The 140562-nt window shown below is 52.4% G+C and overlaps 1 protein-coding gene across 2 annotated transcripts; it reads left to right on the top strand.

Annotated features, from left to right (window-relative positions):
* Positions 1–20005: 20005 nt before the first annotated feature.
* RALY (RALY heterogeneous nuclear ribonucleoprotein) lies at positions 20006–138534 on the top strand. 2 transcript variants are annotated; one of them, XM_051802813.1, is made up of 10 exons: positions 20006–20203; positions 64810–64897; positions 121622–121886; positions 127077–127149; positions 133350–133397; positions 133625–133785; positions 134967–135080; positions 135597–135742; positions 136625–136673; positions 136896–138534. In XM_051802813.1, the coding sequence occupies exons 3-9, from the start codon at positions 121631–121633 to the stop codon at positions 136667–136669; spliced, it is 843 nt and encodes a 280-aa protein (XP_051658773.1). In that variant the 5' UTR covers positions 20006–20203; positions 64810–64897; positions 121622–121630; the 3' UTR covers positions 136670–136673; positions 136896–138534. The 2 variants fall into 2 exon arrangements, with proteins under 2 accessions (XP_051658773.1, XP_051658771.1); XM_051802811.1 differs by lacking the exon at positions 20006–20203 and having other exon boundaries at positions 136862–138534.
* The last annotated feature ends 2028 nt before the right edge of the window (positions 138535–140562 follow it).

Genomic DNA, 140562 nt, shown 5'->3' with positions numbered 1-140562 from the left:
CTTTCCAGAGGCAATGCAGATAAAGTGGGTTGGTTGGGAGGGGAATTAATGTCCCTTGGAACACTAGAAATGTAAGATACAGTAGCCCTGTCCCCTTCAGTCCTTTTTAAAGAGGGCCTGGGCCCCACACCAAGGGTGTCTCTGGGATCAGTACCACGGGAACAGCTGGAGCAAAGCACTGGAGCCGTTGTGTCCCGACTCCCACTGCCCACCAGGCAATGTGCTTATTCTGAAACAACTCATGGCCCTGTGATCAGAGAGAACTATTTCTCAGTGGAAGATCGCTTCAAAAGGTCACAGTTGCTGTGTGTTTACTCCCAGGAGGTCTGTGGATCCACTCTGGAATGAGGGATGGAGGACACCACGTCCCGGCTGACCAAGGGGACGCTCCCACAACACGCCCGAGGTTCCTCCTGGTCCTTCCCCTCGTTCTGCCTGTGCCTCCAGGGCAGGGGAGCCTGTTCTTGCCGTGGCTGGGGCAGGCAGGGCTCCTGTGGGTGCAGGGCAGGCAGGGAGCTGCCGGCAGGGGCTGTGTGTGGGTGTCCCACTGACCTCTCTGTGACCAGGAGGAGGGACCGACGTGCTGAAAATGCCTCTGCTCGGCCTGAATCTTTGTAGTGCTGCAGCCCGGGGATAAAGTGTTCAAACACACCCCCCTGGCACGAGCTGGAGCTGTTTGCAGAGGCTCCTCACCTGTGGCTGGAGCCCTGCCTGCTCCTCCCCTCCAGCTGAAGGCACAGGAAAGGCTCCTTCTCCTTTGGTAACAAAGAGCTTCCAAGGCCCTTCCGAGAGACTTTCAACTTAACTGCTCTCTTTGCTCCTTTCATGTCTCCTCTTTGTTTGGGGAGTGCACTAATGCAAGCCCCAAATAAGCATCTGTGCTCATAAGACATGAACAAATAGGGAGAGGATAATAATACCCGGAGGTTTTACAGGAGAGGTTAAAAAGGGAGCCAGACTACAGAGGCTGCTCAACAGTGGTTTGCTTGACTGATGTTACAAAGGCAAAAGGCAGAAAAATCCTTGGAAAATACCTCTGAGTGGTGATTGCTTTCTCAGAAAGCCTTGCAATTAGGCATGAAAGGAGTCCTTCCAAGCTTCTCAGATGTAGTAAAGATGGTATTATGAAATAATCAAGCTACATGGAACAATTTGAGATCCTCTCTGTCCCCATCTGTTGAGGTTTTTATGTAGAGGTGACATGACAGGTCTTAGCAGCCCTCAGACCATTCAGATGCTCCTGGCTCCCAGTGCTCTGCCCAAACTGGACAAGAAAGGTGAAAGGAGCTCTCTGTGTTAATGGCAGCATCCTAAAGCACAGACCTGCCCAGCCAGAGCCCTGCCAGCACTGACTCCTGATCTCTGGAACTGTCTGTGACCTCAGGATGCCCCAGAGCTGCTCCCCCTGGCCCCAGGTGGTCACAGTGCCCCCACCACACAGGGGGCTGTGCTGGCCAGCACCTCTGTGCTTCTCCAGGGGCCTTTGCTGGGGCGTTTCTGAGCACAGAAATTACAGGGCTGGATTAATTCCTTCTTAAATCCATCCAGCAGCTGATTGGTATCTTCTCCAATTCATCTTTGCCATGTTTACTCTGCTGCTGAGAATGGGAAGTCAGTGTTTTCTCAAGCAAATGTTGTATGTGACTCTGTGTTTCTGGGAAGCTAAAAAGGAAAGATTCAGTAGCTTGAAAACCCAGAATGGTGTCAGTGCTGAATTTGAGCAGTTATTAGTGTAAGGCTTCCCTTGTCCTTCCTTACTGGGTGCTCCATGGGGACCCAGTCTGGGTCTTCCCAGGAAGGCACAGGCTGGTCCAGAGCAGCTCCATGGGCCTGTGAAGTGGAAGGGCTGCAGGCAGGGATCCAGGAGCTGTGTTCCATGTAGGAATGCTGTCCTGAGAGCTGGAACCTGTAAGCATGGACATAACATGGTGATACCTGGGATTTTTTCACTCCCACTGGCCATCTGATGGGTTCCCTGCAATGAAACCCTGCTGACATGGGATAGGATGTGGCAGGGCCAGCACTGGTGTGTGTGGCACAGCAGGGACCCTCTCACAGGCTGTTTGGTGGCCAGGCACTGCATTTCCCTGTGGATCCCACCAGGATCCAGCCTGGGGCTGTGTTCCCGTGGTTCAGATGTGAGTACTGGGAGGTGAAACACTGCCAGGGAGCTCGGGGTGCTGATGGGGGAGAAGGAACCCCCCAGGGAGGAATCCTTCCCACTGTCCTTATGGCTGGGCAGCTTTTAAACCCCAGACAGCCAAGCCAGAACTCTGTGAATAGCCTTGTTCACTGACAGTTGCATTACACAGCTATAAACTGAATTATTAAACCTACAGGAGCCCCATAAAACCAGGGAACAAGCAATTAATACCGTTTGACTCCACATTCCACTCTGGCAGAGAATTAGACAGGGCACAATCATGCTTGGTACAGAAGGTGAGGGGCAGCTCTGTTCACCCCATGGAGTCTGAGCTCTGGAATTACACTTGTGACTGCTGACATTTCTTAAATCTCCAGCCTGTTAGAGCCTCTCTTTGTTCTTTCTCCTCCAAGCTCAGTGTCAGTTTGCTCCCAGTGTGGTGTTATCCTGAGCTCAGTCTGCCTCAGAACACGACAGCTCACCCCTTTCCCCCCAGTCCTAGGGATGCCTGGAGGCTTTACTCAGTGTGGAGCCCACCAGTGTTTCCAGGAGCACTGGCTGAGCTGGCACAGCCTCTGGCCATGCTGGGATGTTCCCCTGGCTGTGGCACTGGCTGGAACGTGCAGAAACCCTCAGTGTCATTTCACACCACACTTTCCAACCCTCTCCCTGTCCTTTCCCCTGGGTCTGCTTTTCCTTGGAGACCAGGGCAGTTGAAGGAGCCACTCCTGTCACACCACCTGCCTTCTCTTTGGAGAGGCATCGTCTCCAGTGACTGCAGAGTGTCTCCAACCCAGGAGCTCCTCCAGGAGTTCCTCCTAAGCAGAAGGGGCTCAGCCCTGCTCAGAACCTTGTGCTGTTGCCCCCAAAGCCATGAGAAGCTGGTGGGAACACCCAAGGCATGAGCTGGCCCTCAGGGAACCCCCCAGCAGTGCTGCATCCCCCTTGTGCTGGGTCAGCAGGTGCCCGAGAACCCCTGGTGAGGGTCTGAGATGGAATGGGTTGGGTTGGAAGGGACCTTAAAGATCATCCCATCCAACCCTCTGCCATGGATAGGGACACCTTCCACTAGCCCAGGTTGCTCCAAGCCCCATCCAACCTGGCCTTGGACACTTCCAGGGATCCAGGGGCAGCCACAGCTTCTCTGGGCAACCTGTGCCAGGGCCTCCCAGGGAAGGATTTCCTCCTTCTATCTAAGCTAAAGTTCCCCTCTTTCAGTTTGAACCCAAGGATCAGCTCCTCCAAGGAGTCACTGGCAGGACTGGCAGGCACAGTTGCTAATCCAACATCCATCGTAGCTGGAAAACCGTGGCAGTCAGGAGAAGCTCCCAACAGCTGGAAAAAGGGGAATACAGCCCTCATTTTAAAAAAGGGGGAAAGCAGAAGACCTGGAGAACTACAAACAAGGCTCACAAGGTACCAGTAAGGTACCCAAGCCCTGCTGTGTGTTTGAGGAAGAAGTTCTGCACTTCTCTGCACTCCAATACTCTCCCTCTCTACCAGGAACTGCACTGGGTGATGGTCTTTCCCAAGTGCACTCCTATGAAAAGCAGTGGTGCAGAACCTGGAGTCCTTACCCAGGGTTTTCACCCTCTCGAGCTCAGTGGGCTGAGAGAAAAGCAGCATTTGAGACAGAGGATTTCACTTGAGGGGAAAAACAGAGAAGTTTCTTTCTGGGATTTGCTGCTAAGGAGATCTGTTCCAGACCAGAGGAGTTGTGTGGGTTTCCCAATCTGATATTTTCTTTCATTTATTGAACTCAGCTGAACTGTGTGTGTTGTCAAGCATTTCTTTTGTAAATGCATGGATTAATTAGCTGAAGGACTTAATGTATGTCCTGAGAAAAACATTTTCTGCTTTCTGGTGCTGCCTTTAATGTAAAGTCTCTTTGACAGGAGGTTTCAGGAACATTTTCCTGATGACTCATCCAAAGCACAGGGGGGAGTCTGCATTCCCATTTACCTTGGTGGAGAATGATGCCCTCCTGTCAGTGAGTGAGCAGGGTTTGATCAGTGCCTTGAAAGGAAATTTCATCCCTCCAGGAGATCTTTAGTCTTTAGAGCAGGACTCAGTGATCTAAACTAGGTCCAACCTTCTTCAAGTGAGAGGTGATGCTCCCAAGCCCTGGGATGGGAGCTGGGCAAGGCACCTCCTGCCAGTCCCTGAGCCCTGTGCTTGGCACCTGGAGATGCTGCTGCTGCTGGACCTCTGGCAGGACTGCTCAGGTGTGGGTGGGATAAACCACCCTCTGGGACAGCTCTGTGCAGTCTCAGGGGACTTCCTCCTGCATCAGCCAGGAGCAAAAGTTCATCTCCAGGTGAGAGAGATCCATCTCCAGCCATGAGACATCCCAGGAAACAGGTCCTGGAGGAGCCCTGGGGGAGAAGACACAGTTTGTCTTATCTTTAACCCTGCAGAGGTCCAAGCAAAAGGCAGCATCAATGCAGAGAAGCAGCAAAATGTCCTTCCCCCATTGGAATGTGATGGAATTGAGGACCAGGCACCCCTTGGCAGAACCTACTGTGATAGATTCACCTACTGAGAGCTCGGGGTGCAGCTGGGACCTCTGGGACAGAGACAGCCATGGAGGGGCTCTTCATCCCCACCTTGTTCCCTCTGGATCTTAAAGAAATGAGAGACAATCCTAAAGACCTCTTAAAGAGATGGAAGACAACAGCAAGGAGCTCCTTGGTCCATCTGCCTCGTGCTGGGAAATGTCAGGAGGCCCCAGCAGGACCTGCCAGGCTGTCACTGGTGCCAGCAGCAGCAAGGACTGATGGCCAGCTCTGGCAACTCGTTATTCCATGGTCCCAGATCACCAAGGGGAGAAAGCTCATTTCAGCACAAATAGCTCAGGAAGGCTTGGTATTAGTTTAGATGAAGAAAATTAGTTTCACCATCAAAAGGCCAAGAAACCTTTCCTTTCCCCCCCTCCTTTCCCCCCCCCCCTTCACTTATTTTTAATGAAAGCTTCAAGTCTGAAACAAAGAACAAAATCCATGGGGATGCTCTAAACCCTCTGAGTGTGTGGATTTTATCCACGCTTGAACATTTTGTGTGCCTCTGCCTGTGCAAAATGAATTAAAGGTTTCAATCCAGCTCCTGGTGGAAAAAGTGCTCCCATCACAACTGGCACTAATTGGCTCCCTTGTTAACAGCCTGGAGAGGAGGTGAGGAGAGAGCTCCACACAGCCTGAATCCCAGCAAGAGCCCAGCTCCCACCCCAGCAGCTCCTGGGATGGGCTGGGAAGTCAGGGAAGCAGGTCCTGACGTTTTGCCTCTACCAGGGAACATCAGCCTGTGCCTTCCAGGCCTGCCAACTTAGCATTAAATTCCCCTAAATCTTGTTTGTGATGGAAGCATCACCCTGACAGATTAATTGAGCTGTAAGATATGCAAAGTAACACGAAAAAGGGAGGCAGTTGCATTACCCAGTGTTAATGCTGCAAATAGACCCCACTACCTGCAGTGCTGGCTCTCCTGAATGCTGAAGGATCCCAGGCCTGGCTGCAGCAAATGAGGCATTTTAATGGGGAAAAAAACATCATTTTAGGCTCACCTACAGCTGAAGGAAAGGGAATCACATCTGGGAAGGGGCTCTGTGGTGACTACAGCGCTTCATCCATCAATATTAATAATAACACATAAAACTGTGGCTTGCATATTATCTCCCAATGAGCAGAAGGCAGACACTGGGTTCCATGTAATTTAATTTCAATTAGTGCATTGGAGCTTTTTAAAGAATGGACTATATATTCTTCTACACTTACTTGCAGACTATTAAACACAATGCAGAAAAATTTTTATGTAAATGAGAATTATCTTATTGGCTTTAGTATCTTTCTCCCTTTTCCTTCCCCAGGTAATTGGGTAGGAATGTGCTGGGGAAAAAAAAGCAGGTGATGGGGAATGTGAATAATGAAATCTCCACAGCATTCCCTCCTGTTAGATGCAGGAGCCCAGAATATATGTGTGTGTCAGTTTAATTTAATTTGCTGTTAATTAGCTTAAATGGCAGTGTTACCTTCCTCTGCTTTCACTGCATTTCTGTCCAGCTCTCATTAGGCAGCAGGATAAAGCAGGTGCTTGTTAAAAATACCATAAGTGCTTATTTACATTACAAAGCCATTCCCAGCACTTGTGGTAAAGGAGCTGAAGTCTTGTCCCTGGATACAGCTGGGAGAGGGGAAGCAACACCCTGTTTTCACATGTTTAAACACTAGAACATTAATTCCTAATACTAGTAAGATGATAATTTAAAATACAAGGGGCAGAAGGTTGGAAGGGACCTTAAAGCCCATCCAGTGGCACCCCCTGCCATGGGCAGGGACACCTTCCACTAGCCCAGGTTGCTCCAAGCCCCATCCAACCTGGCCTTGGACACTTCCAGGGATGGGGCAGCCACAGCTTCTCTGGGTAACCTGTGCCAGGGCCTCCCCACCCTCCCAGGGAAGGATTCCTTCCCAATATCCCATCTCTCCCTGCCCTCTGGCAGTGGGAAGCCATTCCCCTTGTCCTGTCATTCCATGCCCTCATCCAAATCCTCTTTCCAGCTCTCTCGGAGCCCCTTCAGGCACCTAAAGGCCACAATTAGGTCACACCAGCCCCTTCTCTTCTCCAGGCCAAATAATCCCAATTCTCTCGGGCTTTCCCCATGGGAGAGGTGCTCCATCCCCATAAATCCAGCAAATAAGCAGGTGTGGAGCTTCCTCCAAGGCCAGGTGGACAGCAGGCATTCACAAATCTGCCTGGAGGATTTAGGTGTTCGCTTTTTAGTCCACACAAGGGATCACACCTCTCCAGGGATATGGAGATCTCCTTTCAGTGGACATCAGAAAAGGAAGTTCCCAGTTATTTAAAAGGAAACGTAAAATCTGGGGTTGATTTTTATCAGCATAGATAAACCTGGGAGAGAAGGAAGAGGTGGGCAAGAGGCAGCAGGGATAGAAAGGGGCACAGAGCAAGAAGGCAGCGTAGGGGAGTGTGCTTTCAAATATTGACATGGGAAAGGTATAAATAGAAACCAAGGCAGGCTCGTGGAGCTAATAAAGGGCTTGTTTACAAGGGAGCAGGAGGTTCATTAAGAATGAGCACGAGCACCTGCTCTGAAAATAAGGGAAATACTTAAACACTGAGAGGGTGGAGAAAGGGATTTGAGTCCAAGTGTGCTCAAGGAAGAGAGGAGTTCAGCAGCTCCCATCGCTCACCTTCACCATTTGCCTGCAGGGTCCCACTCCAGGGGCTTCCAGGAGAGCACATTCCAGAGCAGAGCAGTGGGGAAGGCACAGGGAGCTCAGGAATGGAGTATCTCGTTCCCAGTACTTTATCCCGAGGAGTATTAAATCCAAGCACAGGAAACAAACACCTCAGCTCCTTTCTTATTTTCAATTCAGCAGCTTCTCCAGCCTTTTTGGTTTGTTTTTGTTTTTGGGTTTTTTTCACCTCACTTATTTCCATCCAGAGAAAAAAAAACAGAGGCAGGGAGCAGAGTGTGAGCTCCCTGGCAATGTCCTGGTTCCACTCGTGACACAGACATTTCCAGCTGCCTCTCAACTCTGCAGGGGTGGGGGATTAGGTTATGGTGCCATGAGGTTAAATCCTTCCTTGTATCCATCTTCACAAGGCCCCAGCTCTCTGGTTGTGCCCGGGCAGGGATGTGTGCTCGGGCTGTGAGATCTCAATGCTGGCTGAGAAGGGAGAACAATGGTCAAATAACCTCCAAGAGTCACAGAACCTCCTGAGTTGGAAAGGACCCACAAGGGTGATGGAGTCCAACTCCTGGCCCTGCACAGGGCACCCCAAGAATCCCACCCTGTGCCTGGAAAATAAGCATGGAGGCGAATAGGGAGGGTGGTGAGAAAGAATGGCTGTGTCTTCTCCTCTGACCTCCCTCCAGAAGAGGTCTCTGGAGCCTGCCCCCCATCCTGCCGTGGTTTCTCTGAGGCTGTGATGGACCCCAGCTCTCTTGGCCTGGACCCCTGTGGCTGCACAGATGCAAAGAAGGCATTTTCCTGCCCAGGTCTGTCTGACCAGAGTGAGGAGGAATTTAAATGGGTGGTATTCAGTGGGGCAGAGCTGTTTGAGTCACCTCCTTTCTGCCCCTTGCTCCCAGCACTCCTACACCTCTCACCTGGAAAGGAGGGACTTCTCTTGAGTTTGGAACCAGTGCAAGACAAGAAAGATTCCTTGTTCCATTGAGAGCTCTCCTTTTTCCTCCCTGCCAGCCTGGTACAGACCGAGAAAATAATTTGAGTATGACCCTGGGAGAGCTGTGGCTGCTCCTGGGAAGGGGTTTGAAACTGCTGGTTGGCAAACGAGGCTCTTCACCAACTCACCTGCAACCTGACATTTGGGGTGAGGATAATCAGGCTAATAACATGGAGAGCAGCCTGGAAGCAAGCCCTTGCTTTCCACAGGGAATAGTTCAGTATTCCTTGGTGGCAGGGAAGTGGTGTCTGAGGGGGAGGGCTGCTGTCTGAGCCCTCACTTCTTCCTGCACGGAGGGACAAGGAAGGCCCGTGCCCTGAGCTGACCTCTGCCTGCTCCCTGGCAGGGTCAGCTCTACCAGCCCCTGCTGTTTCCAAAAAAGCCCTGGAGGCCATTGCAGCAGAGGTACCCAGATAGCCAGTTCAGCACAGTCTGACCCTGCTCCTGGGACCAGAGCAGCAACCCTGAAGCTCCTGCTAAACTCCTGCCTCAGCTGGAGCTCTGCAGGGGGAGAGGAGCCCCGGCTTTGATGGTGGGGCTGCTGACAGCTTGGCAGGGCTTCAGGCACTCAAACCCATCTCTCCTGGGCTGGTGCTGCCCCTCCCAGTGCAAGTGCCCCCAGCCAGGCAGGCACACACTGTCTGCTTCCCCACTCCTCTCCTCCTGGGATTGCTGGCATTATCCCAGGGGTGTCTGCCTGCTCTGGGAGAAAGGAGCAGCCCTCCCTGCCCAGCACTGGGTGTTTGCACTCAGGTGAAGAGGAGCATCTTCCAATAGCTGTGTCTGCTGTTTGGCACAGAGTGTCCTGATGTCCATGAAGGCCATCTCCCTGTCCCTGCTGAGCAAAGGGATCAAATCACACTGTCACAAGGCATTGGGAGTGCAGGGTGGGAGGGTTTGGCCTTCCTGCACATCCCCTCGGGGTGGGTTTGCAGTGCAGATGGAGACAGAGCTCCCTGGTCTGCCCCAACAGCCCCGTGGTGAGGACGAGGAGTAAAGAGCCCATTTGTTCATTCTCCCAGCATGATCTGATTTCATACTCTGTGTTTAGCACAGAAGCTGTTTCCCCTTGAGCAGAGTTATGCACTTTGCAGTTACTTCTTTAAAATGACTTAGTTATACATTTGCTCCATGTTATTTTGAATTCTCTTGAAGATCAAGGACGCTACAAAGCCAGCAAGATAAAATTAGCATCTGAGCTGGAGCCTTTGCTTGGTATAAGAAATGCAGATCAGCCTCACTTGCAGTGAGTGCTGGAAGGTGAATTTGATTTCTGTCTTCCTCCAGCAGACCTAGTTCTGCCATCCCTGTTTGCTTTGAGTGCCACCACAGCCCCTGAGCTGTCCCGGTGGTTTCTGTACAGCTGCTTCCAGAGAGAAGCATCAGACAGCAGCAGGAGTGGTGAATTGGACCTCCAGCTGATAAGAAATCAGTTTGTTCCAAATCAGTTCTTACCTACTCCCAGTGTGATCCCCGGGTGTTCCAACAGGGGAGCAGCCAGGGTGGGTTCAGTTCGTGTACAGCTCTTAACCCAGCACCAAACCTGGGGGTGTAAAAGCTGTCAAAGGGGGGAGTGGGGATGGAGAACAGCCTCAGAAATGACTTTAGGGTGGGAGAAGTCCCAGGCCTGTCAGTCTGGGATGTGTCCAGGCCCAAGAGGCACCTGGCTGTGATGAGCAGTGCTCTCTGAGCAGACAGCAGTGCTTTTGGAGGCCCCTGCAGTGCAGCAGAGAGAGGCTGAACAATTGCTGGCACATGTTTAAAAAGTGAGATTAACCATCAGGAGGAGTGGCCAGAATGGTGCCTCAAGAGCTCCCCTCAACACCTTCCCCTTGAGGCAAATTTCTCACTCAGGTGCTTTCAGGGAGGGGAATTTCAGAGAATCCCAGATTATCTCAAGATGGAGGGGACAGACCATGAAGACCATAACACCACTCTCCTTACAGGTCTGCCTAGAACTAAACTGTATGATTAAGATTCTTGTCTGAGTGCTCCTTGAACTGTGGCAGCTGTGACCTGGGGAGCCTGTTCCAGTGCCTGACCACCCTCTGGGGCAAGGACCACTTCCTAATGTCCAATTTGAAGTTCCCCTGATGCAGCTTCATTCCATTGCCACACGTCCTACCACTAGAGAGAGGAGATCAGCACCTTCCCCTTCACTGCCCCCTTGAAGCTGAACAAGTTTAACCCTGCACAGGTCCTCAAAAATGGCAACAACTGAGCAAAATCCCATTGCATGTTCCAGACATCCAGGGAGAGGATCTGCCCAGCACCACTTTGGCACAACCTGACCCCTTCCAGGCCTTCAGGTGCAGGGTTGGAGCAGAATGGACCATGTCATTCAAAGTTTAGATCCTTCATTTTTTTTCCTTTGAGCTTTTATCCATCATCTCTAGCCTTCATCTCTCTCCCCGTAGATTTCCTGATATCTCTTTGAAAAGAGACCTCAAACTGACAGCCTTCCCTGCCTTGCCTTGGCCCTGTTGGGTCTCACAGATGAAGCCTTATCTTCTCACCCTGGAGCAGGAGGTGACTCCAGGTGCCCCTGGAGCTGAACCCCTTGGGCTCTGCAGCTTTCCTGTCCTGCAGCTCTGGAGCTGGAGCAATGACCCCTCCAGCAGAGGTTTCATTTGAATCTGGCACCTCCTAATCTTTTATTCATGATGGGTCACCCACAGTGACAAAGAGTCAGAGGAGGAGGAGGAAAGATTAGAGCAGCAGCAGAGCTGCCTGAGGATGCAGATGGGACAGTCAGGATTAAGAGATCCATTTTCAAAACCGGCGAATTCCTTTCAATGCTTCCTGTTTGCAGATCCTTCACCCAGAACCTGAGGAGCTCCACACTTCCAGCAAATTAATTCCCTTGAAATAAGGGCTGTGTTTTCTGTCTGTGTGCTTGCACACATTTCAGAACAATTCTGAGTGTTTCCACAGTGTCTGAGATGATTTACTGAGTCAGATCTAAGCTGGGTTGTCAGTGAGCATGACTGGGTGCCAGGCCCTTGATCTTCATTGATTTATATCCATTTATGCCAACACAGGATTATTCTTTCAAGAAAGTGGCTACAAATACCCAGGTTTTAAAGCCCAAGTTGTTTTAATTGGACTCATAGGCAGAGTGTTTCATGTTTCTGAAGTGAACACTCAGTGGGATGAATTCAAAGACACTCACAGAGTTACTGATACAAATTAAATGTAGGTGTTTGTGGGAGCAGTGCTGTCGTTTCTGCTCCTGTGTTTACAGTGAGCAGCAAGGAGCAAAGCAAACACAGTCCATCTGGATCCACTGGCACCAGCATCCACTCCACAACAGCAACCAGGGAGCTCTGGGTGCTTCAATGGGATTGTGAGCAGCCACACTCTTTGTTAAGGCAGGTAACAGTGTGCATCGAGCTGATGATGGACATGTGCCACAAACATCCCCACCCAGACTTCACAATTTGGGATTTTCTATCCAGATTCTTTTGTCTGTCCCATTAGAGAGGTGAATTTTAGCTCTGGAAACAACTTCTGCCCAGTCTGCAGGAGGTGGGAAGGTGGACTCAGGCTGGACCAGAACACTGTGTCCTTATTGATGAATCCCCTGCTGGCCCAGGGAGGACAATCCTGCTCTGCCTCTGCTCACATGGAGCACAGCAGTGAGGAGGAGGAGGAGGAGCAGGGCAGGTGCTGCTCCCACCCAGCCAGGACTGGTCCCCACTGCTGTGGTTACAGAGGAGAGCTCAGGATGAGCTGTCCCAGCAGGAAGAGAGGGAGAACTGATGGGCTGCTGACATTGTAAGGATTTCTGCTGGTCCAGTCCAGCCTGTTCTACCTTGGGAAAAGGACAAAGTCCTCAAGGACCATGGATGACTGGGACTTCCAGAATGTTGTAGTAGTACCCAGCAGGTTTCCTGCCTTACTGTTTCCTGCTGGGGTTAGTATTCCCAAAGAAAAGAGGCAGGCCACTGTGCAGGACTTTAATTTGTGGAACACAGAAAATTAAGGAGCCTGCAGTTTTCTTGTCTTCTCTTCCAATGCAGTTTTCTTGTCTTCTCTTCCAACCTTAAAACAGAAGACCAAAAGGAGGGATTGTATTTCACCTCTCTAACATCTGCCTAAAACCCCCCTGAAATGGTTTGCTTGGTCTCCAAGTTACTCTCATTTGAGGCTTCACACTTTTCTTTCTGCTGTTATTTTACGTTTCGTTATCTCGGTGTTTGCAGATGAAAACTCCAGCAAGTCACTGCATGGGTGTTTTCCCTCTGTTGCACACACAATGCTTCCCTGTCCCTCCCCAGCACCCAGCCCAATATCCCTTTCATTAGATGGCTCAGAACCATCCTGCACCTTCTGTATTGGTTCCCCCCCTGATGCTGGTGTTGATGTGAGGCTGATTTCCATGAGTTTCTTACCTGTCCTAAAGCAAAATGTAGACTTGTGTGGGTACATCCACGTGCTGCTTTTCACCTCCTGCTTCCAAGCTGACGTGGAATCTGCAGGGAAAAGACAGATGTTATTTGCCTGTTGGGTCTACTAATTACGGGACGTGTTTTGGGGAGGAAAAAAATTGTTTTCACTCGCAGTCTTTCCAATCTGTTTTGAATTAGGAGACACTCAGGATTAGAAAGTGTTTTCTCATTAGAACAAATGTCACAGATTTAAAAATCTCTTCATTTAAATTCCTCCTAATGTTCTTTGGCTTGAACGAGTGAGCTCTTAATGTCCGTTTTAATTAAAGCATTTCAGTGGGATTTCAGCTGGGCACCCACTGACAGCAGGGCTGGGGATGTGGTCCAGCTAGGAAGGGGAATTCTAGGATGAGAACTTCAGCAGAAACTGTCCTTTGGGGGCTTTTTAGGGAGAAGTGCTAAAGGACACACCAATTAAGGTGTGAACAAACGATCCCACAATTCCAGTGGCAGAAACACTGCGTGGTTTGGGAGCTGGGTTTGCAAAGGGGTTGATCTTATACTTCCCAAGCCACTTGGAATTTCTCTCTTTTTGCTGCTGTTTGCAGGCCCTCAGCAGAGGCTGTGGCAGCAGAGCAGGATTGCTGGGCAGCTCTGGCACCTGCCTGTGCTGGGACATCCCTCCCTCCCCCCCCCACTGCCCCCCACATTCCTCATTTCCATTCAGGTGAGTGTTTGGTCCTTCCCCTGCTCCTCAGCACCTCCCATGGTGCTGGGTCCATTTGGGAGCTGCCAGTGAGCAGGACATTGTTGGCTTTTCTGGGAAACAAACCCTTTGAACCATCAGATTTCATTGGGCAGGTCTGATGGTACAGGAAGGCAGTGGAGTGCTGTGAGCATCCATCAGGCACATCCACATTCCCTTCCTGGAGCATGGCAGTGGCAGTAAGAAGCTGATGGGGAATAGGATTATCCAGCTTTTCAATGTTCTTCTTTTGCAGCTGCTCCCTGGCCAGCAGCAGTGCTCCCACTGCTCCCTGGAGCAGCCTGGGGCAGCACAGAGGGAAGAGGCTGGTCCCTGCCTCTGCCACACCACAGGGATGCCATCCAGGGGGATCCATGGACAGGAGAAGGACCTGAAGGCCCAGAGCCATCAGACAGTGGGAGCAGCATGTGGGGAGTGTTTCCTCATAGTCAGAATTGAAAGAGAAACAAACCACAGGGCCAGATGTCACTGCTGGAAATCAGAGAGCTTGGGAGAGTCAGAAGCTTCCCCTGGGTTCACACCAGTGCTGCCTGGCTCACTCTGTCCCCCCCGAGTGATGGATAAACCTGGAGACAGTTAATAATGAAAGACTATTAAGATAAGATTTAGTCTTTATTGTTCTCGTGCTTCCTTCATTTGTCAAGCACTCGAACCAAACAGAGGAAATGTCGATCTGGGAAATGCTTTTGATAGCCAGAGAGCAGCAGATTTATTGGTGCTTGTGCCCAGGCACTATCTGAGCAAGGAGGAGCTCCCTGGGCAGGTGTTGCCTGGTGGGATCAGCAGCTCTGCTCCCTTCCCTCAGGACAGTCATTTAAAGCAGCCACCTTCACCTGGGAGCTGATAAACAGTGGCACTGCTGGAGCTGGCCAGCATCTCTGGGCCAAAAAGCAACTTTACAGGAAGAAAATCACAGAATCCCAGAATGGTTTGGGTTGGAAGGGACCTTAAAGATCATCTCATCAACCTTGCATGGGCAGGGACACCTTCCACCAGCCCAGGTTGCTCCAAGCCCCATCCAACCTGGCCTGGGACACTTCCAGGGATCCAGGGGCAGCCACAGCTTCTCTGGGCAACCTGTGCCAGGGCTGCTTAACCACCACAGTTCAGACAAAGAGGTTCATTTTGAATGATCCCTGGAAGTAATATTCTTTATTTGCTTCCCCCTCACCACCATGTTAATTGTTTTTCTTTCTTATTGCAGAGAATCCCGTTTGTGCTCCCTCACAGACTGTGAGTTGCTGTCTATCTTGGTGAGGTGGGAGGGAGTGTTTAAGAGTGAATCTTTGACTTCCTCACTTTAACAGCAGCAGAAAATAAGCAAAGAGGTTTTTTTCAGCCCATCTGCAGCTGCATGTAGTGTGTATTTTCTGGAAGAAATGGCACCTGGATACACACAAGGCAGTGGGCACGGCCCCAAGGCTGCCAGAGCTCCAGGAGGGTTTGGACAACACTCTGAGGGACAGGGTGGGATTATTGGGGTGTCTGTGCAGGGCCAGGAGTTGGACTGGATGATCCTGGTGGGTTCCTTTCAGCTCAGGAGATTCTGTTCCATGATTCCATGATTCCCTAACAGGTGTTTCTGCACTGAGGGAAGCAGCAGGAAACCCTTCCTGAGACAACAGTGGTGTGGATCCAGCACGGCCACCTTACAAGCATCTGCTTTCTGGGATCATGTCCTCTGAGCTTTTCTCCTTTAACGTGGATGAGCCCTGCCTCCCCCCCTCCAACAGCCCTTTATTGCTTTTAGACTGACTTTGAGAGAGGGCAGGAAAAGAAATCTGAGAGAGGTGAGATCCAAGGTCAGTGCTGCTCACCCGGCTCTGTCATCCCACTGAGCTCAGAAATTGGTGTTAACACCTCCTGGAAAGAACAACAAATATCAAAAGAGAACCTTGCTCTCACACTGGGAAGCAGACCCATTACTGGAGCAGGAGTCTGGCAGGACAGCAAATCCACTCCAATTCCACCCCCTGTCCAGCCCAGCTGTGCTCCCCCCCCCAGCATCCTGCCCATCTCCCACACAGACAGGAGAAATCGGCCTTTTTAGGCAACTCGTTTCCTTCAAACCTCTCAAAGCACCCGTGTGTTTCTTGTTCCTCTGCTATCAGAAATCTCCTCTTACAGAATGCTCTTTCCCCCCCCCCACCCTTGTTCTTTAACCAGCTCCTTACAACAGGGCTTCGTGGTGTGGAAAGCACAAATAAGTTCAGAGCCTTTGAGATGCTCCCCCACCCTCTTCATTGATGATTCTCCTCAGAGGGATTCATAAAATCTATTATTGCTGCTGCAGATTGGCCATGCTGTGACTTTGGAGAAAATTCTGTGTTGACACTGTTGCTTCCTTTTTATTCTTTCTGTACCAGTGGAAAAAAAAAATGAAAAATTCATTAAAAACAGAGAGAAAAATAAAAGGAAGAAAGAAACCCACTGGCATTTCTCTATCTCCCAGCACAAAAATCAAATGTTTGAGATTGGAATCAGGGTGATGGGGAGAGAAGGGTGAGAGGGTTAAATGTCTGAAGGATTCACAGCCACACATGCAGTGTCCTGGACAAACAGGCCAATAAAAAGGACTATCATCTCCTTCACAGGGTCCCACTATCAAATTAGGAGCCAGGAAAGGGTCTCACAGGAGGATTTGCTGTCTTTGGGATGTTTCAGCAGGCAGGGACCCCTTGGAGGAGCCCTGGGAGCACATGGCCCCTGGGAGTTCCCCATTCAGGGGGCTCTGCCTTTGGCCCTGCTCTCACACAACCACAGAATAGGGTAACTGAGCTGGAAGGGACCCACAGGGATCATCCATCCAACTCCTGGCCCTGCACAGACACCCCAACAATCCCACCCTGTCCCTCAGAGCGTTGTCCAAACCCTCCTGGAGCTCTGGCAGCCTTGGGGCTGTGCCCACTGCCCTGGGGAGCCTGTTCAGTGCCAACCACCCTCTGGGAGAAGAACCTTTTCCTGAGATCCAACCTGAGCCTGCCCTGACACAGCTCCATCCCTTCCCTGGGTCCTGTCACTGCTCCCAGAGAGCAGACATTGGAGCTGCCTCTCCTCTGCCTCCCTTAGGAAGCTGCAGCCCCTGATGAGGTCTGACCTCAGCCTCCTCTTCTCCAGCTGAACCAGCCAAGTGCCCTCAGCCACTCCTTGGGGGCTTCCCCTGCAGACCCTCCAAGCCTGGCAGAGCCCCACACCCCCCTTTTGCAGACAGGTTGGCACCCACAATCCTCACACACCCCGAGTTCCCCCGACTTCCTTTCCAGCCTGGCCTGTCCCATTGCTCCAAGGAGGGAGGCCAGGGCAGGAGGGGGTGGGAGAGGACAAGCTGAGGGAAGCTGAGGCAGGGACAGGCTCTGCAGCAGTGGGACCCCAGGACCAGCTCTCCACCACACAGGTGCTCTGGTGGGCTCCCAGTGCCTCCTTCCCTGGCAGTGGTGTTGGCAAGGGGAGGCTCTGCAGGCTGGAGCTCCCACCCACCCTTTCCTGGGATGAGGTGGACAATGAACATTGTCCTGGTGATGGAGGTGGACAAGAAGGATCATTGGTGGTTCCTTACCTGGAATCCCACCCCACCCCATGTTCCTTGGTGCTGGCAAGGGCTTTGGCTCCCACGGCATCCTGGCATTCAAGTCAGGACATCACAGCCCAGAGGGGTGGCTCTGTAAAGCTGTGAAAGACTGGCTGGATACCCGGGCTCCAGGGAGATTAGGGCTGGGTTGGACTCTACCTGGATGCCAGTGACAAGGGGCGAGACCTCCCCTTCCAATGGGAAAACCCCCCGGGAGTTTTTCCTGAGACCTGCCCTGATATCCATAGCAACGACCTGAGAAGGACAAAATGCACCTCAAAATGAGACCCTCAGGGTCCCTTCCAACCTGAGCTCTCCAGGGACCTCGTGGCTCCCCAACCCCCTTCCCAAATATGCTGCAGGTTTGCTCCGCAGCTGCAGCTTTTTATTCTCATGACAGGTCTTGATCTCCACCACTATCAGGGTGTTATTTTCCATCTCACAAAGGGGACACCCCCCAAAATAAACATCTAAATATTTTTTTAAAAATAAAAATGACACAACATTTCCCAGCATCTCTGCTGAGGGGTGTCACAGGGGAAGAAAAATTCCTTTTGTGATCAAGAGGCTTAACTTCAAAACACCCAAACTGCACATCTCCACGGGGCACCTTTCTGCAGGGTTATTAATAAGAAATAATTGTTTTAAATGCAGAAAAGTCTGTGTACTTTTTATTCCCTTCCCAAAGCCCTCCATCGCTTGTCCTTAATGAATAATGAAAGATGCTTTTGTATTGCTTCCCAACCATAGACTTTCAAGTGATTTTTAAGCAATAATAAATAGGACTTTAAAGAAAACCAGGGTTTGATGGAAACTGAATTTTGGACTAATATGAGAAGCACCTGCTGTTGCACAAATTTATAGACATTCCTGGGGCTTTGGTGGGTGGAGAATTTTGGTGAAAGCTCTGAATGTCCCAACACTGGGAAAAAAAATCACTAAATGACTTTGAAATGCTGTAGCACAGCTCCACAGGAATTAGAATTTGGAGGCCCTTGATCCTCCTTCTGGAAGGGAACCAGGAGACTGCTTTGCCCAGGATAGGCACTTTGCTACCCTGAACTCAGCACTGCTGTGATGCCCTGTCTCCCCTCACTCTGAGGGGGAATCTTTCATGGGAAGCCAAACCTGAGGTGAACATTGTTCTCTGAGGAGAGAGGCAGCACAACATCCCATGTCAGACTGGGGTATTTGGATTTCATGGAAAAACAATGCATTCCACTGGGAAGCTGCTATGGCTCTCAACCCTTCCATGGGAAGCCCTCTCTGGAGGTGAAAACTGAAGCTTGGAAGGGATATCACAGAATCATGGAATGGTTTGGGTTGGAAGGGACCTTAAAGATCATCTCATCCCACCCCCTGCCATGGGCAGGGACACCTTCCACTAGCCCAGGTTGCTCCAAGCCCTGTCCAACCTGACCTTGGACACTTCCAGGGATGGGGCAGCCACAGCTGCTCTGGGCAACCTGGGCCAGGGCCTCCCCACCCTCTCAGGGAAGAATTTCTCCCCAATATCCCCTCTAATCCTGCCCTGTCAGTGGGAATCCATGAGTTGCCCAAGAAAAACTAAGCTGAAAAACGCACTTAATTCTTCATGCTGGTCTTGCCTTGAGCCCACAGACAGTTAGGTCTGTCTTGATGTTGGCAAGAGAGTTCACCTCACTAAGGAGTCTCCTACTAGTGACCAACCCAATCTTCAGAGGTATCTTCTGAGCACCTCATCACTCCCACCACTCTCACCAGGAACAACCAGTTTTGTGCACCTGAGCACTTAAACACCATCATAGTTCGGTTGGGATCAGTGGGGAAAACTTCAAGGGGGATTTGTCTCTGCCTTGATTGTCAGTTGATCATCCCTGCTGTGGTTTTCATCCTAGAAATGTTGTAATGGGGAAAAAAAATTCTTCATGGAAAGGGTTGTCCAGTGTTGGCACAGCTGCCCAAGGCGGTGCTGGAGTCACCCTCCCTGGAGAGATTTAAAAGGTGTGTGGATGTGGCACTTGGAGACATGGCTTAGTGGTGGGGGAACAGTTGGACTCAATGATATTATGGGGCTTTTCCAACCTTACTGATCCTGTGGTTCTATGATTTTATGACGCTGTGCACACTGTGATGGGTCACTCCTGGTGGTGGGCTCCTGCTCTTCACTGACACACCGCAGACAGCGGTTGCACAAAATTATTTGCAGTAAATGTCTCGGTGACCCGAACACCACTCCCGTGAGCCGGGACCGCCCCGCGGGAGCTTCTGGAACCCGTGTGCCACCTCCGACTGATGCTGTGCCTGCGCTACTCCCTGAACCCCTCGGCGTGTGCCCGTCCCCCCGGTGCCAGCGCTCTTAGCGCGGGCTTCCCACGCCTTTATGGAGTGACGAAACGCCGCACGTTCATTGTGGTCAGGAAACATCAGATTCCCAAGAGAATCGTCCTCTTCCCGGTGAGTGCGGAGGAGCGGGCGCAGAATGGAGCAGCCGAGCTGAGGATCGCTGTGTTACCGAGAGCGCCGGGGCTGGACCGAGACCTCCGCTCGGCTCCGCGGGGACGCTGCGGGTGCGAACTTCGGCTGCGGCGCCGGCGAACCGGGGGTAGGGAAAACGCGAGCGGTGCGAGCTCTGCAGCTCCGGGGTGCGCCGCGGGACCGGCCCCCGCCGTGCCCGGCCCCGCCGTCAGCCCCGCACCGGGACCCGCAGCGGGACCCGCCGCCCGGAGCATCCCCGTGCCCCGGCCCCGCCCGGCCCCGCCCCGCTCTGGACTCTTCCACCGCTCCGCCCGCCGAGCGGGAGGGATCGGCACCCGCGGCTCTCGCCGCGCTGCCCCCGGCCGAGCCCCGGCGGCGCTGCCCGGCCCCGCCCGGCCCCGCACTGACCGCTCGGTGCGGGCCGCGCCGCGGGGGCCCGGCGGGCGGGCGGGGCCTGCCCGGGTGTTCTCCCCCGTCGCCCCGCGTCCCCCCCGGCGCGGGGCCGTGGTACGGTCGGCGGGAAGGAGCCGCGGCGCGGGGCGGTGCGCGGCACTGAGCCGGCGGCTCCCGCGGGCGACGCGGGACGGGACGGGCCCTCTGTCCGCTCCGCGAGCCGGCCCCGCACCGCAGCCCCGCGCCACCCGCCCCGCAGCCCGGCACCGACCCGCCCGGTGAGTGCTCTGCCCCTTCCCCCGGCTGCTCCCCCGCGCTCTTTGCCGTGCGGTCCCGCCGGCAGCGCGGGTCCCCCCTGCCTCCGCCAGCGAATTACCGCCGCGTTAGTAATTAATTTTGATTTTCAGTTTTCTCTTCCTCCACTGGTTTTCTAGCGCTCGGCTCGCTTTTCCCCGCATCCTGACCCACGTTTAACGGGAAGCGGGAAGGAGCGTGGGGATGCCGGCGCCCGCGGGATGGGGAAGGCGCGGGAGCGGCTGCCGGTGGGTCCCGTCCCGGCGGGGCCGGGGCGGCTCCGGGGCTGAGCCCCGCGGGTCCCTCACGCTGGTGGCGGCGGTGCCGGGAGGGATGTCCGCGGTCGAGACTTACTTTGTGTCTCCTGCCGCCCGGAGATGCTCCGGGGCTCTGGCGAGAGGGGCCGGGAGCGGCTGCAGAGGGATGTCGAGCCCGAGCGGCGGGATGAGCCGCCTCGACCTGCGCGGGTGGTGCCCGGGCTTTACCCCGCTCCCCGCGGGTCCGTGCGGAGCCTGCGAGCCGTGCTGGAGCCTGCGGAGCCTTCCCTGTCGGGATTATGTTCAGGCTGCCGATTTCCGTCGGTATCCGTGTTTGGGAACGGGCTCTCCCGGGAGTCACCATCCCTGGAATTGTTAAAGACGAGTGGATGTGACACTTGGCGGTGCGGCTTAGTGAGCATGGGGGCACTCTGTCAGAGCTTGGACTTGATGGTCTGGGAGGTCTTTTCCAACCCTAAATGATTCTGGGATTTGAGGTGATGTGTGAAACTCCAGGTCTTAGTCCTGGCTCTGCTGGAACGGCTTTGGTGGATGTGAGAGAGTCAGATTTGGCTGTGCCTTTGGGAGGGTGTCCAACGACTGATTCCTCTTGTTAGACAGCCCAGAAGGCTGGGACAGAAACTGCCGGGATGGAGAACAGCATGGATGTGCACCTTTGTTTTCCTGACTTGCTCCTGAAGAGCAAGAACCCACCTGCAGGAACGACCCTGGTTGCTGCAGTGCTTCAGCACAGAGCCCTGGAATCACTAGGGTTGGAAAAGCCCTCCAAGATCACCGAGTCCAGTCGTTCCCCCAGCGCTGCCAAGCTCACCACTAACCAGTATTCCCAAGTGCCATATCTGCGCATCTTTTAAATCCCTCTAGGAATGGTGACTCCACCACTTCTGAGGATAATTTTTGGATGCTTTTGGTGTGGGGCAAGGCTGGGCTGGGCTGTGGGGCTGAGCTGGGAACCAGCCCACGCTGAGCTGTGGCTCCGGGGCCTTCCCATGCTCCAGTCACCGCTCGGGTCTCCGGGAGCTTGGGATTTTGAGGAGGCTGAAGTCAACAGCAGCACAACTGGCTTGGGCTTACTTTTTAAGGCCAGAAAAAACAAGACCCTCTTATTTCATATTAAGGAAATAGTTGTCTTTCCCCTGCCAGTAAATACCAGGGTGAGTGATGGCTGGTGCCAGCGCTGGCTGGGCACTGAGGGAGTCGGGGTGGCAGCACTGCTGGCTCTCCCCAGGCTGGCAGGGGCAGCACGAGCCTTCAGCCTGGCATTTGCTGTGGATCTCAGCACCCAGGCAGATCCTGTTTTCTTTGGCTGTGTCATCAGAGGAGCTGTCACGGTGTGGAAGGGGTGGACTGTGTCACAGGACCCTCCTGGTTGTCCCTGCTGAGAGGAGAAGGGCTGTGCTCTTCCGCGGGAGCCTCCACTCTTGGTCCCCTTTTAGCAGTTAGGGGGGAGATGGTACTTTCCCTTTCGTTTTGTCCTGTCCTTTATTCTGCAGTTTGTTGGGATTTGGGCCCTTTACACGATTTTCTTCTAAAGGACAGGGAAGGAGCTTGGTTTCCAAGTGAAGGAGAGCTTGAGATGAGGAGCCTGCACTGATGGGCTGTAAAGGGAAGAACTGCTGGTTTTGGGGAGGTAAAGAGCCTGTGCCATGAGGAAAACCCCAAGTTAAGCCACAGCAGCCTGACCCTTGGTGACAGTTGTCACCAGGTTTATTGCTCACATTCCTGGAAGTCTTTTTGTGACTCTTGTTCTCAGGGAGCACTTGGCCCTGTGTGAAACCTTCCTCCAGGAGGGCTGGGTGTGCAGCCACACTCCTTCAGTTCACTGTGCCCTGGAGCATGGCTGGGGTTTTACTTCCATCTCCAGTATTATCTTGACAGATTTCAGGGGAATGGCAAAGCAGACGAAGGTGGGTCTCTTAAGAACCACTTCCTTTAGAAAAGGCAGATAACAGACAGCGAGTCTGGGGAGGATGTTTTATTTAGGGATTGAAAAGGGAGGATTAAAGCTCTTGACAGAGAACAGTTTATGTGGAGTAAGTGATGTGACTTGATCATTCAGAAAAAAGAAGACTCTTAACATGTTCCCATCACTGAGAGAGCTTTCAGCTCTCCTTGTCCCAAATTATTCAATAAAAGCAGCAGATCTTCTTTTGATTTGAGTTCTTTATTGGTGGTTGAATAAGGAGTTTTCAGATCTAGAAGTAAACTTGCATCTGCCCAAAGAAAATGGCTTATGGCTATAAAAATCTGTGATATGCTGAAGGTGCTGTGGAGTTACCCAAGGTGTTAATTACAGGCACTGGAAGGAGCTGTGTCTGTCTGGGAGAATTGCAGCTTTTCCTTTCTTGCCCCCTCCCATTAAGTCACTGCCTTGCCTGGCACAGGGCTGTGCTCCTGGATTTGCAGAAGCATAAAGTCACTGCTTGCAGAATTACTGAAATAAAGTAGAGGGGAGAAGAAATAGGAATCAAATTTTAGGCTCAAGTTTTGATTCCAAAACAAGTCACTCATTCTTCTCACAGCTTGAGGTTTGTGATGGAAAGGTTGAAAACACCCAGCAAGAAAAACAAGCTAGAAAAAAATATCTGAACAAGCTGAACGGAGTGAAATTCAGAATAAACTGTCATCAGAGAGTGTTTATAAACCTGCTGGAGAAAAGGGAGGGAGGAACCATTCAGATCAATAACAAGTTGGTTTTTTTTGTAACTGTAGAGCCTTAATCATACAGTTTTAAAAAATAATCCTAAATGTGTGCTTTTTATACCTGTGCTGGTAGCTGGGGCTAAATCTGCAGAGTTCCTGCTGATCTGGGTAATCTGAATCAAGCTGAATAGTAAAGAGGCTCTTAGGAGGATCTGAAACCCAGGAGGCATTTTTCAAACCTGAGTTATGTCACTTTTTTTAGAGGTGCCTCAGGCAATTGCATTTTAAGAGGACAAAGCTTTTGTTTTCAAGCTGGCCTAGAAAAATGCCAAGGATGAATCCAAAGTAAAGGCTTTCAGAAGTTGTCATTTGTGATTAAGTTGATTTTGCTGTTGTGCACAGAATGCTCTTCCTTCCCCTGTGCTGTGAGAACTGGGGCTGTTTTTATTTTTGCCACCAGTCCTGGTGTACCTGTTTAATCCAAGTGAGTACCATCACACAGCAGGGTCTAACCTGAAAGTGTGTGTTTAATTAGAAGGTCGGGTGTCTGCTGGCCCCATCTCCAATATAAAATTAATTGTGTGTGCTTTATAAAAGGCAGAATTGAGATGACACCAGGGCAGAGATTGACTTAAGTGGGTGTTCTGCAGAATTAACATTGGTCTGTGTTCTGGTTTTAAGATTTAAGATGCTGGAACTATCAAAGCCAAGGCTTGTAGCCATGAGCAAAGGCTGTTTCCTTTGGCATGTCTCAGGCAATCCTTGGCTTGCAAGGAGACAAGCCTGCATGCACATAGTGAATCTAAAGCTTTTCTTGGGGCTTCTCATGTTTCTTGCAGCTTAAAACGATCAGGAGGAGCATCCTGGGCTTGCCAGGCTGTGGGCAAACAAGAGGAGCTGGTTCTGCAGAGCCCGAGCTGGCAGATATTGTGCAGGATGGAGCAGATGATGCTGGAGCATGGATGTGAAGAAGGGTGTTGCCTGCAGTCTGTGCTGGTGTGAGCTCCCAGCAAGGTCCTCCTTGTTAGAGAGGTGAAATCCTGGGAGTGCTGTAGAGACTTCATTGTCTTTAATAAAATGAGAATGGTTTTTGTCTTAAAATCTGACCGTGTTAAAATGTGCCCACCCTAAAGCAGTCCTGGCTGCTCAGTGCCCAGGGCTGTGCCACCTGGGCAGGAGGTGTCCCTGGGGCTCACCTCACCCCGAGAACCAGCTGCCTCCTTATCCTGGCATGGCCCTGGATAACCTGGGAAGGGCTATAAGGGCAGTGTGAGTCATGTTTTTGGCTCATGTCTGACACTGTTGCACACAAACAATGCTGTTTGTTCTGCTGCCTGTATTGTCCAACACGAGGAGGTGGAAGAGTGGATGGACCCTCTCTTACTGAGAGGGGGACCTGCTGAGCTGCTTTCCAAGCAGGTGAGTCCTGCAGGTCTCACACTGGCACCTCACAATCGTGATATTTTATTTTTTTAAAAGCAAGTCTTGAGGAAAATGTGTTGCAGCCAAATCCTGATGTAGAGCAAGTTGTGCCGGGGAGGAGCCTCCGAGGCAAGACTTGGCCTTGCCTTTGCAGGGCAGGTCCCTGATTGATTTAAGGCCTGCTGAGCTCTTGCTTCTCCTCTGCTGCTGGAGCTGCACAGCAGGATGTGCCCAGCAGGATGCCCAGCTCTGTTCCAGCAGCATCTCTGCACCTGCAGCAGAGGATTTCCTTCACTGAACATCCACAGACTTGGCTGGTGATGTTGCCCAACTGTCTTTTTTTTTTTATTTGTTCCAAAAAGTCTGGTTTTAAAATAGAAAACACAATGCCAGGTTGTTTGTTTTTTTTTTTTACTCCCTAACAAGACTGAGGTAAATAGCTGAACACCTGGGGGCTGTGTCTGTGTGAATTCAGTGGTTCCCAGGTGATGTCTGCAGCATCACCTCCATGTGCTGAGTGATGGTACCAAACAAAAGATGCTGAGAAGAGCCACAGCTTTATCTGATGCTTTTGCAAGCAGCTTCAATTCCAACAAACACAGCCACAGTGGGGATAAATGTGAACTCATTTTCTGATTGCTCCTACAAGCAGAATAAGAATGGGCAGGTTAAATGTATGAGCAGGAGCAATAACTGAGGCAGTGCAGCTCCTGCTCCTGCTGTGGCAGGATTAAGTGGCTCCTGCTGTGTCCCACCTTCCCTGGAGGGAGAACATCCTTCAGCTGGGGGTCTGCCTGCTGGCACTTAAACATGGAAGTAGCAGAGCCAGTTTCTGCAGGAGAAGGTGTCGTGGGAATGGTGGCATTGGAGACTCACCTGGAATCACTGTCGCTCATTTTAACGTGTGAATTCTGAGCTCAGGACCAGGCTGGCAAAGGACACGAGGGGGACAGAGAAGGTGGTTGCAGATCTTCCCCACCTGGGCTCTTGATGTCTTTATTAGTCTGAATCTTGTACTTTCCTTCTGTCTTCAGCAAACTGTTTTTTGGAAAACTGTCTAGGGAGCAATTCTGGGAGAAAGAGTTCCTTTAGCAGGACGTGGGGAGCACTGGCTCTGTCAGCTCTCCTGCACAGGCACGTGCTCGAACCTCACGTGTGGATGAAGCCCAGTCTTGAAGAAATAGGGATAATTTGGTGCTCCAATGAAGAGATTTGGACCTCAACCACATGGGGCTTCATGGTGACAGCTGCTGCTGTGGCTGTGGTGTGACAATTGCCTCTGTGAGTGTCCTCAGTGCTCTTGGTGCCTTTCACCTGCCCTTCAGCTGCTCCTGGACTTGCCAGGACTTCAAGGTGATTCTTCTGGCCTGAGATGTGGCCCCGGTGTAGCAGACTGCAGGTGGCTGCTGCTCAAACATACTTGTGTTTTTTCAAATGTAGAAACCCTTCTGTGGTTGCTCTGGGGCAGACATCACAGGGCTGGTGGTGCTGCCTGGCCTGGCTGGGTGTGTTCCTGCTCAAGGACAGCACTTGGTGGTTCAGCAGGTCCTGGTTTCTGTCCCTGGAGCTGGATCTGCTTGTAAAACAGGTATTGCTTGTGACTGTTGGTACTGCAGCAACCTGCAATGCTTGGAGCTCTAACAGCCCCTTAAACTCTTTCTGGAGTGGTATGAGCTACAAGCTCTGCAAAAAAATCTTCTTGAGCTCCTCTAGTAAGTTAAAGTTAGGTTTTTTTATAATTTATATTTTTTAACTTTTGCTCCAAAGTTCAGTGTGCAACACACGTTTCAAGAGGTGAGTAAAACAGAATGGTTTGGGAGGGACCATAAAGCTCATCCCATCCCACCCCCTGCCACGGGCAGGGACACCTTCCACCAGCCCAGGTTGCTCCAAGCCCCGTCCAGCCTGGCCTGGGACACTTCCAGGGATCCAGGGGCAGCCACAGCTTCTCTGGGCAACCTGTGCCAGGGCCTGCCCACCCTCACAGCCAAGAATTTCTCCCCAATATCCCACCTAACTCTCCTCTCTGGCAGTGGGAAGCCATTCCCCCTTGTCCTGTCCCTCCATCCCTTGTCCCCAGTCCCTCTCCAGCTCTCCTGGAACCCCTTTAGACACTGGAAGGGGCTCTCAGCTCTCCCTGGAGCCTTCTCTTCTCCAGGTGAACCCCCCCAGCTCTCCCAGCCTGGCTCCAGAGCAGAGGGGCTCCAGCCCTGGGAGCATCTCTGTGGCTTCCTCTGGACTTGCTCCAAGAGCTCTGTGTCCTTCCTGTGCTGGGGACCCCAGAGGGTCTCATATTCTCCCTGAGCCTGGTACCCAAGTCCAAGACAGATCTCCCCACTACAAAACTACTGAGAAATCCTTGCTCCAGCTCTTCTCCTGTAGCCAGTGCCCATCCTTTACCCCGGTGGCATCTTGGCACCCACAGGTGATGACCAAGAAGAACATCCCATGGTAAACTCCCCTGGAAGGATGTGCTGTGACAGTGATGCTGTGGAGCATCTTCAGCACCCGGGGAGTGACTCCACATCAAAGGGGGGCTTTGTGTGTTTTCCTCCTGCTGAGGAGCCCAGTGCTCTCCTGCAGTGGAGCTCCCCAGCCCTTTGCAGCTCAAACAGCAATTCCAGGGAGGGCACGGGAATAAACAGGGCTTTGTTAATCCCTCCTGTGAGCACAACCACACCTCGTGGCAGGAAACAGGCAGGAAGGGCTTAGATGCTTTTAATTAAAAGTTGTCGTGAGGGAGAAATTAAACTTGGGCTCTGGCCCTGCCCGTGTGAGGAGGGGAGCGAGCTCAGCCTCTCTGAACTGAGCCATCACTTGCCTTCTGTTTGCCTTGGAAAAAAAAAGGCAATTTCTCCTTCAGCTTTTCCTCTGGCTCCTGGGCCCCAATTGCCTGTTTGTCTTCAGCAGCTCCCCCAAATTGCTTTGAAGATGCGCTTAAATATTGATCATCTCTGACAGTCCTTCATCTGTGTTCTGCCAGCAGACATTAGAAAAGATATTTTAAATTACCTCTTTTCCCCTAAATGGACGGGCTGTGTGTATGGTCTGGGAGAATTAAAGCTCTTCCAGCCCAGGTAGAAATCAGCTGCTCCCACGTTTGCTCCCCCAGCAGCAGGGATTCCAGGAAAGAGAAAAGCCAAAGTGAGACTTCATGTCGAGGCAGAATCCACCCAATGCTCCATCTGAGGAGTGGGATCCTGGTTAAAAATGACTTTCTCTCCCTTTATTGCCCCAGGGGTATCTTTTGCTCTTGCTGCTCCCTGGGGGAGGGCTGGGAGGGGTCTGTGGGGATGGCAGAGGGGAGGTGATGCCTGGCACTGGATCTCTTTCTTCCTTTCCTATCTGAGCACTGAGACCTGGGGAAAAAACACCCCGTAAGAGCAGAACATTTATTCTGTGTAAAACAAGCAGAAGACAGCAGAGGTGGCTAATTCAGCACAGAAAAGCTAGAGCTGAGCAGGAAGGAAGGTTTAATAAATCATATGTAGCGTGTTTCTGGGGCTGCTTTATGCACAGAATGTCTTTTTTGGGGACACTTTGGTGGTGGCAGCTCCCTCTGACCCCTTTCCCAAGCTGACCTGGAAGGCAGCACATCACTGATTAGTTATTTAGGTGCACAATGATCCTTGTTCCTGGTGCATGTTCCCAAATCCTGGTGAGAAGAGGTCCTGGAGAGCTTGGGATGCAGAGCTGTGCTCAGGGAAGGGGGGGTGCAGCAGCCTGAGCTGTGTGTGTGCATTTGTGATCCAGGCTGGCCTCTGCACTCATTGCTTTTGTTATCACTTACCATATCATAGAATCCCACACTGCTTTGGGGTGGAAGGGACCTTAAAGCTCATCCAGTTCCAGTCTCCTCCTGCAGTTCAATTGGCAGATTCCCTCTCACCAGTTCTGTGTGCTCATGGTTTGTGCCTTTTCAGATCCTGGTTTGAGGGGGGAAATCAGTGTTTGTGACCTCAGAATAAGTAGGTTTTAGCAATATATGTAGCATAAACATCCATATTTTGTTGAGACATATTGATGCCTGGGATTCTGGCTCAGCAAGTCAAAGGCTTTTACCCACTCAGTCATGTGGGTAATTTATGGCTTGCCCCAAGTCTGCATAGCTGGGTTGCCAAACTGCAGCATGTTGAGGAGTAAATATTGCATGTTTACACAAAGCCTTTTCTCCCCAGGTCCCAAAAAAGAGGCTGAACCACACTTCAAGAGGCTGCTCAGGCCGTGGAGGTGCCACGTCCTGGGGCAAAATGCACTTGGACAAAGCAGCCCAGCAATACCTGATAAATATAGTAAATTTGGATTTACTGAGCATCTGCACAACCTGCAGTGATGTGACAGTGAAAAGCTTTGTGCCCTGATGGGAAACAGCCTTTAGACCCACGGAGTGGCTGCTAAAAGCAGGTGCCTTTGGAAGCTGATGCCTTTGGAAGCTGATGCCCTGTGCCCATGCTGGACTGCTGTCCCTGTCAGTAACAAACAGGCTGATGCTGCCAAGGTGCTCCTCCCCAAATGCAGGGGGTGAGGATTTGTGCAGCTGGGGGCTGCTTTATAAATTTCCAGATCAAATCAAGCAAGAAGTTGGGAGGTTTTTCTTTCTTACCCCGAAGTTTGTCAACTTTTTATTTCCCTTTCAGAGCCTCACAGTCGTGAACAAGGGGAATCTCTGGCAAGTGGGCTGTGTGATAAAATTGATACAAACCAATCAATTTAGTTGATTAGAAATATAAAATACCCTGAGCTGGAAGGGACTCACAAGGATCATCCAGTCCAACTCCTGGCCCTGCACAGACACCCCAACAATCCCACCCTGTCCCTCAGAGCATTGTCCAAACCCTCCTGGAGCTCTGGCAGCCTTGGGGCTGTCATCATTTCCCTGAGTTCTTGTTTATCCCTTGAATTTTGTCTGTTGGAAGTTTTCTAGTTAGAGTAAAGGTGACCAGGAGGTATTGCTAAGTCTTCCCACTCTACTTTTCATCCTCTCCCTGAAAAAGAAAATATCTATTTTTTAACAACTCTGAACAATCTGGAGGACTTTCTAGCCCGTCCTGCCACTTCTCCTTGCAGTGGGATGGTGTTGGAGCTCTGAGCTCGCAGCTGGTGAGCAGCAGTCGTGGCTCTGGAGTTTCAGCTCTAAATATATAACAGGTAGGAGGGCATGTGACTGGGCCTGACCTTGGGCAGCAGCAGAGCTGGGAACAAGGCCAGGTCCCCCAGCTCCCAGTTCCCACTCTCTGACGTGAGTTCCCTGAGCTCTCTCCTCCCCCCAGACCTGCCTGCAGAGCCCTGACCTGCAGCTCTGGGGGGGGGATGCCTGAATCCAGCCTGCTGCCTTCCCATCCCATTCCTGGGGGCTTTACCCTGTCACAGCTGATGTTCCCAGAGGGACTGGCCTCTGGGGAATGCCTGGCATGTGATCCTCACCTCGGAGCAGGCACATAGCAGCCGTTTTTGCAAGGCTTAGTGTTGGCCTGGGAGGAGATGACCCTTCTCTGAGCACCTTCCTGGAGCGCCTGGATTTTGTTTCCTGTTGCTGCATCTACTCATTTTCCTGCTCTTTTTGTCTCAAGGTTAAACTGTGAGGTTCTCTTATGGCAATAAACCCCCAGAATCACAGAGTCATTGAGGTTGCAAAAGACCTTTAAGGTCATCCAGTGCAGCCATTAACCCAGCATGGTGTTCACCAGTAACCCGTGTCCCCAGGTGCCACATCCACGTGTTTTTTGAGCTCTTCCAGGGGTGGTGACTCCATCACTGCCCTGGGCAGCCTGTTCCTGAGCCTGACCACCCTTTCAAGGGAAGAAATTTTCCCCAGCATCCAACCTAAACCCCTCCTGGGGCAACTTGGGGCTGTTTCCTTTTATTCTGTCACTTGTTACCTGGGAGAAGAGACCAAGCCCAACCTGCCCAAATGGACCTGGGCTTTTGGCAGGTCACCTGGGTGCTGCAGGAGTGTGCAGCTTGTTTGAAATGAGGCTGTTTGCAGTGGTGCTGGTGGTGGGACAGATGTCAGTCCCTCACATTCCTCCCCAGGGTTACAAAAGCTGTGTCTTAGTCTGGAAAATCATAGAATCCTACGTTAGTTTGGGTTGGAAGGGACCTTAAAGACCATCTTGTTCCACCCCGGGCCAGGTTGCTGTCCAGCCTTGAGCACTTCCAGGAGTTGGGGTGTCCACAACCTCTCTGGGCAACCTTGGGAAGGGTATTTAAACAAAAAGATGGACGTGCAGCTCCAAGTCCCCCCTGGATCCTGGTGCAGCGCTCCTGGGCACAGCTGCCTCCTGTGCCTGCACGTTCCCAGGCAAAGCAGGTGGTGTTCCATGCTTTTTGCATTAGAGCCCTGCTCTGTGGAGCTGTGTGAGGCTCCTCACATCTGTGCACTCTATGTAGGTCACATGTGGAGTTGCTTCTTTACGAAGACTCAACTTGACAGCGTTTCCTCTGCGCAGCCAGCGAGGGAGGATCACAAAATTCACAGGCTGGCTCCAGCAGGGATGTCCTGAGGGAAGGCCCCCGAGGGGCTGCGTGTGCAGGTGAAGTTTGTGGGCTTCATCATGTGCTCCAGGTTTGTCACAATGAGCTTTATTGGTGAAAGATTGATCTGAGCCCTGTACCCGGGGTTGATGCAGTGTCAGATCAGATTAGTCTTGCAGCTGGAAATACTAAATGCTTCCCTGCCCTTCTTCCAGCAGCTGCCTCTTGCTTTGCTCTGACTAAAAAGCCTGTTTCCTAATCTCTCAAGCCTGTGTTTCTGTTGCTGTTATTTCTTAATATGCAAATAGTTCTCCCTCCCCTTTCCTCCCCCCCAGCCAATCCTGTTCTGGTATTCCTTGACCTCTTCTGACTCTGGTAGTGGTGGAGGATAAAATGAGCTGGGAACAGGCAATCTGTCTTGCCCAGAAACCATTTAGGGACCTGATCTCACACCTTTTAAAGCAGCTGCCTCCCTTTGCTCTGTGGATGTGGCCTCAGATCCAGATGTGTTTGGTCCTGTGGAAGATGCTCTACTGGGCTGAAGCTAGTGGGGATCAAAGGAATGGTTCCTGCTAATTACCCACTCCTCAGGGTCCTCTGGTCTCCTTGGTTTGACTCCAGCCCATGAAGTTGGGCACCTAACCCAGTCTGTCTGGATTCTACATGTTGGGGAGTTTCTTTGTCTCCAGTCCTGAAGTTCTGTGCTGATGTGAGAACTTTGTTTCTCACACAAGGAGCTTTGTGGAGGCAAAACTTGAAAATGGGTCCCTAAGCATCCATTAGAAGCAGATAAACAGAGGATCTGGGGTTTATTTTAAAGCTGGAAGGAACTGCTTTATTTTTCCTTAGCTGAGGTGACCTTGGAATTCACCACATTTGAAGCAGTGGCAGAAGGGGATCAGAACAGATCAGATGGATATATGGATGTCCTTATGCAACCCAATGCAGGGTGAGAGAGATTTCTAGCATTAAAACTTCCCTGCTTGCTCTAAAAGTCTATTAGGAACCTTTGAAGTGAAAGAAGGGCTCCACCTGCCACCTCCTCCTTTAGCAAATAGTCAACATCTGCAGATGGACATCACCCAGAGCTCTTCCTTCAGCAAAGGGCTGATTGTCCACGAGCACTGCCAGCCTCCCAGGAGTCTTGGAATGGGATGGGAAGTTCTGGGCTGAAGCAGCAGGATGAGTATCCAGCACTTTGGGATCTCTCAGCAATGAGCAGATCCTGGTGATTTGAGCAGTAAATCGTAGTAGGTGGAGCCCCCAAAGCTGATTTGGCTCTGACTGATCCATGGATTTGGGAGCATTGGTCTGGGAATGGGCTGTAGCAGGTTTCCAGGGGGAGGAAATGGACTCTGGGCTTCGTAGAGCTGCACAAAGTTACATGGAAAAGAGCAGTGCTGGGGCACTTGAGGGGAAATTGGAATAATTGGCAATTGTCTGTCCTATTCTGTGAGAATTCCAGCTGGAGTCTTGGTTCTCAGTGTATAAACGTGTGAAGAGAGGGTGTGAGGACACCTCAGTACAGATCTTTCTGCTGGAGAGACCACCTTGCTAATTGCTCTGTTGCTGTGCTCAGCAGGAAATCCAGGGATGAGATGTTTCCCATGGCTGCTCCTTCCCTTCTTCCTAAATAAGATGAACAGTGCCTTGTTAGGGAAGCTCCAGAGTGCAACCAATCCCTTAAATCCCTGCTGATCAACTGAAACTAAGAGGAAACTAATGAAAATCCCTGTTGTCACAACATATTTGTTTTGACCTTTAAAAGGAAAATGTGCTGGTGAGTCAGGAATCCCACTGGGAAATCTGTTCAGCTGCTTTTGGGCAGAAGGTGAGTGGAGCTGGAGGAGGACAGAAGCAGTTTAAAACAGAGGGCAGAGCAGGGCACAAATGTGCCCTGCTCTGGGTTATGGTGAGCTCAGAACTGGGCTCCCCTGAGCTGTTGGGTGTCTCTCAGCTTTTCTGTTTGTGAAGCAAAGAGAGTTATTCAAGTATTTTACAGTTTTTTCCTGATATGATTCTTAAAACCAGTGTATAAACTCCTTATTTTTGGAGAATAAATAAGGGAGGGAGGGAGGAAGAATGCTGGTCCCTGCCCTGCATTTACATCAGAAGTGAAAGGACTGTTTTGGTCAAAACAAGTGATCTTGAACATTTTTATGGCAGTGAGTCCCTCTGAGAAAGGTCTGGGTGAAGTCTGTGCTTCAGGGCAGTGCCTGGCTGAGCCTCTCAGGCTTGACAAAGCCTTTATTGATTTGATGTAAACTCAGAGTGAGATGGGAGAAGATGGGCTGGGTTCGGATGCTTTGAGGAGGTTTTCCTCCTGAAAGTTTGGAGGCCAAGAGGATTTTCAGTGGGCCTGTGCCTTCAGCAGGACTAGGAAGCTCCTCCCAGCAGCCTGTTTGTTCTCTCCCTCCTTACAACCAGCATTAAATCAGTCCTCTACTTGAGCTTTTGGAATAATTCCCATGACAAACAAGTGTGACATCTCAAGAAGAGCCACAAGGGCCACAGAGGTCCCAGGACTGTCAGAAGGCCACCAAACTGTGTCTCTGCCCCTGCCAGCCACCCTGAGTGCCCCAGGAAGGAATTTATTAACCTTCTGCAGATATTTTCTGTCCACATGCTCCTGGTTCAAATCAGGCAAGGCTGGGTGGGAATTAGGATGAAAATGCCCTGTTTGGGCTCCACACCCTGCCTGCCTGGAGAGCTTCTCCACTGGACCTGCCATCATCCCTGGTGCTGATCCAGGAGCAAACCTTCATGGGCAGGGTTCAGGAGGCACCTTTGTAACTCCAGGACTTCAGTGAGGTTGTCTCTGTTAACTTCTAGTGTTAAAACACTGGGTTTGTTCACCCTGGAGAGGAGGAGGCTGAGGGGAGACCTCACACTGTCCACAGCTCCCTCCTGAGGGGCAGTGGAGGGGCAGGCACTGATCTCTGTGAGCAGGGACAGGACCCAGGGAAGGGCTGGAGCTGTGCCAGGGCAGGCTCAGGTGGGATCTCAGGAAAAGGTTCTTCCCCCAGAGGGTGGTTGGCACTGACCAGGCTCCCCAGGGCAGTGGGCACAGCCCCAAGGCTGCCAGAGCTCCAGGAGGGTTTGGACAATGCTCTCAGGGACAGAGTGGGATTGTTGGGGTGTCTGTGCAGGGCCAGGAGTTGGACTGGATGATCCTGGTGGGTCCTTTCCAGCTCAGAATCACAGAATATCCTGTAATAAAAAGACCAGGAGCTATCCCTGGTGCAGGGTGGGCAGTGATGTTGCCCTGCCACCCCCTCTGCTGCCACCAGCGCTGGGCTTTGATTTGCCTCCTTGCACACACGGATTATTTTGATCTTCAGCCATCTGGGAATGCCACAAGAGCTGGAAATCCTGCATCCCCTGCTTGCTGCAGTTTATTAAAATCCCACATTCATAAACAATAACTCTTCAAAGCTCCAGGAGCTGCAGTGCTGGGCCATGTATAAAACATGATGCTGGGAAACCCAGCCTGGGCCTCTGTAGGCAGCTCAGATGTGGCCAGCCTTGAAATAATGCTCCAAACAAGGTGTGTCCTGTCTGTTCAGCAGAGCCTGAGACTCCTTTAGATTAGAATGTGACACTGGATGTTGTCAGTGGGATGTGATTTGTCCCTTGGAATGGGAATTATTTCCTGGCTGATGTCAGCAGTGCCTCTGGGATGGTGGGATTTAGCTGCAGATTAGCAGGAGGTACTTGGTTTGAAGGAAGGCAAAACAACCCACCAGCCTGAGCAATTTGACCAAACTTTCTATTTATCTGTGTTGCAGGGACAGAAAGGAGCTCCCCCAGCCCAGGCTGGAGCTGTCAGTGCTGGTGGCTGTGTGTGGCACCCTGTCCTCACTGGAAAGGGGCTCAGGAGGTGGGAAAAGTCACATTTTATGCCTTGAGAAGGGGGAGAAACGTGATGGTTTCATGTGATGGTTCCACGGTGGCTGAGTGGAGGGCTCAGAAGTCAGATCCTTCAGCAGGAGCTCTGCACATCTGGACTGCCCTGTCACTATTTCACATTTCCCTTGGGTGGGATTTCATACTCTTCGAGGTGATAAATTGGCACAACCAGCTAAAAAGTTGGATCAAGAAACCATTCTTCCTACTTGTGGTACTCCCTGACTAAAATATCTTCCATTAAACTTCTCCTTTCTGTAGACACATCATAACATTCTTGCTGGGTTTTGTTACCCTTTTCTGTCCCAAGATAAATTTCCCCCAAATACCAAGCGGTCTCATGATTTCAAATTCTGTGCTATTTTTTTGAGTGTTGCACTTTTCTTTCCTCTCTTACCTTTTGCTGCCTGAACTCCTCCAGGGATGTTGTTTTCAGGATTTATTCTTGCAGCTGTTCCAGCAGGATGGGCCAGCAGCAGGCTTGGGAGGGGAGAAAAGCCCTCAAAAACCTCAGGATTTCACGTTGCTTGACCTTGGGAGCCCCAAGGGTCAAGAACCCAATAATAAACACTGCCAAATCCTGGAATGCTGAGCTGCACCTTTGCACCTGGTAAGGGCCTGGGTATTTCTCCTTTTTTAATCATATTCTGGGTTAAGCCCCAAAAGCCTAAGAAATCCTTGAAGTTCCTTATGGCTCCTCTCTTGTGAGTGCTTTTTGATTTCTGTATCCTCATTTGCTGCTACAGCAATGATCCTGGAAAGGCAGCAAAGGGAAAATGACTGTGGGAGATATTGAAAAAATTCCTACCTAGAGTTTGAGGAGCTCTGGGGTGTGGTGGAGGTGCATCCTCAGCCATGGACTCTGTAGGACCAATGTGTGTCTGTGCTTTGGTGTGAAGTGTCTTTTCACACTTCATATATCCCTGCTCCCAGCTGGATTTGGCTGTGCCATGAGAGGATCACAGGATGGTTTGGCTTGGAAGGGACCTTAAAGCTCTTCCAGTGCCACCCCCTGCCATGGGCAGGGACACCTTCCACTAGCCCAGGTTGCTCCAAGCCCCCTCCAACCTGGCCTTGGACACTTCCAGGGATGGGGCAGCCACAGTTTCTCTGGGCAACCTGTGCCAGGGCCTCCCCACCCTCCCAGGGAAGGATTTTTTCCTGATATCTAATCCAAACCTACCTTCTTTCCATCGAAATTCATTGCCCCTCGTCCTGTCCCTCCACCCCATATCCAAACTCCTTCTCCAGCTCTTTTGGAGCCCCTTTAGGCACTGGAAGGTGCTGGAAGGTCCTAGTTTTTAAAGATGTCCCGAGTTGGTGCCTTTGTCTCTCTGGCAGTCCAGTTTGTCTTCAAAACTTGCCAAGTTCCTGATCTTTATGGTGGCACCTCTTTGCTCTGGCAGAGCAGTCTCCAGGCCAGCTGTGTCCCTTATCTGTCCCTGATGTGCTGGAGTGGCTGGACAAGCCCTCCTGGTGTTCCAGGGGGACTCTGTGCTCTCTCCATCCCCTGCCTGCACTGTGGGCAGGCTGTGATCACCTGCACTGCTCTTCCCCTTGCCCTGGGTGTGTTTTAGAAGCTGGGGAGCCCTGTGCCCATCCCCAGGGGGCTCCTGCCCTGTCCTGGCAGAGCCCACCCCGGCTGCTGTCAGGTCATGCTGCTGTGGGGAGCCAGGGATGTTACACAGAACAAGGGATTTCCTTGATGTTATTCACTGGGTGGCTTTTTCCTGCCAAAACACTTTTACTGCTGATGAGGTGAACTTGGCTTGCTGATATCCTGGGATGAACTGGGAGTAATTCTTCTGGTTTCACTGCACTGCTTTGATATACAGCAGTAGGAGAATGGAGCTCTGTGATAAATAGGGCTTTTGTGGGGCAAGGATATTGGCAGACAGCAGACCTGGACCACACGGCTCAAAAGAAACCTTCTTGACCTCATGAAGTAGCCTTAGTGCTTTGTTATTGTTACAAACAAATCCATGTTTCTCCTGTTCTCCCCCCTGTGCAGGCTTGTCCAAAGGTTTCCCTGCAGTGTCAGCCCATGTATTTCAGGGGAATTTCCTTGGATAGCTCCAGACTTCTGGGGTGCTCCACGTGCCCCAAATTTGTGGGGTTACCAGTTTTGTCACCTCCCCGGTCCCAGCTCTGTGACAGCAGAGGGAGCTCAGAGATGATGTGCCAAGGTGGGCACCCAGGGCTGTGGGGCAGCTTTTCCATGGGGTTTGTGCAGCCCAGCCCTGGCAGGACTCACCTGCACGTGCAGGAGCTCTGCTTGTCCCTCTGGGGCTCCTTGGTCTCTGCTGGGATGGTCCCACCCTGCCCACTGTTGGACCAGCAGAGGCGGCGGCGCTTCCCAAGCCTTTGTTTCACAGGATTATTTAATTCCTTGTTTGGAATGCACTGGAAGGGTGTGAGCCCCTCTGCTCCAAAGCTGCTGAGGCCTTTGGAATGCCTCTCACTAGTTCTTGGATGCGAGTCTGGCTGTTGCTGGAAAATTTGAGGATTCTCTGCCAAGCCAGTGCAGGTTGGCCCCAAGTCCATGAGCAGGAATTCTGCATTCCCCTTTGGAAGCCTCATCCCCCAGCACCCCTGGAAAAGGCAGGACCAACCAAACTGATGGGGTTTGACATGTGCTGAGTTCTCCAGGTGCCTCCTCTTCCCTGGGGCACCTTGGATATTTTCCATAGGGGAGAGGGCCACACTCAGCACCAGCAGCTTCCCAAGGAGCAGAGTCTGTGGAATGTGAAATCCAAGAATTAAATCTCTGCACATTCACAGACACCTGTGTGTCCATCCAGCCCAGCTCTGCTCAAAACCATGTCCCTTCTGCTCCTGCTGATGCTGAAAATCCAGAGCTATTTTGGCATCTACAATTAATCAAGGAAGAATAGTTGATTATTTTCTTTAAAATCATGTTCACCCTCATCTTTAGGGAGGAGGGAGCTTGGTGAAACTTCATTTCCTTGAGAGTCTTTGCCCTGTGGTTGATAATTATTTTTAAACTGCCCATCATGTTGTGAGTGGGGTTGTTGTAGAGTTTTTTTGCAGTTGTCAAAATGTCAATTCTAATGAAAATCTCCACAGACACGCTGTACCTGAGTGATTTAGGCCTTTAGGCTAAACAGGCTGCTGGGAGCGTTCTCAGATGAGTCAGAAAGGTTTGTGTGTGTCTTTTTTTTTAATATATTTTTGTTTGCTTGGAATGTCTTCATCAAAATCAGTTGTTGAAGGTGGGTTTTTTTCCCTTTTTAAGGGCTAAGCTGATGCCTGTCAGCTCACCACAGAGCTGTTTGGAATTCAGCATCTTCCACAGCAGTCACATTTGGGAAAAAGGAAGTTCCTGTGTAATAACAATAATTGAAAATTAATAGTAGATTAAATTAATACATAATTAGAAAACACTAATGCTCCCTGTGAACAAAAGGCTGATTCCTAGAGGAGCTTTGTGAACTGAAGAGGGAGAGTGTGTGATGCTTTCCCTGGGCCCTGTCTATTCCAGCCTGCAAATCATTAAAGCAATTATAATTTCACAGAGGTTTGATCTGGAATTGATTTCTTTGTGATAATTCAATTTAGAGCCCCGCTTCCTCCAGGGGGGGAAGATGACAGAAGATGAAGTGTGTAATTCCTGAGCAGTGCCCACAGGCACGTGTGGAGCTGGAACCCAGCCAGGGAGGGACTGAGCCTGGGAATGCTCTGCCTTTAGGGTGGATCTCAGGGAAAGGTTCTTCCCCCAGAGGGTGGTTGGCACTGACCAGGCTCCCCAGGGCAGTGGGCACAGCCCCAAGGCTGCCAGAGCTCCAGGAGGGTTTGGACAACGCTCTGAGGGACAGGGTGGGATTGCTGGGGTGTCTGTGCAGGGCCAGGAGCTGGATTGGATGATCTTTGTGGGTCCCTTCCAGCTCAGGATATTCTGTGATCCTTGACAGGGAGCTTTGCCCATCTGTTCCATGGCCCAGGTCAAACCTTGGGAAACAATTCCTGAGGGTGTTCTGCCATGAGCCCAGCTTGGTGTTTCCCAGCCTGAGCTGTCTGAGCTCATCCCAATCACCAGAAGCCAACATGACCTTGTCCAGAGGTGGTAAAAGCAGGACATTGGGCCCTGATGATCATGGAATCTCAGAATGGTTTGGGTTGGAAGGGACCTTAAAGCTGATCCAGTTCCACCCCCTGCCATGGGCAGGGACACCTTCCACTGTCCCAGGTTGCTCCAAGCCCCGTCCAACCTGGCCTTGGACACTTCCAGGGATGGGGCAGCCACAGCTCCTCTGGGCAAACCTGTGCTAGGGCCTCCCCACCCTCACAGGGAAGAATTCCTTCCAATATCCCATCCTACCCTGCCCTGTGTCCCCCATTCCCTGGGCCATGGAGGAGCCCCCTGGGGATGCCCAGTGTGCTGTCCTGCTGCTTTACTCAGGGCAGAGCCCGATGGGCTTCTGAAGGCTCTGTTTTTGGTAACCAGACCTGTGGGTTGGGATGAAACGAGCAGGAAAAGAGATGAGGAGGAGGAGGAAGGGAGGAAAGAAAACAAAGCAGGGGACAGCAGAATCCGTGGAGACACACTGAATCCAAGGCAGCAGGGAAAATTGGGACTTCCTGAAAAATCATGCCAAAGTTTGCTGAGCAGCTGCTGTGCCCCAGCCCTCCCCTCCCAATTAGGCTGATTAGTGGCTCCTGGGAAGTACCTCAGCCTGCTGAAACTCAGAGAGGCAGAAAGAACCATTCCCCTGTGGATTTGCTTTCATCTTGGCCCAGCAGAGCATTTAACTTTTATTTTTGTAGCTTTGTGCACAAACCAGCTCTGTTTCCCTGCTCTTTGAGGTGTGTGTTTGGGAATCCTGCAGGAATGGCTCCTTGGGCTGGGGGTTTGTTCCTGCCTATCCAGTTCTGTTTGTGCAAGTTGTGACTTCAGTCACTGTTCCCTTAAAGGGCTTTAAAAGAAAGAATAAATGGAACCTGTTCAGAAGGGAGAGAAATTAAGAGACTTTTAGCTTTAATTGCATTCCTTAGGCCTGGTAGTGATAATGAAGGAATGTCAGGGAAAGATGACTAAAATAAAATCCATTTTTTCAGTCAGAGGTAGGCAGGAGGGGTTCATGGTTGATTACATAACACTTCTGAGGACTGAGTGCTTATTCAATGACTGCATTTGTTGTGATCTATCTTGTCTTTATGTTTAGTGAGAGGGGAAAAAGCCATCTCAGCCCTGCAGGAGTTGTGCCTTTGAGTTATAAATCACAGAATGGGTTTGGGTTGGAAGGGACCTTAAGGCTGATCTCATCCCACCCCCTGCCATGGGCAGGGACGCTCCTTCCACCAGCCCAGGTTGCTCCAAGCCCCATCCAGCTTGGCCTTGGACACTTGCAGGGTTCTTGTGTGGCTGCTGTGGGGACACACAGAGGGAACACCCCAGAGAGGGCCCATGGGTGCTCTGGGGGTGGGGAGCTGAGGGGCTGCCCTGCTCGCCAGGAGGTTCCCCCAGTCCAGCTATAGGGGGGACACAAGATCCTTCCAGCCTTGGGGTGATGTGGGAAGCCCCAAGAGGGGATCTCCAGCCCCCAAGCCCTGTCATTAGGGGTTATCCCTGCTCCCAGGTGCCAGGGGATTGGGATGGAGTGCTGTGGCACCTCCTGGGGCTCCAGGGCTCTGCCACTCCCTGCCAGGAGAGGCTCGGGCTCTTCTCCCAGGGAACAAGTGGCATGACGAGGAAATGGCCTCAAGTTGTGCCAGGGGATGTTTAAATTGGACATTTCTTCCCTGAAAGGGTGGCCAGGCCCTGGCACAGCTGCCCAGGACAGTGGTGGAGTCCCTGGAGGGATATGAAGATGTGTAGATGTGGCCCTTGGGGACAGGGGTTAGTGGTGGCCTTGGCAGAGCTGGGGGAATGATCCTGGAGGTCTTTTCCAACGTAAATCATTCTCTGATCCTCTCCCTGTGACACCTCCTTGTTATAATCCAGCAATGGGGCTTGTGGTGTCCCAGCCATTAAGGAACCAAACTGTCTGGAACTGCAGTGAGGAGTTTGGAGGCTGAATGTCCTCTGCTGTAGAGGTGGGCCTTTTTTCTCATCTCTTCTGGATCCCTTTGGAAGCATCTCCCTGCCCTTCCCTAGCACAGAGCAGTGCCCTGGGCTGTGCTGGGGGAAGGTGTGATGAGCAGCCCTCCCTGCTGGCTGTGGGGGGCTCCTGGAAGTGGGAAATGATCTGTAAGAGATTCTAATGCTTCAGTGTCTTGACACCTTGACAAGAACATCTGACAGACAGAAAGTTGTACTCGCAAAATAAAAACAAATTGGGAGAATTTGGTGTTTTCCACTTCACTCTGAGGGGTTTTGCAGCATCATTCGTGCTGCTGGGAGTGTCAATAAAACGACATGTAAAAATGGGGGTTGTTTTGATGCTTATTTTGATGCTTTGAAACGCTGGTTCAAAGGAAAAAAAAAGATCAAACCCTTTTTTGCTTTCACATTTCTCATTAGAAGAAAACCCCTCTAACAGTACATTTTCCTTCAGGAGAATGGAAAGTTTTGTTGAGGATTCTTTAGTTTCTGTGAGACCCCAGTTGCTGAGGTTGCTGCACATTTGGGTGCTGCAGCTCTGGTTTGCATCATTCAGGTGCAGTGGTTTCACTCTTCCAGTGCAAATGGACAGAGCAGGACTATTTCTTTCACAGAATCAGAGAGTGATTTGGGTTGGAAGGAAACTTAAAGCCCATCTCATTGCACCCCCTGCCACGGGCAGGGACACCTTCCACTATCCCACATTGCTCTGAGCCCCATCCAACCTGGCCTTTCTTTCTGCAGATTAAATGTGTCCAGAAAAGGAATTTTGGTCTGTTGCTGGATTTAACATGCATGGATCTAACAGCCCCTGCTTGGGGTCTCAATGTGCAAAGGGCATCATTAAACTCAGGTTGTGTCCTGGGCAGGGAGCAGGTGGGATGGGAAGAGGTGCTGGGTGTCTGTACATTTATTTAATCTACAATCAGTGCAGGCACACAGGTTGTTCCTGGCTGGAGGAGCTGCAAACACAAGGCTGGGCTCTCCTCCTTGGCTCTTTGTGCTGAGCACGTTGGCACCCCCAGAAAGGATGAAAATTCATCCCAGAGGGTCACAGGTCACACCTGCTCTGAGACAGCTCATTTTTTACCTGGCACCAAGATGGATTTGTGTGATAACGAGCTCCAGTGTATTAGAAAAATCTTGCTTAAAGCATCTGGGTCAAATGGAGCTAATTGGCTCTAACCTCATAAATTCAGAAGCCCAATTAATTTGGTGTATTTTGAGGAAGCTGGGGGAGGGCTGGGCTTTGCTGTCCTCCAGGGCACAGTCCAGCACTGGATTGTGGAAAAGCAGCTGGATATTGGGCAAGAACTTTGGGATCAAAGTGAGTGATGGCTTTATACACAGAGCTGCCTGTGGCTGAGGAGAGACTACATCAAACCTGCTCTTTAAGGACAGGCGAAATGTTGGTGACTGTCTCAAATACAAAATCTGGGAGGCTGTTTGCTCAGAGCCTGGGATCTTGGAGCTCCCAGATGTTAATTCACACTGGACCCTCCCCAGTTTGGGACTGGGATAAGCACAGTGCTGCCCCAGGCACTGTCTAGAGCTATTCCACATTTTTCATCCTAGAAAGTACCTGTGGAAAGAAACCACCGTTGCTTAGAGGTTCTGCTTCTGCAGAGGAATTCACGTCTGCAAGGGCCAGTGGCTGTGAGTGGAGTCCTCAGGCTCCTCATGGAATTCCAGGTGCTTGGGTGGTGTCTCTTGCTTGGAGGTTCCTTTCAGTGCCTCCTTCAAGCCTCCAAACCATTTCCTCGGGCACTTCACCCTCCAGACAGACCAGGGAGTCTTGTAGGAACACGCAGGAATATGCAGCTCTTCCCTTCATCTCTGTGCATGTGGGGTGCCTGGCTGGGTTGGATGGAAACAAGATATTGTGCTGCTGGAGGCAAGATTTGGGTTGGATCCCTTCACCATGGGGTAAAATGAGAGGTGGATTTCTTTCTGGAGAGATTCCCAGGTGGATTCCCCACCCCAGCATCCTGGGGAGGCAGGGGGTGATGCTCCTGGCTGTGCTGGCATGTTTGCTTTGCTCTGACCCCGTCATGAGGCACAGTGTGGGTACATTTCATGGTCTGAAGTGCTGAGCTGCTTTTAAAACTGTTCAAAGATGGGGAGAATTGGAAGATTGTAGGTTGGGGAGCTGAATCCTGCCTGGCTGGGGATGAGGCAGCTGAGCTTCCAGCGTTTGGGGTAGATGAAGGGCAGGAGCTCAAGGACCTTGCAGGGGTGCTCTGCTTGGCACCACCACTGAGCTGAGAGAGGAGGAAGGAGGGAGGGCCTGTGGATTTGAGGGGTGGGACACTGAGAGCCAGGAGCCTGTGCTCTTGCAGTCACAGAACCATAGAATATGCTAATTTAGAAGGGACTCATCAGGATCACCGAGTGCAGCTCCTGGCCCTGCACAGACACCCCATCAACCCCACCCTGTCCCTCAGAGCATTGTCCAAACCCTCCTGGAGCTCTGGCAGCCTTGGGGCTGTGCCCACTGCCCTGGGGAGCCTGGTCAGTGCCAACCACCCTGTGGGGGAAGAACCTTTGCCTGAGATCCACCCTAAACCAGCTGGATCACTGGGACAAAGCCTCTCAGCACAGTTCCCTGTGTCTCCTTGTGCAGTGGGTGCTTTAGGGGGCTGCTCAGAAAAGCCCATGCCCTGTGTGTGCAGGGCTGGCCCCGAGATCTGCAGTGTGGGTGCTCTGCTCCTGCTCTCCCTGCACTCTCAGCTCCCTCCCCTCTCCCTGCCAGGCTCCTCTGTCCCCCAAATCTTCTCTTTCTCTTCTTGCTGTGCACTGGTGTCTACATCTGCAGCCAGGGAGGTGGCATTGCCAGTCCCAGGAATCTCTGCCCTGGGTACCAATTCATCCATGATCCAGCATCACCCCATTATCCTGGGCCTGTTATCAGGGACCAGCCTGAGCCCCATGGAAGCCTTTTCCTGGTCTCCCAGAGGACCTGCAGGCTCCTGGTGTGAGGGAGTTGCTCATCTGCACAGCTTGATATCTGGCCTGGTGGAAAAATCCTCATTGGAGGCTGCTGAGCTCATGGGCTGGAGTGGGAACAGTGCAGATGTGCCTGGCACTGCCATGGCCTTTCTGCATCCCTGAGGAGACAGGCAGAGATCACAGGGAGGTTTGACTGGCACCAAAGTCCCCAGGAATCCTCTGCTCTACTGCAGATTTTAAGGAGACATTACAGCCACAGTGTGGGTGAAATGAGTGTTTCATATTGGGTGATCTTTAGAGTGCAGGGCAAATTTAGTAACATTTTTCCTCTGAGAGAGGTGAGGTGGAAAGCATCTTTCCTATGAATGAGAAGAAATAAGGAAAACTTTGAGGTGTTGGGGAAACTGCAGGGTCTCTGTGGACCTCTCTGGGTCATAGAGGAGATGTAGTTCTATTTCAGAAGAAATGTGTGAAGCCTTTGTCTGCTCTTTCCTGCTTCTGGGAGCCCTGGGCTCCAGGATGGGGCACAGCAGTGCCCACCAGTTCATCCTCTGTGCTCTCTGACACTGGTTAATCTCTGGAGCAGCCCAGCACAGAGCTGATGCATTTGGATTTTTGTCCAGTTTTGAACTGGCACCATAGTTTATAAGGACTAAAAGTTATTTTGTAGAATGAGAGAGAACAATCTTGCAGGCCCACATGGCAAGGGTGGGTACTGATGCCAAAGAACAACCACATTTGGAATTGTATGACTTGAATGTGGCCAGTGACTGGCATTTAAACCAGAAAAGAGGGAAGCAGTTCTATGGGTTTGAATATTTTCATTGTCCCCGTGCTTCATCTTTAAAATAAATGAAACTTATACCCCACAGAAACACCAGAGGTGTCAGATTTTATTTTGTTTGGGGTTTGTTAGAGTAGGGAATAGCTGTTTGTCTGTAATTGCTGTTCCTGCTGCCCATACACCCCAGAAAAGAATCTTGAGCTGCAGGGCTGGGTTTGTGTAGAAGGGACTTGGTGCCCAGTGAACAGATGGGTTGAGGAACTCGGCTGGGCACGACATCTCCTGCCAGCTTGTTCCTGTTGGAACATAACGCTGGGTTGTTCAAGAGGAAGGGCCACACAGGCAGCAGGACACACCAGGGGGGTGATGGGGATGGTGTGGGGGTGGCACCTCTGCTGTGATCCGGGGGAGGTTCTGCCCAGCTGTTGGGGGGGATGTGACCCCCCAGCCCAGCTGTGGCTCTGCAGGTGAGCACAGGGCAGCAGTGTCAGCTGCCAGAGGGTTTGAGCTGCCTGGGAGTGAGAGGTGTAATGTGAAGGGATTTGCTGTGTGTTTAATATGCTGTGTGTTTAATATGCTGTGTATTTAATATGTTTGACAGCCAGACTGTCAGTGGAGCCCAGGTTTCTCACTGACTTGTGCCTCACTTGCACCTGAATGAATTCCAAGGGTGTTGGATCACCTGCACTCCCCAGGTGTTTTTGAAAAGCCAGGCCTGACAGTGGAAGGGAATCCCAGAATCCCAGAATGGTTTGGATTGGAAGGAACATTAAAACTCATCCAGTGCCACCCGCTGCCATGGGCAGGGACACCTTCCACTAGCCCAGGTTGTTCCAATCCCATCCAACCTGGCCTTGGACACTTCCAGGGATCCAGGGGCAGCCACAGCTTCTCTGGCCTTCCCCACCCTCACAGGCAAGATTTTCTTCCCAATATCCCATCTAACTCTCCCCTCTGGCCAAGTGGAAGCCATTCCCCCTTGTCCTGTCCCTCCACCCCTTATCCCAAGTCCCTCTCCAGCTCTCCTGGAGCCCCTTTAGGCACTGGAAGGGGCTCTCAGATCTCCCTGGAGCCTTCTCTTCTCCAGGTGAACCCCCCCCAGCTCTCCCAGCCTGGCTCCAGAGCAGAGGGGCTCCAGCCCTTGGAGCATCTCCGTGGCCTCCTCTGGACCTGCTCCAGCAGCTCCAGGTCCTTCCTGTGCTGGGGAAGCAGGGGGCACTGAAGTAAAGCCTCCCCTCCATACACAGAGGGAAGAATCCAAGACTTGCCCATTTTCTAACCAGCACAGATGTGCTTGGCTGCAGGACTTAGAAATACTCTTCCAATCTGTTTTCCTCTTCCCTTAAGAAGCCAGTGGGAATGGGAAATCAATTTAGGACAAATTGGGCTAAATCAATCCAGGGAGGATGCTCTTTGAAATCAGGGAAGTGCTTGTATCTCCTCCACTGGCATCCTGGCCCAGAGCTGGTCATGAGGGCATTGGTCTGGGGGCTGTGGGGTGGGTCAGTGTGTGCTGAGCCCTGTTTGGGGGATACACAAACCCCACTGCTGTCTGGGGCTGTTGGAGGATGGGCACAGCCCTCACAACTGGATCTGGTCAGGTTTTCTCTCTGGGGGACAGGACTGCCCAGGAAAATGGATGTGACTGTAGTCTGAGAGTCTTCCCATTGCTGCAGGGGTAATTCCAGAGGGGATTTTGGCTGGCAGGATCCATTACCAGAGCCAGACATGGGTGCAGCCCTGGAAGGTACCTTCTGCTGTAATTACTCTAAGGGTAATTACCTTTCTATGAAGTAATTGCCACCATGTTACATCTCCCCATCTTTCTGTGACTCTTCCATTCCCTCAGACAAGTACTTAACATCCCTTTGGTTCCCTGGAGACAAGGCAGGGGTGGACAGTCAGCCTCCTCAGGAGGAGGAGGGAATTGTTCCAGGGCACCATGGAGCTGCTGTTCCATGTCTGCTGGCTACAGAAGGAGAACCCATCAGGGGGTGACCAGTTCCTGTTAATCCATAGCACCCCCTCCTCTGCAAGGACACAGCAGGGCTGTCATTGCAGGGCTGCCTCTCCCTTCCCACTCCCAGATAATATTTCCAGGATCCAAGCTCTCATCCACAGCCCTGTGTGAGATACCACAGTGATCCCTTGTTCTGTGCTGAGGAGGAGCCTGCAAAGCAGGGGTGCCCAAAAAGGGGGTTTGGGGGTAACTGGGGTGTTGGCAGAGCAAGGAGGAAGGTGCTGGGGCTGTTCTGGTGGCTGGGGGTGGTGGTGTTTGGAGCTGCTTTGGCAGCTCAGGACTTGAGTTAAATCCTTCAGAGTGGTGGGAGATCCTTGGCACAGGGGAGCAGCTCGTGTTGGGAAGCTGCCTGAGGGGGACCCTCCCCAAAAGATTTGGGGGTGTGCTCAGCCAGACAGAGAGGGAGCTGGGAGTGGGGATGGACAGGGAGCTGAACAGGAGCCAGAGTGTGCCCAGGTGGCCAAGAGGGCCAATGGATCCTGGGCTGGCTCAGGAACAGGGTGGCAGCAGGAGCAGGGCAGTGATTCTGCCCCTGGACTCAGCACTGGTGAGGCCACCCCTGGAGTGCTGTGTCCAGTTCTGGGCCCTCAGGTCAGGAAGGACATGGAGGGGCTGGAGCAGGGCCAGAGGAGAACAACGAGGCTGGGGAAGGGACTGGAGCACAAGTGCTGTGAGGAGAGGCTGAGGGAGCTGGGGGGGCTCAGCCTGGAGAGGAGGAGGCTCAGGGGAGACCTCCTGACTCTGCAACTCCCTGACAGGAGGGGGGAGCCAGGGGGGGGTCGGGCTCTTCTCCCAGGCAACTCTCAGCAAGACAAAAGGGCTGGGTCTCAAGTTGTTCCAGGGGAGGTTCAGGTTAGACATTAGGAAGAAATTCTCTCCAGAGAGGGTGCTCAGCCATTGGAATGGGCTGCCCAGGGAGGGGGTGGATTCTCCATCCCTGGAGGTTTTTAAGAACAGACTGGATGTGGCATCAGTGCCATGGGCTGGGAACCACGGCGGGGTTGGATCAAGGGTTGGACTTGATGATCTCAGAGGTCCCTTCCAACCCAGTTGATTCTCTGATTCTCTGATTCAGGCCGCCCCCTCTGCACCCACCTCTGCACCCACCTGCCTCCATCTGTCTGGGCAAGGAGGAGCCACCTGTGTCCCGTGTGAAGAGAGCCAGGAGGGCTCAGCCAGGGGCTGCTGAGCAACAGGGACAGCTCAGCTGCCCCAGGGCTCTGCTGACCCCGGAGTGTGACCCACAGGGGTCACCTGTGGGACCGTCCCATCCCGCTGCAGGGCTGGGTTTGGGGTCTCTGTGCAGTGGAGGAGTCACAGCAGGGCCCTGAATCCTGCCCATCCTCAGGGTGTGACACGTGGCTGAGGGCCTTGGGAAGCAGCTCGTGCTTGGGATTTTGTGAAGGTTTGGAGTTGCAGGAGCCAGGGGAGGGGGGGCTGCACTGATTCCTGCACTGATTCCTGCAGCAGGGCTTGTGTTACACCCAGCACACGTGGGGGGGGGGTGAAAGAAGGGCTGAGGTTTCCTTCAGGGGTCTGTCACTCCCCACTTTGAGCAGAAGGGTGGTCAGGAGGCAGGGGGTGTTACTGCCCCTCAGCAAAGCCATTCCCACTTCTCCCCAAACTGCTCCAATTCCCTACCTGTTGTTCTGCAGCCTGGGGAGTGACTAAATGAGACCTGTTCTTTCAGGAAAGGCAAAATATTGGCGACTATCTCAAATATAAAATTCGGGAGGCTGTTTGCTCAGAGCTGGGATCTTGAAGCTCTCAGCAGATGTTAACTCAGGCTGGGCCCTCCCCAGTGTGGGACTGGGATCAGCACAGTGCTGCCCCACATACTGGCTAGAGCTGTTCCAGATTCAGGCATCCCATGGCCAAGAGGAAAGTCCTGCCACCCCAATACACTTCTGCTGAGCTCCAGAATGGGGCAGTTCAGATGGGAGGGGACCTTTGGAGATCCCTCATCCAGTCTCTGAGTGGAGAAGCTGAAGAAGGTGTTTTAGGACTGGAGGGAGAGCTGGGAATGGTGGTGTAGGTTGGTTGTCCTGGCTTGGCTGGGCTGGTGTTTTCCAACATATTCTCAGGGGCGGCCTCCTGCTTAACCCCTGGGATTCCTCCTCCTCAGGGTTCTCTATCCCTGTGCCAACGGTATTTTTCCAAGGATTTCTTCCCAAAACCTCCCTCTGAGCCCTTCTCCCCTTTCCATCCTTAGGGTGTAGTAACGCTCCCAGACATGCCTAGAGCATGTCCAAAGCTCTGAGGTTCCTCACCCACCACAGTGGAACTCCAGAGGGCAACATTCCCTTTGCTCATCCCACTTGGATGATGTTCAGCAGCTCCATCCTTCTGGATCCTGTGACTGGGAAAAAGATGTGGACAAACCTGAGAGGGATGAAGCCCCCTGAGCTCCCCAGCAGCTCTGGGAATTATTATCTGGGACAATTTGTTTCCATCACAGCAATTAAAAAAAAAAGAAAAAAAAAATAAAAAGAAAAAAAATGAAGGAAACAAAATTCCTGAGTGCACTAAAACAATAAATAAAAGATGACCTTACCAGGCAAGGATTTTTGACAGGGACAGACCTATTCTGGTGGCCCCATCCCTGACATTCCATGTCCTGTGGGCTGTGTTGGGAGCCTGCAAGTCCAGAGGGTGTGAGAAGCTGTTCCCTCCTAATCACCACCCACTTAGCACCTCTAGGTAAATCAATGCTCACTCACCATTGCAAGGTAAGAAGAGGTCTTGAATGAGGAGATCTTTTTCATAGAATAGCTTTTTTTCATCAATTTGGAAACGTTTGGGAAAATACAGATGTGCCAGGAAAAGTGTTGGACAGAAAAAAATGTTCCACTTAAAAGTCTGCTTTGAAAATTCCATTTCTTTGGTATAAATTTTGGGTGTGATCAGGGATTTTTTTTTTAATGTTTGCTCTATTATCAGGACATCGTGGTGAAGTCCTGGAACCCATACTTTATACCAGAGGAGAACAGAAGAGAAGCTGAACACCCTAAAAATGTAGAGGTTTGGAAGTTTGAGTATGGACAGTCCATACTCATTCCAGGGTGTGGCAGATTCAAGTTCAAGGTCCCTCTCAGATTTCTGCTGGGGCTGGTTCTCAGCAGTAATTTGGTTGGCTTTCAAATTAATTTTCATTTTCCTCCGTTCAAAACCAGTCACCTCACATTTTGATGAGGAGTTTTGGACTAAAAGTGAAGGAGTTCTGCTTTTAAATGAGGTGAAAATGAACTTCTGTCCCAAGTCCATCGACTCTACCCCCGTTCTTGGAGTGTTAGAGGACCACCATCCTCAGAAACCAGAATTTCTCATTACCCTTTGGGAGATTTGCTGTAGATCCTGATGGATTCAGGTTCCTCTGCTGCACCAGCTGCTGCTCCAGACATGAGTTTTCTCCCAGGCTTGTTCATCAAGTGGTTTTGATGAAGAGCTCTCAGAGTTGTTCCACTCGAGGCAGTGTTTGAAATTCCTGCTGTGCCCCTCGTCTGGGATTGGCCTGAGGAGCTGGAGGGTTCCTGAGAGTCCCTCAGGGCTGTGATTGGAATGAGCACCAGGAGCACTTCCACACCAACAACCTGCAGGTGGGCAGGAGTTTTATTCCACCTGCAGGTCTGGGAGAAATTCGAGCAGCAGGGAGTGTGTACCTGAGGGGAAGCTGGGGAGGTGAAGAAAACAAACCACACAGTGTCACTCTCACCTGGGTGTGCAGTTAAACATCTTGTTTGAGTTAGCTCCAGATATGACTGCAAACATCTCTTAGGGTCCTTCACATGTTTGTTAAGGACCTCCTTTAATCAAATGCTCTTATCCTTGTGAGTGAGTTGGTGGTGGAACTGGTTCCCCCTTTTCCCACCTGCCAGTGCTGCTGCTGGAGAAGCAGTTTCATGGAAAAAACTCTTCAGGAGAAGCCATGATTTTTGGAGTTGTTGTCACCTCCACTTTTAGAGCTGCTGTTTTCTGTCTCTTCCAGCTTTTTTTTCAAATCCTGCCATAACTTGTCACAGCTGGGGCTGAGCCGGGGTAGGTTTTGCCTTCTCAGAAGCTCTGGGCCCTTCTCCCAGCCCAGGGAAGATGTGGATCATCCCCTTGGGTGGCCACCTTGGCCTTAAGCTGAGCCTTGCCATGAGGGCTGTGCTACACTGTGGGAGTAGTTACTTAAGGTGCAAACACTGCTCAGAGTAGTCAGGCATTGTGTAAAAGTGATAGTAAGGCTGGCTGTCCACTTACCAGCAGACAACTCCACGTCTGGGGGCTATTTCTTGTCTCTGCTTCATTTCCCCATCTGTTAAAATGGTCTAATGGAAAAAAGCTTAGGCTCAAGTCTCTCAGGAGAGCATTTTCTCGTTGCTTTCCTGGATGCTTTGTGTGTTTTCCCCTGGGTGCAGAGAGCACTCAGCCCATTACAGGTGCCTGGTGCCAGTGCTGTGCCAGCAGCTCTCCCAGGAGGAGGAGCTCAGGGAGCCTTTTGGAGCTGCAGTGCCATGGGGTGAGTCCAAGTTCTGCCCTCACTGTGCCACAGAATGCTTTTCTTCCTTGGGGTGAATTCAAACAACTTTGGATTTCAGTGGCCTCACCTGGCTGGAGTGAAAGCATCTGGTGGCAAGCTGGGCAGGCCAGGTTGGACAGGGCTTGGAGCAACCTGGTCTCGTGGGTGACATCCCTGCCTTTGGCAGTGAGCCTGGAATGAGAGGATCTTTAAAGTTCCTTCCAACCCAAACCATTCCGTGATTTCTCTGTGTGAGTCTCTCCTTCAGTTCAGATGATTTTCCATCTGACCTGATGCTTTCCCTGTGGAAAGCAGCCTCTGTCACCTCTCAGATTTCATTTCTAGGATAAAATAGCCAAAAACGGGCAACCAGGTTCCTTGATCCTTCCTGTTGGTGATTCCCAGCTGGGACCCACCAGTCTGAGTCCTGTGGGTCTGCACCTGCCTCTGCCCTTCTGGCCTTTTGTAAAAGCCTTCTGATCCCTTAGGATTTCTCCAAATGGAGACATTAAATGACTTCAGCTCACTGCTCCACCAGATCATCTCCACAGAGCTGGTTTAGTTCAGAAATGTTTGGTGTCAGGAGCTGAAACCACAGTTGCTCATTATCCAGGCAGCTGCTTAGGATGAGGTGCCTCATATATGCTGCAGTGGGGCTGTCTGACACCAAGTCACTCAAGCCAACACAGTTTTAATTCAGTCAAAATAATGGTATCATCAGGCCTTATGCACTTACAAGAGTGTCCCTGCTTCCACAGGGAATAGCAGCATTTGGTGTTACAAATTAGTAAACCACTCATCCCAAACAATGCCAAAGCAGAGGCAAAAAAGCTCAGCTCCCATGATGACCCTCCTGGCCTGGCTGGGTAGCAGGTGGCACTTGGTTCTCCAGAAAATGCCAAGAATCCACCTCAAAATGGTCAATATCACATCTTCTGACTATGAAGTATTCATTTGCTATGGGTACCTATGAAAACAGTTGCCCTTAAGTTGGCATATTCTGCATTTGGAATATGAATGTCCCATTCCCGTGTCCCAGCTGTGGTGGTGACTTGGGGCCATTCCATCTGCTGGTCCTGAGCCCAGCTGGGTGCTTGGGGCTGGTGCCTCCAGGGCAGCACCAGGGGCTGCAGCATCAGCCTCCTGACTGCGCTGGTTGGCAGGAGATAAAAACACTGCCTGGAACTGGTCATATTTTCCACATTTCTCGCCTGAGTTCTGCTTTTTAGCCATGCAAAATGGGCCTGATGTTCAGCATTCTGCACACCTTGTGAAGGCCCCAGAACCGAAGATGCCATTTGTTTCAGGTTATCAGTCAGCTCTGGGAGCTACAGAGAAATCAGTCACCGTCTCATAAACCCCCATCCAAGCAGTATTTGTTTGCCACTGTGTGAAATAACTCAGTGAATTTCTAATTACACAGCTCTAATTAAAGGCTGGATGGAACGACTGTGCCTAATCGGCATGATACACCCATTTCATTACAGGCAGGGAATTGCTTGTGTACAACAAACCACCAGCTCAGGGCAGGATTAATATCCCCTCTCTGGAGCTGGGGGAATGCTGGGCAGGGTGGACATCCCTGGCAGCTCCTGGGGAGTCTCATGTGGCTGCACTGGGAACACTGGCTCCTTTGGAAGGAGGTTCTCAAGATGATGGGGGTGAGAAAGGACCCTCCCAACCAGCCAGAGCTTGGAGGGACCATGCTCTGTGCACCACGACCAAAAGCATCCAGGTGGCTGCTGAACTGGGATTTAGTGGGCTTTGTGTCAAAGCTTAGACTGGTGGTAGAGCAGCAGAGGCTCCTTTCCTTCTCTTTCATACCAGCTCTCCCTGATCTGATGTGCTCTTGGAGAACAGAGTAGCACAGAAAATTAATTATCCCACGTTGGAGATCTTTTCTTCCCTGGATTTCGGCCCTGGAGCCAAGAGCATCTCTCTGATGGGGAAAACCTTTCGGATCCTCTGTTCCCACGAGGTGCCTCTGCCATCTGTAGTGAGTGAGATGAAAGCACATAACCCCTGCAGTGAGCAGGCAGCTGCCTCCAGCCCTGCTGGCTGAGCCAGGTGCTCACCAGGCTCTGCTGACTCATGTCCTGCTCAAATGATCCTTCCTTTCAGCCCTGCAATCCCAGAATGGTTTGGGTTGGAAGGGACCTTCCAGGTGACCTAGTCCAAACCCCTGCCATGGACAGGGACGCCTTCCACTAGAGCAGGTCGCTCAAAGCTTATCCAAGAGCTCCACCAGCATTCCTGTCACAAGGAGATGTTTCTTACAGCAGGACATGGACCTTAATCCATGTTGAGTGCAGGTTGCAGAGGGAACAGCTGCTCTTAAAGGTCTGGAGTTTTCTGTTCATATTTTTGCAGCAGTTTGATGCTGAAATCTCCACTTGCAGGAGAGACTCTGACATTATCCTTTCCTTACCTTGGAAGTTTGTCCTGCCTGAATTCCTGTCAGATGTCAGGACAGAATCAAACATGAGACAGAGGGAATAATAGCCGGGCTATAGGTTAAATAAACAGATAATTGATCTCTCTCAGTGCTGGTCTCAGGTGTTAGTCCATTGTGGTTAATGAAGGAAGGCAAGTGGAATTGAGGAGCCCTGGGTGGGAAGCTCAGCCTGGCACGTGCCTGGTGCCAAAGGCTCCTCGTGGTGCTCCCGTGGTGTTGGAGTGGCTGCACTTTGGTGTCACTGTTCCTGTTTCCACTGGCTGAGCAGAGCTGAGCTCTGACAGCTCCAATCATGGAACAGGTTGCCCCGAGAAGCTGTGGCTGCCCCATCCCTGGAAGTGTCCAAGGCCAGGTTGGATGGGTCCCTGAGTAGCCTGGTCAAGTGGAAGGTGTTTAATAATTGAAAATAAAGTAAAACACAGTAATAATGGCAAATAATAATAATAATGATAATAAAAAAATGGAAAAAAGAAGTGATGCTCAGTGCAGTTCCTCACCATCCACTGAGCAATGCCAGACCCCCCTTCCCAAACCCAGATCAGCCCCCAGAATACAGAGCTGCTTGCAATGTTGAATGTTTACACCAGGTTGGTGCCCTGAGCAGTGACACCGTGAAGGAAGAGCCCAAACCCCCTGTGGCAGGCACCAGGGCTGGGGCAGGGCAGTGGGAGCCCTGGGGGGAGCACAGACCAGCCCAATTCTGCACCAGGCACTGGGCATCTCCCACCCAGCTCAGGCTGCTGGTAGAGCTTCTGGGAGATATTTCCATCTTGGATCCCAAAACCCTGGGCAGGTTTGAGCACAGACCCTGCTGGTGCTTGGATCCTGAGCTCCCTGTCACAGTGGAAGGGGAGAGGCTTTACCAGGGTGGTGATTTCCTTTTCCCTCTGCTCCTGCACCTTACCCTGCTTTGTGCAGCAGCTAAAAATAGAGGAAGGAAAGGTGTGAGGCTGCTCTGGGGGAAGGGCAGAGGGAAGCCCTGTGTGTGTGTGAGGAATTGGACTCCTGCAGCTGCAGGAGCGTGTCCGTCACGCAGGCACCGTGTGTGCAGCCTCTCCTGCTGGGTGGGCACTGGCCACAGAAATAAACAGGCTCTGTTTTCGGGCACCCCACCAATGCCTCTTGCTAGCCTTGACTTTTTGGCTTGTCTCTGTATTTTTAGCTGCAGGACACCCTGTCCCCAAGCCTGGAGAGGGGCTGTGTTTCTCATACCTCTGCAGACGTGTGAAGCCAGCTCTCGCGCTTCCCCGCTCCCAGTTTAGCAAGGGGAGGGCAGCAGGGGGGCTGAGCTGAGGGCCTGGGATGTGAATATCCATTTGTCCTGGAGCTTATTTATGGTTGGGATGAATAAAGTGGTTGTTTGGTGTGGAGAAAAGGAGGCTCGGGGGGGACATTCTCACTCTCTACAACTCCCTCACAGGACAGGGGAGCCAGGTGGGGATTGGTCCCTTCTCCAAGCAACAGGACAAGAGGAAATGGCTTCAACTTGTGCTGGGGAGGTTTAGATTGGATATTAGGAAAGATTTCTTCCCAGAAAGGGTGGTCAAACACTGGAACAGGCAACCCAGGGCAGTAGTGGAGTCACCACCCCTGAAAGTGCTTAAAAAACATGTGGATGTGGTGCTTAGGGACATGGTTTAGGGGTGGCCTTGACAGTACTGGGTTAATGGTTGGACTCAGTTATCTTAGAGGTCCTTTCCAACCTTAATGATTCTGTGAGTGTAAGTGAAGGGAAAAAAACCCCTACAGATCCCATTCAGCACAATGCACTATTTCTTTGTGTTTCACTGAGAGGGGGATGAGTTTGGGAGTTTATTCTCTTTTATTCAGAATTACAGAATGATTTAGCACAATGCAAAATTAAATGTCACTTTGAATACAGGATCAAATGTTCTTCCATTTGCCAAGTGCTGGAGAGAGCACATGATTCATGGTGCACTACTTCAGTCACGCTGAATCCACCTTTGCATCCTTCTCTACTCGTGTGGCAGAATCCACCTTTCCAGCCAGCTGAGCCCTTGTATTAACCTAGTCCTGCTTTGGGAGCCTCCTGCCATACCTGAACATCCCCACCCTGGTCCTTGTCACTGTCTAGGGCAGCTGGGGAAGGGACTGGAGCACAAGTGCTGAGAGGAGAGGCTGAGGGAGCTGGGGGGGCTCAGCCTGGAGAGGAGGAGGCTCAGGGGAGACCTCCTGACTCTGCAACTCCCTGACAGGAGGGGGGAGCCAGGGGGGGGTCAGTCTCCCAGTAGTAGGGCACAGTCTTAAGCTGTGCCAGGAGAGGTTTAGGTTGGATATTAGGAAGAAATTCTTTACAGAGTGCTCAGCCATTGGAATGGGCTGCCCAGGGAGGGGGTGGATCCACCGTCCCTGGAGGTGTTTGAGTCTGGATGTGGCTCTTAGTGCCATGGTTTAGTAGGCCAGGTGGTGCTGGGTCAAAGGTTGGACTCGATGATCTCAGAGGTCTTTTCCAACCTGGCTGATTGTGGGATTCTGAGATTCTGTCTCATTTAGCCTGCGGGTTCAACTCCTCTTCATCCCCTTACTCCTTCTGTCTGCTCTGAAAGCCTCACTCAGGTGCTCCCTTAGGTGTGGACTGAAGTGTCTGAAGGGCTCCCTGGATGGCATTAGGGCTGTTTGTGTGCTTGGAGTGAAGCACTTTGCTGGATGGGGGCACAAAAGCCTACAAGCTTCAGCAGAGCAGGTTTGCTCAGGCCCTGGGGGCTGCCAGCCCTGCTCCCCGTCCCTGTCCAGTGTAAGATGAGCTGGGGATTGTTCCAGGATTGTGGCAGCTCCGTGCCCTCCTGTGACAGGCTGGATGTCCTGAGATCTGTTGTTTGTGCCCCTCCTGTGACAGGCTGACTGTCCCAAGGCCCGTTGTCGCCACGCTGACGTGTGTCCCTGGAAGATTGTATGACCTCCTTGTCCCTGGGGAGGGCCACCCAAGGTCACAGCCTGCTGGCAAACCTCAACACCCCTGCTACTGATATGCTGTGGAGATGCTATTTTGGCTCCTCGAGGGCTCCCAGGGCAGGCAGGGACTGGGGGTGCTGGAGCCAGTCCCAGGCAGGCACCCCTGTATCCCCATCCCCAGCTCACGTGGGAGGCACGTGCCAGGGTGGCTGGGTGGGAATTGTGCAGTCAGAGAGAGGAAAAGCAAGACAGAGCAGGTGCAGGTGCTGGTTTTATTCTCTGTGAGCAGGCTCCTGTGCATCCAGCTGCTCTCCAGGCCTTTGGGAACGTGGATCAGGCTGCCCTGTGCTGCCCTGCTGGGAAGTTTGGTAAGGACAGCTTGAGCTTGCCCTTCTTGTCCTCTGCCAAGAGAGGGTGGTGTGGGCTTAGCATAGAATCATAAATCCCACCATGATTTGGGTTGGAAGAGACCTTAAAACTCCTCTCATTCCACCCCTGCCATGGGCAGGGACACCTTCCACCAGCCCAGGTTGCTCCAAGCCCCGTCCAACCTGGCCTTGGACACTTCCAGGGATGGAGCAGCCACAGCTTCTCTGGGCAACCTGTGCCAGGGCCTCTGGATTATGCTGTTATCCCACTGCACACCAGGCTGGGAGAAGGCACTGTGGGCTGGACAAGGCTTAGCTGACTTTCATTAAAGCAGAAATAGGTGCATATTTTGGGGGGCAGCCACACAGCTCCTTACAAGAGGCTGCTGCTGGATTTTCCTGGGCATTATTACCTGTCCTCCCTGTGCAACTGGTGCTCCCCAAGCTCCTAATTCCCTGTGCCAGTGCCGAGATGAACAGCTGAGAGATTTTGCATTTTTTAATGGCCCTCTGCTGTGCCTGAATTAATGGGAAAATGGACTGAAACGAAGATGAAGGTATTGAAGGGAGAGGATGACAAATTGGCTTTGGAGCATGGCAGCAATGAGCACTGTCAGGGGTTCACGCACTGACCTTTATCTAAACAGAACTGTGTGTAACAGATAAGAATATTTAACAATAATTAATGTCACATCAGCGCAGAGAACAAAATGACTACATCAAGCGGGCAAGAAATCCACTGCAAATTACTCAGAAGAGAAATGTCAGCTCCTTCCTATCTGCAGCCTCCTTGTGCTGATGGGGCTGGAATTAGCTGGGAGGTCGTGTGGGGCGAGGGGCCATTAAAAATGATTTAGGGACTGGGTGATATCCACAGGAATGAGGGAGAGGAAGCAGGAACAGCAGCAAGTCTGCTGGACCATAGTCCTGTAAAATCAAACACTAAACTGAGCTGATAATTGGGTGGGGAGAAATGTGTACAAACCAATTATCTCCACTGCTGAAGTTCTGACAGGCAGCTCAGGGCTTCTCTTTCCTTCCACCGAGGTGTCCCAGTGTGCTGGGCTTCAGCAGACACTGCCCTGGCTCCTGAGCCTCCCTTTGTGTTTTATAGAAGGGAGAAAACATTGCTGGGCAGGGATGTTGGGATGTTTTTCATTCTCTTTCCAAGCTGGGGTTATTCCAGCTTCCCAGGAGCTGGGATGTGTGGAGGCAGTGTCAGTGCTGGGGGAGTGATGGGGGAAAGCAGCTGGGCCCCAGGGGCTGCCTGTGCTCGTGTTTGGGATGGGGACACACTCTGCAATTCCTAAATTCCTCAAAATGAACAATGGTGGGTGGACTGCTCTCTGGATTTCACCCATCCAGGTAACAGAACCAGCTGAGGAGGAGTTAACCCCTTCCTGACCTGCCTCCTGCTGTGGAGCATCCCCTGGCCCTGGGCATGTCACAGAACCACAGGATGGGTTGGGCTGGAAGGGACCTTAAACACCATCTCATTCCATCCCCTGCCATGGGCAGGGACACCTCCCACTAGCCTAGGTTGCTCCAAGCCCCATCCAACCTGGCCTTGGACACTTCCAGGGATGGGGCAGCCACAGCTTCTCTGGGCTCCCTGTGTCACTCAAGTTGCTCAGCCTAGACATTGTGAGAATCTCCAGCTAATGCACAAGTCTGGTGAAGAGCCTGGCTCTGTACAGACCAGATTACAGCCATTCTTGGCTTCATTCCCCTGAAGCCAGTAGTGATGCAGGGAAAACACATCCATTTTTATTCCAAATGGGCCCATCATAATGGGTTATTTTCTGAACGTGAATTAATTTATCTGCGTGGCCACCCTTGGGAAGTGTTATCAGCCTCAGGGAGAGGAGGTGAGCACAGAGCTGAAGCCCAAGGTCATGAAGGGAGTGCAGGGAAGCGCCTGGAACCGCTCCTGAATCCCTGGAATTTTTGGCTGGTACCCTAAAGGCCAGTGCTGTCTGTCTGGAGCACCTCTCCCCCCCAGGTCCTGCTGCCCACTAATTAGTTTCGTTGTCAGCATTTCCCGGTGGGAGCAGGCAGCCAGGTGCCTCTGGATTAGCAAGGGTGTGAAAAATTGCTTTCCAACTGGCCTGGTGACCTTGTGACAGCAGGAGGATTGACAGGCAGGAGATGGAGACGTCAGGATATAAAATTAGGAACGATGGGGAGCTGTGTCTGTGCCCCTTGAAGAGGAACAGGAAGAGTGACCTGTCCCTGCTGCCATCCTGGGCTGGGACCTGGTTTAGGGTTTCATGTCTCCATGACAGAAGATGCTGGGGCCTGTTTGCCTTGGGCAAGGCATGTTTTGTTCCCAGAGCTGTGTGGGTTTTGGAGTGGGATGGTGTGGGAGAGAGGTGGGAGCAGAGCTGGTTCCCAGAGCGCTCCCTGAGCACCATCCTGGCCAAGAGGTTTGGTCAGGAAAAGTGTCTGATGTGCTCAGTGGCTAAAGAAACCCAGCCCAAGGCAGGATGAGCAGATCAGTGACAATTAGAGGGTCTGAATATCCTGCTTATGGCAAGGGGTTGGAATGAGATGATCCTTAAGGTCCCTTCTGACCCAAACCATTCTGTGATTCTCTGAATATTAATTCACTGGGGAGAAAACATGACATTTAAGGATCACTGGAAGACTGAAGCCAAACTGAGGTATTGCTTAGAATGAAAGGCTGTGAATTTGCATCAGAATATGAGAGCAGGGCTTTGACAGCAACAGGCAACTAATTAAAGTGCATCAGTTAAACGAGGTTCCTCCTCTTTTATCTCCCATGGTAGGAGGTATAGAAAAGGTACCTGTTAGAAAAACAGATTTAAATAAATCCAGGGCGTTACTGATAACATCTGGAAAAGCAGGAAGGGCAGAGATCTCTGCTCTGGTTCACACTGCAGGCATCTGTTTTCCAGGAGGAACCTGCAGTCACTCAGCCCAGCCAAGCAGCCAGAGCAGGTGTTCCCACTCCCAGCTGAGCTACTCTGCTTTGGGATCGAAGTCAAATGGTTTGGTTTCTCCAGGTTTCCTGCTGGTCTCTCCCAGAGGTCCCATTCACCCACTGGTTTTGTGCAGAAGGGGGTCTGCATGAGCAGGTCCAAGCTCCCAGCCTGGATGGAGAGCTGGAGGAGTTCTCAGCAGGGAGGGACACGTGAGGATTCTGAGTTTGAGCTTCTTCAGATGGCAAAGCCTCAGTGGTGGAAGCTGTTTTGGGAAGGCTTGAGCCAACTGAGCTGCCTTAAATTCCATGAACTCTCCCCAGCAGCTCAGAAGGTGAAGTCCAGGTCTTCTTTCCCTTGTAACAAGCAGCACAACCAATCCATAGGCTCTCCTTGCTCTTCCTTGCCTCTGCTCTCTGAAACCCTCAACATGAACATGGTGGAAGTGATTTATCACATTGTTCCTCCTGGTGCTGGAGCTTGGAGAGAGGGGCTGGGAGACCTGAGGGAAAGCAGAAACCCTCTCCCACCCAAGTCAGCTCCCAAGGCAAACATCAGCACCTTGAGGTCACTTGACCAGGACAGGACCTGAAGGAACGGCTGGAGCTGTGCCAGGGCAGGCTCAGGGTGGATCTCAGGGAAAGGTTCTTCCCCCAAAGGGTGGTTGGCACTGACCAGGCTCCCCAGGGCAGTGGGCACAGCCCCAAGCCTGCCAGAGCTCCAGGAGGGTTTGGACAACGCTCTGAGGGACAGGGTGGGATTGTTGGGGTGTCTGTGCAGGGCCAGGAGCTGGATGGATGGTCCTTGTGGGTCCCTTCCAGCCAAGGATATTCTGTAACTCTGTGATTCACTTCCACAGTGGTGCACTCACCTGCAAGCACCCCACCCATGGATGTCTTATCCAGGACAGAACAGGGAGGCAAAGGGATACCCAGAGAGGAAGAAGAAGGAGCAGCAGGTTCAGCACTGCCACCTCTGCCACCTGAACACATGTGGCTGTGCTGATGGACCTCCACTGGCCCATCCTTGTTGCCAACCCCAGCCCTGCCCACATTTCTCAGGGACCATTTCTGTGCCTCAGCACCTGATGCTGAAACAACCTTCTCTTCTGTTCAGCCCCCTTGGCTCTGCAGAGATGCCACTTCTTCTCACCCATTTCCAAACTGAATTTCTCAGAGAAGTTTGAGAAAACGAAGGAAGGAAGAACCTGAAGGGAACAGGAGTTTCTAAGTTGCACCATCTGATTCAATCTGGGACATGCTGCTGGTGTCACCCTTTTTCATGCACATCCGGAGCTGGTGCCATTCCACACCTGCTCCACACTTGTTTTAAATGACACGTAATTATGACAGGCAGTGCAGAGATGGAGCTTCAGCCCCAATTAAATTACACTCTCTGTCTTTTCATTTCCTGCTCCTGTTGAGGAGCAAACCCCTGGAGAGCAAAATCTTTAGGTTTAATGAAGTAGAAGGTGCCTGCACACTTACAGGTGATCTTGTTTATTAGCAGCAAATCGGTGTTGATATGTAGTGTTTCCAAAATACTGGGCTTGTGTTACCTGGGGAGTGTTCCAGGTGAGTGGAATGCTGATGCCAGGATCCCAGGTCATCAGGTGAGGGAACATCCCATCCAGAAGAGCAGCTGCTCAGAGGTGTCTCTATCCCCACTCCAGCACTGGGCTGGTCCCTCTTTACTTTTCCTGAAGTCCCCAGTTGATCCCACTGCTGGTGGCAGTGAGACAGCCCTGAGGGGAGAGGGAGGCAGCCCTGGTCCCATGGGGCCATCCCTGCAGGCCCTTTGGATGAGCAAGAAGGGCACTTCTTGGAAACCCCTCAAAAAGACCATCTGTTTGCAGCTCTTCTGCCCTCAGCAGTTACCAACCAGTACAGAACTGTGGCTTTAGGGAAATTAGAGGGTGTTTTCATCAGGGTCTTCATCCCCACATGAGATGGGGGTGCAGGGGTGGTGCTGGGGGGACACTCCCTGTGCTCTGAGCCCCGTGGGACTGTGGGCACCATGTACCAACCCCTCTGCTGTGCTGGGCACATTCCCTTTGCTGCTTCACCAAAACTTACCCCTTGTGTGGATCCTGCCCTGAGGACGAGTCTTGGGTGTTTAAGGGTCTCTGCTATATCTTAGGCAGTATCTGCACTGCTTCACTCTTCATTCCCTCCCCCAGCTCCCTCTGAATGCCATCCAGACCATGATTTATGACCCTTCAGTGCCTTTTGCTTTTTCTTGGAGAGCTTCTATTTAATTTTTATGCCCATTATCATTTGGGGAGAGAAGGGAAAGGCTTGGGGAGCCCAGAGTGAAAAAAAACCCAGCACATTTTAGTGCAGTTACTTGGTTCCAAATATGTTGTATTTTGGCAGAGGACCTGCACCCATTCTCCTTCACTTTTGCAACGTGGGTTGAAGTGGTTCTAGAAAAATCAGGGCATGGGGCACTCAGCTCATTGACTCAGCCCTGCAAAGGCTGGACTCTGCTTTTCCTGCTGCCTGAATTCCACAGGACTCACACAGAAAAGAGGACCTTGGTGTAAGAGCAGGTTATGGCTTTAAGCTGGGGAGGGTGGATTTGGATGGGATATTGGGAAGGAATCCTTCCCTGTGAGGGTGGGGAGGCCCTGGCACAGGTTGCCCAGAGAAGCTGTGGCTGCCCCATCCCTGGAAGTGTCCAAGGCCAGGTTGGACGGGGCTTGGAGCAACCTGGGCTAGTGGAAGGTGTCCCTGCCCATGGCAGGGGGTGGAACTGGATAATCTCGAAGGTCCCTTCCAACCCAAACCATTCTGGGATTCTGTGATAATTTGGTCTTTCAAGTACCTGTACCTTTGGGAAGAGGGATTATGGAGCAGCAGAGGTGGACATGCTTTTTTTCAGCTCCCTTGATCTTGCTAATGGTGAAGTTTTTCTGTGCCACCCCTTTACTGCTTCCATTTGAGGTTATCAGCCAGCTTTGTGACCTCATCTGGGTCTAACTGAACATCCTCAGGGACACAAAGACAGGCAGCAATTTGGCTCTTGGTCTCAAAGAGGTGGAGCCAAGAGCAGAACAGAGCTTCTGATGCTCTTTGATATCCCTCTGCCCCTCCAGCTGTGGGTTGTTCTTTGCAGCAGTAGAAGGCTTTAGGAGCCAGAGGAGCACTTTGGCCTCTGTCCAGGTGTCAGGGTGAGTTTGGGAGGAGATGGGAAATCAGAACTTCAGATTTCCAGCAGGTATCACCAGATCAGGCCACGAGCCATTTGCTTTTCCCCTTTCCTAGTGTATCTATGAGAGTTTTGATGTCCAGGGCTCTGCTCAGACATGGTTTGGCCTCCAGTTTCTCCTACTCTCTCCCCTCTCCTGTATCTCTCCTTCTTGAAGGCCCATTCCCAGAGCATTGCTGCAGTCCTTGATTCCAGCACTTTGCACATTGAATTGAACTTCTGAGAAATGCTGCCAGACCTCTGGAGAGGCTCAATAAACACGAGTGATGGATCCATTGGAATGGAGGGGAACTGAGGAAACAGCACTGGGAAGTTGTTCATCTCCAGTGCTTTGTTGGGTTCTTGGATGACAGGAAACGTGGCCCCGTGGCAGCATCCCCTGCTTTTAACCTCTGTCCCTGTGGTGGCTTTTCCATGGCCCCTGTGCAGGAGGGATTATCCCTGGAGTGTGGAAGCCACTGTGGCATCTCTGATGGGCTCACTAGATCTGTGTGACCTCGGGGTTGGTTGGAGCCCGGGGCTGCATTTCTCTGTCTCTTTAGCACTTCCTGAGTTTTAATTAAAAGCTTCATTCCAGTTTGACCTTTTGCAGTGCTGTGGCACAACTGGGGCTGAATTGAGCCTCTCAGTCTGGAGAGTCTCTGCTGCCAGGCTGGGAGGAGCTATAACTGTTCAGCATCACGTTTGTGGTGTCTGCAGGAGCCCTGACTGCCCTTCCTGCCCTCCCATGGGATCAGGCAGCCCATGTATCCAAGTATCATAGACCAGAATCATAATCTCAGAATGGTTTGGGTTGGAAGGGACCTTAAAGATCATCAATTGCCACCCCCTGCCATGGGCAGGGACACCTTCCACCAGCCCAGGTTACTCCAAGCCCCATCCAACCTGGCCTTGGACACTTCCAGGGATCCAGGGGCAGCCACAGCTTCTCTGGGCAACCTGTGCCAGGGCCTCCCCACCCTCACAGGGAAGAGTTTCTCCCCAATATCCCATCTAACCCTGCCCTCCTTCAGCTTGTAGCCATTCCCCCTTGTCCTTTCACTCCATCCCTTGTCCAAAGTCCCTCTCCAGCTCTCTTGGAGCCTCAATAGGCCACGAGAAGGCCACAATAAGGTCACTCCAGAGCCTTCTCCTCTCCAGGCTGAACAATCCCAATTCCATCGACAGAACATTTCAATTCAAGTTTGTCTAACCCAAAGCAAATCCTTCAGTTTCAAACCACATTTTCCATACAGAAAACCAAACAATAAATAACACCACGAAAAGGTTTTACTGTGGGATATTTCAGTTTGAAGAAACTCTCATTTCCCCCAGTAAATCCCAGCCATCGTGACCAAAAATTCCTGCCTCCATCGGCCCATTTCCGTGTTCTCTGCCAGCATTAACCTGAGGTAGCAGTTTTTGTGGGATTTCTGGTGCCCAAGCTGCCCTGAACCACCCCCAGCAGCTCTCCCAGTGCTCAGCCCTGCAAACACAACCACCTCTGTCTGCTCCCCTTCCAGCTCCCTGCTAAGCAGCTCAGAGTCTTAGCTCGGAAAGTCCCGGCTCTGATCTTTGCAGACATCCAGCAGCTTTGCTTTCCAACACCACACTCCCTGCTCTGCTGAGGGTTAGAAAGTACTGGATTATCCTCTTACCATCCCTCTGTGTCCTGGTTCTTGCAGGGTGAGGCTGAGACTGTCGAGGGGTTGTGCGCCTGCTCCCGGAGCGGTGACGGGAGGACTGACAAACCCCAAGTGCCAGCCAGTCCCGGTAAGTAAATGGATCTTGATGTACTTTTAGATGTGAGGAGTGATGGGAGAGATCCCTGTAATCCCCAGTTTTGTGGCTGGGGGACTCAGCAGTGGGATTTGGGGCGGCACAGACACCTTGCCTGAGGTGATGAGCTGTCCCGAGTGGCTTCGTCCCGGAGTGGGGCGGAAGGTGCTGATCCTGCTGGCAGTGGGCTCATCCTGCTGGGAGCCTTCAAGGAGTCAGAGGTTGCTGGATTTGCTGAGAACCTGCCATTGCCCTCAGTGCTGCTGGTGACAGAGACAGGATTGCTTTAAGTACACCCTGCAGGGCAGGTTGGGCTCGTTGTGGACACGGTGGCTTTCGGTGTGGTTGCATTTCTGAGTCCTGTTGCTTCTCAAAGTTACCTTTGCAGTTTGCTGTGGTGAAGGTGAATGTGAGTGTCTAGAGCAGTCCAGAGGTGGACTCTGCTCCTGACTTCCCTGTGCCTGTCCCAGAGCAAGGGGCTGCAAGGAGCAGCTGGGTGGAAGTGCTTCCCACAGGGAACACTGTGCTTGGGGTGGGCACAGAGGGTGCCCAGAGCTTGGTCCAACCCCTGGTTCTGCCTGTGCACAGGGCAAGCAGAGCAGCTGGCACAGGGGGTGGCAGGAGCAGGCTCAGGGGATCTCCTTGGACATCAGCACACTGGGGTTTGTTGGTGCTTTGCTCAGGACAGAGGAGTTGCCCATCCCCAAAGGGTGCAGCAGTGTCCTCAGGCCACAGTTTAGGAAGAGAGCCATCTCCCAGGTGCCAACAAACATGGCACTGTCAGGACACGAGGCTGGACATCCCCCAAATCCAGCTTGGCCAGGTAGGCTGAGCTAAAAGCACCTCTATGAAGAAGAGGTTTTGTGGAAGGGTGGGAGAGGATTTAGGGATGAGTTCCAGTGACAGCATGACCTGAGTGTTGGGAAATACTGATCCAGAGTGACTGTGGCTGTTGGAAACTTGCTGTGCTCCCTGAGCAGTGAGGTCCATGAGGACCAGAGGTGGGAACTCTCTGTCTGCTCTGGTGGGAATTTTGTTTTGGGGAGAACGGAGCAGCAGGACTGCAAGTGAATAAAACCTGGGGTTTGCTTCAGCACAGGGAGAATGAAGATTTCAGGCATGAAGATAGATTGGTGTCACGTTTTCAACAGTACACTTTCCCTTCCAGTTCCCAGGCAGATGGACAAAAACAGGAATCACAGATTAACAAAATGGTTTGGATTGGAAGGGACCTTAAAGCCCATCCAGTTCCACCCCCTGCCATGGGCAGGGACACCTTCCACCAGCCCAGGTTGTTCAAAGCCCCGTCCAACCTGGCCTTGGACACTTCCAGGGATGGAATCCTCAGTTTCCAGTTCAGCAGGTTTTACAGTCCTGGTGTTTTAATTGGTATCACAATTGTTTTTTTTCCTTGGGAACTTATATAAGAGGGGGAAAATAAAAGTGTGATCAGGCAAAACCTCTCCTCACACAGGCAGGAGCTGTGCTGCTGTGTGATGGACCTCAGGAGACACCCTGTACAGTAATCCAAGAGTTTTACACTTCTTACTGATTTGGAAGTCTAATCCAAGAAACTCCAAATGGCAGAGGTGTAAAGATTCACCTGAACTTTTCCAAAGCCAGATCAGGCAGTTGAGGGAGAAAGGGAACTTGGGTTTGCTTCTGATTTGTCTGGAACCATTTCCTGCTCCAGCTTAGTGTATCTGCCTGTGGTGGTAATGGGAGTATTTTGACACAAAGTAGGACAAAAAATTTCTGGCATGCAGATATGTTAAACAAATGAACTGGCTAAAAACCCTTTTCTGCATGAATAAGACAACTACTGTGCCCTAATTCCATAGACCAGGATTTAACTCAGCAAATGAAATTACAGGATTCAGCAGCGTTGAAGAAATACATGATTTATTTATTATTGACAACGTTTTTACAAAAGGACACTGCCAGAAACTTTGAAAAGTTTTGTTTTGGCTGCTGGCACATGAAACAGTGCTTTAAACTGTGGAGCCTTCTTTTTGTACAAGGAATTTACTGGAAGTGGAGGAAACTGTCTTTTATCTGGTGAGTTCTTCGCTTTCACAGGAGTCCTGAACTCTGAACGCTGTGCTGGTTGATTATTTGCTTTTTCATTTTTCCCTTCTCCCTCCAATTATTGGTGGCACACAGGATAAAGGTTGAAGGTCCTTATTTCTTGGGAGGTGCAGTAAAAACTGTGGAATTATCTGTCATTCAGGCAGTTGGAGAAGAACACTGAGAGTAGAGGAGGAGGGCTGATGAAAATGCCCATTATTCCAGCAATGAGGGGAAGGTCATGAAAATACCTGTTACTGAGTCCATCAGTGCAGGGTTGCAAGTGTCCCATAATGAGAGGACGTGGAGCATCCTCAACAAACACTGGATGGCTGAAGTTTTGTGTGTGTCTGAGGTGAACCCCAGTGTCAGAGGGGCCGTCCTCGTGTCTGAGCACAAATAAATCCCGACTCTAATCACCTGCTCAGGTGGTTTATGAGCTCCAGCAGTTCCTGTCCTGCCAGGATTAGGGTGGCACTTGGTGGCCCTTTAAGCCACGATCTGTGGTGACCTTCTTAGCACCCCGTGGGCCAAGGAAGGATGTAAGAGGTTCTTAATTTAGAGGAGCTGGCGGGTCAGGGGGAGGTCGCAGGTGTCGGTGCCCGGCGAGGGCAGAGCTGGGCAGGGGCTGCAGCGTGTGGTGTGGGACAGGGACCTCACAGGGGTCAGGATCCACTCTAAACCAGCCAAACTGTGGCACTCAGTTGCCCTCTGTGCCTCAGAGGCCTTTCCCAAGGCAGTGAACGGGCAGTGGGATCACTCCTGTGTCTCACTCTCGGGTTGGAATTCGGTCCTGTCTCACTGTCAGGCTGGAATTCGTTCCAGAGGCTCCACAGGTGTTCTGAACCATCAGAAACCATCAGAGGTCACGGTGTGGAGGACACAAACAGAAATTCCCTCCAAAGCTAATGCTCCCCAACCTTTATCTACTGTGAAAAAATGCAAAGAGCCAGTTGAAACTCCTTTCTAAGCTCTCTGGAAGAATTGCCCATGTCCGTGCTGGCTGTGACCTAATGGAATGTGCAACACTGAGTGGTTGGCTGGAGGACGTTCCCAAGTATCCAGTTCATCTGGAACAGGTTTTGTTCTGAGCTAGGATCAGGTTTTCCAGTGAGAGCCAAGTCCTGACCCACTGAACTGCCTTCCTCACACTGGAGCCTTCAGAGATGGGCACTGGGTGAGCGAGTGGAAGAGGAGATGCTAATTAACCCTTCATTAACAGCCTCCTGGCTCTGTCTCTGTGGTTACCTGGGCTTTAAATAAGCAAATTAATTGCCTGAAGCTCTCAACTGCTCTGCCAAAGCAATAGGAAAAATGCCAAGTGATGGATGCAGGACAGGCCATGGCCAGACCCTCCTGCTCAGGACCTTCCTTCCTGCTGATGGAGTAAAAAGCTGTGTAACTCAGGTGTCTCTTGGTATCTGAGAAGAGCAGAGTATTGGGTGTGGTTTAAGGTCAGCAAGGCTGAACAGAAAATCAGCCCTGTGTTCACACAGCAGACACGATCCTGTGCATTGCACTGTACCTGCTTTGGGGTGTAAAACCTTGAGAAACCAGAGAAACTGCAGCACGTTGTAATTTTAAACCTATAAATTCAATCAAAACACACTCAAAGAAAACCACGGGTTAATAACACCCTCCTGAGCCAACAATTCATCTCTAGGGCTGAGCTGGCTTCCTGTGATCAACCAAAATGTTTGATTCTCTTAAGAGCTGAGCAAGCCATTCATAATGAACACTCAGTTTTCTGCAAATCTTGATCTTCTCGACGTGTGACATCGATTTAAATTATCTGATTGGGGGATTTTTGGGGGTTTTTTTTATCTTTTCATTTCCAGATTTGCTTTTTGAAATATCTGTTTCTCAGAGGTTCTCAAGACTCGAAGCTTAATTCAGATTAAGGCAGTGTGTGAATGGAAAGTGTCAAATCTTTTCCCAAATACCTGCTTGTGTAAACACCAGCTGGCAGATGATGACATGAGCCCTTCCTTCTGCCTTGGTGGAGGGATAATTCCTGTGCTCAAACTTGGGCTGAAAACGTTTGCAGAATGAAACCTGAGAAGTTTCTGAGTTGCTGCAGAGGGGAGGTTGGAGCTGCCCTGGGTGTTAGTGGTGTCTCACAGGAGCATCCCACGTGTTCATTGAACAGGAACCCACCTGGAGGGAGCTTGGAAGGAGCTCAAGGAATGCTCATGGTGGGAGTGGGGCTGGTTGTATTTATCACCTTAAATCCTTAGAGAAACAGGCTCATGGCCAGAGGGACTGGGGATGGGTTCTTCTCACCTCTTTCTGAACCACCAGCTCCTCACCATTTGTCTTGTCCTCCCCGTCACCTGCAAGGTGTTTTCTGCCTCTCCTGTCAAGAGCCAGTCACTGAAGTACTAAATGGAGGGAAAGGGCAGAGGACAGGATTTAATGCCACGTTTCAGTGTCTGCCTCAAGGTTCAAGTTCTCTCCATAATTTCCCAGATTCCCTGCTCATCTGGCTGGGCTTCAGCCACCAAAGGCCTCCAGTCAGTGTTGAGGAGCTGGGCCTGGATTTACAATCACAGAATCATGAAGGTTGGAAAAGCCCTCTCAGATCAAGTCCAGCTGTTAACCCAGCACTAAACCAGGTGCAATTCCCCAGTTCTCAGCAATTTCTCAGTTCTCAGCCCAAAAGAGAACAGTCTTTCTGCTCCAGCTTGAGCTGGTGTTATGCCCATGCAGATACTGCTCCACGAGCTGCTCAGACACTGGGAAGGAGACAGGGGACTCCTCAGTGCTGCTCCTCCTCTCTGCCCTCCCCTGCCCAGCTCCTGCTTTCTGGCTGCATCCCTGAGCACTGGAGCTGTAACATGAGTCAGAAAGCAGAAGTCAAGGGGAAGCCTGAGAATGAAAATACAAAAATAGACCTCTCTTTGCACATCTTCCCTCAGCCTCCCTTTGCAGGGCTGGATGGGCGTGTGCCTGATGGGATCTGATGGCTCTGACCTTGGCAGATGCATCAGATGTGACATGTGAGCATGGATTTTGTTACTGGCTTTTTAAGGAGAGAAATAAGGGTTAGCAAGAAATGCAGAGAAGACAAACAGAGACATGGCCACATTCCTTCATCCATAGAAATCCAGGCCCGAGATTTGCTTCCAGCTCGGCCTGAACAGGAGATTTCAGGAAATGAGCCAAAAAGTTGCTTATTTTACCATCCCCTTTCTGCAGCATTTCATTATCAGATGTGCTGCTTCTTGAGGCACTGACCTTTCACAGGCTGTGCTGTGACAAAAGATGTGTGTAATGTGAGGGCCCTTGTGCTGCCTGCAGAGGATGGGCTGGATCCCTTTCCCTGTGTGCTGGGACATCCAGAGGGTGTGGGATGATGCCACACACCCTGTGGAACATGAGGTAGGGTGGGGAGTTTTTTTCTGCTCAAATCCTTTCTTTTCCATTTCTTCCAGAGGGTGGGGGTTCAATTAAAAAATGCAGGATTGGTGGATCAGTGAGGATGACCTTGGGATGTGCTGGGTGACCTTGGAGGACCCAGGTGGGTCCCCAGCTTTCACCTGGTGGGTGAGCTCTGCAGAGACTCCCCAGGGCAGTGGGCACAGCCCCAAGGCTGCCAGAGCTCCAGGAGGGTTTGGACAATGCTCTGAGGGACAGGGGGGGATTGTTGGGGTGTCTGTGCAGGGCCAGGAGTTGGACTGGGTGATCCTTGTGGGTCCCTTCCAGCTCAGGAGATCCTGTGATTTTTTGAGGCAAGCACTTGGTCATGGGCTGTTCCCAGTCCCTTCACAGGACAGGGACAAACAGGGACCATGACAGCCTTGGTCTCCTGCCTGTTTTTCCTGGAGAAAAGCCTTATAATCAAACCTTGTTTCATTCCTCCACATCTTTCCCTAAAAGGCTGGGTTTGCCGTGCTGGGAACCAGGACATGGTGCCTGCTCCCTGTTCACCTCCCCTGGGTCATCTCCTCAAAGAATCATGGAATCATTAAGGTTGGGAGGGACCTGGAAGATCATCGAGACCAACTGTGGAGCAGCACTGCCAGATCCACCACTAACCCTTGTCCCCAAGTGCCACATCCCCATGTTTTATGAACACTTCCAGGGATGGGGACTCCACAAGTGCCCTGGGCAGCCTGTGCCAATGCCTGACCACCCTTTCAGTGAGGAGATTTCCCCTAAGATCCAGTCTAAACCTTCCCTGGCACAATTTGAGGCTGTTTCCTCTTGCCCTTGTTACCTGAGAAAAGAGACCAACCCACCCCTGGCTCCACCCTCCTGTCAGGGGGTTGCAGAGAACCATAAGAAATACACCCTTTTCTTCCTCTCTTTACATTACAGCTTCCATGAGAATGGACCTGCTCCCTGTTACTTGTGGGGTGCCATAAACTATCCCTTGGCTACCTACAGTCCTGCTCAGAAGCCAAGGAGAACTTTGTTGAGGCAGAGAGAGGTTTTTGGGCCTCTGAGCTTTCTCTAGTGTTGTTAATTATCCATTACCTCTTGTCCTGCCTCCCTTACAAGCATTCCCTGCCTGACCAGTGTCCCCTGGGACCTGTGAAAGTCCTTGTGCTTCTTCTGGTTGGGTGGCTCTGAATCTGTTCCTTGTACCTTGATCTTGCTTGAGCTCCTCCTGCTACATCCCAAATTTTTGCTGCATTCTTTTATTTTTCATTTCCTTGTCATAGCTTTGAATGCTTTTATTATTCCTTCTTCCCTCCTCTGGCATAGGTGTCTCTGCTCATAATCCTCTTAGCGCTGAGGCAGCCTGTTCATCTCAGAGAAAGCTGCTTTAAAGGCAGGTGTGAGCCAGGCTTGGCCCGTTCTTTCTCCCCTCCTGTGACTTGAAGGGCCAGAAAATATTTGTGGAATCACTTCACAGGATCACAGAATTGCTTTGGGTTGGAAGGGACCTTAAAGCTGATCCCATCCCACCCCCCTGGTGTCCCTGGGCAGCAGGAGCTGGGGATACCTGCAGGGAAGGCTGCAGGGAGCCTGTGAGTTCCTTCTGGAGAGCCAGAGGGGAGTCCTGGAGGCAGCCAGCTCCACTCTGACCTGCTCACCCCTTCCCTGGGGCTCAGCAGACACACCTGGAAGACACCCAGGTAAACCCCCCCCACCCTGCAGCAGGTCCCACATGGTGCTCAGCACAGGGGCCAAGGAACACTGTGCTGGTCCTGTGCCAGGGGGCTGGGTTGTGCATCTGGCTTTGGGGGTTAAAACCAGTTTGCTCTCATTGTATTTATTGTAATCTTTTTTTTTTTTTTAGTAGATGGTAACTCTGACTTGTAATCTCCCTCCAGATGGGTTCATCTCTCCCACCAGTTTACTTTAAACCAGCACAGGGCTGGAGGGGTGGGTGAAGGGAACCACTGGCAGGAAGGAGGGGGGAGTCAACATCTCGCTGCATTTTGGCCACAAAAGCCAAGGACTGGGGCTTGGTGTGTCAGCACCCCCACCCTGGCAATGCTGCCTCTGGCTGTGAGATGCTTCCCTTCTTCTCCAATGGCTTCTTACTTCTTGGACTCTTGAAAATGCATATGTGTTGTTTGTCTGACCCTCACAGCCTTTACAGCCTCTGCCCTGGCTCTTATTACACTTTCCAAAGCCTCTTCATTGTCTGGGTCCTCTAATCTTTCCAGCAGCACCCATGTTTTATGCCTTGGTTATGCCTCCCTTCCTCTTAATTAATTTTTCACACTGCCTTGCTCGTCCCTGTTGCCCTCTTTGATTTAATTTATTGCTCACTAGCCATCATAACACCTGGGCAAGCCTTTAATTTATCTCTTCCTGTGGCCCATCACCCCCCTCTGTCCTCTCCTGTTATTGATTTCTCCAGTTTGATTTCACCCTGGGCTCCCCACCATCCTCTCCTACCCTTCCCTCCCCCTCAGAACTGCTTGGATGAATTCCCTCCCCCCCATTAGTGACTTTGTTGCCTTGTAATTCCTGGCCCAACAGGGCTGGGATTGCTGCTTGTTGGGTCCCCCCCTTGCTAATGCTTGGCTTCCACCCCAAGTGTCTCAAAATTAACTCTGAGTAATTGCTGTGATAAGGAAAAGGTCCTTTTCCAATGAGCCTCCTCCAAGTGGAAGAGGTTCCATGGCCATGACCTGGTGTAGCTTCTCTGCTGAGCAGGATGGACCTGCTGGGTCACAGAATCCACCAGGTTCCAGCTCTGACCAAGGAGTGCAGTCTGTGCTCTCAGCAGCCCTTTATTCCTGCCCTTATCCTGGAGATGGGAATGTGCAGCAGAACCTGCCCTGCCGAGCCCTGGCTGCTCCCAGCCCAGCTCTCCTGCTGCTCTGAAGCTTCTACATTTAAATAGTGAGGAAAGTGTGGAAAGGAAGAGGGAATAAATAACTTTTCTTTGTCCTTCAGCTGCCCTGTACCTGCCACAGCCCAGCTCCCTGGGGTTGGGTGTGCTCAGGCTCACACCAAGAGGGAACCTCCAGCTTTGCTCCCTGGCTGTGAGGAACTGAGAGCTCTGATTCCCCACCCATTTACTGACAGACAGTTCCTGCCATTACCACAATGGGTTGGGGAAGCACATTTCTGCAGATACACAGGTTATTTGGTCATCTGTGTCCGTGGGATTCGCCAGCTGAGCCCAAAAGTGGGAGAGGGTTGGAGGATGGGAACCACATGTCTTTGAAGAACACACAGCAAGGCAAGAACTCGAGCTATTACCTGTAAAACAGGCACAGCACAAGGCCTGCTGTGACTCAAAATTGGGATTATCTACATAGTTCCCTGAGCCATTTGTGCTAAAAAATACTCTGGATGAAGCTGTGCTTGTAGATGGGATTTCCATTTTGATGGGATGTTGTGGAGCTGAGCTGGTTATGTCTGATGAAGGACCAGGGTGTATAAAGGGGGAGTTTGAAACTGTCTCTAGCAAAGGACATGATTGGATATATCCTGTCCTTTCTCAGGAAAAGGTTCTTCCCCCAAAGGGTGGTTGGCACTGACCAGGCTCCCCAGGGCAGTGGGCACAGCCCCAAGGCTGCCAGAGCTCTAGGAGGGTTTGGACAATGCTCTGAGGGACAGGGTGGGATTGTTGAGGTGTCTGGGCAGGGCCAGAGTTGGACTGGGTGATCCTTGTGGGTCCCTTCCAGCTCAGGATATTCCAGGATTCTGTGATTCCGTCTCCTGACTCCTAGGCCACCAAATCCCTGGAGTACCACAGCCCGGGGATGTGATCACCACCTGGGAAATGAGGAAACACAAAGGGCACTACCTGGGTCCTGTAAAGCTTAGGAGGTCTCAGAGAGGTTCAGAGGAACTGATTGAGTATTGTTGGTTTAATGGGTGGTTGGTTATAAACACTTGTAGTTCCACAGTGAGGTGTGGGAATGGTGAGATTTGGCACAGGAATAAAATATGGGAACTGTGGCACTGAAACAGTCTGTGCCCTGGGGGAGCTGCTGCTGCACTCAGCAGAGGTGTGGGATGGGCCCTGAAACCTGGGAATTCAGCTCCAGCCAAAGGCAGACCTCCCAAGTTCAGTGCCACAGCCTCTTGTTGGACTCGATTTTATTCTATTAGTTATCTTTTATTCTTCTATCATTTTAGTTCTCCCTATTTTCCATTCTCCCTCCCTCCTTTGAGTTTGATGTGGTGGGATCACCCCATGAACTCTGAAGGTAGGTCATTCCCTGATGCTGTCAGGGAGATCTGTGGGTGTCTGGGAGGTGCTGACCCTTTTTTTCCAAATTAAGACGCTCTCCTTGTCCATCTTTGACAATTTTTATCAATGCATGGGAAAAGTAGACCAGCTTCCTTCTACCCCCACATGTAGAAATATCCTTTATTCCTGCAGGAGCAGCCCCCCCATCCTTCCCATCTTTACCCTCCCCTACATTTTACAGAGTGACAGGACAAGGGGGAATGGCTTTAAGCTGAAGGAGGGCAGGGTTAGATGGGATAGTGGGAAGAAATTCTGATTGACTCAGCCTTGCAAAGGCTGGACTCTGCTTCTCCAGCTGCCTGAATTCCACGGGACTCACCCAGAAAAGAGGAGCTCGGTGTGAGAGCAGGGAATGGCTACAAGCTGGAGGAGCATGGATTTAGATGGGATATTGGGAAGGAATCCTCCCCTGGGAGGGTGGGCAGGCCCTGGCACAGGTTGCCCAGAGAAGCTGTGGCTGCCCCATCCCTGGAAGTGTCCAAGGCCAGGTTGGACAGAGCTTGGAGCAACCTGGGCTAGTGGAAGGTGTCCCTGCCCATGGCAGGGGGTGGCACTGGATGATCCTTAAGGTCCCTTCCAACCCAACCCATTCAAGGATTCCATGAGACAGCAGTTTGTAGAAGAGATTTTGTTTCCCAGCTATCAAAGGAGACTTTCAAAGATGCTGGAGATCATTTGGTCAGTCAGTGATACAGCCAAGGAGGCTTGAGATTGAGACTCCCTTTGTCATTCAACTTGGGCAAAGCTGAAAACTGCAGAAGAAAGCTGTACTTTGCTGTTAGACCTAAAAAAAAAAGGCTTCTGCTTTATTTTTTGTGAAGTTTGTTCCGAGACAGTAACTGACAGCCCAGGATGTGTTTGGATCTGTTCAGATAATTTATCTTCTGTTGTGAATTGTGGTTCTTTTGTGAAGCACCCCAGGCCCCTCCACGTAGGGATTGATTCAATACATCTGCCTTCCCCTGGGAATGACATCTCTTCCCCTCTCCACGGGCTCTGTGCAAACAAGGAGCTATAAATAAACACCAATATCTGTATTTGCAGGGGGTGCAAAGCTGCTCTGGAGCTTTTCCTTTGTACCTTGTAAACAAAAATGGACCGTTAAGGGATTGCTGGAAGTCAGAGCTGGGCAGAAATCAGGAACACACCGAGGTGCTACCTTGTGACATGTTTGTTTTTCAGTGCTGTAAAAGCAGGTGATATTATTTTGTGATTTGAGGAAAAAGCATATAAGGGATGGAGAGTTTTTAGGAAGGACCAGCCAAGCCTTTCAGTGGCTTTTTCTTTCTCGTGCTCACAAGCAGAGTGTAAATGATGGAGTTTGTGGTCCTGGAGGGTCAAGGCTTGATGGACTGGCAGCAGGGATGCACTGGGAGGGGGTGGAGGAAGCTGCAGTTCCCTTTCCCATCTGTGGCAAATCTGCTGGGACCCTCTGAGAGGAGATCTGGGGAAAAAACCTTGTTGTTGCAGGGCCTTGGTGCTGTGAGCTGAGGGGAAGCCTGAGCAGTGCCTCCTGTGTGCAGTGGTGCAGCTGGACATGGAGCAGCAGTAATTGGAGCTGCTGGGAAGTTTGAGGAGCAATGTAAAATTCAGGTTCTTCTCTGATTTTTGGTTTTCAGGTTCTGCAGTGAGAGAATTCCTGCAGGCACCTCACCCTGGGGGTCCAGCTCGTGGGCACCTTCAGCATGGGGAGCGTGTCCAGAGGAGGGAACGGAGCTGGGGAAGGGGCTGGAGCAGCAGGAGCAGCTGAGGGAGCTGGGGGGGCTCAGCCTGGAGAAAAGGAGGCTCAGGGTGACCTTATCCCTCTCTGCAACTCCCTGACAGGAGGGGGAAGCTGTGGGGGGGTCGGGCTCTGCTCCCAGGGAACAAGGGACAGGATGAGAGGAAATGTCCTCAAGCTGTGCCAGGGGAGGTTTATATTGAATATGGGAAAATTTCTTCATGGAGAGGGTGGTCAAGCACTGGCACAGCCTGCCTGGGGTAGTGGTAGAGTCACCATCCCTGGAGGTGTTCAAAAAGAGTGTAGATGTGGTGCTTGGGGACATGGTTTAGTGGTGGCCTTGGAGTGCTGGGGGGTGGTTGGACTTGATGATCTTGGGGGTCTTTTCCAACCTTAATGATCCATGATTCTGTGAGCCTGCGGGATGAGTCCATTGGGATTGTTCTGCTCAGAGCTGGCAGCCAAGTCCCTGGCACTCAGTTAAGAGCTGTTCTGTCACTTTATGGGACTGTTTTTTTTAGGAGAAATGATCCCAGAAACTGGTTCCCTGAGCTTTTTGTTGCAGCAGTGGCATTTCTTCCTCATCAGCATTTCCCCCCCAGAGCTGTCTCCTTGGGAAGTTGTAATCCAGAGATCAGGAGCTCCATCTTGGAGCCACCTGTGGCATAAAAATCCTTCACCATCTCTCAGCAGCATCCATGGAATCTCTGCCAGCCACTCACTGCTGCCTGGCTGTCCTTTGGCTGTCCTTCTGTCCTGCCTTCAGGACTCCTGATGGTGGCATCCCGAGAGGGATGTCCCCAGCCTGCAGGACCCTGCTGGCAGCTCTGCCTGCACACTGGTGAAGCCCCTCCTGGGACAGCCCTGCTTTGGGGCACGGCACAGCAGGGCAAGGGGAAGTGTCCAGTGTGGTGGTGTCTGCACTGGGAACCGTCTGTGGAGGCAGGATGGGGAGTGGACACGGAGCTCCTGCCTCTGGCCCTCCCTGTGAGCCCACCCAGAGCCCTGGTGGTGATCCCAAAGTTCCTCCACCCCGAAAGCCTCTGTTGGGGCTGGAGCTGCAGCACCCCCGAGGGTGGGGGGGGGCTAAAGGGGTGCAGGAGGTCTGTGATCACAGAATCATGGAATGGTTTGGATTGGAAGGAACATTAAAACTCATCCAGTGCCACTCCCTGCCATGGGCAGGGACACCTTCCACTAGCCCAGGTTGCTCCAAGCCCCATCCAACCTGGCCTTGGACACTTCCAGGGATGGGGCAGCCACAGCTTCTCTGGGCAACCTGTGCCAGGGCCTCCCCACCCTCACAGGGAAGAATTGCTTCTCAATATCCCATCTATCCCAATATACCAATTCCCTCTGGCAGTGGGAAGCCATTCCCCTTGTCCTGTCCCTCCATCCCTTGTCCCCAGTCCCTCTCCAGCTCTCCTGGAGCCCCTTTAGGCACTGGAAGGGGCTCTCAGGTCTCCCTGGAGCCTTCTCTCCTCCAGGTGAACCCCCCAGCTCTCCCAGCCTGGCTCCAGAGCAGAGGGGCTCCAGCCCTGGGAGCATCTTTATGGTCTCCTTGCCATGAAGATGCTCCTCCTTGCCACTTGTTCTAACAGCTCCATGTCCTTCCTGTGTTGGACATCCCAGTGCTGGGGCAGCACTGCAGTTGGGGCCTCACCAGAGGGGAGCAGAGGAGGAAAATCCCCTCCCTCGAGGTGACCACGAGCTGACATTGCCTCGTGCTACAAAAATAGGGCACTTTCTGCTGCCCCACAAACCATTTCTGATGAGTTCAGTGAGACCTCGTGGATGAAGTTGCCCTGTCCCTCAGTACCCATGCTCTGCCTCACCTCTTTTCATTTGCAGCAGTATTTCTGTGCTGCTGCAGGAGTCCACCAGCCCCTCAGGCAAGTTTTGGGCTTCTTTGCCTTCACCTTTTGCACCATCTGTGTCCACTCCTGCAGTGCCAGGGCTGCTGTGCTGGGGCAGGGAAGTCATGCTCAGGCAGCAGCATCACCAAACTGGGATGGCACTGCCTGCACTCAGCTGACTTGTATTTCCTTCTTATCCTTGGCATTAATATCAAACTTGCAAAATCACAAGGTATTAGGTTTTTATGGAGACAGTTCTCTTTGTGTGACGAGACAGCTGATGGAAGTCTTAAAACTGCAGGTGGGGAGCTGCCAATCCATGTAAAGCTGTGCTGTATTAGCACTCTGATATCAGAAATATCCCTCCTGATAGCAGGAGGATCCCTCCTGGGGAGAGCTCTGGGAAGCAGAGTGCTCTGCCTGTGTGTCTGTGTGCACACAGCTCCGGGCTGGAATCCACAGGCTGGCACATCCACGATGCCCCCTGGGAATCTGGATATTAGTGGGGGAAAAAAAGACAGAAAAGCACCCCATTTCCAAAAATGTGAGGTTGTGAGGCAGCCCCTGAGGCAGGAGGAGGGGACAGGGCTGGGGGGGCTGTTCTGGGCTGTCCCCAGTGGGGTGTGTCTGCACAACTGGGGGCACTGGGGAGCTGCCAGTCCCACACCAAGGAGGTGCTCAGCTCTTGTTCCTCTGCCCTCTTCCATGTTCAGCTTCTCCCTTTCCTGGTGTGAGACAACCATGGCCAAGTGTGGGGTCCTGAGTTTGGGGAGCCTGCCTGGCTCAGGGGCTCAGGTCATGCAGGGCAGACAGTGGAAGGGATACGTGGATGTCTGGAGTGACATTTGGGCTGGGAACTAAAACAAAACCACTGGATTTGTAGGACTGAGAACCTGCTTCCTGTTGGGCCACTGGTGTTTTTCAGTTCTAAAAATAACTCAGAACAGGAGGCAGGAACCAAACTGTATAATTTATAAAATCAAACTGTTGTGGTTGTGGTGGACTGCAACATCTTCAGAAAATTCTTTTCTCCTTTTCTTACTATAATTCTCCACAGGGACCAGGCTGTTTTTTCCCCACCTTGTTCCAAACAGCAAACACAGCTCAGTTACTGCTCATCCCCCCAGGATCCATCATTCTTTTGCCCTGTAGCAGATCCATCTCTTGTCTCAGTGTTTATAGGCAGGAGCCCAGCTGAGATGAAAGGCTGGGAAGGAGGGATGTGTTGCTCTAAAAACTCCAGCTCTGATGATGGAGCAGCTTTCAGTGTGGTGAGAGCAGTGAGGGCAGAGCCGGCGATGAATAAATATGGAATATGTTCTATGGAGTAACTTGGTAATTCCCAATTAATACCCTAATTGCCCCTTTTTTTAATTATTGACTCCAAAATTACCGAGCTGAGTTGCAAATGCTGTGGAATATAAAAAGGAAGGAAGGACTCTTTATTGACATTTTGGAATTACAAATTATGTTTGTTGTGAAAAAATGAGAGACCGTCTGTTTAATTGGTCGTAGGATGCAATTTGTGAGCACTTAGGTAAGAAAAATACAGCTGTCTGGGGGATCATTACAGATCCCTTTCCTCTGAGTCAGCAAAGTGCAGGGCTGGGAAGGAAACGAATCTATATTCCATAAAATTCAAACTAACAAGGAGCCTGGTCCAGGGGTTGCTCTTGGCTGACGTGGGTGGGCTGTGGTGGGATGGACAGAACAGGTTTGGGGGTTCAGACCTCAAAAAGAAAGAGTATTTCCAAGCTAAGTTGGCTTGACCCTACTTCACATTCCCTTGTGGAATGTGGGGCGGGCCCATGGGGTCAGAGGAAGTTTCTGGCTGCAAACAGTAATTTGGGATTCATCTACTGGCTTGAAGCTGGCAGAGGGGAGGGTTAGATGGGATATTAGGGAGAAATTCTTGGCTGTGTGGATGGTGAGGCCCTGGCACAGGTTGCCCAGAGAAGCTGTGGCTGCCCCATCCCTGGAAGTGTCCCAGGCCAGGTTGGATGGGGTTTGGAGCAACCTGGGCTGGTGGAAGGTGTCCCTGCCCATGGCAGGGGGTGGGATGAGATGAGCTTTGAGGTCTCTTCCAACCCAAACCATTCTGTGATTCTGGAATCTCTCCTGAAAAACAGAGGTGAAAGGCTTATCCTGCTTATCCAGGATGCCTCTCTGGTCTGTAAAGGAAAGCAGTGATCCCTCCCACCTTGCACGGATTTCCCCCAAAAAAGGAAAATCCAAACTATCTCTGCCTAAAGCAGCTTGTGTTTCCTGCCCCCGTGGAGGGAGGTGAAGGCCAGCACACAGAACAAAGCTGGGACACCAACTGAAGGCACTGCAGGAAGGTGATGAGGTCTCCAGAGGCATGGAATGCCATGGAATATCCCTAACTCCAGGGAATAAACAGGCACGTGCCTCAACACGGGGCGGTGGTCTCTGCTCTCCAAAGTAGTTTCCCTCAGGAAGGGCATGTGGTGCTGGTGACATTCTGACAAAGCCCTTGGAAAAACACCTCTGGAAGCTTGTTAGTGCAGGCAGGTTCATTAACAGCATTAATTGGAAGTGAAGGCACACTCCAGGTGGCAGAAGCCTCTGGAGATTAAAGATCAACATTTGGCCTAAGCAAGGCTCTGCTCTTGCTCTTGTGATGGATCACAGCATCTGGCACGGGATGGCTTTGGGGAAATCAGGGCTCTGTGGTGTCATCATCTGCCATGGGTGAGGAGGAGGAGGGAGATGGTGAGGGGATGGGTGGAAGAGCAGGGCAGGGGGTGGAGGTAGCATGGCAAGGGATGGATCTAAGAAGGGACCTTAAAGCTCATCTTGTTTCAACCCCTGCCATGGGCAGGGACACCTTGCACCAGCCCAGGTTGCTCCCAGCCAACTTGGCCTTGAACACTTCCAGGGATCCAGGGGCAGCCACAGCTTCTCTGGGCAACCTGTGGGAAGGTCAAAGTTACATCTCTCTGTGTGGGTCCTGTGCCAAGGCCAGCGTGGGAGAGGCCACCAGGCACTCTGCAGAGAGGAGGCACCTGTGATGGAAGTGGGGATTGCTCCTGGTCCACACCAGGATGCTTTTGCTCCTTCAGTGGTTTTTCCAGCCTGTGGAACAGTTTAGTCCCTTTGGGCCCCATTTTCCTGCTCCTTCAGGCTGTTCCTGCCCCCGGGGCTGGGGCAGAGCATCACCCACTGCCCCACAGGCACTGAGCCCTGGCCCTGCAGCCACACTCACACAGGGCTTTGCCTCTGACTCCAGCCTGGCTTGTGTCGAGCTGGAGATGTTAAACCTTCACCATCCCACTGCAACCCCCTTGCAAACACCAGAATTCACAGTCATCCCTCCACCCCGGGCTGAGATTTAACTGAGGAGCAACTCAATGTTCCTCCCATGATTTTTTTTTTTCCTTCTTTGTTTTCCCCAGATCTAATCAATGCTATAAAAGGGCAAAGCAGCACTTTTATTTATTTATCATGGGAAGCAGCACAGCAAACAGTCCATCACTTTTCAGTTTGCTGACCAGTGTCCCAGATAATCAGCATTTCTGAGTCTCTTTGCAGGGAAGTCCTGTGGGGTGGGATACATCAATAATGCCATGATCCCAGAACTTGATTGGAAGGCCACCTTTTATGGATTTCATAGCTCTCCAGAGCAATAACATTGGGGGGGTTGGTTCTACAGAAGAAAAATAAAAAAGGCCGAGTTTTCGTTCAAGTTTTTTAGGTTAAAAATTACTTTTTCAGTGCAGATTGACAGAATCATAGAATCACAGAGTGGTTTGGGTTGATAGGGACCTTAAAGATGTTTGGGCTCTAAGAGACCTTAAAGCTCATCTTATTCCACCCATGCCATGGGCAGGGACACCTTCACAACCCCAGCTTGCTCCAAGCCCCATCCAACCTGGCCTCGGACACTTCCAGGGATGGGACAATTGTCATAGAAAGGAACTCATTTTGGAGCTGTCACATTTTAAATAAAAGAATGAAAGCTGTAACATTTAATGACAAGCAGTGAATTGTAACTTGGAGTTTTAATCCAAGACAAGGGCCACGGTTGATACATTTTTGTATGAGCTTTGTCATCCTATTTCACATATTTCACAGAAAACCCTTTCCCCTTCCTCTCCAGCTGCTCTCCAGGCAGGGGGTGATTTGCTAATAGAAGTGGGAGGATTCCTCAGCAGAGCCCCCTCCATGTGGCAGCTGTTCATCCCAGCCCAGGGTGCTGTGTCCCTCTTCCCAAAGTCCTGCAAACCCTCGTGCATCTCATTTGGCCACATCTCCTTTCACAGCACAGGCTTCTTCCTCAAGGGCAAAATTAGCTTTCAAGCCCTGCCAGAGCAGCGTGGGCTGCTGGAGATAAGGGTGACAAATTGGCCTGTGGGGAATAAACTTGGGTCCTTGAATAAACTTGGGTCCTTTAACGCCGTCTCCAGCCTTTGCTGGGATAAAACACAGCCAGGGCACAGCACTTTGGCAGATCACTTATTAAATACCCTCCTTAAAATGCTGGAAATGTTGGCCTTGACTCCCTGAAAGGATGGTTCACCCTCTACCCTCCATCCTCAGTGCCAGCCCATGTCCCCACAGCCTTTCTCCTCAACCTGTATATCCACCTCCTAATCAGCAGGAATTGCTCTGTCTCTGGGGTGGCTGGGCTGGATTTTTCCCTGGATCCCAGCACAGGCTTTCCTGTCCCTGTGGCAGAGCAGGAGCCTGATGTGGGGCAGCCCCTGATGCCCAAATCCAGCAGCTCTGGCAGCTCCAACCCCCAGGCTGGGATCAGCAGGAGTGGGCAGGAGCACCCCCAGCCACAGGGAAAAGGGATGGATTCCACTGCTGCCAGCAGTGCCCTCTGGCACTTCCCAACAGTGGGAACCACTGCTTGCAGTGCAGACCTGCCCCAAACCTGCTGTCTGCTGGTTCGAGGAGCCGAGCAGAGCCTGGCCCGGGAGGTTTCATGGGTTGTGTCGACAGAAGGACCCTCTTAAGCCTCTCCCTTTGAGCTGGGCTTTTCCAGAAGGGAGTTGTTCGACCTCAGTTGTGTCCTCTCTGCTCAGGGCTGGATTTGAAGGAGTCTCAGCAGCGTCATTTCATTCAAGACCAGCCACGTGGCCACGAGGAGCAGCCTCAGGTTCCCCCCAGGAGGGTACCCTGAGGTGTCCCAGGCACGTCCCCCTTGTCCCACCTGTGGAAAAAAAGACCTGTTGGCCTTTGCTGGGGCTGTGGCTGTCGAGGAGCAGCCTCAGAGATGCAGCTCCCCATTGATCCACCTCCCAAGGACAGTGTTCTCAGTTAGCGGCACTGTCAGGGTGTAGCACACAAATATTTGCTCTGTGAGAAGCACTTGGCAGTCTGTGGGTAAATATTATTAGAGGAGTGAGGAGCAGGGACTCCATTAATGGACTCCAGAGACAGGGCACAGCCTCTGCAGGGAGGAGCCCTGGGCTGGGCTGGGCACCCTGTACCCCCCCCCAGCTGAGGGTGGGGCTCCCCAGTTCCCCCCAGAGCCACTCACAGACCTCATGGATGTGTGTCCCTGGGGGTCAAGGAATGTGCAAACCTTCCCTTGCTTCTTCAGCCCCTGAGAGATAACCCCTTGGGTCTGCACTGCCCCTGGAAATGGCCTGGAGAGGAGAGAACCCCCAGAACAGACTCCCCACTGGTTGAACTGGGGCTCCCAGTGGGTACAGAGCCCCTCACCAGTATCAGTCCGTGGTTCTCCCAGGACAGCCCTGGGTGGAGGGTGGCACCCACGTGCAGGATCTCAGCCAGGGCTGGGATGCCAGTGGCCTCAAGTTGCCCCAGGGGTGGTTTAGTTGGGATATTAGTTAAAACTTCCTCATGGAAAGGGTTGCCAGGCAGTGAAACAGGCTGCCCAGGGAGGTGGTGGAGTCACCACCCCTTGAAGTGCTCCCAGAACAGGTGGATGTGGCCCTTGGGGACGCAGGGAACACGGTGGTGGTGCTGGGGTGATGGAGAGGAGTTTCCCAGCCTTAATGATCCCATCATTCTGAGCTGGACAGCGAGCTCCAGGAGCAGGTGGTGGCCATGCCCTGGCATCAGTGGGTTCCTGCCTGGACCTGCAGCTGGGGACCACCAGGATTTTGTCTGTGGGGGTGAGAGGAGCCGCGTTGGGAAGGGGCTCCCCCGGGGCTCACTCTGCAGTTCCTCCCTCAAAGGAAGACACTGGTGTTTCAGCAGGAGGGTTTGCCCACCCTGGAGCTCCCAGATCAATAACCTGACGTGCAGCAGCTGCTGCCAGCAGCCTGTGTCCACGAGGCTCATTACGGGGCTGATGAGAGCAGTTGAGTGTAATTGCTGGGATACATTCCCTGGGTGAGAAATGCTGGGAATAATGGAGCTGAGGTCTGGATGTTTATATTCAGAGCAGTATTAAAAAAAGCAGAGCTGTGATCTAAGGCAGCAAATAAAACCCTTCACCTGGTGCTGCAGTTTTACACAGACAGGTTCTTACGGCCTCTCCTGCAGAGAGCCCGGTGGCAGAGGAGGGGAACGTGGCTGGGCTGGGATTCCCCAGGCTGGGGTCCCACAGCAGGCTGGCATCTCCCAGGAGTGCAGCAGTGTTCAGCCACTGCTCTGAGCCACGGGCAGGTTTCCCTGGGGGTGGATTTCCTCAGAAGAAACCTGGAGGGTCTGTGGGGTGCTGAGATCATCCCATCACCATCACTCCACCGTCCTGGTGTTCCCTCACAGTCCAACCCAGCTCAGCCTGGCAACCTGTGAGTGATTAAAGTGTCTCTTTCAAACACACACACACGGTGAAGATGTCAACAGTCAGACTCCCCTGTCCCCCCTGACACTTGTGCCAGTGGTTAATCATCTCCCTGTTATAATTTGTGCCCTTCATCTCATTTGAATTGGTTGGGTTTCAGCCTGCAGCCATTTATTCCTGGTCTGTCTTTACCCTTTTGATTAAAGAGCTTTTTCCTATATGGTATTGTCTGCACATGAAAGTTCTTACACAGAGAAATCACATCACCTTCCCATATCCCTTTTGATAACCTAAACAGAACAAAGTCTTTCATTTTCTCTTTGTCAAGCATTTTCTTCAACCCTGGAATCATCTTTGTGGCTCCATGCTGTACTTTCTTTTTTTTTTTTAATCTGTAACATTTGGATGCTGAATTGGGTGTTTCAGTTTTCAAATCACAAATGCAAAAGTCCTGCCACACCTCAAGCCCTGAGTGTGGAGTCTGACCATGACCTGGACCTCACCTTCCAGTGAGCAGGTCCAGAGGAGGCCATGGAGATGCTCCAAGGGCTGGAGCCCCTCTGGAGCCAGGCTGGGAGAGCTGGGGGGGTTCACCTGGAGAAGAGAAGGCTCCAGGGAGACCTGAGAGCCCCTTCCAGGGCCTAAAGGGACTCCAGGAGAGCTGGAGAGGGACTGGGGACAAGGGATGGAGGGACAGGACAAGGGGGAATGGCTTCCCAGTGCCAGAGGGCAGGGAGAGATGGAATATTGGGAAGAAAATCTTCCTTGTGAGGGTGGGGAGGCCCTGGCACAGGTTGCCCAGAGAAGCTGTGGCTGCCCCTGGATCCCTGGAAGTGTCCAAGGCCAGGTTGGATGGGGCTTGGAGCAACCTGGGCTGGTGGAAGGTGTCCCTGCCCATGGCAGGGGGTGGGATGAGATGATCTTTAAGGTCCCTTCCAACCCAAACCATTCTGGGATTCATTTTATGATCCATCACATGCTCACACCCATGAGCCTCCAGCTGAGGAGGGTGAGTCTACCCAGAGCAGTTCTCAGCAGGCTGAGCTGCAGCCTCAGCAAACCCTCCAACCCTCAGGGATCAGGGTCAGGACAAGTGCCCGGGGGCATTTCCATGGATCTGCAGTTGGTTTCTCCTCCCTGGTGCTCTCCTGATGGGACACCTGGCACGTCCTGGGGCCGTGCTGGGGTGCAGGGGTGGGTTTAGGTGGGCAGTGCCCGTGGGGAGGTGTTCACCCAAACCCTCACCAGAGCCCCTGTGCCCCCGGGGCCACCAGCACTGAGGGCACCTCCAGCTCTCCTGGGGCGTTTTTCTTTCTGCTCCTCCATCAGAACATGCAGGGGAGGAAAGGACACACCTGAAGTGACTGAGTGTCCTGAACCTTTGTTGAAGTCTCCACAACAGCTGTTGGTCCCTTCCCTGCACCTCTGCCCCAGGTCCCTGAGAGGAGCCTTTCCCTGCTGGTGAAGAGCCCAGGGCAGGGGGCTGCAGGAGGCAGCACTGCAGCAGTGCCCGTGGAAATCTGGGGCATCCTCTTGAAATCAGAGAACCCTGAACTCACTGAGGATCACTCCCTTAATAAACACACTCCTGTCACTGTCTCAGAGCCATTCCAGAGATGGTGCATCCTCATTTCTTTGCAGCAAACCTTACAGTCGACCCAAGGGGGGGAGTTATATTTGCATAGTCTTCACTTTTTTTTATCACTCTCTCGTGTTTCTTGAAAGCTTGGATATCTGAAGCACTTAGCTCTGCCTTGAGTGGCTCATTAAATTTCAGAACCCTGCTTTCCCTGGCTCTGTTAATTAAGCACTTGATTGAAAGTCTAAATCTGAAGGCTTGGGTGGTGAGTAGAGCTCTGCTAAGCTGAGCTGATCTCAGCTCAGTGTAGTTCCAGCTTGCCCAGCCAGTTTGTGCACATACCTCCCCCTCCATCCCCAGGATGACAGGCTGCTGCAAACCTTGGGTTTCCACATGGGCTGGGGACAGTCCCTGAGGTTTATTTTAGCTCTGGAGCTCTGTTGTCACTGGAGTTTTCTGCAGCAGTTGTTGGTTAATAAAGCCTGCCTGTCCACTTAGCAGGCAGCACTTAACAACCAGCAAGAATTTTATCTGGAATGCTCCAGTGGCCTGTTGGTTTTTCAGCTGTTTGATTTTTTTTTTTAATTTTACAGAGTATTTCATGTATTTGCATAACAAGGAGCCCTCTGTCAGAGGCCAGCATGCTTTTCATACCTGCAATTTAAGCTTCAGTGTGTTCACCTGCCTGACATGGGGGTGTTTAGGGCCAGTCTCCAGTGCTGCTCAGCTCAAGTGTGATGTCCCTGCACGATGCCAGGCCAGGCTGTGCTGCCCACCTTGCAGGGACCACTTGCTGCTAACCCTGTCTGACCCTCTGCTTGGAAAGGAATGAATGTCTGCTTTTGTTTCTCTGGATTTGCCTTCTCTACCTCGTAATTCCATACTTTGAATTGCCTCCTGCAACTGGTATGTTCCAGCTGCTCCAGTATCTGCTCCAGGTGGTGCATCCTCCCATCCCTGGACACTTTTCCTTCCCACTCAGCTCTCCCCAGATCACCGCTTGTCTCAGCCAGCCCTCCTTGGTATGCCCATTGCATCCCAGCCAGGGTGGCAATCAGGGTCGACTGTAATTTAATTGAATTTGCTTCTGAAGCTGTAAGTGGGATAATCCTAAAGCTTAGCTTTGCCTCTGAGTCACAGCCTTGGTCACTCGTGAAAGGTTTCTTTTTATTAGTTTCTTGGTCTAATCAGCACCTCTCCTTGCTGTCTTTGCTTGTGAGGAATATTTCTGACCTGTTTGTAGGCAGAGGGTTGCTGAGACCACAGAGAGCAGCTCTGTGCATGTGTGTGCATGGGCAGAGAGGCTCAAACGTGGATTTGGAGGGGAACAACATTAGTGCTCCGTGCAAAAGTAGCCTTTTTATTCTCTGAAGGTAACAGGCACTTTCTGTCCTTCTCCCCCCCAGTTCCAGAATTTAGGACATGTTAAAAGGGACAGTGGTGCCAGTGTGCTGCAAGGTACAAACCTGCCCAGAAATGTGGCCGAGATAAAAGAGAAAACAAAGCACTGAGCAGCCCCTGCTGTGGCTTTGCTGTCATTTGTTGAGCTCCCGGGGCAGGATCTGATGTCCCTGTGCAGGGGTGGCCGTGCCCTGCAGTCACCAAGGGTTAATGAATTAGCAGGGACACGAGGCAGCTGCTTTAGCTCCATTTATAGATGGCCCTGGAAAGGTTAAATACCTGCCTGGGGTGGCACGTGAGGCTGGTGGCTGAGGGAGGACCTGGATGCAGATCCCACATTCTCCTCTGGCTGTTCCCAGAGCTGGCTCTGCCCCCAGGATGTTGGTCCTGACCCTGGGGGTGGTGAGGCAGGACCCCCGTGGGGACTCACCCCCTCCAGAGCTCTGGGAGGGATGAGTGGGGAGATGTGTGCTGGTTTGGGATACACTGGGATGGATGTGTGCTGCTTTGGGATGCACTGGGATGGATGTGTGCTGCTTTGGGATGGGTGGGGGATATGTGCTGCTCTGGGATGGTTGGGGGATGTGTGCTGGTTTGGGATGCACTGGGATGGATGTGTGCTGCTTTGGGATGGACAGGGATGGATGTGTGGTGGTTTGGGATGGACTGGGATGGATGTGTGCTGCTTTGGGATGCACTGGGATGGATGTGTGCTGCTCTGGGATGCACTGGGATGGATGTGTGCTGCTTTGGGATGGGAGAGTGTTCATTTTCCTCCCAGAAGCTGGAGTGGGCTGTGGTTTGGATTAGTGCTGGGAACAGTGTAGGTGTTCCAGAGGTGTTGGAGTTACTGCTGGGCAGGGCTGACACAGAATCAGGGGCTTTTCTGCTTCTCACCTCACCCCAGCAGGGGGGCTGGGGGTCTACAAGGAGCTGGGAAGGGACACAGCCAGGACAGCTGATCCCAGCTGCCCCCAGGGGTGTTCCAGACCATGTGGATCATGCCCAGCATGTAGAGCTGGGGGAAGGATGGTGGTGACGGTTGGAGTGATGGTGTTTGTCTGCCCAAGTGACCATTAGATGTGATGGGGTCCTGCTTTCTTGGAGGTGTCCTGGAAGTGTTCAAGGCCAGGTTGAACGGGGATTGGAGCAACCTGGGCTAGTGGAGGGTACCCCTGCCCATGGAAGGTGTCCCTACCTGGGGCAGGGGGGTGGAACAAGATTAGCTTTCAGGTCCCTTCCAACCCAACTCGTTCTGTGATGATTCTGTGATGATTCTGTGATGATTCTGTGATGGCTGAAACCTTCCTGCCCATGGGAAGTGGGGAATGAATTCCTTGTTTTGCTTTGCTTGCGTGTGCAGCTTTTGCTTTTCCTTTAAACTGCCTTTATCCCAACCCAGTTTTCTCACTTTTACCCTTCAGTTCTCCCCCACATCCCACCCAGGGAGGGAGGTGAGTGGCTGCCTGGGGCTGAGTTGGGGTTAAACCACAACAAGGTGAAATGATGCAGAAAGTGGCTTGGGATGAATGAAGAACTGGGAGACAGGTGAATTCAGAGCAGACAAATTTGGGGAAACGTGGTAGTGTTGATGTGCAGAGCTGGGTTCCCAGTTCAGCACTGACCCCTCACAGTGTCAGTGTGTTCAAAGCAGGCAGCAGCCGAACCTCCTCCAAACCAACTGCTGGTAAAAAAAGCCATGGAAATGCTGGTGGGAACATGCAGGAGGAAGTTGCCATCCTGTGGGAGCTGGGAGTTCCCAGCACAGCCAAGAGCTTGTGCCAGCAGCGAGGGCTGGAGGTGGCACATCCCTGCCCCACCACCACAGCAGGAGCCACCCTGTGCCCACCACCCTTCCTGCTCCTTTGGGGTGCCTTGGTTTGGGGTGTTTTCCAGTTGGTACTGGATGTTTGGGATGTTTGTCTCCATAACTTGATTTTCAAGGCCAGGTTGGGCAGGGCTAGGAGAAACCTGGAGTGGTGGAACGTGTCCCTGCCCATGGCAGGAATGAGATGAGCTTGAAGGTCCCTTCCAACCCAACCCATTCCATGATTCTGTGATCTCTGGGGAATTAGTGAGGGGGTTTTGGCACAGGGTTTGTAGAGGCTTTCAGCAAGGCCCATGTTTTTGGGGCAGTCCCTGCAGGGTTGGCAGCAGTGCTGGTGAGGGGTCATTACTGAAATCTTTGCAGCTCTGCAGGCTGAGGAAAGATAAATAAAGTCATTGTGGTCATTACAAGCACATGGCTGGGAAGAGACAGAGATTTTGGGGGATTTATTCATAGGAGGAGGGTTGGGAGGGAGAAGCTGGGGGTAGCTGGTAGGTTGGGATAATCCCCCTTTGCCATCCTGCCTGCTGGGCAAATTCAGCACCTCCAAATTGGGCAGAAACCCCATCATTGCACACCCAGTGTCTGTCCTGTGTCCTTTGCATTGCTGCAGGGGAGCTTTGCTGGGGATCAGGAGGTGGTTCAGCTCAGCTGGAGGTGCCCAGTGGGATGCAGGGGCTACTCCTGGGAGGCAGCAGCTCAAGGACCAGCTCTCTGGTCCTTTGGGGCATCCAAAATCAGCCGGGGTCACATAGGCTTGTCCCTCCTTTGAGGGAACACAATCCTTCCATTTTTTTCCTTTTTTTGACTGCAAAGACAGGACAGGGTTGATCCCTTTTTCAGTTCCCTGGCAGCACAGTGTGGTGGGCAGAGGAGGAGGGAGCCGGGGGCCGTGCACATTCCTCCTCCCTGCCTTCAGACCCAGCTCACAGCATGAGGAATAGAAATTGTAAACTGAGGAGGGCATTAAATAAAGGCTACATTTCTCCCTCCCTCCTTCTCTGTCAGAAGAATTTAATCAGAATCCCTCTGTCTTCTGCACAGAGCCCCTGGCTCTGTCCTTTCTATCAGGGAGCTGGTCCAGCAAAACACTTAAGCTGGAGGGGTGTCCCTGTGCATCTAATTAGGCTGCTCTTGTGCTCAGAGTTAAACAAATAATTAACTGATTACCTAAACCAGCACCAGAGTACTCAGCACCTTCTGAACTGCCCCTTCTTCGTGTTGTGGAGCAGAGCATTCCCCAGGGATGGACCCGACCTCTGGTGACCAGGACCAGGACCCAGGGAAGGGCTGGAGCTGTGTCAGGGCAGGCTCAGGTTGGATCTCAGGGAAAGGTTCTTCCCCCAGAGGGTGGTTGGCACTGAACAGGCTCCCCAGGGCAGTGGGCACAGCCCCAAGGCTGCCAGAGCTCCAGGAGGGTTTGGACAATGCTCTGAGGGACAGGGTGGGATTGTTGGGGTGTCTGTGCAGGGCCAGAGTTGGACTGGATGATCCTTGTGGGTCCTTTCCAGCACAGGATATTCCATGATTTTTCTGTGGTTCCTTTCTGCAGCTGTGCTGCCTCACAGAGAAGGAGAATTAGTTGAGAATCCACAGCAATATTCACAGGGAATGTTTCCAGCTCCTTCCTCAGCTCCTGCTATGAGCCTGCAGGATATGAGCTCGGAGCTCCCACCTTGGCTCTGGCAGCAGTTCCCAGCATCACACACTGCTGGGAGCTGGAGTTTGAGCCAGCCTGGATCAGAGGGGCTGGAATTCCATCACAGCCACGTGGTGGGTGTTCAGTGACCCGGGTTCAGTGGTTGGCATCACTGCAATACAATTGTGAGCGTGTGTTAGTCTGTATTTATCAAGTGGAGTTCATAAATATGCTCACTTTCTGGGTTCCATGAGTTTTTCACTCTCTGGGAGGAATGGAAAGTGCAGCAAATGAAGGCTGTCTTGGTTTTAATGGAAGTTTTGTGGAAATGTTTTCCCAAATGCCTGTACTTTGGGTAATGGTGTGGGTGAATGGTGCATTTGCTGGGTGCAAAGCACACGTGGGGAGCTTTGGGAGGTGCTACTGGCAAGGGTGGACGAGGCAGAACATCCATCAGGATCCAAAAGGACCACCAGGATTATCCTGTGGATAGCAAGGATCAGCTTATAGCAAAGAGTCACTTTGAGTGGTTCCTCTGGAGGGGTCTGAAGCTGGTGAGATGCTTCATCACAGAATATTCTGAGACCAGGATTAGGCCACAGGCTGAGCTGGTGGCACTGCCCAGCTGCTGTGCTAAAAACCAGGGGAATTGATGCCAATTTAAACACTCCAGGCTGCAAACAGCAGCTGTAGAGGTGTCAGCCACTTCTGTTCTCCACCTGGGGGGCTCCAGCCTTCAGCCTTACAGGGAAAATCCGAAATCAGGGGATTCAGACCTCCAAGGAGAGGTTTGGACCAGGCAGCACTTGAGCCCACGTGTTGTTTTATGGCTGAGTCTGGGGCTGTGTTTTGCTGTGGAGGTTGCAGGAGCTGACATGCAGGGAAGTTTCTGAAGAATGTATGTCTTAATTTTTACAGCATCCTACTGAGCCAGGAGTGGATTTGGCAGAAATGATGCCGTGTTGTTTGGGATCAGAGCAGCACCTGGAAGTCCAGGTCCATGGTCTGGAGCCCGTGTGTTCTGGTGCCCAGGGCCCTCCAAAAGCTTAGTGCCAGCAGAAAGGGGAGCTCAGGGCTGCAGTCACCTCTTCCACCTTCTTTGCCACGTTTCATGTCCCCACAGGGTGGTTTGGGTTGGAAAGGACCTTAAAGCTCATCTAAATCCAACCCCCTGCCATGGGCAGGGACACTTCCACTAGACCAGGCAGGTCAGGGCCCATCCAACCTGGCCTTGAACACTTGCAGGGGTGGGAATGTTCCTCAGCTGTGTTTCTTCTGGTCCTCTGTTAAATTATGGGATGCATTCAGTGCCACCCTGCACAGCCCTGCCCCCTGTGCCACACAGGCAGCTGGGCTGGAGCTTTGCTTTGACCTGGACCAGCAGTTTGGATGTTCCTGTGGGTGTTGGTGCTAGAAGGAGATCTCCTGTTCCTCTAAGAGGTTTTGAAGCTGGCTGGTCGTTTCCAACTGGAGTTCTGGGGGGCTGAAGGCCCCAGCAGCTCTGATGGATGGATGTACATGTGGATCCTTCCCTGTGGCCCCCTTCTCTGGCCATCCTTCCTGGGATTATTTGCTTTACACAGGGCCTGGAAACACTGGGGTGTTCTCTGTGCTTTGGGTGCTGTGCTGTCCCATATCACAGTGGGGTGACCTGCTCAGTCAGACCCCCTCCTGTGGGAATTCCAGCAGTGATCCCATATAAAGAGGAAGAGCTCTTTATATCCAGACCACACTGAACAGCTCTTTCTACACAACGTGCCTGCAAAAATCCCTGGGTGTAGTTTGAGGAGTCGGCAGGAAGTGCAGGACATTTATCTTTTTCCTTTGTAAGCAATAGCTCCAAAATCTGTATTATCAGGCAGCAGGAGAAAGCTGCTCCCCAGAGCTTTTAGCTGGGCCATTCAGCATCTTATCTGAGTGAGGGAAATGAGAGCTGAGCAAACACTGGGTCAGGCAGCCTGTGGAGTGTCTGGGAAATGCAGAACAAAAGCCTCTTTGCACTCCCAGTAAATTGGTCCCACAGGAATTTTGCTTTGAAATTCTAACTGATCCAGGGAGGAAAATGATTTCATGGACTTTGAACTCATTAAAAAACTCCCATCATTCACCTGCAGTTTATTCCTGACACCTAATCAAAAGAAACGTGATGATCTTCCTAACAAACCTGGTGTAATGTTGTTGGGATTGTGTCTGCTCTGAAAAACACGGCACTGACTGAGAGTGGAAGGTGTTTATTAATTCTGTTTATCCTCCCAGGAACTCCAGAAGTTTCCAGAATTAGGAGCAATCATTTTGACATCTTTAAATCACAGGTTCTGGCAAATTTGTGGAATTCCATCTTTTGTGGAATTTTGTAGCTTTAAAATCTTCTTTTATCCAAATATAACACAAGAAAAATAATATATGGCCATAAACCCTGGATTAAAGAAATGTTTGGAAGAGAATTTTTTGAAAGCAAATTTGAGTGACAGTTTTAAATCAAGCTTTGAGTGCACAGACATTAAATTTCAGGACATTCAGAGCAAACCCCCCAGTCCAGGCCTTGTGTTGGAAGCATCTCTGCTCAAGAAAGCATTTTCTTATGTGGCCAACTTGAATCACAGAATGGTTTGGGCTGGAAGGGACCTCAAAGCTCAGGTCATTCCCACCCCCCTGCCATGGGCAGGGACACCTTCCACTAGCCCAGGTTGCTCCAAGCCCCATCCAGCCTGGGACACTTCCAGGGATCCAGGGGCAGCCACAGCTTCTCTGGGCAAGCTGTGCCAGGGCCTCCCCACCCTCTGCAGAGAGAGAAGATGGTTTTTACTCAGGAGGTTCTTCAATGAGATACAACTTTAGGGAAAAAATTTACATTTCCTGCTCGGACTTGGCAGACTTAAAAGACCTTGTTTTTAGGTGCCTTCTGATGGTGGGTTCTCTTCTTGAGCAGGTGGTGTCAGACTTGGCCAGTGGTTCTGTACAGGCTGAATTGTGCAGGATTGGACTTTGGAGAACTGGAATTGCCTCTAGTCACACCCTGTGTGTCCCAGGATGCCACGTTTCACCCCAAATCACGCTGCTGTGCTCACCCTGAGGTCACAAGGAGCTTTGGAGAAGGTGCCTAAAACACGGCCCCACGGTTTTCACTCATCCTGAAAATCCAAAGGTTTGGAAATCCTTTGGTAGTTTGTAAATCCTGCCACTTCTGTAGTAATTCCTTAACTGGGTGTTGTCGCCTGGCAGTGTTTTCCAGAGGGTGAATAAAACCAAATGAAGTTCCCCTGGTGTTTCCTTAGGGGCTAATCCTGCTGCACTGGAGTGAATTGACTTCTGGAAGTGAAGGGCAGGCCCTGGAGCTCGTGCAGGGCAGCTTTTGCTCTCAGTTCCTGGACTTTTCAGCTGAACTGTGCCAAGTTTTCAGCACAGGCTGAGCTCTTCCTTGATACTGGTGGGTCTGAAGTGGGAGTGCTGTAATGGCAGGAGGAGGTTCAGACCCCACACCCCGCCAGGCACCGGAGAGTCTGGGCAGGAGGAAATGTCTGAGTGAGACGTGGATTTTCTCCTGGATAATGGACTTGGGCTGAAAGGTTTTCTGCAGCTGGATTGTTCAGAACCTCCCACTTCTTCTTGTGGCTCCTCTGATGGCTAAAAAAGGGTTGTGCTCATGTTGGAGTCTTACCCAAGAGGGTCACTAAGACCTTCTTAGGGGTGGTCTCTTCCCAGCCACTCGTTTTTAGGAAACTTAGAGGAGTTTACATCTCAGGTGCAGGAGCATGAGCAGCTCTCAGGTTTGTCAGTCTGTCCCAGTCTCATCCTTCTGTCCTGGATTTCGTCCTTGGCTAAAGAAGTCAAGGACAACAAAAGGGCTTTTTCAAAAACATCAATAACAGAAGGAATACTGAGGATAACCTGAAAGGAAAGGGGCTCTGGAAACAGGATGCAGAGCAGTCAGATAAACTGAGCACCTGCTATGACCAACCCTCAGGGATCCCTGACCCAGGAGAGCAGGGAAAAGGAATGTGGGAATGTTGGAAGGGGGTCCTAGGAACCACCATACAGCAGATATGAGATGAGAGGGGATTCCTGGGAACCCACAGAGACCCTGGAGAGACACATCTCCCAGTGCCTGGGGACCCTCCAGTGCAGATGTGGGGTCACAGTGCAGATATGGGGCCGCAGTTAGTGCAGATATGGGGTCACAGTTAGTGCAGATATGGGGTCACAGTTAGTGCAGATATGGGGTCACAGTTAGTGCAGATATGGGGTCACAGTGCAGATATGGGGTCATAGTCAGTGCAGATTTGGGGTCACAGTGCAGATGTGGGGTCACAGTGCAAATGTGGGGTCACAGTGCAGATGTGGGGTGACACTGCAGATATGGGGTCACACTTGCTCTTTCCTGGGCACAGCAGAAGGTCTCACCTCCCCCTGCCCCAGCTGTGCCATGACTCCCCCTCCAGCACATTACACACCCAGTGAGAAACAGCCCCAAAGCCCCCCCAGAGATCCCCTCCCTGTGTCACCACAGTTCTTGGGGTGGAAGCATCCCCCACAGCCCCAGAGGGTGTCTGCAGGAGGGGATGGGCTCACATGGGTGTTGTCTTTGAGCCATGTGTTGGGTTTCCCACCCCTGACTGCCCCTGACCTCCCACTGCCACTGCAGGAGCTGCCCTGTCACGAGGGATGCCCTCGGCATGAGGGGCCTGCTCCCAAGTGCTGTGGGTTCCCTGATGGCCATATTCCACTGCAACACATTTGTGTTCACTCCCAATACCTCTGAAGTCAAACCCAGGCACTGCCTCTTGCCACTGATCCTCCCCCCAGGTGCCTGGGGGTGCACGAGCAAAAGTGAGGCTGGGAGCCAGGTCAGGAGATAGAAAATGACACTTTCTAAAGGAAAAAAGTGCATAAATCTCATAAAGTTTCCTTCCCCTGTCCCTGCCTGTGAATCCTGCCTGTGCTGGGAAGCAGCAGGGTTCCCTTCCAGGGTCTGAGCTTCTCAAAATGATGAAAATCCCTCAGAGGCAAATCCGAAAATTGTCGGGGCAGGAGGAGCATGAAGGGCTCTGCAGATCCACAGGGTCAGGGGCAGGCTCAGGAGGCACCAGGGGGTTGTTCTGCCTGGCAGGGGGTGTCAGGGGGATGGATGGCCCTGCTCCTGGAGGACAAGCCCCCCTTGGCCATGTGGGCTATGAACTGCAGAGCCATCCCAGGGGTAGGGAGGTGTTTCCCCCTGGAGATGGACACAAAGGGGAGGCTTGACCTGAGGGGTGTCTTTGGGGGTGTTCTTTGCTCTCCTTAGGAACAGCAGTGCCTGGTTTTGTGTTGTGTTTCTTGTCTGGATGTCTTTACCCAGACAAATTAATTCTCTTTTGGGCTTTATGAGAGTGTGACTGATTCAGCAAAGAGCCGTGGCAGATGAGACAGCCCAGATGAGCATCACATCACATCCAGGCTGGTGCTGGCTGCCTCCAGCAGCTGATACCCATCTGAGCCCTGCCAGCTTTCACCAAGAGGGAGATTGTCCCCAGATAACCAGCTGGGTCCCCTTCAATAATCCTTGTGTCTGATCCTGTATAAAACCCCAACCCACTTATATTTCCTCTAAATGGAGACATTTCTCATGCACATCCCACTGCAAAGCAGCATCATTATCCATGTGTGCTTGGGCACAGAACTCTCAGATATATTTTGAGCATCTGACATTTTTCCAAGAGTAAACAATGGGAGAGTTGTCAAGTGTTTGCAAACTTTCCCTTCCCGCTTCCTAACCCCACAGAGAGCAAGCAGTAAATATTCAGTCCTTTAATTAAATGTTTATGGATTCATTTAAATGCTAATGATTTTTTTTTTATTTTGAAATAAAGAAAGGAAAAAAAAATAACAGCCAGGATGATTTCCCTCCCCAGCTGATGCTGGGACTCTGTCTGTCCATTCTGCCAGCTCAGTCACTTTGTTCCTTTCAGCTTGGTGAGAAGTTTGTCCTGTTGTCCCATTGCTGTCTCTGCTGATGGGTTGAGTGGCTGAACTGCTTTGAACAGAGGGTAGTAAAGTTTACTCTGGTCTTAGCAGGACCAAGTGAGTCCACAGTGGAGGTGGTACAGAGTGAGGAGCTCTGGGCAGGACTGGGGACACTCAGCCCTCTGAGGCAGGATCTGTCCTCTCCTTATGCCTCATTTGCCACCTTGCCCTCACATCCCTTGTTGTGGCTCCCAAAAGCACCATAATCAATAACCAACAATCAGCTGGAATGTGGTACTTTAAATTTAAAATTACAAAAAGCAGCAGTGCTGGGCAAGTCTATCTTATTCCTCAGCGTTAAGCAGAAAGGAAATTGGTTTTATCCTAATTTTATCCTAATTTACATGTGGATGTGGCACTTGGGGACATGGTTAGTGGTGGCCTTGGGGAATGGTTGGAATCAATGATCTAAGAAGCCTTTTCCAACCTAAGTAATTCTGTGACTCTCTAATCACGCTCAAACGTGGTCCAGCTCTGGTCAGAGTGTCTCTTCTGGCCCCAGTTTGTCCTGGAAAAAGACTGTCACTGCCACCTTCGCTTTTCCCTGCTGGATTTGGGGTCCTGTCAAACACATCCCAGCACATGGAGCAACCCAAGCCCCGTGGGGAGTCCCCGTGGCTGTGAGATGTGGTGCAGTGGAGGGTGGGACCTGGATCTCCCCTCTGTGCTGGTGCTGTGGGTGCATTCCCGTGGGGAGCACCCGGGCTGTTCCCGTGGTTTGGGCATTGATGGATCAGGTCACAGGAGCCAAAGCAGCCTCCAGGAGAACTGAATCGGGGGAAGGGATTGGTAAATATTGTCTTGTTGTTTTATTGCTGCCTGTTTGGTCTCTGCAGGGGCTGCAGGGTGGGGATGGGCAGCACCCCAGGGTGGTACAGGCAGGTTGTGCTGCCCTTGGAAGAGCCCAGCACTGCCTGAGAACGGTCTCTGTGCCAAAACCAAGCCCCAAACCCACTGCTGTTCCAGCACCTGAGGGATGTCTGTCTGCAGGGGCCACCCCACTGGAGAACAGTGTCTCCAGCCCATTGTACAGGGCAAATTGAAGCTCAGAGCTGCTGAGGGACTCCCTGGGGTGCCCAGGGCACTGGGGGCCAGTTCTGTGTCTCCTGAATCTCAGGTCAGGGCTTTATTCACTTCATTCCACTGGGCATGAAATCATATCAGATAATCACAGGATCATTTGGGCTGGAAGCTCATCCAGTGCCACCCCCTGCCATGGGCAGGGACACCTTCCACTAGCCCAGTTGCTCCAACCTGGCCTTGGACACTTCCAGGGATCCAGGGGCAGCCACAGCTTCTCTGGGCAACCTGTGCCAGGGCCTCCCCACCCTCACAGCCAAGAATTTCTCCCCAATATCCCATCTAACCCTGCCCTCTGGCAGTGGGAAGCCATTCCCTGTGTCCTGTCCCTCCATGCCTTGTCCCCAGTCCCTCTCCAGCTCTCCTGGAGCCCCTTTAGGCCCTGGAAGGGGCTCTCAGGTCTCCCTGGAGCCTTCTCTTCTCCAGGTGAACCCCCCCAGCTCTCCCAGCCTGGCTCCAGAGCAGAGGGGCTCCAGCCCTGGGAGCATCTCTATGGCCTCCTCTGGACCTGCTCCAACAGGTCCCCATCCTGCTTGTGCTGAGGACCCCAGAACTGGACACAGTGCTCCAGGTGGGGCTCACCTGAGCAGAGCAGCTGCTGCCCTTGCATATAATCCAAAGCTTTAGGCTGTTTTGGCCTTGGAATAGTTTTGTCCAAGATTCTGGATGGGATCTCGGGAGGATCTGAGCCAGTTTTTTTAAGAGGGATTCTTTAATCCAGCAGTAAACAGAGCATCCCTGCTGCAGGCAGTGTCTGCCCCATTAGAGAGAGATCCCCTCACTGCTTTTTTCCTCTGTCAGTGCTTATGAAAGAAAAAGAAATGCTGTGGGATTCCTCCCCTAATGAATAGACCCGTGTGTGCATGAATGTAGTGCAGCATCTTACAAGTCCATCTCAGTAGTTTTTAGGTCTGAGAATGAAAGTTAAAATGAGGAAAATATTGATTTCCCATAAAAGGGCTTTAATCAAATGCCCTGACACCCCAAGGGGGACAGAGCTCTGCTACAACACCAAATTGCACTTCATACACCATCTATTTTTCAAACAGTGTATAAATGAGCCTGCCCAGTGGATATATGAGAGTTCCCAGATGTCATACATCACAGGAGCAGGGAGAGCTGTGAGGAGAGCCAGTGCTGCCTGGCTGGGGAAGGGGGTGCTCTGGCAAACCCTCTGTGGGGAAAGCAAGGCTTGTTCTTTGAATGCAGGACCTGCAGCCAAAGGTCTGACAAGTGGTGCTTGCTCAGGACTTTAAAGCTCTCATGGCCCTGTTTCTCCTGGAGTGAGGTTTTTTTTTTTCCTTTGGGCTCTAAGGCCTCCCTGGAGCCTTCTCCAGGTTGAACAACCCCAACTTTCCCAGCCTGTCCCCAGAGCAGAGGGGCTCCAGCTCTCAAAGCATCTTAGTGGCCTCCTCTGGACTTGCTCCAGCAGATCCACATCCTTCGTATCTTGGGGGCCCCAGAACTTGGAGGGCAAACACCTTTCTGGGTCTGGGGTTTGATCTGTGCCACCACAGCAGCAGAAAGAACTTCTTTGGTGCTCAGGAGTCAGCAAACTTGAGAGGAGCTTCAAGGTGATGCTGTTGACCCCGAGGTTCACACCTCAGGGAAATAACAGAGCCCTGGAGACCCAGATGAAAGCTCTGCCTTCAGGGGCCATGTCAGGCATTCCTGGGAGCCAGTCAGTCTCAGCAATTTGCATTATTAGCTTTAGCTTTCCTTGCTTCCATATTCCTGCCCACCATCCTCTTCTGCCTCACCTCACAGTTGGGAAGTTCTTATTTATGTTTTGGCTTAAATCAAATTGCCTTGGCTTTGTAGCAGGGAGCCAGACAATATTAGCACCAGGGAATCAGTATTCCAGAGGTGCACTGCCTGCTTCCTGAGGACTTATTTATCCATCCTGGAGGAGGGGAGGGTGTGCAGTGTCTGTGCCTCCTTGTCCTGCCAGGAGCATCCTCCCAGCCCAGTGTCACCCTCCAGGTGGAGCTGGGTGCCCCTGACAGGGTTCTTCCAGGAGTTATCTGAACTGCTGTTGATTTGATTAGAGCAGTTTGTCCTTCCCTGCCACACATAATTCCTGTTATGATGGCTCATTTTTCCTGGCTGTAAGTGGAATTGCAGCAAACAGATAAGTTGTCTTGCCCTTCCCCGCTGATGGATCGTGCTGCTTCCTCCCCATGTCCTGCCTGCTCTGGGCTCACTGTCACTGCTCCACAATAAATACTCCCCTGTTCCCAGTGCTCTGTAAATCTCACCCAGAGCCTGGAAAGTTTTAGAAGTGCTCTGTCAAGTCACTCTGTCGTGGTTGTGGGAGCAACCAAAGCAGGAGGGTTTCAGCCTCCTCTCTGAATCACCAGCTTTCCCCAGGCTGGGCAAGGCTGAGCACTGCTGACCTCAGGTGGAGTCTGTGCACATACCCTGAGCACGTTTAGAACCAGAGAGGCACAAGAGCCACCCCCAGTGCTTGCCCCCGAGGGCCCAGGGGACTCTGTGTGCTCAGCCAGGGGTGCTGGGTGCCACCCAGCACTTGGAAGGGGGACACCCGTGTTGGTGTCATTCGTGGTGTGGTGGGGGGGCTGCCCCTCTGGCACCCAGGGTTGGAGGGTCACTGCCTTCAACCCTCGTGCTCCCCAGAGCCACCAGCAGCTCCTGAGGCAGCTGGAGAGTGTTTGAAAAGCAGCAGAATCGTAGAATTGTTTAGTTTGGAAAAGACCTCTAAAACCATCACATCCAACTGTTCCCCCAGCACTGCCAATGCCACCCCAAAACCATTTCCCCACGTGCCTTCTGAACCCCTCCAGAGATGGGGACTCCACCACTGCCCTGGGCAGCTGTGCCAGTGCCTGACCACCCGCTCAGGCAAGAAATGTTTCCCTGTACCCAGCCTAAACCTCCCCTGGCACAGCTTGAGGCTCTTTCCTCTATTCCTGTCCCTTGTTCCGTGGGAGCAGAGCCCGACCCCCACCTGACTCCCCCAGGCAGTTGTGGAGAGCAAGGTCCCCCCTGAGCCTCCTTTTTTCCAGGCTGAGCCCCCCCAGCTCCCTCAGCTGCTCCTGCTGCTCCAGCCCCTTCCCAGCTCCGTCCCCTTCCCTGGACACACTCCAGCCCCTCAGTGTCCTTCTTGTCATGAGGGGCCCAAAACTGATCCCAGGATTTCAGGGGGGCCCTCATCAGAGCCCAGCACAGGGGTTGGTCACTGCCCTGGTCCTGCTGGACACATTATGGCTGATAAATTGGTGACAACCTCAGGAATAAATCAGGAGCAACTCATAGAAAGCAGCAGAGTCTTGCCACCTCCAAAATGAGGGTAATGAGGGAGAGCGAGCCCAGCAGCACTGATAGGGAATGATTACAGTGACTATTGATTTTTCTGGAGGAGTGAATCACAGATCAGATTAGGAGGTACAGCCCCTCTCTGCAAGGCACAGTGCAAGTGATCCGAGGGGCAGTCTTGGCTCCAGCAACCTTCTGATCATGGTCAGGCTTTGGGAACTGGAAACCCCCATGGAGCATCCTTGCTGCCACCTTCTCAGCTTTACATGGGGGATTTTGGAATTTAATTGAAACATCTGAAACCACTGGATTCCGTTAACAGCCCTAATCTGCCTTAATTTAACTGTGCATGGGGGTTTTGAAGTGTAAGTAGGTTAACAGGTTTAATACTCCAGACCCTCTGGCATGGACCTGTTTTCATTCTGGTTTCTGGCATTGCAGGGGAGCCTGAGCTCCATAAACATGTCTGTCAGGATTTACACCTCTCTGCACCCCTGTTGAGACTTCAAAACAGACTCTGGGTTACCTGTTTGCAGTGGGCTGGTTGTGCTGGTCCCAGCTGGGAGCCAGGAGCACCAGTGAGGGCTCTGCAGTGCTGAGGGAGGTTTAGCTCTGCTGCTGCTCCCGGTGTTGGAGCTGTCAGGGACCATCAGGGGTGTGTTCCTTGGTGGGATTGCACATCACACACCTGCCCATCTCCCCAGGAGACTCAGTGCTGTGTCAGCAGTGTGGGGAGGGAGGGATTGGATCGAGGATGTCGATGCTGTCTGGTGGAAATCTGGCTGTGTCTGTATTGGAACAAAACTCCTGAATCAGTTAAAAAACACTTTTGTGCATCTCAGGTTGTCAACCATTTTTATTATAGAGACCCAAACCCTTCTCACTTGCTCTTTCCCTTTAGATTCATGTTTGCTTCCTACTGCTCTGCACCAAAGCACCTGGACTGTGGGTGGATTTTAGGAGCAGAAGGAAAGTGTGACCCCAGTCCTGCTCTTCTCTGTGAGAGAGAAGTTGGTTACAGACTGACACATCAAAGATCATTTAAAATGGCTTGTTGCCTGGACATTACACACCCCTCCTCCTCCTCCTCCTGATCCAGCCCTTGCAGTAATTCAGAGGAGCTCCAGGGGTGGTGGGTGGTCCCAGTGCCATCACTGCAGGGCTCTGCCTGTGGCACAGGGACACCAGCTTGGCCCAGGTTCAGTTGTACCAACCTGTTCCATGGCTCAGGGAAGTACCTGTGTTAGGGGAAGAGCCCTTCATCCACCCAAACCTGCCTTCCAAGCACTTGGCATCTCCCAGGAGTGCATCCTCCTGTCTGTGCGTGCCAAGAGCACAGGGCTGCTCTGCCTTGGTGACCTGAGAGGGACAAGGAGTCACCTGTAGGAAAGTCCCTTCAGCCCTGGGGGTGTGAATCTCCCTCTGACCATCTTGGTTTGTCTGTCCAGTGCAAGGGAGGCTGGGTGTGCTCTGGGGTGGTGCTCATGGGGGATGGTGGACACAGCAACTCAAAGCATCCCTTCTGCACCTCCAGAAGGTGTCAGGGCTGGATGGAGCACCCTTGGGAGCCTGGGCAGAAGTGACCACCCTCTGCACTGTGGGGTGGTGAGGGATGGCACAGGTTGCCCAGAGAAGCTGTGGCTGCCCCATCCCTGGGAGTGTCCAAGGCCAGGTTGGACAGGGCTTGGAGCAGCCTGGGGTAATGGAAGGTGTCCCTGCCCATGGCAGGGGTGGGATTGGATGAGCTTTAAGGTCCCTTCCAACCCAACCCATTCTGTGGTTCTGTGACATATGAGGCACAAGCAGAGCAGATGCCTCCAGGGGTTGGGGCTGTTCCAGACTGTCTCAGCAGGGTTGCAGGGAGGGGTCTTGCTGTGAATCCCTTTTAGTGCTGGGCCTGAGGGGGTGTCCAGAAGTGCTGCAGGGTGTGCAGTGTTGGGGGGCATTTGGAGATGGTCTCTACAAAACCCACAAAGATGGGAAGTGTCTGGAGGGGCCATATGAGGAGCAGCTGAGGGCACTTGATGTGTTCAACCTGGAGAAGAGGAGACTGAGGGCAGAGCTCATCAGGGGCAGCTCCAATCTCTGCTCCCTGTGAGCAGTGACAGGACCCAGGGAACGGCTGGAGCTGTGTCAGGGCAGGCTCAGGTTGGATCTCAGGAAAAGGTCCTTCCCCCAGAGGGTGGTTGGCACTGACCAGGCTCCCCAGGGCAGTGGGCACAGCCCCAAGGCTGCCAGAGCTCCAGGAGGGTTTGGACAAGGCTCTGAGGGACAGGGTGGGATTGTTGGGGTGTCTGTGCAGGGCCAGGAGTTGGACTGGATGATCCTGGTGGGTCTCCCCCAGCTCAGGAGATTCTGTGAGGATGAAGCTTTCACTGGAGGCACACACACACTGCTGGGCTTCCTGGGCTTACAGGATTATCTGGGCTGCACAAGTCAGCAGGGACTGAGGATGGAGAAATCCAGGCTTGAAATGGCCAGCACAGAAAAGCAGCTGCCCTGGGAGTCACTGCTCCCTCTGCAGGAGCTGCATTGAGGGCCAAGGAGAAACCTGCAGAACCAAGGGGGGACATCTCTGGGAGCTGGTCCCCAAGGCCAGGATCCTGCAGCCTCTGCAGCACCATCAGTCCTTCTCTTCCCCTCTCTGTGCCTGGGGAGAACGGAGAGGGAAGAACATATTCCTGACTTGTAAACCCCAGTTTGGAAAGTCTCCAAGAGTTCTTTCCACCACCTGCTTTCTACAGGCTCAGTTAAATTTTGGTTTAACCAGGGCTGGATATTTAACTGGCCCGAGATACCAGTTAATATGGGAAAAGCAAAACCCTCCCAGGAGGGAGGGTGAGGGTGAAAGGAAGGAGAGAGCTTGGCAGGGTGTTGCCAGTGCTGAACTAAAACACTGCCCATATGTCTGTGAAAATAAGGTATCTGCACTTTATTCCTTCTGCAGGAGCTCCAGTGGGACCTTTTCCATGCTTTGAGAGTAGTGTTCAGCCTACCCCAAAATACAATTTTTAGTCAATGAACTACTCATCTGGAAATGTTCTTCCCAGCTTTACTCTAGCAGTGCTTTGTCTGTTGTGTTCATAAAACCATGTTCTCTGCCACCCTGATACCCCCATTCACTCTCTTCACCTCATTTACAAAGGAGCAGAGGAGAGATGCTTTGTCTCTGCACCATCTAAAATATATATTAGTACTTCCACATGGCATGGGCCAAGCATTTTACTGGTCAAATAACCTTGCTTCAGGATAAAATTTTCCCACTTTCCTGTAGGAGAAAATCCTCGTGTTGTAAATTAAGACCTTGGTATTTTCTAAAGCCCCTCACTTTCCTGCCTCATCATTTATAAGCTTCTAATCCCTTTAATCTTCCTAGTCAGGAGAGGTTCAGGCAGCAGGGAGCTTTGTAAAGGTGTGGGGATCTCACCAAATTCCTGTGTAATGCCCTCCTGCTCCGTGCTCTGGGTGACTCTGAGGTGACACTTTACCCAGCTGAGGGAGGGAGATCACGGCAGGGCAGTTCCCAGAGGGTGGGATAATGATTCCATGAGCTGGAAGCTGGTTAAGAACAAACCAGCTTTCTAAACCCTTTCCTCTCCCATCTTCTGGGAGTTTTACCCATCTTCACCACGGCACATTTGGGATGGACCATCCACCTCCTTCACTGCACAGCACCAGGGACAGGGACAGGGACAGGGACAGGGACAGGGACAGGGACAGGGACAGTGCTGCTGTGCTGCCCTTGGCAGGTGACAAACTCCACATGACAAACTGGAGGCACAATCTGTGCAGAGCATCAAGGTGGCCAAATTTGAGCTTGGCTGCAATTTCTACATCTGGACCTATTTAATGCTGGTATTTGCCCATCTCCTCCTCCTCCTCCAGCCACATTTCATTTCCCAGAGGCTTAAACTGATCAGTAGAGAGAACAGAGCAACTTCCAGAGGTGTTGTGTTGCCCAGATGGACAACTAACTCAAAAGGGCAGACCTGAAATGTGAAGGTGGCAGGAATTGTCTCGTCCATGGCTCAGTCATGGAGCTTCTGCTCAGCAGTTCTGGTGGTTTTTCCAGAGGTTCTGTTTCCCAGAAGCAGGTGCCTCCCTGGTGGGGCTGGCTGGGTGCTGCTGGAGGGACACCTCCCTCTTTAGCCAAGTCTCCATCCAAGCTGATGTTTTACTGTTCAGGTTTCATAGTGAAACATAGTCAAACATCTTAAAGGAGTCTGAGATTATTGATACTCTTGCCACCTCTCTAAACCCAGCTTGGGATCTTACTGTGAAATGGTCTCTCTTGACTGAAAGTGTGCATGAGGTGACTGGCATTAGTGGTCTTACAGATTTTATCTACAGCAGGTACCACTGGCACCATTTGCATTTACAGGTGGCTTTTCAGGTGGTTCACAGCCATGAAATCTTCGTGACTTTGCCTTCAAAAGCAGCTCCTGTGGACTGTGGCACGGGGAGGTTGCAGATCACAGTGAAAGAAGGAGGATTTCTCCCAGAGTTCCCATGTGAGGTGCTCCAAAGGGTGAGGTTTCCAGCTCCTTACATGAAGGATCATCACCCTTCATGCAGAGCCCTCCCAGTTTCAGCTGTGCTTCCAAACTGGCAGCCAGTCACAGGGACAAAATGCTTGTGAGGCACAGAGACAAAAAATTAAATAACTTCTAGGAAGTGACTGCAGGGATATTTATTCCTCCCCACTCATGAGCCAGAGGTCCTCTGGGCAAGGAGTGCTGTGGGAAACACCTCTGCAAAGCCAGGAAGACCCACACAACTTTGGGAATTCTTCCTTTGGAAAACAAATGTTTTGGATGGCCTGATATGCTAAAGCTGGTGTGGAGCCCCATGAGCTGCAGGTAGCAGAAAACAAGGCATCCTTCTCTCCCCATCACATCTCTGGTCCATCCCAACACTCCCACGGGGCACTGGGCTCATGGAGCTGCAGGATGTTCCCATGGGTGGGAATCCTCAGCCAGGGGGGCTCTGTGGGGGACCAGTTCCCTCAGGGCAGGTCAAGGCAGACCCCTGAGGTCCAACATATTCAGTAGGTGATGAAGAGTCTCCTGAACCCACCTGGCCTCTTCCAGAAATCCAGCGGTTTCTCCAAGCTCCTGGAGATCCCCTGCCTCACAGCAGCTGATGGAGAGAGTTCTGGCCTTTACCTCCCTCACCCTCTTCACCAGTTTGGTTTTTAAAAAAATGAGCATTTTTCAAATAAACACCCTTTTCTCTTTATTCCTGCCATGTCTGAGGGACGTGGTTCAGAGGTGCACTTGGCAGTGTTGGGTTAATGATTGGACTCAGTGATCTTAGAGGGCTTTTCCAACCCAGATAATTCTGTGATTTTAAGATTCTAAAGTGGTCAGGGGACCTTTGTTCTTGTCCACTGCAAAGGCATCATGGGAGTTGTGGTTTGCAAAATCCAGACAGGTTTCACAGCATCACCTGGTCCCCAGTGGGTTCCCAGTACAGCCATTAAATGGGAGTGCCAAATGCTGCCCTGCTACCACTACAGACTCCACCCTCAAAGAACCAAGAGCTGCCACTGTGACCTAACAAAATTGAAGTCTTGTGGGTGAAGGAGGGTTAGGAAAACACTTCAAAATGGAATTTCCTTGCTTTCTCTGTCTCTAGTGTTGGTGTGGTGCAGTAGTGAGTCCCTAAGCAGTAACCACGTGGTGTAGGGAGCTGTTGGCATGTCTCAGGCTCCTTTATAAAATATAAATGAATAACATTATAAAGCCTCCTTGCCTTTCCCAGAGCCAGACTCTCACCAGAGCACAAGGGCTTGTGGGTGCCATGCCTGGGGATGTATCACTGTGTGTTCCCATGCACATCCACCACCCTGGCCAGGGGGAAGACGAGGGAAGGGCTGAAACCCCAGCACAGTGAACCACAAAGTTTCATAAACCACCTCAAATTCCCCATCTGACTTCATCAGTTCCAGCTCATCAGAGAGCCCGTGCTGGCTCTGGGCTGTGGGCACAGCCATGCCAGGAGCCCCCTGGTTATTTATGGCGAGGGGCAGCAGGAGGACACAGTTCACAGGCAGCTCATTTAGCACCTGCAGATGAGCACTCACAGAGGGAGCCAGTGTGGGTTGGCTGCTCAGGGTTTATCCATGAGGGTCAGTAGGAGATTCCCTGTGGGGATCATCATCCATCACACTGGAACAAGCCCTGGGCATCTGAGAGCTGAGCCCAAGCCTTGAGCATGCGTGGAGCTCTGGAGCAGGAGCAGCCTTCCTGGTGTCTGCCCTCCTGGGGGATGGAAAGAACGGAGGCAAACTCATCCAGGCAGGGCAGGGGGAACTCAAGGTTATGAAAATGAAATCATTCTTCTTCTTTTGCTTTTCCAGTGACTGCTAGTGTTAAAATGAGTAACTGTGGAGCAGCCGTTTCCAGACAGATCTGTTCCTGCTCACAGCTCCTGGTGACACTCAGACACCCTGTGCAGGCAGGAAAGCAAACAGAGCTGAACGTCTTGGGGGAGACCTCAAAGGTCTGTGGGTCAGTGGTGGGAGACACAGTCCCAGGCAGCCAGTTTTACTGATAAAAGATCCGTTTTGATGGGGTTAAATAGGATAAAATAGGGTGAATAGGATAAATGCCTCACTGCCTCCTGTGCATGGGCAGTGAGGGTGAATGAGGGATAATCAGACTTTGGGCATGAGGGTGTCAGGCACACACAGGGGACCCAAAGGCTGTTCTTTGTCACCTCTGCTGGTGTTCCAGGCAGTGGTGGGGTGTTGGCCACTGCCAGATGCAGCACACAGAGCTCCTGGCACAGCCATGTGGTCCGTGGTGGCAGCCCCACAACTGCACTGCCACGGCCCTGCTGTGGTGTGGCTCCTCCAGGGCACCTCAGTGGGCTCTGGCAGGGGAAAGTTTGGAGGGAAGCCCATCTCAAAGGTTTAAGTGACACGTTTTGTCGTCTGGGAAAGCAAAGTTTGCCACTGTGAGTGCTCCCTCCACCAGGCCCAACAAATTAAGGCCAAACAGGCAGTAAATGTCCATGGGCCATTACCCCTCTCACAGAGGAGGCTGTGTGATGAGGGCCAAATTGCCATTTAATGGGATCTAATTGATTTTATAAGCTGTTGTGTTAACAAGAAGCTCTCCAGTGTCCCCTGCCATCCCCCAGGCAGTTTGACACGTGGGCTGTGCCCTTCCCCAGGGCTGGGAGAGCTCTGGGAGAGCTCTGGGAGCTGCTGACAGGCACCTGCTCTGCTGTGACCCCCACCCTGGGGCTGGGGGCTGCAGAGGCCTGCAGAGCTTCCACCTCCCAGCCACGGCTCAGGGCTGGTAGCCTGGCTTCCCTGCGGGGTTTGGGAGCCTGGTGTGAGTGGGAGCAGCAGGGGTGCCTGCCTGCTGCAGGGAAGCTGTTCAGCATCCCATGGGAAGGGCAAGGTCGAGCAGCCTGTGTGGGTGAGGAGTTGCAGGGTCCTCACGGAGCACGGCAGTGCTTGGGGCCAGCACTGGCCCCTGCCCTGGCAGGAAAATTTGACTTTAAGTGGATGCCTCCATCAGGATGATCCATGGGGAGCATCCCCCATCCCAGAGCAGAGCCAGCAGGCCGTGGCAGTGCTGCTGGCTGGGGTGACAGAGGTGGCCCTGGCTCTGGTGCCACGGACAACACCAGCTGCTCTCCCGGCAAACGGGCTCTGCAGGCTTCATCCTCCTCCTCCTCCACAGGAGAGGGGATGCTGGTCGTGTCCCCTGGCCCCAGCCCTCAGCTCCTGCAGCCCTTTCAGCTGTGTCCTCCTCCCCAAATGGAGATGCTCCTCCTCCCCAAAGGTTTAATGAACGCTGATAAAGCCACATGCAAAGTGTCTGTTGTCCCTCAGCCTGGTGCTGTGGCAGGGACCCCCCAGCTCTGATGGTTCCAGCAGCTGTGGGGGTATTTCAGTTGGTTTTTATTTAGGAATTCGGTGGGTCCCTGGTAATTGGAATGTGGCAACTCTTCACACATAACAGATGAGACGGCCCTGGTGGGGATTTGTCACTGCTTCACTCCCCTCTGGCAAGAAGGGTATATAAGTCACAGCTGACAAATCTTTTAATGACTTTTAAACTTCATTTACAGAAAAGAACGACCATAATCAACAAACAGTGATGGGCTACTAATCTTGCTGTGTTAAAAAGGGGGCCTGTGTCTTCAGCCCCTGGCGTGGGAGCTGGGAAGGGAAGGGAGGGGTGATGCTGTCCCATAGAAGGCCTGGCAGGGTGTGAAGGGATGAAAACAGGAGTCCCAAGAGTGCTGGCAGTCCTGAGCCATCCCACATCGTGGTATGCACGACTGGCAGGGTGACACTGATGGAGGATGAGAGCACAGATGACGTCCCTTCATCCCTGGCTTTGGCCCAGCACCCGCTGACGTCGGTGGGAAATCCCCAGCCCATCAGTGTGGAGGGTGGCACAGCACCCAGGAGCAGCTGTGCCCTCCACAAAGCCAGGCTTTCCTTTGCTCCCTGCATCCACAGAGAGCTGGAGAGGCACAGAGCAGTGGATGGGGAGCAGGATTTGTTGTTTTCCAGGAGGAAAAGGAATGGCTGCCAGCATAGGTCTTGAGTTGGCACCTGGAGCAGCTCAGCTGCTTTCCAGGTCTCCCTCCCCTGTCCCTGCAGGCTGCACCCCATCTGAGGTGCTTTCCTCGGGGAGAGGGTGGAGCCTCAGAGGTGGCATTCAGCAAAATCCCACCTCAAGTGAAGTGGGAGCCACATCCCAACAGCTCTGCAGAGATTTGTGTCTTAATCATTTATGTCATTCTCCTATTGAATGTGTCTGAAATAATTTTGAGAGGCAAAATTAACTCCGAGAGAGGAAAGGAGGATGTCAAACCCCTCAGCTGGTGAAGAACTGATGGTTGCTGTGCCAAGGACCTGCAGCTTCCCCTTTCCTGGGCTCCCTAAGGCTCCTCATCCCATGTCCTGCTCCCACTGCCACCAGCTCAATCCCTGGAAGTCTGGCTTTGGTGACACCCATGATGTGGAGCCCTTTAGCAAGTGAGAGGACAGTCAGGTGGTTTGGAAAACATGGACAAGCATTTTGGAGGAGCAGTCTGGTCTGGGCCCCAGGGACCCCTTTGATGTGCTCCCCCAGGATCCTCAGCTCAGGACTTTGCTGAGTCTCCTGGTGGTTGGGCCTTTGCTAAAATCCCCAGGGGCAGGAAGCACGTGGAGACACAGAAATTCTGATTTCTCCTCATCACTCAGAAGAACCAGGCAGAGCCCTCATGGCTTGGAAGAGGCAGGGCTGGGGGAGGAGCAGGACCAGTTTGGCTGGGAACAGCAGCACTGGGGTGTTAAAGAAGCCCTGGCATCACAGTGCAGGACTTCAGCTTAGGAGATGGGGCTGGTGGTTGGACTCGATGATCTGAGAGGTCCTGTCCCACCCCAGTGATTCTGTGATCCTTTGAGACACCAGCAGAGCTCAGGCAGAATGGGGTCAGCAGGGCTCCACCTGCAGCAGCTCCTCTTTGGGAGCTGGGTGGCCCTGGCAGGGGATCAAATCAACTGGTGGTGGGTTGGCAGCATGAAATGGGGTCCCTCCTGGAGCCCAGGTTTTCCCTCTAGTTCAGTGTTGCCCCGTGGTAAGAGATCCACGTGTCCTTCCCGCAGGAAGGTGGGACATGGCCCAACACTGGAGCCTGGGAGTATGGGAAATAAAAATACGTTTTTTATAGGTGTATAGTGAAGTTGTAAGATATCCAAGTTCAAAAAAAGCCTGGACTTGAGTATCAGGGTCTTTTTCGGCCAGATAAGGGAAATGCAAGAGTTCTTAAAAATCTTTTGGGGCCATTTTGTACAAAAGGGTTCTTTTCCCTCTTTGGGCTAAGAACAAAGGAAGATCCATCATCCTTGACAGGGGACACCTTGCAGCCAATCAGAATAAAAGGAAAGCCCCTTTTTCAGAGAAAAGAAACCTTTTTAGGCAAAAATGAATATATTAAACTTACCTGAAAGAGTGGGATTTTGTGAAACTATAAAATGTATAAGATGTAAGGCCTGAGTTTATGCTGTCTTTCTAAATTTAAAAGAGGAGTATTTCTCACAGGAGGACTCTTGGACATGGCCAGAGGGGTTTGGGATGAGGAGGAGAGCACTGGGCTCATGGAGTGGGACACGAGGCTCCTCTGTGGCCAGACTGGGAGCCCTGCTCTCCCAGCCCTCCCTGCCAGGAGATGCTGAAAGCAGCAGAACAATGGCAGTTCATTAACAGCTAAGAAAGTTCCTGGTGACTTCACTTGTTTTTCCTCATAAATAAATCATTTGCTGTTAAAACAACAATTGGGCTGCAGGGGGGGGTTGGTCATTAAGGAACATCAAGTCAATGGGCAGCTGATGAGAACCTGTCTCCACTGTGTGCCAGTGGGAGGGGGGCCATGGAAACATTGCCTTTTCCTGTTAGGCTGGGAATGATAAAGAATTAAAGAATAATTCTCAAGAAATTAGTCATGGCCAGCCATTAATGAGCATCTCAGTAACACACTAATGAGCTGGCTTCAGATGCCTGTAAAAAAGGCCTTTAATTAGATTAATACATGTAGCATTGTCCATCACCCTGTAGGTAATCATCAGGTTTTGCACCAGTGGGAATACAGATGATATTCTGTTTAATTGCTGGTGCCTTTTCATTCTCTTCCTTTCTTTTTTTTCTTTTAAATATTCTTTCCTCCAAAGAATTCTGTTTCTGTTCTCGAACATAACCTAAATGTTATCCATGGAATTCTGCATCTGAAAGGGCTGCCAGACTGGGCTTATCTGATTCAATTGACCTTTAAAATTTATTTTGCTGCTGTCAAAAAGAATGTTGGTCTATTCAGGAGAGATTTCCGGGGCGATTAGAAGCAGAGACTCCAGAAAACTCTACTTGTTGCACAGGCTGCAATCAGAGGACAGTCTTAGTTGGGGTGGGCTTTTAGGAGAAAAGTGCCTTAATTTAAAATATGTTTTCATGGAAAAGCAGAGTCCAGAAGAGTTCAGTGTGAATGGGGAGACCATGTTCAAGTAGACAGTAAAGGAACTGCTGAGGAGCTCCTTCTCACAGGGTGATGAAACCCAGGGATTGATCCCTGTAGGCTTCAGAAGATGCCTTAATTCCTGCTTCTAGCTCAGTGCTGACAGTGAGATTTCTTTTTTGACCTCGTATCCTGTCAGGACTCCCATGTTTTAGGTGCAGTTTTGTTAGTGTGGGAGTGGAGACACAAATTTAACCCCCCAAGGTTGCTACCTGCATGAGCATCCTCATCAGAGGATGACAGACATCCTGGTTTTCAAAGGAATTCTGCTCTGAGCTGCAGGGCAGGACTGAGGCTCAGGGCACTTGGGGTGCTCCTCACTGTCCCATTGCTCTGCTGGTGGGACAGTGTTGGTCTGATGTGGCCCAAAGAGAGGCTTTGGCCTTGTCAAGCAGATGGAGATGTTGGATTCCCCATCCCTGGAAGTGTCCAAGGCCAGGTTGGACGGGGCTTGGAGCAACCTGGGCTAGTGGAAGGTGTCCCTGCCCATGGCAGGGGGTGGAACAAGTCAGTCTTTAAAGGTCCCTTCCAACACAAACCATTCCATAATTCTTTGGGATAAAACATTACCTGCAAAGGTGATGTAGAGGAGCAGCTCTAGCAGGACCCCACACCTGAGCAATGAGCTGTGCAGTGTTTGGAGGGAGCCCCAGATCTGTGGAGACACACAGGGAGAGGAGCAGGGCTGCTCCAAGGGCTGCCTGGATGGATCTCAGTGTCCAGCTGAGGTCATCCCTTTATCACACTTATTAGGAAGGATTTAAAGCTCTAATGAATAGATTTTTAAGCTTCTACAGGCATGGATAATATGTTGGACAGATGGTAACGAGCCACAGCTATAAACTATGTGCTTGACCTGATAGACTTTGTGACCACTGCACCTTTAACAGCTGATTAAATACTTATTACAACAGCTATTGATTATTTATGGCTCCTTCATGAAGGATTTCAGTTGCACTGAAATTGAAACCTGAACCAGGTTTTCAAAGGATTGGCAGGATTTCTCTGGTTCAAAATGACTTGTTTTAGTCAAAAATTAATAAAGGGAGACTCTGCACAGCAAGATGGAGAGTTGAGGGAGGTCTGTGAGGGAGCTGATTCTGCTCACAGACAGTCTGAATGCGTGGGATGGTGCAGCCTCCACCCGGGCAGGGGAAGGGGACAGGGTGGGGAGCAGCTCCCCCCTCACTCACCCCATAAATTGGGAGCTGAGTGCTCAGTGGGACAGGCACTGAGGGCAGTCAGGAACAGTCCCAGGAGTTTCCAGGTGCTTGCAAAGGCAGGAATGTCTGGATGTTCTCCCAGGGGGTGCAGAGGCACCACCACCTCTGTCCTTATGGGCTGCCCAGAGCTGGGACAGTGCTGGTGTCTCCCTTCAGGTCAGGTGTTTACAGGATTTCATTCTTCCAAGGGAAACAGAGTGGAAACCAGGCTGAAACTGGGCTGAAACTGGGCTGAAACTGGGCTCCCTGAGCTGCCTGCTCAGAGGGGGAGCCTCTGCAGGGGCTGGGAGTGATGGCCACTGACAGAACCTGACCCAGGACAGGGCTGGGCTTAGCCAGGTGGGAGCCTGATGGCCTCAAGCAGTGCCAGGAAAGGCTTAGATTGGATGTTAGGAAAAAATTCCTCATGGAAAGGGTTATCAAGCACTGGGACAGGCTGCCCAGGGCAGTGGTGGAGTCACCATCACTGGGAGTGCTGGAATAGCCCCTGGGACATGGTTTAGTGATGACCATGGAGGTGGTGCTGGGTTGATGGTTGGACTTGGTGTTTTTAGAGGTCTTTTGCAGCCCTAATGGTTCTGTGATCTGCAAGGTGGAGCCCTGGGAAATGTTTGGAAAAATTCCCAGACCCTTGTCTGCCTGGAGGGGGGACAGCCCAAAACAGCACTCAAGGACCCCCTCCCTCTGCAGTGAGAGGATCCTCCCTCACTGGGATGTGCTTGGTTGCACTTTAAAGGGGGAACAAGATTTGCAAAGGGACCCCCCAGCTTCAGACCCAGCTAGTCTGGCTCCTGCTGAGCTCATCTCCAGCTCTCAGCATAGCAGAGATTTCCCCAAAAGACAGCCCTGGTGCTGCAGAACCAGTCTAAGAATTGTGACATCTTTGTCTGTGCCCTTTTTTTAATAACTTCCTGGTCCTTTAACAATTCTGTCTGGTAGAATCAAAGCTGTTCTCCCCAGAAAAGGCAAGAACTGGTTTCCTCCCAGTTTCTGCTATTTATTGAAGCTCAGCAGTGAAGAGGGTCCTCCTGCTCCCCTGAGCCCTCCGGGTTTCTGTGCAGGACTTGGGGACTCAGATGTTATTAAAAAGATTGCAGGGTTTGTGTTGGTTATTAAACCAACATTTCAGAGCCTGGCTCTGCTGTTTGGGGACTCACTAGCAAATTACTCAGGGCTCTCTGGGGGGGAAGATGATTGGCACTGGAGCTGCTGGAGCCCGTGATTCCGAGCTCATGTGCAGTTCTGTGCTCTCGGTGGGGCTGTGCAGTGCCATCAGGGGAGTCCCTCTGCCTTGCAGCTGGCCATGTTTCTCTTTAAAACTGCCTTTTTTCACCTCAAGGGACCGTTTTAGTCAGAAAACAGGTTGCCCAGAGAAGCTGTGGCTGCCCCATCCCTGGAAGTGTCCAAGGCCAGGTTGGACAGGGCTTGGAGCAACCTGGGCTGGTGGAAGATGTCCCTGCCCATGGCAGGGGGTGGAATGAGATGAGCTTCAAGGTCCCTTCCAAACCAAACCAGGAAGGAAGGAAGGAACCAACCAACCAGCTCACTTCTGGCAATCTCATCCCTAAGTCTCCTTATGTCTTTGGGGGCATTTGGCAGCAGGAAGTGTCACTGTGATGTGTCTGTGGCCCCTGGTGAGGCTGGTGGCACACAGCCCTCCACCCCAGACCTCTCCTGTCTGAGCCTCAGTTTCCCTTGCAGAAAACAGGGATAATCCTAGTACTCTGTCCTTGATGTTCTCTGGGGTCCTACAGGGAAAGGACCCCTTTGTACATTCATTTATTCATGTCCAAGTGCCATTCCTAGTTGCCTTTTGTCTTGTTCTCTTTTCCAACTCAAGTCCATCTCGTTGCAGTTGTGGGTTGGGGGCTGAAAGGTGAAAGGAGAGCTGTGGAAATGCATCAGCTGATGACAGTGATGGTTGTTAGAATGTCCATCTGTACCCAGGAATAGGTGTCTCTGCTCTGTGTGTGGTTTTAACCAGACACATCACCAAGATGCTCTGGCTCAGGCTCTCTGCTTTTTGCATGGCATATCAAAGCTCTAGTGGCTGGAGAGGACACTGTTCCACAGCTGAAGAGCTGTGGAGGGGGCACTGAGCCACCATGGTGGTGGCTGTGCTGGATTTAGTCTGGACACAGCACAGAGTGCCCTGGAATGCAGTGGGGGGGGAGTGTGAAATGTTAACAGTGATGACTAAAATGTCCTTCTCCAGTTTTTACAGTCGGGGGCCAAGAAGTGGTGTAAAATAACTACTGTGCCTGAGGGGAACCAGAAATGAGTGGGACAGAGAAGACAAGGGAGGCTGTTTTCTCCAGGGAATGCTGGGCTTGCACGAGCAGCAGAAGAGCCCTTTGCACGGGGTGTTTGAGCACTGAGGGGTTTATAACATGCAAAGTGAGACTTGGGCAGGCACTGGGAGACCCCAAAAGCTCCAAGCAGTGCTGTGCTGGAAGCCCCAGCTCCCCAGCCTTGGCCTTCCCAGCCCTCCCTGCCAAATCCCTGCCTGTGCAGGGCCAGCAGTGTGTGGGCAGATGGCCCTGGGAGAGGATCCCATCTGCAGAGGCGGCGGGTTCCCACTGGCTCCTTCCCAAGCCCTTCCCAGCAGCACAGCCCTCACCTTGCCTGACCTTGGCTTTGCCATCTGGTGGCCCCGTCCCATCGTCATCAACTCCAGGCACAGCTCCTGCACAGACCTGCCGTGTCCCGACACGGCCCCGGAGCCACCGGGGCTTCCTAGGGAAGGCTGTGCCCAGGGAGGGGGTGCTGAGCACCCCAACCCATCACCCCTCCCTGCAACGAGGGGTGAGAGTCACTGCTCTCATCTCCAGCCTCCAGGGCCGAAGGCTTTATGGGATTGTTGGGACTGAGCATCCCAGGTGGGGAGGAGAGGAGACAGCACAGGAGAGACAGCACAGTCACTGTCACTGCCATGTGACATCCCTGAACCCCCAGGGACAGCCAGGGGGTCACAGCAGGGCTGGTGTGTCCCTGGGCTAGCAAGACCACCCAGGGGACAAGCAGAGCACTTGCTGGTCCAGCTGCAGGGAGTGTGTGGGAAGGTCACAGGAGCCAGAGGGAGGTGGGGATGGGCAGCAGGGACCTGGAGAGCTGCAGGTTCCCTTTCACCCCCCCACCTCCATGGCAGCCAAGGTTTTACCTGGGAGATGCCTTAGGAGATGTCCCTCTGCAGCTGAAGGTCCATCTGGTACCTTCGTGCCCACCTGAGAAACAACTTCACCCAGGTCTTTAATTTTTAAAGCAAACCTGTCCATTGACAGCTGCAGAGCTGGCTCATGTTGCACCTGCTGAGAGGGGACACACAGCTCACCAGATCTGGGGGAAAACACACCTTTATCCCCCCATCCTACCCCATCCTGCCTGAATCCTCCAACCAGCCTGTTCTATCCCACACACAGAGGCAGCTCAACCCACAGCCCTCCTGCACAGGCTGAAGGAGCTCAGCCCCTGATGGAACTGGAGTGTGCAGCTGCAAACAGCTGGGCAGAGCTTCAGGCTGTTGTGGATAACACCTGCCTGGGCTGGTCAGTCCTTGGGAAGGGTTTGGGCTTCCCCTGATTTGGGGGAGCAGCAGTAAAAAGCTCTTCAGTGATGGGGTGTGAAAGCAGAGCCAGGAGTGTGTGTGATTGGAACACTGGATTTAATTTTGAGGAAGAGAAAACATTCCTCCTGCCTGCAGCTGGGCCACACCTCTTTTGCTTTCTGTGGCAAAGTATGTGGCACACACCCCTCCACCCCAGACCTCTCCTGTCTGGGCAGTTTCCCTTGCAGAAAACAGGGATAATCCCAGTTCCCTGTTCTTGGAGTTTTCTGGGGTACAGGTCAAGAACCCCTTTACATTCATTTATTCGTGTCCAAGTATCATTCCTGGTTGCCTTGACATGGCAAGTTGCCTTGACACTTGCCTAGGATGTGGCATGGTTGGTGTCTGCCCTAACTTCAGGAAGGCTTTTGACATGGTCTCCTGCAGTGTCCAGATGGGGTACAAGCCTGGATGGGTGGCTCCCAGAGCAGTGCAAGCTGGATGTGGTGGGCTCCAAGGGCAGGGAGAAGGGCTCATACTCTGCCCAGAGGCCAGTTGTGAGGGCAGCTCCTCCAGGAACTGGGAATGGGGGAAAGGAGGGCCGTGGGTACACAGTAAAATGGGTGGGAGACTTGCATAGAGTCTGGCAAATAAGCAAGGATGGAAAAGTGGGAATGCATCATCTGGAGTGGAGGCAGCTAAGGGGGGCCGAGGGTGTCCGTGTGGCATGGCCTGGGGTGGGTGACAGAGATGCCAGGGCAGGTTTGCTCTGAAACAGAAGTTACAGGCAGCTACAGCTGGGAGCTCCAGGAGTGCCCAAGTGTAAAGGCACGTGCTGAGGTCACTGGGGAGTGACATCCCTGAATCCCCAGGGCAGGGACACCAGGGGGTCACAGCAGGTCTGGTGTGTCCTTGGGGTAGCAAGACCACCCAGGCCACCTGGCTGCAGATACCCCACATGTGTGCAGGCTCTCTGAAGGTCCCACACAGCCCCAGCCAGTCCCAGCACGTCTAGGATGGAGATTCCCTGGGGACTGGCCATGCCAGAACAGCCTCCAGCTGGGATTTGTGCAGGTACTCGGGATTTCTGTCCCTGAGGCTCAAGCTGGGAACCCAGAGGGACCAAACTGCTGGAAAACCCCTCCATTTCTCTCCATCTGCACCAGGAATGGGGCAGTTTCCTTTGTGAATCTCTTCCAGATGGCACTGCAAATATAAATTAAAATAGAGACCATTAAACAAAGGCGAGTTTCTGATTTGGAAGTTGGAGCAACCTGAAGAAGTTGGGCACCACTTGCCAAAGGTTGAGAGTTGAAGTCACTTAGATTCCTTTAAAAGTCCTGTCCTTTGGCTCTTTTTCCTGGTGTTTTTAGGAACACTCTGTCTACCAGGAACTGTTTTGAAAGTAATAAAACAAAAGTCTCTGGCTCTTCTAATCCATAAGCGTGAAAGGGAAGATGCAGCAAGCCAGAACTCAGACAAAGCCTAACTCTTTTTCTGATTGGATTTAGCAGGAAGATTATTTCCAGTCTCACTGGCAGGTTAATGGAGTCTCAGGGGTTGGAGCCAGATGAGATTTATTGTGGAGCCTCATCCTCACACAGAGGCTCAGACTTGCCAACTGCCTCCAGTGCTCTGGACGGCTTTAAAGGATGAAAGGGATCGAGTGTCCAGCTCCCAGATGGAAAAGGTGGAGGTGTGCCCGTGGATCTGGGCTGTGCAGAGCTCACTGGTGGGGTTGCTGTTGCAGCACCCTGTGGCTCCCCGGGTGGGCTCTGCCTCTGGGGTGGGTGACTCTCCTCCCTTGGCTCTGTCCTGGACCGAAGTTCCAAATCCTGGGAATACAGAGCAAGTGCTGCTGAGCCCGGCCCCGCTGCTGCTTGTCTGTGTGGGTCCAGCTGCCCTCGGGCAAAACGGGGCTGTGGGCAGGAGCAGCCCCCGCTGGGTATCCCGGGGAACAGCATCCATCACCTGAGGAGCCGAGATGGGGCTGCCCTGGCAATGGGTGTGGTGATGCTCTGCCCCCAGACAGGCTTAAGAGGAGACAGAAATCCTGTGGGGAAGATCTGTGCGGGAGAGGACAAGGAAGGAGGAGGACAGGGGTTTTTGGAAAGTGTTGGATGCCACCCCAGAATGTTGTGGCTTTTTCCCAGGCTCTGCCTGCCGGGTGGGAAGTGTAGGAAAGGTAACTCTGGTTTAGGCTCAGCACTGACTGGCTTGGTGTCAGTGCCTCGGGCAGGCTGGGCTGTGGGCAAGCAGAGCCTGCCAGGGCTTGGGCACAGGGTGACAGGGTCCACAGGGGCTGCATCCATCCAGCCAGGCAGCTGCCACTGTCCCCAGCTCGGACCAAGCTGCTCAGACTTGGGCTTTGAGCCCACAGAGCCAAACCCCCAAAGCCAGGCAGGGCTGTAGCTCTGCCCCAGTGCCAGGGCAGACGCTGGGGATCACCAGGGAGGGCACTCCATGGTAGCAGTGCATCCCCTGTGCCAGCCTTGGGGACCTCCAGAAGTTGTGGGCACCCTGGTGGTGTTGCCCTTGGTGGTAGGAGCACCTGTGGGTGCTGCTGGAAGGGGATGGGGAAGAGCAGCACCTCAATGTGCATCGTAAAACATCTTACCTGGATCCCAAGTAAATCTGCAGCACAGCAGCGATCCCAAAGCATCCCCGTGTGTCTGGAAGGGGAAAATGAAGCTGATCTCTTTGGCCAGCTGTGGGTTTTGCTGCAGGAGGGGGAGCAGGCAGCCTTAGGGCAGCCAACCTGGCTTTGATTTCACACAGCGTCCAGTCCTGTCCCTTGGTCATCAGTCCTCGGGGGGAAACCCCTTCTCGGGGGCTGCCCATGAGCCACTCGAGGCAAGAAACTTGGAGGCTCGTGCCGTGCAGCCATGGGAAGGGCTTGGAGTGGCTCCCAGCCGATCTGGCTGAGGGCTCTGGGATTTCCAGGCTAACAGTGACACCTCCTGTTTGAAGCACAGAACCCAGCTCGAAGCCCAGGCAGTGCCGTGCAGGTGCCACACAGGAGCACAGGGGCTGCTGCTTCACTGCTCAGATCTCTTTGTTTGCATCCAGAAAACTCGAGTCCTCTTCCAGGTGTGAGAGGGGACCTGTGGGGACAAGGCTGTACCTGTGTGTGATGAGAGTTGGGCTGTACTGGGAAGTTGGTGGCAGGGGAAAGGCTGCAAAAGTGGGCATGAACCAAGGTGCTGAATGCAAACTGCTTCAAAAAGAGCAGCTCTTTGAATGGTAATTAGGTATAGAGAGGTAAAAGCTTTTGTATAACGGCATTAAAGATGTAAAATTTATTTAAATCTTGCTTTCTCCCCTAAAAACCTTAGAATCATAGAATACCCTGAGCTGGAAGGGACCCAGTGGGGTCCAACTCCTGGCCCTGCACAGGATCAGCCAAGTGTCAGCCTTGTCAGTGGGTTTCCAGCAAGAGTTTAGAACTGACTGTGCTGGTTGCCTGGCAGGAAGGATCCCCTGGAGGTGGGATCCCCTGGAGGTGGGATCCCCTGGAGGTGGGATCTCCTGAAGGTGGGATCCCCTGGAGGTGGGATCCCCTGGAGGTGGGATCCCCCAAAGGTGGGATCTCCTGGAGGTGGGATCCCCCGGAGGTGGGATCCCCTGGAGGTGGGATCCCCCAGAGGTGGGATCTCCTGGAGGTGGGATCCCCCGGAGGTGGGATCTCCTGGAGGTGGGATCCCCTGGAGGTGGGATCCCCCAGAGGTGGGATCTCCTGGAGGTGGGATCCCCCGGAGGTGGGATCTCCTGGAGGTGGGATCCCCTGGAGGTGGGATCCTCTGGAGGTGGGATCCCCTGGAGGTGGGATCCTCTACAGGTGGGATCCTCTGGAGGTGGGATCCCCTGGAGGTGGGATCCCCTGGAGGTGGGATCCCCTGGGGGTGGGATCCCTCTGCTGATGAAGTTGAAGAGCTGGTTGAAGTTGTTGCTAGTTGAAGACCGGCTGAAGTTGAGGAGCTGGTTCCCTCACTCCAGGCTCACTGAGAGATTTGTCCCCTCTCCCTTCCTGTGAGCCACTGACACTCCCCTTGGCACGCCCTCCTGACCCCCCAATTCCTTCTTCCAGGCGTCCAAGATGTCGCTGAAGGTGCAGACGAGCAACATCACGAACAAGAATGACCCCAAGTCCATCAACTCCCGGGTGTTCATCGGCAACCTCAACACGGCCGTGGTGAAGAAGTCGGATGTGGAGACCATCTTCTCCAAGTACGGGCGGGTGGTGGGCTGCTCCGTGCACAAGGGCTACGCCTTCGTGCAGTACTCCAACGAGAGGCACGCGCGCGCCGCCGTGCTGGGCGAGAACGGCCGCGTCCTGGCGGGGCAGACCCTGGGTGAGTAGCTCCTGAGACCGCTCCGGGTGCCCGGGGGCGGCGTGGGTTGGTGGGTCTGTAGATAAAATTTGGTCAAACAGCCCTGCTGGTGAGCCACGAGGGGTGGGAGGGACTGCCCTGCTTTCTGAGCTCCTCAGACACAGGGGTCAGGGTGTGGCTGGGTCCAGCATTGGCCTCAGATTAGCACAGAATCAACCGGGTTGGAAAAGATCTCTGAGGTCATCAAGTCCAGCTTTTGACCCAACACCACCTTCTCTGCTAGACCATGGCACTGATGCCACATCCAGTCTCTTCTTAAACACCTCCAGGAACAGTGAATCCACCCCCTCCCTGGGCAGCCCATTCCAGTGGCTGAGCACTCTCTCTGTAAAAAATTTCTTCCCAATATCCACCCTAAACCTCCCCTGGCACAGCTTCAGATCCAACCTTCTTGTCCTACTGCTGGTTCCTGGGAGAAGAGACCAACCCCCCACCAGCCACAACCTCCTGTCAGGGAGTTGCAGAGTTACGTCAACATTTTGAATTTAAGGAGTTACAGAGGTGGGATTGAACTGCTTTTGTCCCGCAGGTTTTAATGACTGGCAAAATGAGAGCATTTATATCAAATGAATCATTTATCATTACAAGTGATCAGACAAAAGATCTTAATCAAAATCATTTACTACACAATATAAAAGCTAAAACTACCAGTAGTAAGATAAGATAGGACAGTGCACTATATTGAAGCAATTACTGAGGCAATTATATTAAAGCTGGCAAAAAGAAATAATTATTCAGTAGGGATTTGATGTAACTCACCCAGACCAGTGGTGGCACAGTTCCACAGGGGGTGGTCAAGGGGTGGGCAGTGCCAGGTCAAGCTTAGACATGGATGTGCAGATGGTGTCCAGTGATGGTGAGCAGGTCACAGATGACCTGGGGATGACCGAGCAGGGCCGTGGTGACAAGGCAGGTCTGGGGCAGGGTCAGCAGGATCCATGGCTGTGGCAGAGCTGGAGACCAGCACTCCAACACCACCACCCAGGCAGGGGCCAAAGGCTCCCATGTGGAATGGGGTCAGAAATGAAGCTGCTCGTGGCCAAGCAGGCACATCAGTGCCCTCAGGGCTTTGACATTGTGGCCCAAAAACTCATGTGTGGGCTGTGACTGTAGAAGCTAAGGCACAGTTCTGAATCTTCCCATGTCCTTGTCGTGGAACTGATGGGTGGGAAAAGACATTGTGTGGTATCAAAGAAAGGACAAGGGGGAATGGTTTCAAACTGACAATGCAGGGTTAGATGGGATATTAGGAAGAAATTCTTCCCTGTGAGGGTGGGGAGGCCCTGGCACAGGTTGCCCAGAGAAGCTGTGGCTGCCCCTGGATCCCTGGAAGTGTCCAAGGCCAGGTTGGACAGGGCTTGGAGCAACCTGGGCTGGTGGAAGGTGTCCCTGCCCATGGCGGGGGGTGGAATGAGATGAGTTTTAAGGTCCCTTCCAACCCAAACCATTCCATGATTCAATGATTCCCTTCCTGGACCAGGCCCTTAGCCTGCCAGGGGAGGTGATAGTCTGACTCAGCCCAGCTCAGCCCAACTTTAGCCAGCCCATGTTAAATGAGAGAACTTCCCCCATGTTGCACTGTTGTGGGATGAGAACTAACAAGCAAACCCCCTGGGCTGCTCCCAGCTGCAGCCTTGGTTTGCATATTGCTCTGAAGTGTCTCATGCTGAGAAGCTCTTGTCACCAGCTCCAAGCTGAGAATTGGAACTGGAGACAGTATTTTTAATGAAAAGTGGTGATTTCCAAGGCTGCTGCAGGCAGTGGGCACTGGGCACCAAGGAAAGCAATTTGCAGCCCATTCCCACCCTGCTCCTGGCCCAGCAGTCTGAAATGAGAAGCTTCCTGCTCGAGCTGATCTGTGAAACAATGTGCTGCTCCAGCTGGGGTTTTTCTGGAGAGGAGAAACTTCTTTTCACTTCTCTAATGGTCCAGAGAGCGGAGCTGCAGCCAAGGCCAAGCACATGTGCCAGGGATGCTCCCAGCCCAGTGAATGCCCACATGTGCAGGCTGTAGGTAGGATGGAGAGGGCCTTGGGGAGAAAAGGGGCTCCTTGTGATGCTCCACAGAGATACAGGAGACAGGCAGCACTTGCCCATTTAGCTGAAGAGAGAGATGAAAAGTTTGCCATGATAGGAACCTCTTTCTCCTCTCAGTGCTGGTCCCAAACTCTGGCATTCCAAGGAAAAGGACTGTATTAGAGCTGGGTGTCCTGTACATGTCCTGGACAAGGTGGAAATTCAGCTCCCTTTCATCTGCCTTCCCTTCATGGGCCACTCTTGCCACTAAAGAGCTCAGCAGGCTTCCCACTGCTGTCCTTGGGGGAGTGTAAACACTGGGATACTCCCCTTCCAGGAGAACCCAGCAGAGAAGGGCTGAGCAATGTGATTGGAAAATCGAGGTTGAAAGTCTTCCCCTAAAAGGAGGAGTGATGGTCGTGCAGGAACATGGAGGGGGAGGACAAGGGTGGGACTGGCTGAAAAGACTGTCCCTGCTTTTGTTCATGGCAGGGTTTGGGGGTCCTTTGAGGTGATGGTCAAAGTTCCCTGCCCAGGTGGGCAGCAGGAGGGTGAGCGTTGTGCCCTGGCAGCCCCAGCCAGTGAGTTCAGCAGGATGAGCTGTGGAAGAGCTGCAGCCCAGCCCTGCCAGGCTGCCTTTGGGTGTGCCAGGAGCTCAGGGGGGATCATGGCCACACAGTCACCTGTCCCCAGTGCCAGCTCGTGTCCCTGGGGTGACAATGTCCAGCACACGCCAGGGTGGATGAGCAGAGCAAACAGCATCCTCCTGGCTCTCATCTCATCTCTCATCTCAGGCTGAGGCCTTTAGGAGCAGTTCTACCATTTCTTCTTTTATTTTCCTTACCAGATATGCAAGCGATCCAACTTGCATTTTAATTGATCAACAAGTTACTGAAAGCATCACAAAACCACAGCTGCAGCCCCTCCTGTGCTGGGACATGGGCTGCTCTGCCAGGCAAGTCCTGGCAACCTCTGTGCCTTCTCCAGATGCTCCCAGACCCCCCAGTCGTTGCAGGAGGCAGGTGCCATTCCTGTGGGGAGCTCTGCACTGGAAGGTGGGCCCACAGCATCCCCTCACCCTGCCAGCTGGCTGCACAAAGCACAACCTCCCTGTGGGAGCAGGTGCCTGGATATGAGCAGGAGGGATCCATACTGCCTTTGGGGGGGGCAGATGGATTCAGGGATGCAGAGGAGGCAACCAGAAAGGGAATGAGATGCAAAATCTGTCCTGGGTGATGTGAAGGCTGAGCTCTTATCTCTCCTTTTTCACTATTAGGGGAATCCTGTGGGATCTGAGTGCCCATCACCACTAGAGCTGAGAGTATGAATTCCCTGCTCTGGCTGCAGGTGGCTGTGAAGGCTCCACAGGGCTCTTTGCAGCACTGGGGAACACCAGTTGTCCTTCTCCACCTCTGGGCTTTCACTGCCTCTCCCCTGAAGGTGCTGATCAGCCTGGTGCTGGAATTACCTTCCCCCTTCACCAGAGGAGTGAGTGGCAGCTGGCAAGATGCACCCTGATGGCAAAAAGGGGTCACAGCCAGGGAACTGGGGCTGGGCAGGGTTCTGGGATGCACTAAGGAAGGCTTCATTCCTCTCTCCCTCAGAGCAAAGAGCCCTGCCAGCAGCACTGTGTGGCTCAGCAGGCTCAGGAAGGGGATCCTGTGCCTGATGTTGGCTCTGGCCCTACCCTGTGGCCATGGACAGCCTTGTCAGCATTCAGCTCAGCTCTCCTGCACCCCCCTGAGCACTGGGAATGGGGGGATGGAGGGACAGAGGCTGCAAGGAGGAGAGGAGAACGTTCCAGAGGAACACTGGGTGTGAGAGCTGAGTGACACCCCAACATGTCCTACAGCCTCACAGACAGGCTGAGCTCCAGCCCCAGCAGGAGTGGGCTCTTGCAGACCCTGACAGGCAGTCCAAGGAATTGCACAAAGCATTTGGGCAGTGGGAGCATGTCTGTGCTCCTCCAGAGCCCTGTCCCACTGTGCTCCTCCTGCCCAGCCCATTCCAGCAGTGCTGCAATTCCCTGCTGCTCCTGGAGGTGATTTTCTTGGTTAATAACAAAGTCAGTAGAATGTTCCTTTGGATCACTTTGCAGGTGCTTTATTTGATGGTGTGTGGACCAGCCTGTCCACATTTCTCCATAAAGTGCCTCTAGACAGTGTGGGGAAAAAAAAGGTTTAAATGGCCTGACGTGCTGAAAGCTGTTTGGATGCCCCATAAGCTGCAGGTGGCAGAAATCAAGGCAGCACTGAAGAAACACTTCTCTGGGAGGGTGGGCAGGCCCTGGCACAGGTTGCCCAGAGAAGCTGTGGCTGCCCCTGAATCCCTGGAAGTGTCCAAGGCCAGGTTGGACAGGGCTTGGAGCAAGTGGAAGGTGTCCCTGCCCATGGCAGGGGGTGGGACTGGATGAGCTGTAAGAGAAGATCCTTTCCAACCCGAGTCCCTCACCACCCTCACAGTAAAGAATTTATTCCCAATCTCTAATCTGAACCTGCTCTCTTTCAGTTTGAAGCCACCCCCCCTTGTCCTATCACTCCATACCTTTGTAAAAGGTCTCTCTCCAATTATTGTCATGTTTGTTTTCATGTCAGAAATGTCTGGCTCTGAGGCCGAGGAGAGAAATTTCCTCAGTGGATTAGAGGAGCTCATTCTCCCCTCCCCTGGTGGCAGATGCTCCTCTGAGATGAGCTGCACCCCCCCAGCTTTCAGCACAGCCTAAGCCCCAGCAGTGCCCTCCTGGCTCGTGCTGAGCTTTCCCAGTCCTTGCAGAAGGAGCCAGGGATGGATTGCCAGCAGTTATCAGTGGGCAGCAGGTTTATATGTTGTCTGTGCTTTGTCACAGCAGCACCAAGTTCTCCCCAAACCTTGTTCTGGATCCGTGTGTGTGGGTTAGAGCACGGGCAGGGCCTCGACTGCACAGTGACCGGTTGTTGGCTCTGTAAAGGAAAAGGAGGAGGTTTTCCCAGGGCAAGAATTTGCCTTCTTGTGGAGGTGCAGCAGGCCCCCAGCCGTGCCAAAAGCAGGTGGAGATGGGGTGGGAGGTGTGGAGGAGCCCTGGCAGGGGCTCTCCCTGTGCTTGGGGTGGGTGAGGGTGAGCAGGACCGTGTCACAGCTGTGTGTCCCTTCCTTGCAGATATCAACATGGCCGGGGAACCCAAACCCAACAGGCCCAAAGGGCTCAAGAGAGCAGCCTCTGCCTTGTACAGGTAGGTCTCCACAGCATCACCTCCCTTCAACAAGGTCTCCAGGTTGGTCTTTGCCCACAACCACTGCCCTGAGCTCCCTGCTCCCCACCCCCAGCTCCTGGGACACCCAGGTCTCCTCCCGGGGCTCCTGGTCCTTTGCAGGGCCCTCAGTGCTTGGCTGAAGGGAAGAGAACCAGCACAAGGCAGCAGTGGCTGCCCCAGGGTCGGCCAACTCTGCCTGGGCAGGGTCCCACCTATGCAGGAGCTGTTTGGAAAGGGTGGGCAGGACCTACTTTAACCACATCAGAGACCTTGAAAGAGGGGCACCAAGAGGAGCCCCCTTTTCAGCCCCAGAGCCTCCAGCCAGGGGGGCACAGCAGTGCTGGGAGTTGGGGGAGGGCAGGGAACAGGGATAATTCAGGGAAAGATGCTCAAAAAATGGGCAAGAGGAAAAAGGCAGGGAAAGGAAGAGAAGAAAAGGAGAAAATTGGAAGCCTCTGAGGTGACAAACCAAGGAGGTGCCTGGGGGAAGCCCCAAGGGAGCCTGGTTTGAGGAGCAGTGACCAAGGGATCAAGGGAATGCAAGGGACAGATGGGACATGGAGTAGGTCTGTGGGGGATGTAACGTGTTACAGATGTCAAAAAGAGCCTTCAGCTCTATAGACTTCACCACAATTTTCACAAGAAGTGAAGATTTTCGTTTAAGCCCCAGACTGGAGTCATGGGAGTGGGGGAGAAGCCCAGTTAAGTTTTTGCTCCTGTGGTTGCAGAAGGGAAAACTTAAAAAAAGGTGTTTGAAGAGCACCCTGCAGGTTCAAGAAGCCAAAACCAAGTAACAAGATCCCCAAATGTGCTTTATTTATAAATTCTCGTTGTTTTGATGCCAGTCCCCTGGTGTGGAGACTGGGGAGCTGAGTCAGGAGGCAGAAGGTGTGACGTGGGGAAGGAAAGACTAAAATGAGTATCAGGATTATAGGTGGGTGTAGTAAAAATGGAAATCATGAGAGAACTGTAGATTTTTCTACAAAAAGGAGAAAAAAAGGGAGAGAGCTGAGGAGAACCCACAGTTCAGACTCAGCCATGTGGTGTGCTGCTGGAATGACAAACCTTGGGGGTGACAACACTGTTGTGGCACAGACAGACCCACCTGAGCCCCAGGAGCCCTCCCACCACCCCCAGGGTGTCTGTGGAGACCTTCCACAAGTCACAGCTGAGACTCTGCAGCTTTCAGGCAGATTTTGCCTCCCACCCTGGGCCAGTTTGGACCTTCACCAGGACGTGGCCCTCTGGATTCCCACTTGAGGGGAGTGGGACTGTGCATTCCCCACACTGGTGGAAACAGAGATGACACAAATCCTGCTGTTTGGACAGCACATGTGCAGCTCAGGTGGGCTGGGCCATAACACACATCAGCTCCCTCCATCCATCTTGCACCAACAAGCATTTCATTCCCTGCTCCTCCGTGCCTGGAGCTCTAATCCCTGTCTGTGGAATGCCCAATATTTCAGACTTCCAGGCTGCTGAGAGAGAGCAAACAAGAGACATTTGTTCCCTCCCACAAATATGGGTATGCTAAAAGATGGGCCAGAGAGCTGCACTGCTCTGAGCACCAGCAATATTTCATCCCAGACTGGCTGTCAGATTTAAACTTTGCCATCTGGACTAGCAGAGCTTCCAATGTCTCCCAGAAAGCAGGGAATGCAGGTTTGCAGAGGGCTGTGATTACAGCTTCCTGAACCACCATCCATTTTTCTAAATGTTAGACTTCAAAAAATCACAGCACCATAATTTATAGAAATGCTGGGTTAAACACAGCACAGGAGTTTTCCAAAGGTTGGAGTTTCCTTTGCCTCAATCCAAGTCTGTGTGAGAGGGGGAAAAGGGAAGGGAAGGGACAAGATCTCCTGGGGCATTTGGGGCCATGTTCAGGGCAGTGCCAGTGAACCCACCTTGCTGGGAGCTGGTGGGAAGGGAAGGTGGCTCTGCCCCAAGGCAGCAGGGGCTGCCAGTGCCCTTTGGGGGCACAAATCCCTGCCCTGCCCTGCAGAGCTGGTGCTGACACTGCTCTGTAGCCAAAGGCACGGTGAGGACAACCCAGGAACTGCAGGAGCAGCTCAGTGGCCCATGGAAGGGTCTCTGAAGTGGTGACAGGCACAAACTGTCACAGGCAGCAGATGCAGGTGGGCAGTGCCCTTCCAGCTCACTGGAATCTAAATCCCTCGTGATCCTGTTACAATCCCTGCAATCCCTGCTGTCAGCCCATCTCCAGACACTCCTCCAGGTCCTGGCAGTGGTGCTGGGAGCAGTGACACCTCAGGGCCAAATGCACCCAGGCAGGGCTCAGAGCAGCCTCAGGGCACAGGGGAGGTGGGCAGTGGTGCCCCAGCCCAGCAGAGCCAGCATGGGCAAGGGATGTCCATGCCATCCCAGCTTAGAGCAGCCCCAGCACCTTGGGAATGCCACATTCCTCCCCAGTTTCCCACTGTTTACTGGAGGAAGGAATCTCACAGCAGCTACACAGGTTCACTCTTTGGTCAACACCAGATTTTCCAAGGAAAATCCAGCAGGTGTTCATGGAGGCTGTGCAGCCATGAGCAGGGAGGGTGGCAGCTGAGCACAAATGTGTCCCTCATAATTATTGGCATCAGGCAGCAGTTAAAGCCCAGATGCTCCAATGCACATTTGCCTGATCAGAGCTGGCCCCCCAAACGTGGGGCAGGGGCAGCACGTACAGACAGTCACCCTCCTGTTCTGAACAGTTGCATTTGGAGCCTTGGTGAGTCGTTAGTAAGTGTTATTTAATTGCTAAAGGAAAACAAAGCAGGAGCAGTGCAGCAGGAGGTGGAAGCAGGGTGTTACTTGGAGCCTTCCAGCCTCTCCCTCCAGTTGTCCCAACTTTATTTTTAAAGGGTGCAGTGTCACCAACGGATTGAAAACCAGCAGAAATGGTTCCCGTGCACAAAGTCAGGCCTGGCAGGTCCCTGGTAAATGATCCATCAGTCTCAGGAGGGTTTATCCCACGTGCAGTGGAATTTTGAGGCACACACAAATCACCAGTGCAAGAGCACTCCCTTTTACCAGCCTTTTTCCTGGGTCAATACTGGAAGAGCTGCCCTGTGCTCAAAGCCTGATTCCAAAGGTGAAGCTAAAAACATCCAGGCACTGCCTCCCTGGCACTGCCTGTTGAGCCATGACTGACTGGGGTGTTATAGCAGGGTCAGACAGCCACAGACTTATTCCCTTATTACTCCCTTACTATTCCCACATTCCCTTATTATTCCCTTGTTCCAGCCTGCTGCCTTCCCTGAAGGCTGTCCCATGGTCAGCAGGTACTGAAGCATCACTGCCAGAGGCTGGGATCAGTGTTTTGGGAAGTCAGGACCAGCTCCCCAGGACAATTATGCCCCTAATTCCCTTTGAAGCAGGTGGAATTGTCTCCAATCCCATAGAAATTCAGGGCCAGGGCAGGAGTTGCTCCCAGCCTCGTGCTTTGCACCCACAGATGTTCCTGGTGCCCTGCCCTGCAGTCCAGGCAGGGGGTGACCCCTCCACTGCCTCTGTGAACACACTGCAGAACTGGGCCAGGAGTGATTCCCACCAGGAAAATGCAAGGCTGCCCTCTTTGGTCACACATTCCCTATGGAAAAAGGGAGTAACACAGCAGAATAACATTTACAGGGTTCATTGGCCACTTCATCCAGCAAACTGCTGTTTGACTGGTCTTGAAAAAGGCTGGGGAGTTCACCTGAGCTTTCAGGCTTCTCCATCCTTCTCCAGTCCACACCAGGTGGGATCTACAGGTATTTGAGGCCAGGATTTATCCTGTTGGTGCTGGAGCTGAGCCCGGGAGTGAGGGGAGTGAGCCCTGCAGGGCAGGGTAAGTGATGGAGAGATGGAGGGTGTCTGCCCTGCTCAGGGCTTCAGTCCTTGTTCCCAGATGCCAGGCTGTGCCCAGGACAGCGCTGGCTGCAGAGGGGCAGTGATGGAGTTGGAGCTTCCCAACCAGGATGGGGCTTCCCTGGGGAGCAAAGGCTTGGAGGAAAAGCTCAGCCCTGGAACGTGAATGGGATCAGGAGAAAGGAATGTGGCCATTTTGGCATCTTGCCAAATATCCCCAAGCTTTGTGCTGTTTATGAACACATGCCCTAAAGCTGCCTCGTGGTCTCCAAGCCACAGAGAACTTCCTAACTGGAGCCACTCCCCATGGAAGGGGCTTTAGCTGGGAATAAAGACACTGCTTGCAGAGAGACACCACTGGTTTCTCTTGCCTGTGGCTACAGAGAACATTGGCTCCAAGGCACTGCTGGAGTAAGTCAGAAACACCTCATCAGAGCCTGTCAGGATTGAATATATTACAAAATTGCAGCAATTTCATTTGAGTGAATCTAAGGAGGGGAAAAAAAATTGAAGAGGGGGAGTCTGACAGTGTAGAAGCATCCTAGTTCAATTTTCCTTTCAAATGACTTCCTATTTTGCTGGTATTCTGTGTTTGTTGGATTCAAGCAGGACTGGAGTCAAATATCCTCAGTGATCAGAATAGATTGGCAGGCTGAGGAGAGCTGTTTTCTTGGAGATTTTCTGTATCTCCAGGTTTCTTCCCAGGTTAGAAAGAAAATCAATTTACCAGTCACAGAAACCTCATGAAGGTCCATCTCGTTCCATGCTGCCCATCTGGTTTATTCCAGCAGGAGAATTACCTTCCCCTTTCAATGCAGAAAAGGGAATAAACAAACACAGATTGTTCATTAACCCAGCAGTTGGGACAGAGGCTGCAGGATATTCCTCTGAGCCCAGCAGAAATGTTGGCTACAACTTGGGTCAGAAGGGGAGGGCACCAAGACTGAAAAGAATTTGAAATTCACCTATGAGGCTGTAAAAAATGGCTGGTTTTCCTCAAAAACTCAATTGGATTGGGAAGGGTTGTGGTGATAACACCTCCATGATCACATCTGCCCTCCCCCAGCCATGAATGACACAGGCAGCAGCTGCTCAGGGAGAAGGTCCTGATCCATAAGAAGTCCCTGGCAGGGTCTGGTGGTGGCAGCAAAGCCCAGAGGAGGCAGTAGGTGCACATGCCTTGACCTTAACCCCTCACACCAGCTCTGGGTGCCTCCAACCATCCACACTGTGCTCAAGGCCCCCTGAGGCACAGACTGAGTCTCCACATGTGCCACAGGTGTCTAGGGAACCCAAGGAGCATCCAAGGAACATGGAAAAATCACATTTAAAAAATCAGCCAGTACCTGAAACTCAGCAGTGGCTGGGAAGCCCAGTGCCAGCATAGACAAGACAGACTTGTTGGGTCCAGCCTGGAATTCCTGGTCCAAACCACACTTCCCACCAGCCTTTCAAGCCACACATTCTTCTTGTCACTTCTGCTTTAGATGCTGGACACCAAATTTACTCTCAGCTACATACTTGAGTGCTTGTCCCTCCCTCTGCCCATCCCCAGATCCTCCTGGCTCGGACTTCTTCCCTTTTCCCATCAGTCTCTCTTCCCATTAGATTTTTTTATAAGCCAGTTCAAGGAGTTTCAGGAAGCAGGACAGACTCTTTGTTTTCAGGGGCTGCAGTAGCCCTTCTGTTTGTTGGGAGCAGAGAGGAGGGACTGTCACCATCACTCCTGACCTGCCCGGGCTGACTGAGCCTCAGCACAGCGGGGAGGTGGGACAGCAGCTCCCAGTGTGGCTCAAACCACCTGGTCTGTGCTGCCTTGGGAAAAAACAGCTGCAGCAGGAGGGGAAACCAGTTACTGGGTGTCCAGGGAGTGGGAAAGGTTCTGACTTCGGGTTAAAATGCAGCTCAGGCTTAAGAAAACAGGCTGTGGGCATTGTCTGGCTGGGGGTGGGAGAGGTTTAAACACCTCTGAAAGCAAAGATGTTAAATTAATAAATATCCTCTTCTTACTGACTTCTCTCCCTGCACATCTTCTCACTTCATCTCAAGAGAACCAGGTTAATACTCTGCTGCCATCACCCCTCTCTCCAGTGCCTTAAGCCCCCCCAAATCTTCCTCCTGGGCTCAGCCCTGGTCTCTGCAGCCCTTGCAGCCGGGAGGACAAGTGTCCATGTCCTGCCAGGTGAAAGGACAGAGGGGCCCTTATGGAGGGGGAGCAATTTATTTATCCTTTATGGCCCTGGGGGTGCTCAGCAGGCAGGGGGGGAGCAGTAGAATGAATGCCCAGCAGTACTGAGCCTGTGCTCCCCTCACTGTCTCCGCAGCGGCTACGACTTCGACTATGACTATTACAGAGACGACTTCTACGACAGGTGAGTGGGGCAGGGTCAGCCCAGGGGGGGTTTCTGTGGGGTAAGACCTTCCCTACAGTGTGGAGGAGGGAGGTGGGTGCAGAGTGGTCCAGCACAGCCCCATGGTGGGCTCTGATGGCCGGGCTGTGCCCTGGATCTTCACCAGCACCCCTTGGGCTGGGTGTCAGGGCAGGGCCGGGGGTGCTGCAGGGCTGCTTCACCCCCTCCATCCGTCCCCCCAACTCCAGGCTCTTCGAGTACCGGGGCAGAGTGTCCCCAGTGCCCAGGGTGGTCCCTGTGAAGAGGCCCCGGGTCACCATCCCCCTGGTGCGGCGCGTGAAGGCCTCGCTGCCCGTGAAGCTCTTCGCCAGGTCGGCCGCCATCGCCAACAGCTCGGCCAAGCTCAAGTGTGAGTGTGGGATGAGGGGCTGGATGGTGCCCAGCAGGGTGGGGATCAACCAGGCCAAGGGCCAGGTCCTGCCCTTTGGCCACAACAACCCCCTGCAGTTCTACAGGCTGGGCCAGAGTGGCTGGAGAGCAGCCAGGCAGGAAGGGAGTTGGGAGTGGGGATGGACAGGGAGCTGAACAGGAGCCAGAGTGTGCCCAGGGGGACAAGAGGGCCAATGGATCCTGGCCTGGCTCAGGAACAGGGTGGCAGCAGGAGCAGGGCAGTGATTCTTGGCCTGGACTCAGCACTGGTGAGGCCACCCCTGGAGTGCTGTGTCCAGTTCTGGGCCCTCAGCTCAGGAAGGACATGGAGGGGCTGGAGCAGGGCCAGGGAAGAGCAGCGAGGCTGGGGAAGGGACTGGAGCACAAGTGCTGTGAGGAGAGGCTGAGGGAGCTGGGGGGGCTCAGCCTGGACAGGAGGAGGCTCAGGGGAGACCTCCTCACTCTCTGCAGCTCCCTGACAGGAGGGGGGAGCCAGGGGGGGTCGGGCTCTTCTCCCAGGAACCAGCAGCAGGACAAGAGGGCACAGCTTGAGCTGTACCAGGGGAGGTTTAGGTTGGATATTAGGAAGAAATTCTTTCCAGAGAGAGTGCTCAGCCATTGGAATGGGCTGCCCAGGGAAGGGGTGGAGTCATCATCCCTGGAGGTGTTGAAGGTGAGACTGGATGTGGCATCAGTGCCATGGGCTGGGAACCACGGCGGGGTTGGATCAAGGTTGGACTCAATGGTCTCGGAGGTCTTTTCCAATCTGGTTGATTCTGGGATTCTATGGGGGTGCACATGGACCCCCTGGCCCCAGGCACCCACCCACGGGCTGGGTGCTCCCAGGGAAAGCCTTCACCCCAAAACATTTGGAAACAACAGCCTGAGCAGCTGGGGAAGGGTTGGGCCAAAGCCTGGTGTCAGTCTCCACAAGCTACCTGGGCAGCAGACTCCCAGACTTTTTTGGGTGCATGCAGCCCCCTGCAGCCCCCAGCAGGCAGTAGGGACTGAGGAGCAGTTTCCAGCGTGGGGTTCCTCCTTGTGTTTTCACCCTGCTCAGCAGCTGGGGCTCCTCCATGTCTGTAACCCTGGGCCGGGGGGGTGAGGGTGCTCTGCAGGGCACTAAAGGCCTTTTTTTCCCCCCCCCTTCCTCCCTCCAAGTGAAGAGCAGTGAGCTGCAGACAATCAAAACTGAGCTGACACAGATCAAGTCCAACATTGATGCTCTGCTGGGCCGGCTGGAGCAGATTGCAGAGGAACAGAAGCTGTCTGCAGGTCAGTGGCGTGGGGGAGTGCCTCGGGGCCAGCCCCGAGCAGCACAACTTAGAGCATCCTCTGGACTCAGGATCCAGGCACAAGCCATAATTACACATCAGAATTCCCCAAATTATGGCCTTGGGTTCAAAATTATGAGATTTTTTTTTTCTGTAGTCATATGGTTTGTATTTTCTTAGTCTGCTTTTTTTTCTATTATTCTGTTCTACTCTTCTCTGTCCTATCCTAGGCTAGCCTAGCCTATCCCATCCTGTCTGGCTTCCACTCTCCCTGGAGTGATGTAGAATCCACTCTGCTCTTTCCAAGGTCTCTGGGGCAGTTTCCTCAAAATCAGCAAAACTTCCCTTTGCAGAAAACCCCCGAGATCATTATTTACCCACTGAGTGAATTTGGGAGCCCTCTGCACTGGTGTGCCCCAGCTCTGGCACTGCCCCCAGCCCCTGATCCCTCTGCACTGGTGTGCCCAGGCTCTGGTGGTGCCCCCAGCCCCTGATCCCAGTGCTTTTGCCCCCTCAGAGGTTCGGAAGAAGGCTGAGAGCAGCAAAAGTGAAGTGTCCCAGGAGGACACGGCGTCGGAGGCCGAGGCCAACACGGAGGAGCCGCTCAACGGGGACGAGGGGGAGGAGGAGGGTCTTGCACGGGATGAGTGTGAAGATGAACTGGTAAGAGAGCTTGGGTGTGGAAAATACTTGATAAGTGCAGCATAAAGTGGTTGATTCATAGTCAGATTTTCTGCTGTGTTAATGCAGTTTTGGCTTATCAGCACAAGTCTGAGGGGCAGCTGAGAGGGAACTGGGGGGCTCAGCCTGGAGAAAAGGCTCAGGGGGGACCTTCTGGCTCTGCAACAACCTGACAGGAGGAGGGAGCTGGGGGGGGTCAGGCTCTGCTCCCTGGGAACAAGGGACAGGAGGAGAGGAAACAGCCTCAGGCTGTGCCAGGGAGAGGTTTAGGTTGGACATCAGGGAAAATTTCTTCCTTGAAAGGGTGGCCAGGCATTGGAACAGCTGCCCAGGGAAGTGAACAAAGAGGTGCTGGGTTAATGGTTGGACTTGATGATCTTAGAAGTCTTTTCCAACCAAAATGATTCTATGAATTCTATCATTTCAAAGCCCAGGAGGGAATCCCACATCCCAGGACTGCTTGGCAGAGCCATCCCAGAATAAGAAGCCAGAGGAAACTTTTGGTTTTGCCTGCAACTGTTGTGTGCCAGAGACCACCTCCACGGCACCTGGTGCCCATGGCCCGTGTGTTTTGTAGCTCCTCCCTCACCCTGAGCATCCTGGCACTGCTCTCCCACCCCAGGGCACCAGCTGGTCACCACGTGAGAGGTGTCACAGCACCCCAGGCAGGGCAGGAGGGATGTGTGACCCAAGAGCCCTCAGCCTTTCTCCTCTTTGTTCCTCCTTCCCAGTTTTCCTGGGACAGATGGGACTGAAACTCAGGCAGCACTTTATTCAGATCTGATGTGTCCTGCCCACCTCCTTCCCCTCCAAAACACCCCCCCACGTGGTGATCTCCTGTTTCTGGTTCCCTTTTCCCTGCAGGAGAACAGCCATTACACAGATGTGGAGGATGCCAGACTACAGTAACCAGGTACAGCTCCAGCACTGCTCTTTGGAGGCTGATTCTGAGCAAGAGCTCTCCTTCTGGGCATGCTGGGGGGGGGGGTTGCTGCTTCAGAAGATGCTCTTTCCTTCTGATCCAGGGAGCTTGGCTGCTCAGCTGGGTCCTTGGCCAGCCCCTCGCTCCCTTTCCTAAATGCCAAATCTTTGGGGTTCAAGGACAATGATGTCCCTCCCCCTTCTCCCCTCACAGCCCTCTCAGAACAGCAGTGAGCAACTGTGTGAGGAAAGCACGAGGCTAAACCCTGTCCTGGCACGTTGAGCAAGACAAGCTGAATGGAAGTGCTGCTGTCATCTCTACCTGGCATCCAAAAGGAGAAACATGGCCCGACATCTTCCATCCATCTGTAAAGCAAAGACAAGGAAAACTCATCATCCCAGCGAATCCCCACTGCCCCTGCAATGGATTGGGAGCTCTGCAGCCAGGGGAGGCAGGAGCCCAACCTGCCCAGCCCAGAGCCACCACGGACTGGAGAACAGGAGAGTGGTGTCCCCAGGGAGCCCCAGGGGTTTGCAGGAGAGCGGGGAGGACTCAGCCCAGCCCAACACAGACGTTTTTCCCCGTGTGAGGTGAGAGCCAGAGCATTTCCTGACTGAGGAGAAAGTACTGTCTCAGTGTGGATGGTTTGTGTTCCTGCACTGGGGATCCTGGTGAGGAGGAGGGTGTGGGGTGAGCTGCCCTCCACAACAGTCACCTCCTGTCACGGCTCTCCTGCCCCATGAGCCACCGTGGGCCCACAGGCACTGCCAGGTGGGAAGGAGTCGGAGCTGGAGCTTGTGCTGTGCTCTGGAAGCTGCTTGGAAGAGGGAAGGGGAGAGGAAGCTGCAGGAAAGCAAGTGATGCCAAGCAGGAGGAACAAAGCCCACGTCATCTTCAGTGGTTTGGTCTCCTCATTGTCCACTGGGAAGGCACCGTGTGAAGGCTGAGCAAGGCTCTGCAGAGTGAGGGGGGGTGAGAGTGAGACCCTTGGCTTGGTCCAGCTGCTCCCTGCGAGGGATGGAGAGCACCCACTTCTGCAGCCCAGTGCCAGAGACATCAGCCCCTTCCCTGGGGAGCCCACAGCTCCTCCTGCCCCCTCTCACACCGACCTGGCACGTCAGGAGAGCTCCAGCAGCTCCTGTTCCTGCCGTGCCTTGGGCCAGCCCCTGGGAACAGGGAATGCTCCCAGCACGGTGCACATGGGGGTGCAGGCACCTCCCCTGCTCCCCACATTGCAGGGGCTCCTCAGGGGAACCCCCTCATGCCACAGCCCCCGAGAGCTCTCAGCCTTTCTCCTCCTCCTTCCTCCTTCCTGGGCTTACCCGGTTTTCCTGGGCTAGATGGGACTGGAACTCACTGCAGCACTTTATTCTGATCCGACGTGTCCTGCCCACCTCCTGGCCCTCCAAAACACACACCCACCCCCCCCAGTGCTTTGACTCCAGCCCGGTGTCCACACCCTCCCCTTGGTCAGACCCTCCCACCCCACGCATGGCCCCGGGTCCTTCCGAGTGCTCCGACCTCATCCATGGCATCTCTGAAGGGTGAAGGGGAAAACAGGCCTGGGGGCAACACTCCAAGCCCCCCAGGGCCACCCTGGAGTGAAGTACAAGGTTTGATTTGCATTTCTTAGTTTGGAATGTTTGGTGAGGGATCAAAGGGATAACAGAGCTTTCCCCTCCCTGTGCCGGTTCCTGTCCAGTCTCCACTGTTGTGCTGAGCCTTGTAGAGCTGTTTTCTAGGCCTGGAGAGATGAGCTGCAGTTTTTGCTATGAACTGACTGTGATGCTGATGTTTGGGAGAAAGGTGACCTTGTACATACGATCCTGTATAATAAAAGAAAGAAATCTAATTTCTTTCCCTCTCTTCTCTCTCTGTCTCACACGCACACTGTTTTCTTCTACTTCAGACAAGTACTTTCCCTTTCTAAGCCTCAGCTCTGCCCACAGGATTTGCTGTCCCTTACACAAGGTATATCCCACTGGGCTGAGCAAAACATCTGGGTTCACAAGGGCTCTGGGATTTTTCCCCTGGAGGCTTGGAAACTCCTTTGATGCAGGAGAGCAGGGGACAAATCCAGGCCTTTAATCTGGATTTTGCACTGGCCCAGCTCATAACGGACTGGAAAAATTTGGCTGCTGTTCCAGTTTGCACAAGGCAACAGTACAACTGCTCCTGAGGCACAATGTTGGCACCAGAGCAGTGTCAGGAGGGACCAGTGACCATCATGGGGAGAATCAGAGGATCCCAGAATGGTTTGGGTTGGAAGGGACCTGAAAGCTCATCTTGTTCCAACCTCCTGCCATGGGCAGGGACATCTCCACCAGCCCAGGTGGAATCCAGGTGCTGCCAGGCTTTCACAGTGCATTTGAAAAGTTAATTTTGAGTCCTAAAAGGTTCTCTGCTGAGCCTGGTCTGAGCTGTCACCCAGCACTGGAGGGCAAAGCTGCCTAGTGCAGCTGGTCAAGAACATGGTGAGTCTGAGGATGTTTGAACATCCATCCATCCATCCATCCTGGCCTCAGTCACCAGTTCACTTCAAGATGAGGAGTGCAGCAGCTGCAATTAGTGGTTGCATGTCCTTGCAACAGGGAAGGAGGAAATGGGGGAGGGAGAAAAAAAAAACAACCAAAAAAAAGGAAGTCAAAATGGCTCTAAAGAAGACAAAAATCAGCCCTACCTTAGCTCTGCTGAGCCAAGTACCCAGCTCAGAGTGGCTGTGGGGCAGTGCCTGGAGGCTGGGGCTGGGTCACTCCAGCTCCAGGCCATCAGAGCAAGGCTGAGGTCTCCAGTGAACAACTGCTTTGATTTTATTAATTACTTTGGGGGGAGAGCAAGGGACTTTGGAAGCTCCCAGGCAGCCCCCTGTGTGGTCATTAACTTTGCTCTTGGCTGTAGGTGGGGCCTCAGTGAAAAGAGTCCTGGGGTTTTGGTGCTCACTGGGTTCTGTACCAGTCAGTGACCCACAGGGGGTGGGAAGGTGCAGCAGTGGGTGGGAAAGGGGGGACACACACACAACCCCCTTCACCCCTGCAGACCTTGAAACCGCTGCAAAGTTTCCTTCTGACTCCACTGGTCCCTCAAGAGAGGGACAGGGGGACAGGAGGTGTCACCCCTCCCCTGAGCAGGGGTGGCACAGAGGGCAGGGGACGGGAGGTCCCCACTGCCAGGGCACAGGGGACACTGCAGGGACACACAGTCACTCCCTGTAATCGTCCCTGCCCTGCTGGGGTGTGGGATGACAAGGGTTAGGCCAGTCCATTCTCCCCAGAACATCCCCCAAGGCAACAGTCAATTCAACATCTGCGTATTCTGAATTAAAACGACTGAATTAAACTGAGCAGCAGAACTGAACTACACACAGTTTCCACGGGGTGAACTGGAAAAAAAAACCCTTTGTTAAAGGCTTTCCCCAGTCCCCCACAGAGGGAAGATCCCATTATCAAGTGTCCTGGACCTCTCCTGGCTTCCCACATTTGCTGCTCTGCTTGTTGCTGTCCCACTGTTGCTCTCCTGTGGCCAGAGCAGGGTGGCCTTGGTTGGAAACAAACCCGAAGTCTCCAACCCCACTGCCATTCCTGCACCTCAGCAAAGGAAGCAGGGAGTGTCTGGGGTGGCCAACACACTTTGGGTTTGGATGTGCTGCTCTGGCTGGGATGAGCAGATGTGCAGGAAGCTTTGGTGCTCTGTTTTTCACATGCTGGTCTGGGCACTCATTACAGCAACAGAGCAGGGTTACTCCATCCCCAGATCCTCCTTCCATGTGCTTCTGGACATGGTAAAACACTCTGTGGGGCCAGAACGCCTGTAATTGTTCAGTTTGAGTCAAGAGATGTAACAAAAGCCTCCAGTGATTTAATAACTTCCATTAACTGCGATG

This window comes from Manacus candei, unplaced genomic scaffold (genome assembly GCF_025592945.1).
Source record: "Manacus candei isolate 608988 ecotype Guabito, Panama unplaced genomic scaffold, ASM2559294v1 h1tg000057l, whole genome shotgun sequence".
NCBI classification, from domain to species: Eukaryota; Metazoa; Chordata; class Aves; order Passeriformes; family Pipridae; genus Manacus; species Manacus candei.
The sequence above is the reverse complement of the archived record's forward strand: the minus strand, read 5'-3'. Positions and strand labels throughout refer to the sequence as shown.

Bases quoted from the DNA above. Each gene is read 5' to 3' on its own strand.
- RALY (XM_051802813.1), top strand. From the start codon at position 121,631: ATGTCGCTGAAGGTGCAGACGAGCAACATCACGAACAAGAATGACCCC. The intron at 127,150-133,349 runs GTAGGTCTCCAC...CTGTCTCCGCAG, and splicing joins GCAGCCTCTGCCTTGTACAG to CGGCTACGACTTCGACTATG. The intron at 135,743-136,624 runs GTAAGAGAGCTT...TTTTCCCTGCAG, and splicing joins ATGAGTGTGAAGATGAACTG to GAGAACAGCCATTACACAGA.